General features: G+C 56.5%; 8 protein-coding genes and 2 long non-coding RNA genes across 28 annotated transcripts; 6 read left to right on the top strand and 4 right to left on the bottom strand.

The window, feature by feature from the left end:
- Positions 1–16,459: 16,459 nt before the first annotated feature.
- NARF (nuclear prelamin A recognition factor) lies at positions 16,460–36,220 on the bottom strand. Its single transcript, XM_019735608.2, has 11 exons — positions 35,763–36,220; positions 34,512–34,592; positions 31,520–31,663; positions 28,525–28,657; positions 25,627–25,761; positions 21,999–22,117; positions 20,393–20,522; positions 19,570–19,633; positions 18,516–18,653; positions 18,134–18,291; positions 16,460–17,176 (listed from the first exon to the last, which is right to left on the bottom strand). The coding sequence occupies exons 1-11, from the start codon at positions 35,787–35,789 to the stop codon at positions 16,935–16,937; spliced, it is 1,371 nt and encodes a 456-aa protein (XP_019591167.2). The 5' UTR covers positions 35,790–36,220; the 3' UTR covers positions 16,460–16,934.
- A 1,834-nt stretch (positions 36,221–38,054) lies between these two features.
- On the bottom strand, positions 38,055–39,417 carry LOC141569020 (uncharacterized). The gene is made up of 2 exons (XR_012492419.1): positions 39,129–39,417; positions 38,055–38,978 (listed from the first exon to the last, which is right to left on the bottom strand). It is a non-coding gene; the product is annotated as an uncharacterized LOC141569020 (long non-coding RNA).
- A 106-nt stretch (positions 39,418–39,523) lies between these two features.
- Positions 39,524–44,634, top strand: CYBC1 (cytochrome b-245 chaperone 1). Of its 3 annotated transcripts, none has more exons than XM_019735607.2 (7): positions 39,524–39,673; positions 40,012–40,135; positions 40,929–40,970; positions 41,563–41,636; positions 42,316–42,412; positions 42,998–43,142; positions 43,517–44,634. In XM_019735607.2, exons 2-7 carry the CDS (start codon positions 40,051–40,053, stop codon positions 43,635–43,637), a joined length of 564 nt encoding a protein of 187 aa, XP_019591166.1. In that variant the 5' UTR covers positions 39,524–39,673; positions 40,012–40,050; the 3' UTR covers positions 43,638–44,634. The 3 variants fall into 3 exon arrangements, with proteins under 3 accessions (XP_019591166.1, XP_019591165.2, XP_074177092.1); XM_019735606.2 differs by having other exon boundaries at positions 43,476–44,634; XM_074320991.1 differs by lacking the exon at positions 39,524–39,673 and having other exon boundaries at positions 39,683–40,135; positions 43,476–44,634.
- Positions 44,635–44,824: 190 nt separating this feature from the next.
- On the bottom strand, positions 44,825–58,169 carry HEXD (hexosaminidase D). 10 transcript variants are annotated; one of them, XM_074320977.1, is made up of 13 exons: positions 57,991–58,169; positions 57,700–57,744; positions 56,247–56,356; positions 55,461–55,548; positions 51,015–51,179; positions 49,634–49,817; positions 48,663–48,734; positions 48,071–48,266; positions 47,360–47,442; positions 46,301–46,379; positions 46,130–46,231; positions 45,845–45,934; positions 44,825–45,247 (listed from the first exon to the last, which is right to left on the bottom strand). In XM_074320977.1, exons 3-13 carry the CDS (start codon positions 56,297–56,299, stop codon positions 45,040–45,042), a joined length of 1,320 nt encoding a protein of 439 aa, XP_074177078.1. In that variant the 5' UTR covers positions 56,300–56,356; positions 57,700–57,744; positions 57,991–58,169; the 3' UTR covers positions 44,825–45,039. The 10 variants fall into 10 exon arrangements, with proteins under 10 accessions (XP_074177078.1, XP_074177076.1, XP_074177079.1 ...); XM_074320975.1 differs by having other exon boundaries at positions 57,611–57,744; positions 58,022–58,169; XM_074320978.1 differs by having other exon boundaries at positions 58,022–58,169.
- Positions 58,170–58,217: 48 nt separating this feature from the next.
- OGFOD3 (2-oxoglutarate and iron dependent oxygenase domain containing 3) lies at positions 58,218–73,991 on the top strand. Of its 3 annotated transcripts, none has more exons than XM_074320990.1 (10): positions 58,218–58,350; positions 60,159–60,376; positions 62,742–62,897; positions 63,692–63,767; positions 65,050–65,092; positions 67,300–67,364; positions 67,941–67,997; positions 69,062–69,113; positions 72,442–72,565; positions 73,725–73,991. In XM_074320990.1, the coding sequence occupies exons 1-10, from the start codon at positions 58,277–58,279 to the stop codon at positions 73,859–73,861; spliced, it is 1,002 nt and encodes a 333-aa protein (XP_074177091.1). In that variant the 5' UTR covers positions 58,218–58,276; the 3' UTR covers positions 73,862–73,991. The 3 variants fall into 3 exon arrangements, with proteins under 3 accessions (XP_074177091.1, XP_074177090.1, XP_019591174.2); XM_074320989.1 differs by having other exon boundaries at positions 68,960–69,113; XM_019735615.2 differs by lacking the exon at positions 62,742–62,897 and having other exon boundaries at positions 68,960–69,113.
- A 7,121-nt stretch (positions 73,992–81,112) lies between these two features.
- Positions 81,113–85,762, bottom strand: UTS2R (urotensin 2 receptor). Of its 2 annotated transcripts, XM_074320064.1 has the most exons (3): positions 84,933–85,762; positions 84,211–84,379; positions 81,113–82,766 (listed from the first exon to the last, which is right to left on the bottom strand). In XM_074320064.1, exon 3 carries the CDS (start codon positions 82,681–82,683, stop codon positions 81,547–81,549), a length of 1,137 nt encoding a protein of 378 aa, XP_074176165.1. In that variant the 5' UTR covers positions 82,684–82,766; positions 84,211–84,379; positions 84,933–85,762; the 3' UTR covers positions 81,113–81,546. The 2 variants fall into 2 exon arrangements, with proteins under 2 accessions (XP_074176165.1, XP_019591040.1); XM_019735481.2 differs by lacking the exon at positions 84,211–84,379.
- LOC141568905 (uncharacterized) lies at positions 84,032–86,737 on the top strand. Its single transcript, XR_012492206.1, has 2 exons — positions 84,032–84,171; positions 85,759–86,737. It is a non-coding gene; the product is annotated as an uncharacterized LOC141568905 (long non-coding RNA).
- Positions 86,738–89,209: 2,472 nt separating this feature from the next.
- Positions 89,210–91,273, top strand: TEX19 (testis expressed 19). Its single transcript, XM_019735480.2, is given in 3 exon segments — positions 89,210–89,568; positions 89,571–89,603; positions 89,636–91,273. Coding segments are annotated over 3 exon segments (996 nt in total). The 5' UTR covers positions 89,210–89,400; the 3' UTR covers positions 90,431–91,273.
- An 11,683-nt stretch (positions 91,274–102,956) lies between these two features.
- On the top strand, positions 102,957–114,171 carry SECTM1 (secreted and transmembrane 1). Of its 5 annotated transcripts, XM_074319672.1 has the most exons (7): positions 107,908–110,023; positions 110,316–110,504; positions 110,974–111,107; positions 111,258–111,569; positions 112,256–112,300; positions 112,491–112,654; positions 113,031–114,171. In XM_074319672.1, the coding sequence occupies exons 3-7, from the start codon at positions 111,020–111,022 to the stop codon at positions 113,046–113,048; spliced, it is 627 nt and encodes a 208-aa protein (XP_074175773.1). In that variant the 5' UTR covers positions 107,908–110,023; positions 110,316–110,504; positions 110,974–111,019; the 3' UTR covers positions 113,049–114,171. The 5 variants fall into 5 exon arrangements, with proteins under 5 accessions (XP_074175776.1, XP_074175772.1, XP_074175775.1 ...); XM_074319671.1 differs by lacking the exons at positions 107,908–110,023; positions 110,316–110,504 and adding an exon at positions 102,958–103,110; XM_074319674.1 differs by lacking the exons at positions 107,908–110,023; positions 110,316–110,504 and adding an exon at positions 103,070–103,178.
- A 1,054-nt stretch (positions 114,172–115,225) lies between these two features.
- CD7 (CD7 molecule) lies at positions 115,226–118,430 on the top strand. The gene is made up of 4 exons (XM_074319670.1): positions 115,226–115,360; positions 116,284–116,598; positions 116,819–116,952; positions 118,036–118,430. The coding sequence occupies exons 1-4, from the start codon at positions 115,285–115,287 to the stop codon at positions 118,141–118,143; spliced, it is 633 nt and encodes a 210-aa protein (XP_074175771.1). The 5' UTR covers positions 115,226–115,284; the 3' UTR covers positions 118,144–118,430.
- Positions 118,431–119,526: the final 1,096 nt, after the last annotated feature.

Below are 119,526 nucleotides of genomic sequence, written 5' to 3'. Positions count from 1 at the left end.
CGTCGCCCGACGCAGGCGCGGCTTCGAGCGGCCTGGAAAACCCGGGGCGGAGCGGAGCGGGGCTGGCCGCGGAGCCGCCGAGCGGAGAGCGGGCCGGCGGGGGCGGGGGCCGGGTCAAGGTCGGCGCGGGCGAAGGGGCGCGGTGGCTCCTGTCCTGCGGGGCAGCGGCTCGGCCGTCGGCTCAGACGAGCCCGCAGACGCCCGCAGACTGCCCGCGCTCGGCCTCTGCTGTCACCCTCCCCGCTGGGAACTGCCTCTTGTTAACCGTAGTGACTGTCTAAGCCCATCCAACGCCCAGTTTCAACGTCGTCAGTTTCCACCTCGGTTAAAATCACTGTGAGGCGACCCCAACAGCTAGGATGGCACGGCCTAGACGGTCCGTGATCAGTGACCACCCTGGACACGCTCCGGACCGGGGCGCAGCGCCCCCACGCCACGGAGGGCTACTCGGTCAGGACCAGGGACCAGGCGCTTGGCGGCGGCGCGACGGGGGCGACGGAGCGCGGCCCGGCGACCACAGCGCCCGCCCGGCCTGTCTTCGCCAAGTCGAAACCGCAGCAAACTGCACCTTTCAGTCTCTGCCACAGGCGGCACCGTGGGCCACGCGGCCCGCACGAGGGACCGTCCTGAGAACCAGGAAGGACTGTCACACTCTGCCAACAGTGGCCCCTACCGACAGGGCTAGCGATAAGCCCAGTGCCCCATTATTTGCGGATCGTTAATAGTGAAGAGTAATTACTACAACAAAAAGACGTAATTTTAAGTACAAAGGGAGATCAGTGTGAGTGGCAAGACGTGAGAGGAAGCTGGGCTTAAACGGAGCAGGAGAAAGTCAACATTCTGGGCAAGACCTGCTGAAGAGAGGCAGGCTGCAAGTGGGGCGGCCCTCTATTCAGTGTGTGTGTGTGTAAAAACGCATTCTAAAAAATGGAAATCAATGTGGCCCTCTCAGTGTGATATTTACATACATTATTTGCCATAAATGTGTTTGCAATTATAGCAGAAATTCGTAAGGGTTCAAACTGCTTGGAACCATAAGTATAGGACAATGTCCCAGACAGAAAAAAAAATACAGCAGTTCCATTAAACACTCCTCATTGTATTGGAGAGGTTTCCGATGGTGTTGAGACACGTATGGAAATCATAGGTGGGGACAGCACTCATCCAAAAACAAAGCACATACGATCAAGCAGAGTAAATGTGTCCACCCTGGAGCGTGCGGTCCCAGGCTCCTGCGGCCAGCTGCTCTGTGCGCTGGCTCTGTGCTCAGTGCACACGGCACACGCCCCACTCTGCCTGGCTTTCAGAAGCTTCACTGCGATCAAGTTACTGACGGTGTTCGGAGCACGTGTTGTCTGCTGTCAACCTTGACGAGGCTATTGGAAATGGTCACCTACCTTTCACGTGTTTCCATCAGCACAGTGTCCGCCACATGCAGGACACCCAGGCCTGTGGACACAAGGGACGAGCTGGCAGCACTGCGCCCATGAATCTCAGTGACACCCTTACTGTCAGACACGAGGCACCTGGGAAGAAAGATGGGCAATGCCAGGCCCTACGCAAGGTGAGATGGTAAGGACCACGCAGCTCTGAGAAGGAAGGGATCGCTGCTGAGGGCTGGGACACTCAGAAGGGCTCCAGAGCAGAGGCGGGGCTCATGCTGGCTTCCCACCCTGTCTGAGGACTCAGTAAGCACTCGCTGTATACCAGGAACAGGCCGGGGTGGACATGCGGTGGGCACCCAGTCATGCCCCGTCAGTGTGGGGTCACCATGTGTGAAAGACGACCAAGGGAAGTCAGCACGGGAGCCTGGACATGACTGAGGGGGAAGCAGAAGCAGAGGATGCTGACGAGGTACCATGTTTCCCCGAAAATCAGACCTAGCCGGACCATCGGCTGTAATGCATCTTTTGGAGCAAAAATTAATATAAGACCCAGTATTATATTATATTATTTATAAAGACCCAGTATTATATTATATTATGTTATATAGACCTGGTCTTATATTAAAATAAGACTAGGTCTTATATTAATTTTTGCTCCAAAAGGCTCACTAGAGCTGACGGTCTGGCTAGGTCTTATTTTTGGGGAAATACAGAGCATCCTGGCTCTTCATGTCACGGAGCTGAGAGCAGAGATGTGGATGAGACACCCCAGACCCAAGTTTTACACAGGTTTGCTGTTTCATCCAGGGGATGTGTACTGGGCATCTAGCCAGGCCCATGCAGGTGCGGAAGGAGGGCAGAGAGCCTGGCCAAGGGGCACCTGCCTCAGGGTGCTGGTCTGATGCAGGACCCACAGCACACCTGGAAAGAAAGACACAGCGTGTGCTCTACGGCGCGGTAAGGGATGCGAGATGGGCAGGAAGGCCCGGGGAGGAGGCGATGGGTGACCTGAGGCCTGAAGGACGTGAGCCAGGGGCCACAGTGGCATTTGGGCAAAGAGCAAGGACAAGGGCCCTGAGGCGGGCTTGTGCCCATCACATGCTCGGCCTGAGCAGGCCGTGAGGGAGGGAGCAGAAACAGCCGGGGAGCAGAGGGCCCGCTGCATCCTGGCTCCGCAGTAAGTGAAGGGGAAACCACTGGGCAGTTCACGCGAGGAGTAACAGGATCTGATTTAACTTTTTAGAAGTTGAATCTGTTTGCTGTGTGGGACAAAACAGAAAGCAGGGAGGCTGTGTCTCCTGTAATGACTCAGGCTACAGAAAAGGGTAGCTGGACCCACAGTCCTCCAAGACTTGAATAAGTACCCGGAAAACTAATTTTGTGAACACCTCTAAGCCCCCCCCCACATTTAAGATAATAGCAAAATTTTCTATCATGTTTAAATAGTTGTAATGGATGTAATTTCCCAAATGTTATACATATTGACTTCTAAAATTAAACCGTGACATCATTCCATAAATGCATCAAATGGAGTTTGAATGCCATTATGATTTGAAACCAACCCACTATCATATGTTTTATAAACACAATCTCTTGATTAACAGTCAGGAGTTCTATTAAATCCTTTTCTCCTAAACTCATTTCCATTCAAATTCCCCCACGAATTTTCTTCTAAATACAATAAGTGTTTATACTTGAACATAATTTACTAATGACTCTATTATTAATCCCTGGAGAGAGACAGACAGACAGAAGGGTGGCAGGGGAGAGAGAGAGATTGATTTGCAATTTCTTATGAACATAAGTCTCACATTAAAAACATTTTCCCTCAGTTGAATTAGTATTACAACTATTATTAACTCATAATTGATCAAAGCAATATAAATACATGCAAGCTTTAATTAAGACTAAAAAAATTGAATTTTATTGGAGATTTATCTCTTAATAATATGTCTGGGCCTTTTTTTCCCGACAGTTACAGTTAGTTCATATATCCAGTGACGAGAATTACTAGAGTGAAGAAGGGTACAGGATCAATATTATCCCTACCTTTTTCATAAATGTATAGCATAAATAAGTAGAACTAGAGGAAGTTTGTTATAGGAACCTAACTCTGTTCTTTTAGCCTCTTTGGTTGCAGGTACCAGATGAGAGCTGAACAGAGACTGCAGGGGTCTCTCAGCACCGGGAGATGTTGGAGCAAAGGGAAGAGCTCTTGGTGCAACCCAGGCAAACGGTTGAGACCCCAGAAAGGCCACACCCTTGGGGAAAGGGCTACACACCAGGAGCAGAGAAAAAAGTAAAATATCTGCAATGCAGAATGCACTGAATTTGCCGAACACCAGACTGGATGAAACTGAAGAGGGGATTTTTCAACTCAAAGTCACATCGATAGAAACCATCTAAATCAAAACGCAAAGAAAAATGACAATGAGAAAAAAAGATAACAGAAAGGAATATTAGAGACCTGTGGGGAAAGATCAAATGGTCTAATGTACGTAAAATTGGGCTCCGAAAAGAAAAGGAAAAGAAAATGGAGCACAAGAAATATTTAAAGAGAGAATAGATGAGAATTTTACAAATGGATGAGAATGCACCAACCCACAGATCCGAAAAGTTTAGCAAACCCCAAGGAGGACACATTGAAAGTAAAACCCATGGCGGCATATTGTAGTCCAACGGCTGAAAACCAAAGGTAAAGATAAAAGTCCTTAAAAGAGACAAAAAAAAGAAGAAAAAAAAAGACACACCACACTCAGGACAACTCTAGTGAGAAGGACAGCTGACTTCTTATTAAAAGTAATGGAAGCCAGAAGACAAATCACACAGCAAAATGCTTAAAGTAAACAAACGAAATCAGAGACGACAAGTCAACACCTAATGAAAATGCCCTTCAAAAAGTAAGGTGATGAAGGACATGTTCAGGTAAACAGAAGCCGGAAAATGTTGTCACCAGGAGACGTGGCCTTTAAAACGTACTAAAGGAGGCTCTTCAGGCCAGAGGAAAATGACCCAAAACGGAATCCCAGGTGGCCTATGTGGGTAACTGTCCAAGACATTTAAAATCATTTCTTGAAGAGGTTATTGAATGAAGGCTTGAAGCAAATTTTAAAGCAATGTTGTGAGTTTCAGAGCAAGGCTGTCTGACACACTTTCCTGCGCTAACAGGAATGTTTTCTTACAGCCCCTGCCCGGCACGGAAGCCACCGCCTTGTGGGGCTCTGGGCCCCTCAGTGTGGCTAGTGTGACTGAGGAGCTGAATGTTAAAATTGTATTTAAATATAATCAATTTAACTTTATACTTAAAGAGCCACATTTAACTAATGGCTACCAAATTGGACAGTAGAACCTGTAGAAAAAAATGACAATGAAAGAACACAGAGTAGGAGGGGAGTTGATGTTATTTCACTGTTTTATGGTTCTTACATGGTTGATGAAGTGGCATAATATGATTTCAAAGTGGAGTGATAAGTGAAGGGTGCATACTACCATGTTTCCCCGGAAAAAGGACCTAACTGGACCATCAGCTCTAATGCGTCTTTTGGAGCAAAAATTAATATGACCTGGTATTATATTATATTATACCCGGTCTTATATTAGTTTTTGCTGCAAAAGACGCATTAGAGCTAATGGTCCAGCTAAGTCTTCTTTTCGGGGAAACACAGTATAATTTCTAGGTCAACCACTACAAAATTCAGTATAAATATATAGAATATGTTACATATACTATCTATCAGAAAATACTATAGAGAAGATAAAATGGGATTTGAAAAATACGTGAATAATCCAGGAGAGCAAGAAGGAATGCAGAGCAGATGAAACAAACACAGAACAGCAAGGTGACGACTCTAAACCACGTTGGTGGCTGCTCAGTCATTTACATTAAACGTAAACTATAGAGAACGATGATCACAGGCCAGAGACTTTAGACTGAGAAGAAAACAGTGTAACTCATGAGTTTACCGGACACATACTTGAAATCATAAGATCAAGACAAGCTGAAAGCACGAGGACTAAAAAGCGATACTGTGCAGACCCGAGTGGTGAGAAAGCGGCTGCAGCCATGTCAGCCAAGGAGACCCAGTGAAGGACAGTCACCAGAGGAGGAGTCCATAATGACAAAGGGTTCCAATCCTCAGAGAAATGCAGCAATCCGAAGTGTATGCACCAACACGACTTCCAAATGTTCACCGCAAAAACGGACAGAACTAAAAGGAGAAAGAAAAGAAGCCACAAGTTCAGTGTGAGATGTTAACACTTCGCTATGGAATTAGCAGAACAGGCAAAGACATCTGGAAGGACAGACAGGGAGTGTCATGAACCAGCTCAGCCAGTTACACTGCACACAAGGACCCCTGCTCTGTACCTCTGCAGTTGTCCAGCCACGTGCGGCTCTGGCAGAGTGGGAAGGAAGGGACTGCGGAGAAGTCGCACACGTCCACCTTGGTCTTTCCACCAGTGAGTGGTGTGGCCGAGGTCCCACCGCCCCGTCCACGTCTGTTTCCTCACCAGCAAGGTGGGCCACAGCACTGGCTGCTCTCTGAGGGCCCTTCCAGCTCTAACCCTCCATTCTGAGGAGGCTCTGGGGCTGCCCTACGATGCCGCCCCATTTGAAAACACGGTTTCTAGAAGAAAACAAGATCCAAACGAGGCCCACACCTCCAGCGTTTATGTCGGGGCTGTCCTGTGGGGAAAGTGCTGTCAGAGTCGCTTGTTATGCAGTTAGCAAACTCTGATGCAGTGTTCTCTGCATGCCAGGTACTGCTTTAGGGACTGTCTGGATATTGAGTCAGGCCGTCCCCGTGATACTCCTGCCGTTGACAGACACTCTGACTGCTCGCATGACACCTGGGCAGTGGGAGGCACACAGAGCTTGACTGACGTGCCACATCAGTAGTGGGACTGCTCGTCACCTCTTCCTGAGAGACACAGAGATAAGGCTCCCTCTGAGTGCCTCTCACAATAAAGAGGGGTGCCTACCATTGCTATAATAATCGTGAATTTTATCCTCTTTAAGAATCAAAAATTCAGAGTAAAATCCGGCCCTTCAACTGGTTTCATTTAACAACGTAATATGAACAGCTTGTCATTAAGTCCTGCGGTTTTAAGGTGATAAAACTATGATTCATAACTTTTCACCACTAAAAAGCCTTCAGAGGCTCACTGTTTCCCACCAGCCGAAAGCCAGACCCAGCCGCCTGTTTCCTGCAAACGGGAGCCGCCCCGTCCAGCTCCTGCCCAGCTTTCCCCAGTTCCTCCCACTTCTCCCAAGTGCTGTGCACTGTTGGCCGCCCCAGCCCCCACCTGCCGGCGCCATGCTCCACCTCGACCACCACCAGCTGCCACCCTTGTTCCAACAGTTCTCCTGTACCCAGGTGCCCTCCTCCGCATCTACCTGCCTGTACCCAGGTGCCCTCCTCCCCATCTACCTGCCTGTACCCAGGTGCCCTCCTCCCCATCTACCTGCCTGTACCCAGGTGCCCTCCTCCCCATCTACCTGCCTGTACCCAGGTGCCCTCCTCCCCATCTACCTGCCTGTACCCAGGTGCCCTCCTCCCCATCTACCTGCCTGTACCCAGGTGCCCTCCTCCCCATCTACCTGCCTGTTCCCAGGTGCCCTCCTCCCCATCTACCTGCCTGTACCCAGGTGCCCTCCTCCCCATCTACCTGCCTGTACCCAGGTGCCCTCCTCCCCATCTACCTGCCTGTACCCAGGTGCCCTCCTCCGCATCTACCTGCCTGTACCCAGGTGCCCTCCTCCGCATCTACCTGCCTGTACCCAGGTGCCCTCCTCCCCATCTACCTGCCTGTACCCAGGTGCCCTCCTCCCCATCTACCTGCCTGTACCCAGGTGCCCTCCTCCCCATCTACCTGCCTGTTCCCAGGTGCCCTCCTCCCCATCTACCTGCCTGTACTCAGGTGCCCTCCTCCCCATCTACCTGCCTGTTCCCAGGTGCCCTCCTCCCCATCTACCTGCCTGTTCCCAGGTGCCCTCCTCCGCATCTACCTGCCTGTACCCAGGTGCCCTCCTCCCCATCTACCTGCCTGTTCCCAGGTGCCCTCCTCCCCATCTACCTGCCTGTTCCCAGGTGCCCTCCTCCCCATCTACCTGCCTGTACCCAGGTGCCCTCCTCCCCATCTACCTGCCTGTACTCAGGTGCCCTCCTCCCCATCTACCTGCCTGTACTCAGGTGCCCTCCTCCCCATCTACCTGCCTGTACTCAGGTGCCCTCCTCCCCATCTACCTGCCTGTACCCAGGTGCCCTCCTCCCCATCTACCTGCCTGTACCCAGGTGCCCTCCTCCCCATCTACCTGCCTGTACCCAGGTGCCCTCCTCCCCATCTACCTGCCTGTACTCAGGTGCCCTCCTCCGTATCTACCTGCCTGTACCCAGGTGCCCTCCTCCCCATCTACCTGCCTGTACTCAGGTGCCCTCCTCCCCATCTACCTGCCTGTACCCAGGTGCCCTCCTCCCCATCTACCTGCCTGTACCCAGGTGCCCTCCTCCCCATCTACCTGCCTGTACCCAGGTGCCCTCCTCCCCATCTACCTGCCTGTACTCAGGTGCCCTCCTCCCCATCTACCTGCCTGTACCCAGGTGCCCTCCTCCCCATCTACCTGCCTGTACTCAGGTGCCCTCCTCCCCATCTACCTGCCTGTACCCAGGTGCCCTCCTCCCCATCTACCTGCCTGTACCCAGGTGCCCTCCTCCCCATCTACCTGCCTGTACTCAGGTGCCCTCCTCCGTATCTACCTGCCTGTACCCAGGTGCCCTCCTCCCCATCTACCTGCCTGTACCCAGGTGCCCTCCTCCCCATCTACCTGCCTGTACTCAGGTGCCCTCCTCCGTATCTACCTGCCTGTACCCAGGTGCCCTCCTCCCCATCTACCTGCCTGTACTCAGGTGCCCTCCTCCGTATCTACCTGCCTGTACCCAGGTGCCCTCCTCCCCATCTACCTGCCTGTACCCAGGTGCCCTCCTCCGTATCTACCTGCCTGTACCCAGGTGCCCTCCTCCCCATCTACCTGCCTGTACTCAGGTGCCCTCCTCCCCATCTACCTGCCTGTACCCAGGTGCCCTCCTCCCCATCTACCTGCCTGTACCCAGGTGCCCTCCTCCCCATCTACCTGCCTGTACTCAGGTGCCCTCCTCCCCATCTACCTGCCTGTACTCAGGTGCCCTCCTCCCCATCTACCTGCCTGTACCCAGGTGCCCTCCTCCCCATCTACCTGCCTGTACTCAGGTGCCCTCCTCCGCATCTACCTGCCTGTACCCAGGTGCCCTCCTCCCCATCTACCTGCCTGTACCCAGGTGCCCTCCTCCCCATCTACCTGCCTGTACCCAGGTGCCCTCCTCCCCATCTACCTGCCTGTACTCAGGTGCCCTCCTCCCCATCTACCTGCCTGTACCCAGGTGCCCTCCTCCGCATCTACCTGCCTGTTCCCAGGTGCCCTCCTCCCCATCTACCTGCCTGTACCCAGGTGCCCTCCTCCCCATCTACCTGCCTGTACTCAGGTGCCCTCCTCCCCATCTACCTGCCTGTACTCAGGTGCCCTCCTCCCCATCTACCTGCCTGTACTCAGGTGCCCTCCTCCCCATCTACCTGCCTGTACCCAGGTGCCCTCCTCCCCATCTACCTGCCTGTACTCAGGTGCCCTCCTCCGTATCTACCTGCCTGTACCCAGGTGCCCTCCTCCCCATCTACCTGCCTGTACTCAGGTGCCCTCCTCCCCATCTACCTGCCTGTACCCAGGTGCCCTCCTCCCCATCTACCTGCCTGTACTCAGGTGCCCTCCTCCCCATCTACCTGCCTGTACCCAGGTGCCCTCCTCCCCATCTACCTGCCTGTACTCAGGTGCCCTCCTCCGTATCTACCTGCCTGTACCCAGGTGCCCTCCTCCCCATCTACCTGCCTGTACTCAGGTGCCCTCCTCCCCATCTACCTGCCTGTACCCAGGTGCCCTCCTCCCCATCTACCTGCCTGTTCCCAGGTGCCCTCCTCCGTATCTACCCAGTCCCCTCTTCTCACACAAAGTATTCATCGCTGGGGCGACTCTGTGCTCTGTCCAGGACCCAGGACTTCTATGGTAGCTCACGTGTGTAAGTTATTTGGCAATCCACAACCTCTTGCATCTTGTGATGCTTCTTGTTGCTTTCCTTGCACTGTTATTTACGTTCCTTACTCTTCAGGTGCGTTGTCTTATGTCTCCCACTCAGAGTAAACGCTCTGACTGCACAGACCGTGACTTCTACCCCTGCATTGCACACGACACCATGCTCAGGACAGCGGCTCAGCACAGACCCAGCTCATGAAACCACAGACCCACACTCCCGGCCCTGCCCCTGACTGTGGGCGCCCAGCCCTTGTGGAAGAGATGGAAGAAGTGCTTGAATTGCATGGAAGAAACACATTCTACAGAGAGGAGATAATGCTCTTATTTTGGCCAGGCTGTCAGACAAAATAGAAGGTATACCCTTCACAGTACGGCCCTGCTGATAGGCAGTACCATAACTTCAAAATGTATTATTATGGAGTAAGCACTATATTAAGTAAATGATGTTTCACATTTCTGGTTTTCGTTACAGAAACACAAAAGCTAAAGTGTAAAAAAATCGTATTACCACACACTTGCTGCTGCCCAGGATTCTGAGAAGGAAATGTTCTGTTTGATCAAACATCTGAGGCTCCGAGGTGGGATTACGGCCGCATTTACTTGTGCTACCCCCGCCACGCCTCCACAGGATCAGACAGAGAGTGGTATTCCATATGCTTGTGAAATCACTCGACTGAACTGAGGTCTACTAGATAACAGAAACATGGTGGAGGGGGAGCGGATGGACGTGGAGTGGGTCGGGGTCCCTGCCTCCCATAGGGAGTGGAGGGTGGAGAGGGGCTGGGACCCTAATTGCAAGACCAAGCCTATGGCTGCTGCTGCTACTAGTAAGCTGGCAGCCCGGCCGTCCTTTTTAACCTCTTCTGGTACCGGATGCTGTATGGGCACGTCACACACGCTAACCTGCACTGTGATGATGGCAGGGGAAGACTAGTGCCCAGCGGCCCTGACTGAGGCTGGGCCCCTGGCTGAAGTGGGTTGGCTGGGAAGGTCTGAGACCCAGCCCCAGGCTCCACCCCCACCCCTCCAAGCAGGGCTACGTTCACCTTCTTTCTGGAGATGGCACTGCAGTGGACTTGGGGATACATGGAGGAGGGTGTGGGGGTGCATGTTGGGGTCTGCAGTCCCTTCGGCCAGCTGTGCTCTGGCTCCCTGCCTGGGCACTTGCCTGATCAGGGGTTGCCCCCAGGGGGTCCTGTCCTCCAGCCACAGCCCCAGGAGCATGTGGGAGGGGGGACACAAGCTTTGAACTACTCTGAGCCGCAGTCTGTGCAACATGCCCCCATCATCAGAGGTCCCCACTGAGCTGTCGGGACTGTCCCCCTGCATGCAGGTCGGATGGCAGTGCTCTCCTGTGGGAAAGTCCACACAAGAGCCCACAGCATTGCAGCAAATGCTTTCCTTTACAGCAGCGCCTCAGCAGGACACACACCTGCTAGAGCCACCATCAGCACAGAACGGAATGCGGGAAGTCGTGTCTTTGCAGCCAGGCACACCAGACCAAGTCTTGGCGTATCTGGAGCACTTTGTCCCAACAAAGTCTGGAAGTTTCAGAGGAAATAACACTCACTTTGGTAATGACACAGCAAAAGGGCCTGAAAAAACTAAGTCAATGTATGTGACACATGGTTATTTTATCACACAACCATGGGGCTCAGTGCCACACAGTGGCAATTTTCAAATGCATTTGAGTTGCACTTGTGTTTACCTTAAGGTCGCATTAACTTTGTATACATTTTCTGGAATTGATCATACCAAAATTCAAACACGACCAGAAGGAAATATCTAACTGGGGGGAAAAAAAAAAGGAAACGGAAAGATAAAGTGTGGTAGACATTTCAAAATGTCAAAAGTATATCACAACGGAACCAAAAACACGAATGAATGCTCAAAATCGTGAAGGAAAAGAACCAGGATAACTAAGACATTATGGATCGTGAAAATGACAACCCAGAGATGAGATATTATGAGAATCAGGACACTCCTAAACAGGAAGCAAAAAAATGCAGAAGGAAAAGCAAAGCAGAAGGATGACGATGGTAACAGAAAGGAAACCCATGGGGCCTCCGGTGGGGAGGGCTCACCAGGGTGGCCTCGCCCCCCCCAGGTTTAAAGCCCGCTGACTTCCGGGAGCACTGAGGCGGCACTGTGCCTGCCGCAGTGAGGCGTAACTCCCCCAACAGGGTTTAGTGAAAACCCATGAGTTCAAACCTGTGATCCCATTTACAGAGAATCAAGTAAAACATACCAGGGACCAAAGAGGTGCTTCTCAGAACATTTAGAAAGAACTATTTTTTAACAGGAGAACGGCCGCATGGTGTGGATGAGCCTGTTCTGAGACCACACATCGCATTGCTGTTTTGCTCGTACGCGTCTTCCACCAGACAGACGTTCCTCAGACCAGACAGACTTTCAGGTCAGTATCTTTAGAAGCCTCCACAGAGCACGTGAACACAGACACTTGGGCGATCACATAAACACAGTGGGCTCCAGCTCAAAGGACGGCGGAAACTGAACGCACTCCGTCCAGTGAAGCATAAATACAGAAAGTTGTTTCCATTTCTTCCCGATTGGACGTGAATCCTGCAGTCAGCAAGGTCAGAAAGCTCCTAATAAGCCACTCTGAGGCCACAGAGGATTTCAGGCCAGACCCTGACCTGCCCAAGCCCTTCAGCGGTTCCAGATGTGGCCAAGTCCCAGAGCCGGTTCCAGATGTGGCCAAGTCCCAGAGCCGGTTCCAGATGTGGCCAAGTCCGAGAGCCGGTTCCAGATGTGGCCAAGTCCGAGAGCCGGTTCCAGATGTGGCCAAGTCCCAGAGCCGGTTCCAGATGTGGCCAAGTCCGAGAGCCGGTTCCAGATGTGGCCAAGTCCCAGAGCCGGTTCCAGATGTGGCCAAGTCCGAGAGCCGGTTCCAGATGTGGCCAAGTCCCAGAGCCGGTTCCAGATGTGGCCAAGTCCGAGAGCCGGTTCCAGATGTGGCCAAGTCCCAGAGCCGGTTCCAGATGTGGCCAAGTCCGAGAGCCGGTTCCAGATGTGGCCAAGTCCGAGAGCCGGCATCACTCCTAACAATGCAGAGCTGATCAGCTCTTCTAAATCGTTAAGGAAAAGCAAAACCTGAACAACCCTGAAAAGACTGATTATCTTTCATTCTATAAAAACAGTGCTACCGACTCATTGCCATCCAAGAGATCATCCAAGTCTGCATCCAAAAACAGGGGAAAATACAGGCGAGGTGAGGTGTGCCAAGCAGTTAGTGGAATGTATGGCGTGTGTAGCATCGGTCAGCGTTGTGTAATTCGCTGCTTGTTGTGGACACTTTTTTAATTTTAATTGTTTTGTTTTTAAGGCGGGCGTAGCTCCCGTGGCCCATGCAGGGACCCCGGGAACCGGCAACCTCGATGTTTCCACACCGCGCTCTCACCCGCTGGCTAACAGGCCACCCCTGTGCTCCTTTCCTCGTTGTCATCAACCTTCACCTTCGGATCTAATTTTGCACCTTTGCTCAGAAAGGATGCTCCAAATTGCACAAGTTGGGGCCTCACCCATCCTGCGCTGGCCGCGGCCTCCTGCCCCGCCCGGAGCCCACAGGGGGCGCGGGGGTGACGCGGGGCGGGGCAGGACGTGGCGGGGACGTCGGTGTCCGGGCTCCTGGGCCCGGGGCCGCGTCAGGGGAAGGTGAGGCACGCGAGGCTGCGGAGTCTACACGGTCCTGGTGGAAAAGTCGGGGTGTAAGTCAGGCGGCCGCCGAGGGTGCACACCCTGCGGTCGCCCTGTCACCCCACCACCCGTCCGCGCGCCCCTGGGTCCCCGACCACGCTCGCCGCCCGGGAACGCGCCCGCACGCTCGCCACGCCCCGCGCGCCGCCAGGTGCGCACGCCGGACGTGCGTGCTTCAGCGAGGGCGGGGCAGCAGCGCGCCGACGCCGCGCACGCCGTACGCACGAGCACGTGACCGCCCCCCCCGGCCCCCCCCCCCGGCCGGCTGGGGCCTGGCGCCCGTCGGCCCTGAAACAGGGAGAGGCGCGTGGGCTGCCTCCCAGCGCCGGTCACGCCGTCGGCTTCCTTCACCGGCAAACGTGACCGGGGCTGCGACCGCAGGCCCGGAGCCGTGCGAGGCAGTGGGGATGCGGGAGGACAAAAGCGCGCCTGCCTGCGAGGCTGACACGGACGGAAGCTGAGGCTGGGGGTCCTCGTGGGGAGCAGGCGGCAGCGTCGCGTCATTGGCTTCGCTCCCGTGATCCCACTTGTGAGCACTAGGCCCGCACACTGCTTTCTGGGGCCCTGCCTCTGCTTGGGAGGCGCTCAAGGCCCCGCGAGGGCCTGTCGCCTGTCGCCCGGCGCCGTCAGGGTACAGCACGTGGCGCGCCCGGAGCCGCCATGCACCGGGCGCAGGGACAGTGGGCATCCGGAGGAGAGCGGGCCGCTCCAGGCCTGCGACTGGGGTCGTTCCAGCGCGGCCTCGCGGTCGCCTGCAGAGACGGGGTCAGGGAGGTCGCCTGCGTCGGGCTGGCTGCCGTCGCTCCCTCGCAGACAGTTTGGGGACCTCCGGTTGGCCAGGAAAACACGGAGGCAGGAAACTCCGCCAGGTCAGGCAGGGTGGGGGAAGGGAGGCCATGTTGTCACAGCCTTGGCCCAGTCGCCTTCCCTGTCCCCTGGGCCATCTTGACCCGAGGCTTCAGCAGGCATCGCGGGTGGCAGGGGAGCCCGGCCGGCCGCCGCGGAAGACCCTGTCCTCCTGGTCGGGCCTTCCCGCCCTGGACACCGGCGGAGGTGCCTCCACGTGGATGCGAGCCTTCGCAAGCTCCGGCCGGCTCCGGACAGCGCGTCCGGTTCTCCAGGCTGCTTCATTGAGTCCCTGCCAGGGCATCGCTGGACGTGCTGCTCGGGTTTCCGCGCGCTTCCCCCATGGCCGCCCCGGGCCTGTAGCTGCACGTGTCGGTTCGTCCGGCTCGGACAACATCCCTTACGCTGGCGCTTCCGGCTGCGACGGCCTGTGGGCGCACTGCAGGCAGCCTCGCCCCCGGCAACTGCTAGTCTACCTTGATGTTCAGCCCGGGGCTGCCACTGTGCCCGGCTGGGTGTCCCTGCCAACCGGCTTCCTCCAGGCCTTCACCTTGGGTCCTCCCTCATCCTCACCCTCCCTTCACCACCGGGGCAGTTGTGGTCACACATCTGGGGTTACAGGGGTTCCCTTTGGTTCCAATGTCCCTTTGCCCTGCAAGTCACCTCTGCCTTTCTCTTGCCTACAACCAATGGGAAGTGGGAGGCAGAAGGGCTGAGTGGCTGTATCCAGTGGGAGGCACTGGCAGGGCGACGAGCGGCAGGGAGGCTCCGCTACTATTTAGTGCCGACACCGTCAGCGCCAGGTCTCACTGGGTCAGGAAGGGCCCCAGGCCTCGGGATGCTGAGCCCTCGCTGCAGGGGCTCGTGTTGGGGTGCTTACCACCCCTTAGCTTCCTTGAACCCTGTTCCTAAAAACAGCTCATTAAACTCTCTGTGGCCATGTCCTTTGACAATCCTGGCTGACAACAGTTTCAGTCTATTTCTCCCAGTGCTTGTTGGTTTGAGAGAGGAGGTACCCTACTACCTGCAACAGCAAGTTCCACGGACGCTTTTTACGTGTAAAGTTTCAAAACAAATTCAAAGATTTTTCTCCCCAAAGAATTTATATCTAGAATGTCCTTGGGGGAACAGTTTTATGTTTTTCAAATTATACAGCTGAACAGCAAGGTTTCTTACCACATTAATTTTAAGCAGTTTTGTATGGACGAAACAGCACATGCTGTGCCCCCATTGTCCCCGGCAGGAACCCACTCCCCCTGTCCCTCCAGTCTGCAGGGAATGTACATCGGGAGAGGGCGCCAGACCTGTCACTGTCAGAGTCAGGCAGCTGAGGCCACGAGGAACAGAGTGGCTCCGCGGGAGTGTGCTGGGCCCGTAACCCAGAGGTCCATAGGTCAGAATCATCTTCTGTTACAAGGGCACCTTTTTGTCCATCATGACCTCTGGCTTTTGGGTCCATGGGCAGCAGAACCCACTCAACCTTTGAACCCTCGCATCCATGTCCATGTCCCATGAAAACACACAGGCCCCTGTCAGCAGATGGTTCATGGTGTAATGGTCAGCGCTCTGGACTCTGAATCATGGATCTGAGTTCAGATCTCAGTAGAACCTGCATGTGTGAGGGTGTTACCTGCTAACGGTGACAGGGAAGGACGCGCTCTGGCTGTGGGCCAGCTGGTGACGTGGGTGTGGTGAGGGAAGGTACAACACGTGACAGGTGACGTGGGCCCATCTGAGCACATGCCGACCCCGGGCTGGGGAGGGTGGCCTCTGGCTGATGCGACTCCACTCAGACACGCTCGGGCTTTGTTCCGTATCCGTCACCAGAGAGTGGAAAAGCGGACTGTAAGCGAATGATGCCGAAACGTGCTCTCGCACAACAAGTCCAGTTACGAAGCCCTATTGTGGGCAGGTGCATGGTAGAGAACCAGGTGAAAACACCTAACATGCCAAGGCTTCCCTGCGTGAGGGTCAGGAGGATGTCGTCACTGTGGAGAAGCACCCAGGGCTGTCACAAGCGTCTCATGTCACGGGACGGGCCCTGATGAGGATGGGGTCCCGGGTCTGGTAGGTGCCTGTTTGCCAGCCCTTTCTGTTGAACTGTTTGTGGGCGAAATGCTATCTCCCCCTCCTCATTTAAGGCAAGCCCCACAAGCGATGGGTGCAGGGTGAGGGGCCCCATGTGAGGGGTCGCGGAGAGGAGCTCCGGCAGGCTGTCAGGCCTCCCCCACCTCAAGGTGAGTGTAGCTTAAAGACTGAACGGAAAAGTGCACATGGGGGGGCCCCTGGCGCCAGTCCCCACAGAGCCCACAGGGAGACGGTCTGGCCCCAGAAGGAATGTGGCCCAGCGCTGCCAGAACTTAAGATTCTTTTTAAGAAAAGCCAGAAATTCAGATTTGTGTAGGAGCCCCCCTATTCCAAAAGGTAGCAGTTTATTCATGTTATGGCAAAAACATTTTCAAGAGTTAACGTATGTGACTAAAACCAGGAGCCAAACTAGGTGACCCAGGACTGCGGCTGCAACCGGCCCGCCCCCACCCGCCATGCTGGTGTTCATCAAGCCGCAGGCACGCGGACGCACTTCTCAGGTCTGTGCGGGCCACATGGGGATCTTTTCAAGCCTAAAAGAATCTGTCTTCATTCCTGTTCTTTGGGATTTTTCGGTTTTAGGATAAAAGGATATGTAAACTGGGGCGATGTTTCTCACACAAAATGCTCCAATCGCACACATTACGAAGACAGCACCACATCAGAGCAAGGGAGCCGTCAACAGGTGGGGGCAGGGAATTCTGGAAACCAAAGTCATGAAAGCAAAGCTGAGCTTTCTTCCGAGTCTCTGCACCCCCCTTGGGCACCATCTGTACCGGCTGTTACCACTTGATGTCTCGGCTGTGGGTGGGGTGCCCCGGGTCCCCATAAGCTGTGTGCAGGGTCTCCTGGGCCCGGGGGGAGTCAGCCCCGCCCAGCCACTCCTGGTACAGCGCCTGCACATGTGCACTGGTCTCGGCGGGCCGCACCGGGATGTGGGCGTAGATGCCTTCCATCTGCCGCAGCAGGGCCTTGTCCGTGCGCCCATCCTCCGCCTGGGCCTGGCCCCTGCCGCTCAAACACCCTGAAACACAGGCAGGGAGAGCGTTCTCCCCCTTCCGTCTCAAAGGGCAGACGGCTCTGGGCAGGAGAGGAATGATAGCCAGAGCCTCGAGCTGGGCCCTGGACACATGTCCCCAACGAGGCCTCGGGAACCCTTCCTGTTTCCTGCTCCAACGCTGCTCATGACACGCGTCTACGCAGAACTGAAATAACTCGCTAACCTTTTTTAACTTTGGGTGGCTGTGTACGCAAATCTGGGTTTCCAGTTTCCCTTGAAACGTATTGAAACCAGGAGGGCACAGAAACTGTTAACAAGCCACCATCTCCCCAGCGTCTGCTTAATGCCTCACTGCACTGGTCCTACCAGGGCTGCATCTGGGAGGGGACAGGGACCCAGGAGCCCACACACCAAATGCTGCGGCCTGAACAGAAACCCCTCCCATGTCCACATATGGGTGCTACGTGCTTTCAAATGTGTGAGATGGTATCAGAATTTACAGGATAAAAATCTACTTAAAAGAATCTGCAGCCAATTTCCCCTTGGCCAAGCCTCTCTCCACTTGTGTGCTCCCCTGACAGCACCCAACAGTTGCCACGTTTGACCTCAAATCTCAAAAAGACACTCGGCCGAGGCAGGGAACTCTGCACACTCCCTGTGAGTGGTCTGCGCCTCTCCTCAGACCCTCAGCCCCCTGCTCCCCCAGCCAAAGCTCTAACTCCAGGGCATAGGTGAGACAAGCCCAGCCCCCACCCCATGGGGCTGCAGGCCTCCTGGGACCCCCTCTGCTATCTCACCAGCCGCCTCCTGTCCTCAACTCCTCCCCCCAGGGGGTTCCCAAGGTGACATCTGAGTACCCGCTCTTTCCTCACTAGGTGGGTGTGCAGGAGGGAGAGGCACCATCATGTCACAGCCACTGGGGCAGCGTCCACACTCCCTCAAAGCCATGGCGCTGAGTGAGCCCCAGGGACTCAGCCTTACCCCCAGCGCAGGCGAGGACCTCCACAAAGTGGTACGGGAACCTGCCCTTCTTCAGCTTCAGGACCATGTTCTGGATGTTCCGAAAGCCGCATGCAGCCGCGAAGCGGAGCAGAACCTCCCCGTCCCTCTCAAGGGTAACTTCCTGGAAGTCTTTGTTCCTGCAAAATGAATACACGGGCTGAGCTGTCGTGTCCTCCTGTGGCTTGAGGAGCATTTCCAATCTAAGTTCAGAAGTCCGTGAACAAACACAAACAAGGCCTTTGGATCTTAAGTGGTGTGAGCCCTGCAAACAGGACAGCCCCCTGGCATGCACACGCTGGCCTTGGGGACTGTCCCAAGGCAGCACTGAGCACATGCGCAGCCTGCAGCCGCCCCTGCGCACCTCAGGGCACGGTAGGTGACCTCGCCCACGTCCTCGTTGAACAGCTCCTTGGCCGCGTGCCGGAAGACGTGTGCCAGGTACCCGTCGGAGCTGGCCCCGTCGTGCCGTCTCAGCTCTCCCTCCTCCAGGTCTCCGAACCTCAGCAGGCAGACAGAGCGACAGCGACAGTTAGATCAGTGCCTGAGTTTTACGATGCAAGGCCGCCACGGCAAGATGAAATCCTCTCCAAGTACCTCAGCTCTGGGCACATCCCACTTTACTGCATTTTGATGAGCAGCATGAAACCTGTTTGCATCCGAGTCTGAAGTGGGGGGTGGGGGATGTTCAGACTCCTCAGGGAGTCACTTCTCAGCTGCACCTGTGCCAGGGTGTGTCCCTCAGGATACGGAAACCGGGACTCTGAGGGTGACTCGAGAACACACTGGCGTGAGCCCCGGTCAAAATGGGCCGTGCGGTCAGTTGGCTCAGCACAGGCTGTGGCCACAGGCCCTCGAGTAGCTAAAATTCTATAAACCTCAGTCCAGCCGTCCACAAAAGGGCCTCAAATAGTCCCCACGCCACCACCAGAGGACCCACTGAGTGGCCCATGCGCGCCCCACACGCAGGGGCACCAGTGTCAGCTAGCATCACCACCGACAGCAGGAGCCCAGACTGCCACTCTCAGTGCCCAGGGACCCACGGAATCTGTCGCCTGGGGGTAGCCACACCTGGAGCAGGTCTAGACGCAAACGTCGGAACAGATGGCGCTTGGCATGGCGGTGCAGGTGATAAATGGACGGCCCCGCACCCAGACCACGGACACCCGACGCCCTGCAGCCTCAGAGAATGGCATCCCACACCAGGGGCCTGCCCACATTCGATTCAAGAGCCAGGATGATGGCCAAGGTTGCAGTGGAGCCGTGCAGTGACATGGGAAGTGGCACCCCAGGTCAGGTGCCACCTGCACCCCCATCTCAGCACAGCACGTAAAGTAGGGAGGCCCTGGGACATGTGACACCAGAGATCATGCAGGAGGCCCATCCCCAAGGTGGTCCTCCCTGCAAAAGCCACTTACAGAGTGTCCACAGCAGCGTCTTTCACTGACAGGTCACTTTGCTCCATTATCTGCACAATTTCACCTACAGATGAAGGAGAGGCAGGAGGCGCTGTGAGAGGACGCAGCCGGCGCAGGCGGAACCTCACACTTGCCCCACACCTGTGTCCATGTTATTTTCTTCCTCACAGCAAATTCTAAGTCAAGGTGACCCTGGATGCTGTCCCTCACACAGCAAGGAGCCATCTCAAGGGCAAAGTAACACTAATAGAATGGAAAATGTGACTAAAACCTCAGAGAAGACTCTTAATTCCTCTGTGCTCTTGAAACGAAGGACTGTGGCAAACAAACTCACAATATTTTGTTTCCTAGAAGACTTTGTGGTGACCTCATGTCACCACAGAATGACCGAAAACACACTGGCAGCATTTACATGACACACTGTCTCTATAATGAGACTGCCGGACACCAGAACACGCCTGGCTCCCCTCACAGGCAGGTCCCCGAGGAACCCGAGAGCAAACGGGAACCTAAACCAGCCACTGTGGCACCAGATGTGTGTCAGGTGACTGAACACACCATCTCTGTTCCCAGGAAGAGAGGCCAGGGCATGGTTCCCCTAAAACCCACTGTCCGCAGCAGGTCGCCTGTGGCCCCTTCCTCCTGCAGGGGACGGGGACAGGTTGCTGCGGGCCCTCTGTCCTACTCGCCCTGCCAGTCTCGACCCCACAGCAGCCCGCACAGCAGAAGCCTGTCCTGGGCGTCCACGGGCTGGAGCTCCGGGTCAGGGCCCCATGGAGGGTCACTGCCCCTGAAGGTCGCCCCGGCCCCACCCACCTCTCACCTGAGGTCAACACGCAGTCAGCTCCCCGGGAACTATGCAAAGTTGTGGGAAAATCTTCTCGAAGGGCCTCCAGCTTCTTGTCATAGCAAGGGGCCACAATGACGTGGAAAATCTTGTCTGGGGACAGGTTCTGTGGAGACGAGCAAGCCCGAGCTCAGGGCCGTGCAGCGTGAGGAGGCCACTCACCACTGCTGCCCAGCGCTCGCCCGCAGGCCACCCGCCCAGCTGCCTGCTGCGAGCCAGGCGGCCCTGGTCTGAGCCCGGTCTTCCACAGGCCAAGTTCCTGCCTCACTCCCATCACCCCCCTCGCCCCACCGAGAGCGGCACCAGGCCCACGTGGGGCTGTCGCACTCTCAGCGGCCTGGGGACTTGCAAGGAGAGCTTGGGAACCTGAGCCCGTTTCCCCTGACCTGTATGCAGTGACCAAACATGGCAGAATAAGCCACTGCTGGGCTGTTACTGGACACCCTGACTTTCCAGACACTTCCTACGGGACACCTGCCGGGGCTGCCCCACCCCGTGCCCATGGCTGGGCCAGAATTTGGTGGCAACGCCACCAGGAGCCAGTATCTGCCGAGTGAATTCTGAGGTGAGGCCTGGGAGGAAAGGCCTACTGAGGCCGGGGCGAAGCCCGGGAAGGACATCCTTCCCGCGTTGCAGGGCTCCAGGAAGCGTGCCCGGCGGCCCCTCAGCAGGGCTGCAGGACTGACGCGCAGCATTTAGGACGAGACACTCCTGAGCGCCTGGGAACAGTGGGGGTGGGGCAAGCCAAGGTATGAATCCTACACCTCATTTTCCTGTCCCCCAAGCTGAACACACACATGGATATCACATTTATAACTGTGGTGATCTTACAAAGAGACCAGGTAGAAAGGAAACACTCCCTATCGCTGAACTAACAAGGCTGCCAGGACTGTGGCTTTAAGCAGGCTTCAGGAGACTGAAACACGCCTGCTGCCCAGTCTCTCCAGTTCCCACAGTGCCCGACAACGTTTGCTCCCCGAGGAAACTGTCATCTGACTGAGGACGACACGTGGGGAGCTCCGAAAGACCCCAGGAGGAGGGCCACATTGTGGGTCGCACTGGGGCATCAGGGAGCTCCGGGAGGACCAGGCCTGGCTACTGCCAGTCCCCGGGGGCAGCCCTGTTTCGCAAGCCAGTGGTCTGAGTTGGGGCTGGGAGAGGGAAGGGGACAATACAGTGACCAGCTGAAGACCGGGTGCCACGCCTAGTGGTGGTAGGGGACCCTGGGAAGCCAAGGGCCCTGGGAAAAACTCGAAGGGCAAGGTAGGGCCTCAGGAGTTTGGTGGGAGTGCCCGTGGTGTCGGGGCGGCCGTGGCCAAGGCCGGCAGAGGCCTGCTCACTGCGCTGCAAACGGCCAGGGCGGCGGCCACACGGGGCTTCCTTGGTGCGTTCCTCTCCGGGCAAGGCCCAGACGCCCTCAGCAGGGTGGGCACTGTTTCCACTTGGCCTGGGGCTGAGAGCGCCCAGCTGTGCCCAATGGGAGCCCGCAGCCCCGCTCGCCCTCAGCTCCCAGCACCAGCCGGCCCCCACGTGGAAGCCAGGACCATGACCCATGCCGCCCTCCGGGAAGAGGTTGGCTCACCTGCCGTCTGGCGAAGTAATCCTTCACCAGAGAACCCATGATCTGCTGGGGAGACTTGGCAGTGCAGAGGTGGGGGGTGATGGGGTGACCCAGCACCCGCTCAGCGTACCGGACCCAGCCTGCGGACAGAACGGGTCCTATGTCAGCTCCTCAGGGCTGCTTCCTCCTGCTTCCCATCACACCCCAGGGATTCAGAGCTCCTGAGACCCCATCCCCCTGGGGGAAGCTGGGACACCTCTTCCTTATCTCGCCACAACGGTCAACAGACCCCTCCCCGAAGCCGTCGCCACCTCAGCAGCTGGGGCCGTGGGAATCCCAGGGACGTCCCCAGCCTGCAGGGTGCTGGGCACAGGCGGCTCTGTCGGCCCTGGACCAAAGGACAGAGTGTGACGGAGAGCCAGGACAGCTGGTCCCCCAAAAGACAGGGGAATGCTCTCAAAGGGTTGGCTCCAAGGCAGTGGCCCAGCCTGCATGGTTCCAGCTCTACCTCACCAGCTGCAAACTTGTTCCCACAGCCATGCCCCCTGGGGGCACTGCTGCTGCTGTGGGTGCCAAGGGTATGCACAGGTCAGAGGTCAGCAGACCCAAAGCCCACTCCCTTCTCCCGTTGGGCCTGGCCTGGCGAGGAGGGCATCTCGTGACACCTGCTGACCCTGCAGATGGGCGTGTACACCAAGGGGTGTGGGCAGACCCCTGGGGCAACCGACTGCCCATGCCCCTGCTGGGGAAGAGCTGCAGGCACCAGACTCGACAATCCCTGAACGAACTCTCACATCACGCTGTGACCTGCATGCAGGCCTAAGCGCACTCAGGAAACAGCCATGGTGACCCACAGAAGCCCCTACGAAGTGCACTGGAGTGGGGCTCTCCTCGTCCCCAACTCTGCACGTGTGTGTGCACCGGCTTACCTTAAAGAACAACTACCACGAACAACAGCGCCATTGGGGGCCCAGGCATTACGACCTCGGGGCTGGCCTTGTAGGGCCCCGCCCACCCTGGTCTCAGCCCAGGTGCCAGCACCCCCAGACGCAGCTCTCAGGCAGATGGCATCTGTGCTGTGGGCATGCTTGCTGTGTGCTGGGAAGGCTTCCAAGGCCTGGGCAACCACACAAGATTAGGCCAAACTCCGGGAGGCACAAGCCGGGGCCCCCAGAGAAGCCCGGCCTGAGGGGAAGAGGCTGAGCAGGGGTGCGGGGGATAAACCAGGACCCATGGCCCACAGCGCCTGGCACCCGAAGCCAGACGGGCTAGCGCCTTCCCAGGGACACCTGTGATCAGCAACTCGTGACTGAGCAGGGCAGGGGGCAGAGACGCCACCTGGAGTCCCCACTGCGAGCTGCATGGCAGCACGGTCATGCTGAGAGCCACCCCCTTCTCAGTGACCATCTCTGAGGGCACGAGAGGGTAATGTGCTCAGAGCAGTGGACCAGCACGCGGCCAGCCACTCTCCAGATACTTTGCTGGGCTCAGAGAGCCAACTTCCTGCAATTCTGCCCATGAGCACTCTCGAACCGCGGGATCTCACAAGGCCCCTCCAGGCTGAGCGGCTCAAACGCCCCCTTCCTCTGCTGGGCCAAGGTGCAGCCGGCAGGGACATCGCATGGGTGTGGCCCAGTCCCAGCCTGGACTCCGCGTGTGGGGAAGCCAACACAGGCTCGCCCGCCTCGGTCCGGTTCTACCCACCAGGTCATGTCACCTGACCTTGGTGCTGCTTTAGGTTCCTTAAGTTGTCAGGGAGGCAAAAATGACAATGCCAAATTATAGAAAAGGTGAGTTTTGAACCAGATCTCACCCCACCTCCCTGAATTTGAGAGGGGTGTACCTGAACGGTTAGTTTTGACACGCTGAGGTAATAGAGCTCTGAGAGGAGAATGTAGGATTTTCTACAGGCCCCAAACCTGTAAGTAAACAGCCCTGCACAGCTCAACGAGACAACCGAATGCAGCAAAGGTCAGGCTGGTGAGGCAGGAGTGGCTGGTGCACAGCAGGCAAAGGGGCTGAAAGAGGCGGGAACTCTGGGACAGACGGGGCTCCCAGCAGCACCGTGCTCACTCGCGCACTCGCTGGGGAGAGGGGGGCGCAGAGGGCTCCCTGGGTCCCGTGGGAATGATGGAATGAACTGGCTGCTTGTGGCCCAAGGTACCTGCCTCGCCAGCAGGGGAGGCGTCCTCCTAGGCTCCGCCCCAGCAGGGCCTCCCCCAAGAGGGTCCACAGACAATCTGCTTTGGTGTCAGAAGGCACGGGCTTTCCCACACATCCTGCTGCCCCAGGGGCACAGGCCCATTTGGGGCAGCTCACACTGCTTCCTCCTTGGCTGGGTGGGACCGAGCCACAGTGTCCAGCTGCGTACGGCACTGAGTGACGGGCCCCACGAGGAGAGCATGAGACCCGGGCTGGGACCCACACAGACACCAGGGACCTTGGAAGGTGCCTGCGAGCCAGATGACCCCTGAGCCCTGCACACCTGCATGGCACCTGCAGTGACGCACTGCCGGGGTGGACACCACAGGCAGCAGTGTCCGTTCTGAGCCATGGGCCACACTGAGGCCTCGCACACAGAAATTGGTCCCCAAGCCCGGGAGACCCGGGAGCATCCCTGAGTCACTTTCCTAGGACAAAGCAGGCACCGGGGACAAGCCCGTGAAGTGGAGCACATCCCATGGTGAGCGACACAGCTCAGCCCGTGCACGAACCATGTGGCCTCTTGCACAGACAGCCCATCTCACCTCAGGGTTTTCTCAGTGGGTGGGAAGTATTTCCAAGTTCTAAGCAACCGTAGTATAAACATTCTACATTAATAGAGCACACACCTCGGGATCGACCAGTGACATGTGAGATGCTAGAGAAATCTAGAACCCTGCTGAGCGGAGGATAAAGTGAGGATAGAAACATGAAGAAAAACCTGAAACTTGTGTAGCCCACAACTAGCTCTGACAGAGCAGCTTTCCTTTGCTCTCACAGAGCTCACGTTTTCAGAAACAAACTGTCACTAAACGTCGCTTACCACTACAGCACTTTCTTCCTTCTTCCCTATGCGTTGTCTTTAAACATCTTCTTGTTCCAAAATTTCTAATTTTCCAGAACTAAAAAGCCTGTGATAAGTCACGTCTGTACCTCAGGAACCAGACTCTACACTAATACTAATTAGACTGGTTTAAAAAGTGCTGCCAGATAGAACCTCAGCTTCAACGTAAAGAAATCTTTTTGTTCCATAATTTTTACTAAAGCTGGCAAAGGACAGATGAGTGTTCGCCACGTCATCTTTGATCATGTGGACGTCTGAAATGTCATACTTTTGAGAGAAAATAGATTTACTTTTCCTAATACATAATATTTGCTCCAGAAACTTTAGAAATACAGATAAATGAAGACAAGACATTAGCACTCAGCTGTTAGGTCTCTCCCCCACCCCATCCGCACACCCCAGTCAAACCACCCAGAACTAATGAGTATGCTGAGTGACATGAAATTGTGCACCAGGCCCAAACCCCTTCCCCTGGTCTATGAGGCCAAGTAGGCTGGGCCTACTGACCTCTGAGCTCACCCACTGCCCAGCGCGCCCCACAGGCAGCCTGTGTGAAGGGTGCTTCAGACAAGTGGAGCCACTGCGGCTGGCCCTGGCACTCACCAGGACAGGCGGACGTCAGCATGGGTAACGTGGGCTGCTCCTCACTGTGCTGGTGGTACCGACGCACGAATTCTCTCTGGCTTTCCAGGATACTGAAGTCCGCAGCTATCGTTGTGTCGAACACATAGTGCACCCCTGCAGGGGAGGGGGGCTCAGCTTCACATCGCCGCCCGGGCCTGTCCTCTGAGAGACCAACTGACAGAACAGGTTCCGCAGGCAGCCTCCTGAGCCAGGGTCACCTCCTGAGCCAGGGTCACCCTCCTGAGCCAGGGTCACCCTCCTGAGCCAGGGTCACCTCCTGAGCCTGTGTCACCCTCCTAGCCAGGGTCACCCTCGTGAGCCAGGGTCACCCTCCTGAGCCAGGGTCACCCTCCTGAACCAGGGTCACCCTCCTGAGCCAGGGTCACCCTCCTGAGCCAGGGTCACCCTCGTGAGCCAGGGTCACCCTCCTGAGCCAGGGTCACCCTCCTGAGCCAGGGTCACCCTCCTGAGCCAGGGTCACCCTCCTGAGCCAGAGGTCACCCTTCTGAGCTAGGGTCACCTCCTGAGCTAGTCAAATAAATGCCCTCCATGGTCTCCCGAGCAGGTGTGGAGTCCCCCACGCGTCCCCGGCCACCCTGTGCAAAGATGGTCACTTGCCGCTCCCGAAGGGGCCATCCCGGCAGTAACACAACACCCATCTGCACGAGTCACCTCCTGAGCTAGCGGTCACCCTCCTGAGTTGTCACCCTCCTGAGCCAGGGTCACCTCCTGAGCTAGCGGTCACCCTCCTGAGCTGTCACCCTCCTGAGCCAGGGTCACCTCCTGAGCCTGTGTCACCTCCTGAGCCAGGGTCACCATCCTGAGCGACGGTCACCTCCTGAACTAGAGGTCACCCTCCTGAGCTAGAGGTCACCCTTCTGAGCTAGGGTCACCTCCTGAGCTAGTCAAATAAATGCCCTCCATGGTCTCCTGAGCAGGCGTGGAGTCCCCCACGCGTCCCCGGCCACCCTGTGCAAAGGTGGTCACTTGCCGCTCCCGAAGGGGCCATCCCGGTAGTAACACAACACCCATCTGCACGAGTCACCTCCTGAGCTAGCGGTCACCCTCCTGAGTTGTCACCCTCCTGAGCCAGGGTCACCTCCTGAGCTAGCGGTCACCCTCCTGAGCTGTCACCCTCCTGAGCCAGGGTCACCTCCTGAGCTAGTGGTCACCCTCGTGAGCCAGCGGTCACCCTCCTGAGCCAGGGTCACCTCCTGAGCTAGTGGTCACCCTCGTGAGCTGTCACCCTCTGCTCTCATTTCTATCACTACTGTGGACGTACCGGACTGTGCATCTTTTTTTTAATCAATAGCACATATTTTCAGCAATCAAATAGGTATGTTCTCTCGTCTGCTTTCTCTTTTTCTCTCCATCTATATTTATGTAAACACTGTACAGTGCTCCCCATATAAATGACAGTGTTACCTCGGTTTTCTAATGTGATCCGTTCCGGGAGACCGTTCGAGTTCTGAAATGTTCGAAAACAGAGGCACGGTTTCCTCATAGAAAGTAACGCAAAATGGATTAATCCGTTCCAGACCTTTAAAATCAACCCCTAAAACTGAAAATTTAGCATGATACCATAGATCCATAAAATTTAAGGCGTACGTAAACCGAAATGTTCATCAACAGAGACGTTTGAAAACCGAGGTACCACTGTAATGGAGTATTATCCGGGACCAGCAGCATTTCCTTTCAATTCACTGGTTAAACTAAATTCCAGTCTGTAATGGTCTCTGACATCTTTAAAATAAATGAGTAAACTGATTAAGCCTATCTTTATGATGGTCTTAATTTTATGTTGATTTTTAACGAGCTATCTTTTTAATAAATGTTCTTAAAGTTGGCAAATAAACCCAAGGAAAAAGAATGTATTTTCAATAATTATAATAAAATACTTTAAACAAATAATTTTCATATTTGCAGCCAGTCTAAATCTTAAAAGCAGCCAGTTATTCTTAAAAAGAAACATAATCAATATTCTAAGTATCATCTTAAAGCATCACCTAGAAATTGGTCTGTGAATATCTTCTCATTATTACCATAAAGTACCCAACTACTTATTTTTCAAAAATGTCAAAATCGGGCCCTTCCCCGAGATGGCACAGCATCTAATAACTTCGATCTTCAGAAAGCTAAGACGGGATCGTAACTGCGCCTCAGTTTTGGCAGTACGCTGCGCCATGGGAAGCTGCTGAGCACCGAGCACGCCAAGGGGCAGTGAGGCCAGCTGGCTGGCCATCTATTTCATCAGTAACCCAATGGGTTTGTCTCTAACAGGCCACTGAGGACTAACAAGAATTCATATTTGGCCAATGGCTCAAGTTGCCCTCTTTGAGCTTGCCTGTTGATGGCCGTGTATGAGGATGCTCTGGGGGCCGGAAAAGTCCGCCGCGGGTGGGGGGCCGTTCTAGGCTAACAGCAGATGATACGTCCCAGTGTTCATTCACCGCCGAGACCTGACCCACTTTCGCTCCTCACACAATGGACACAGCCCATCCCTTTCTGCTCTGCTCTCGAGCTTCCTAGGAAACCAGACGCCAGTCATTGCAGACAGGATTCTGTCAAATAAACGTCCTCCATGGTCCCCCGAGCAGGCGTGGAGTCCCCCACACGTCCCCGGCCACCCTGTGCAAAGATGGTCACTTGCCGCTCCTGAAGGGGCCATCCCGGCAGTAACACAACACCCGTCTGCACGACAGCGGGTAAATGACACGCATCTACCACCGTCACAGGCAGGGTCCTCTTACAGCCCTCGACTCTCATGGAAGTGCTTCCCTGGCCTGTGCCCTTGAAAACTGAACTCGAGAGATAAGAAGGGCATATACAAACTCGAGTTATAGCTTCATAGTTGTAGTTATAGCAAGGGCGCCTCACCAAGACTTTTGAGGAAGCCGCAGAGTCTTCTAGATGCATCAGTCACACTGAGGCTGAATTTAGCAGCAAAATAAGGCAGAGACTGAGGACACACTGACACGGCCAGCACCTTGTGCAGTGAGGAGTCACATTTCTAGGAGAAACAGAGAAGAATGTCATACATGTGGGGTCACACAGGGTATGGAAAAGAGACACTATAATAAACAGTCCAGAACAAACAGAACATAACATGTTCTGTGAAAAGATTAGTAAATAGAGAAACACTGGCAAGTGTAACTAAAGAAAAAAGAGGAAAAAGTTAGGGTTAAAAAGCAGGACATCCCAAGATATTCTGTCAATTTTTATAACAATTTCATATTAAAATGCAAATATCTGGAAGAAAATGATAATTTTAAAGGAAAAACATAAATTACAATATTGGCCCATATATAACTGAAATGACTCATAACAGTGAAAAATATACACACTGAAATGGTGCCCAGAGATCTGTCCCCTAAGAGGCCTCAAGCCCAAGTCGTTTAGTCGCAAATTGTAACAGTTTTAAGGAGCCTGACCCGGTGCCTCCTGTCCCCCTGCCGGACGCCCTGCCAGGGGATTTCCAGGGCGCACTCACTTCATTCTCACTCAAATGTCACTTGCTCTGAGGAGGGAGCCAGTTTATGACCAGGAGGGGATCAGCTGTGCCCAGAGCCAGGCTGAGCAGAGAAAAGGAACTGCTGCTCCTCGACAGCCCTGGGAGGCTGACTCAGCCAAGCCCAGAACCGCCCCTACTTCTAAGCTTTCAGTTTCATGAGATAACCATTTCCTTGTCTCACGCCAGTCTGCGTGGGCACCATTATCTGGAGCTGCAATGCTGACTGATGCAGGTATGTACCAGAAGTCTCTGCAAGCATCTATTTCATCATAAAATTTTACAAGCATTTTCACTGGAGTCTGAAAACAGAGGGTAGTGCTATTTATCACCACTGTTACTTGAGAGTGATTCCAAGGTCCTAAACGACATCATCTGAAGAGGTATATGGGTTGGAAGAGATAAAGTTTATCATTTGTAGTCAACAAACCCACAAACCTAAGATAATCCAGGAAACTATTAGCATATTAAGTTTACAAAACAGCCCTGAAGATCAACAGCTTTCGACACACCAATAATAACTGACAGTGTAGAAGATATCAGAATAAAACGTAATACGTAACAAAACAACAATAAAACTCCAATCACATCAAGAACAAATTACAGATACAGAGAACTGAGGAATAACCTGATACAAACATTTATGGGGAAAATTGTCGCCCTTCACTGACGGTCACACAGAGAGCACGTCCACAGATGAAAAGATGATACACTGAAAAACCATTTCTCCCACACTAACCTATAAATTCAATACAACTCCAGTCAAAGTCCTACAAGTAACGCAGGGTAATGTAAGATTAGCCAAGAAAATCTGACCAACAGAAACATGGGCCCAGGTATCAGGGCATCTTAAAATAAAACACATAAACTATACGTATGTTTCACAGTAAGAAAGGCTTTCTTCTGAAATGCAAATTAAACACCATGGGGAGAAGACTGATGTACATAGTTCCGTGGAATGAAACAACTCAGGTGTGAAGGAGGCATCATACACCAGAAGACGAGGGACAGCGACAGAAAGGACCTGGGCCATGTGTAACAGGGGTCCTGGGCTGCAGGCTGAGGATGCCGAGCAACACAGCAGGTTCCTGGGGCTTGCGGGGCCAGCTCACCTCTGGGTGTCCCCACGGGAGAGCATAACCCTCCAAGTTGTCATGTGCCTAGAGGCAGGATTTTGTTGCTAGCAGCTGAATGTAATTTCGAGCTAACACAGAGTATAAACATGCAGCATAAAATGTAAATGGTCAGTAAATGTGTCCACGACCCTCAGGCTCACTGATCAGTAAGAATGTGCAAGGGAGACCTTTCCTACCGCCAGAGCGGGAAGCACGTGAGCCTGGTATCGGTGTGACCAAGAGAGCTGGGCCCCGGTGTCCTCATCTATCGCTGTGGGAGCATAAGGGACAGCCACTTCTAAAGGTCTCTGGCAGACGCTGCCGACCCCACAGAGTCAGAAGTCTGTGGTGGTCCCACAGAGGGTCCCAGGGCCTCAGCCGTAATAACTGTTTCACCTCATAAAATACTGAAACCACGTGGGTTCCAGAGGACGAGGGTGAGCAGGTGGGACAGGTGTACATGGTGAACATGGCCGACAGGGCGAGGATCTCCTGGTTCAGATTCTGGCCTGCTGCCCACCAGGGAGGTCACACCCAGACCCAATGAATGCTGACAACAGAAACACATGTATTTCTGTGTGAACGTGGGACTTGTCGGGGACATGCCACAGGATGGGTGGCAAACACTGAGAAGCCTGCTTGACTCTGCCGAACGCCGCACACCCAGCACTGCCTGGACAGCAGCAAGGGCTCCACGTGACACCTGCGCAGCCATGTGGGCAGGGGAACTTCCTGTGAGCAGTAGTAGCAGCGGGGCAAACCGAGGGGCGTGCTGCCAGCTCATCTGCCTTCATCTTTCCTTCCTTTTCCTCTCACCTGTCTTCCAGGCAGGAGTGACTCTGGGCTTTCTGGAGGTCTGCAGAGCCTCGCCCCAGCCTGTGGAGCCCATCAGGACAGAACCCCACCTCTGAGAATGCCCCCGAGGCCTATGCACATCAGCTCAGCCACTGTGCCATCCCATGATGCCAGAAACACCACCATTGTGTGACCTCACACGGCCAAAGCCTCCCCCAAGCTGGGGAGCCTAGTCGGTGGTACGACCACAGCCCCTGCCCAAGTCAGTGAGGGAGCGTGACTCTGGGCCATTTGATTTTGTTCTGATGGGGAGGGGCTCTGGAGAGGACTGACTATGGAAGGGGACACGGGGCCAGGGCCAACCTGTGTGCACCATGTCCCAGCAGAGACTTCCGAACCCCGGACCTCCACCCGCCTCCTCCAGGCCATGGCGCCGAGCACCCGGACCCCATACCTTATTAAGGTTCAGAACACGGAAGAAGTCCTTGGCATTCTGCTGGGAAACCTGGACTCCTTCCTCTTCAGTCATGCAGCTGTCACACGCCAGGCAGTCACTCAGAAATATCTTGGCATCAGCCAACTTGTGGAATTCTCCCTTCTGTGAAAGAAAGATGCTGTTTTGGCCTGATTCCTCAACAAGAGCTCTGTATCATGTGCTTCTTCAGGGAAAGTAACAGCGTAAGCACTGACACACCTGGGACAACACCAGGGCCAGGCCCAGCACTCCAGATGATAGAGGGAAACAGGGCACGGATGCAGCCCAGTGATGACAGGGAGTCTCACAGGTGACCATGGGAGCAGGCCAGCACTGTCACTTGCACTCCTCTGTCCTGGGAGCTGGTCCCTCCTCCTCCCCACGCCCCCTACTCTATCCCTCGGGGGCTCCAGCTGTGGTCCAGCCCCCACTGCCTGATGAGCTCACCCAGCCCTACGGTGCCCACGGAAGCTCCCTGCCGGCGCTGGCACTCCACGTGCAACAGAGCCCTTTGCCACCCAGGCCTGAACTGTGGACGCTCAGTAACAGTCAGTCCGCTCAGCTGTTCGCCCAGACTACAAACCTTGGCACCCACCTGTGGCCCCTCATCTCTCCTGACAGGTATTCACTCTGCAGCCTGAGGTCCGCTACAACGCCCAAGGTCTAAGACACAAGCCACCCCCTCTGCTCGGAGGCCTCTCCACACAGCTGGTGGCCCTTGTCCCTGTCGCTCCCTATGGCTTTCACTTCCAGCCATACTGGCCCCAGAGGCTCTGGGTCTCACCATGCGGGAAATGCTTCACGAGCCCAGCCCACCTCTCGGGCACTCAGACACCTGCTGGAACAGCCCTGCTCAGCTGGCATTCACGTATTGTCTCTCGTCCATGAAACGCGAGCTCTGGGAATAGGAACCGGGACTCCTTCCCTTGGGTTCTGCAGCACCTCCAAGAGTCCCCGCATACTGAAGGAGCTCAATAAATGTTTGGTGGATGAACACACAAACATTCTGAAGCCTACTGGAGCCATTTCAACAAGTCACTGAGAGCTCCTGACAGCTGTGCATTTATTTTTCCTTCAAACATGACTTGGTAATAGATGGCTCTGGGTGGGCCCCTCCCGACACCACCCTCCTCCCACGTGCCTGAGTGTCACTGTGTAGCTCACCCTGGGACCTCATTACATTGCGGACGCACGCTCACGAGGGTCTGAATGGGGCCCCCGAATTTGTACTTCTAAGGTGGTAGTGGCACAGGATGGGGCTGGGGGGTCCAGAGCTGCCGCTCCAAGGGTCTGGAGCATGTGGCCTGGCACACAGCTGGTGCCTAATAGGTACTGTGGAGCAGCACTGAGAATCCTGCCTCCACTGCCCTGCAGAGGTGCCCCCCCCCCACCCCGTACTGTCGCACCAGCAGTGCCTCCCCCAGCAGCCTATGCACCGCACAGAGCCTCCTGCGGGAGTTCCCTGGCCAGGCCCAGGCCCTTCCTACGCCTCACGCTGCCTCCTCCGTCCCCTCCTGCGTCCTAAACACATGCGCTCTGCAGAAACCTGTGCATCAACCCTTCCCCCAACCAGCCTCCCTCCCACCTCCACACCAACACCCCACAGAACTCGGCCCACGGAGCTCAGATCACTCGGTTCCGTGTGCTGCGTCCTCTCTTGCTTTTGTCACTCTGACTGGCCCAGCCAGGCCCCACTACCCTCTGCCTTCATGTGGCTTTTTTCGATACTCCCTGTGCTCCACCAGCTGAGGCTGCCCTCCATCACCTGCCCCAAAGCACATCTGATCTGTCCCCTTGTCCAGACAGCCTCAATGGCTCCCACTGGCCTTCTCCCAGACCACTCTGTGCCTGGTGGGCTCATGTCCCACCCCAATCCTCACCATCCTGGCGCCCAGTCCAGTAGCCCCTTCCCTGCCCATCCCGACAGGATGTCCACCCACTGAGCTGGCGGGGCGTCCACTTAGGTTGTGTATACACGTTATCTCGCCGTCACCACAGCCCTGGGGGGTGGGGAGAAGTAACCTAAGTCCCTATGTCCCTGATAAGGAAACTGGGGCTCCCAGGGTAAGCTGTCCATCTAAGGTGATGCAGCCGGAGGGCGGGAGGGGAGGCCCCAGCCCACTGCTCCAGGTCGCAGGCCCAAGCACTCTATGCCCTCTTCTGCCTTAGCGCCTCAGTGCCTGTTTGTTAGCCCCTGCCACTCGCTAAGCCCTCTAGTCGCAGAGCAGTGGGGGACACAGAGGGACCCGGACCAACACCTGTCAGTCAGTCACATCAGGACTGCTAAACTAAAGAGAACACCTGTGCCTGCTTCTCCGTGCTGCCAATTCTCTACTTGTAAGACCGGTACCAGGACTGCCTAGGGGACGACGTGACCTCAACCCCCATCGCATCCTTCTCTCTGTAAATGGGACAACAGTAGGGCTTACTTGAAGTGCTGGTTCTGAGCGTGAAATGAGATCGCACAGAGAAAGCACTTCCTCTGGTGCCCAGCTCAGGGTATGTGCCCCATAAGCCAGCACTACCAGCGAAGGAGGATTTAAGAACTCCAGAAGTGAGAGAAGAAACCGTTAGAAAAATACACTTACAGAATCATAAGATCTGAATCACTGTGTAAACTACCTACCTAAACCCCCATTTTATAGAACGTTTCATTAAAAAACAGAATTGGAGCTTTAAACATTACACCATCACTTTTAATGAACGACCAAGAATGGCATTTTCTTTGTTCCTAACGCAGTTTGTGTTGGTGTACTTTGAGAAGACAGCCCTCTCACCCTGACGGTCAGGTGCCTGCACCTGCCTGAGGAGCCTGCCTGCCTCTAGGCAGGGGCTCGGCTTTAGCCCACTCCTTCCTCACATCTTTCTTTCTTAGAGCAATGATGTGTGCAGCGACGTGAGTTCCCAAAGAGAAGAAAACCAGCAGCTACTGTTTACTCCAGGCTGATACAGAACTGAAGAATCTACTTGCCTCTCCACTCTCCTGGGGCGGACTCGGTACATCGACTGATGCATTCTGTTGGTCATCGGTTTTTGTTTTTTTGCTACATTCCTTGAAAAGGCAAAGGAACAAATGAAAAAACTTTTAATGTGACTCATTTTTTTTTAAATGTGCATGCTCTCTGATCAATTAACCTCACGTCTAGAAATCTTTCCTAAAGAAATAAAAGCACCTGTCCTTGTGAACGCATACGGACACACGGACACGGACACGGACACACACACACACACACACACACCACTATATCTGTATGGTTCACGTTAACTGAAAACTGGCAGCAATGTGCCTTCTGTCAACCGGTAAATTAGTGCCTGACTACCTGGACACCTGTATACTTAGAATACAATGACCTAGAAATATATGAAATGCTCTCAAGAGGCATCTCTTATACAATATTAGGTTAAAAAAGGGCAACTGATAGAATAATAGTTAGGATGTGACCCAATTTTTGGAAAAACAAACAATGCAAAAAATCCCTCAGCTGCACTGTATGGTTTCATGTTATCACAGGATAGGAACACGGTTACATGGTCACCCCGGTGGAGAGGACCAGCCAAGTTTCCTTCCTACACTTCTGTACTGTTTCGTTACTATGAGCACTTAAGTTTTTAGGAAGTATAAAAATCCCTCAAAAACACTACCAATTGTTCACATCAAGAACAGTGCTTGCTATGACTGCCCTGCGGGGTAACAGGTTGGTTTGCTTTTCTGCGGTTCCTGGCTTCAGGGATATTTTGAGCGGATATTTAAGTGCACTGACAACTAAAGAGACAGCAGCACCCAGGGCGCCTGCAAAGGAAACCCGACACGCACGCAGCAGCACCAAACGCCTGGCAAGGCGCAGAGTCAGTGCTCACACCACTGGCTGCTCCGAGTTACGAGCCACCCACCGCCCTCGTCCACCCACCCGCAAGCCGGGCGGACTGTTAAGACAGTGACTGCCCCAGTCTGACCCCGAGGGCGGTCGGGGAAGTGACGCGGAGGCCCAAGCCCTCGCAGCTGCGAGTCCGGGACCGCGGGCGAGCGGCCGCCCGCGCGCCCCCGCCCAAGCTCGCCGAGCCGCCCGCTCTGAGGACAAGGGCTCCAGGGCCGGTCAGCGAGCAGCCCCGACGCCCTGACCCGTCACTCGGCCTCCAGTCCCCCGACCCCGGGGGGCCGACCCCCCGACCCGACCCCTGCCGGACCGACCGTCGGGCCCCAGACGGAGCGCACGGGGCCCACCTTCCGCGTGCAGTGCTCACACTTCATCTGGAGCGGGGTAGGCGAGGGCCAGGGTGCGTGACCTGCGGGAAGCACCGGGAAACTCGGTCACCGCCGCCGGCCGCCCGCCGCCCTTTGTTATCTTCGCCCCCGGCGCGGCCCCACCCAGCGGCTCCGCTCCGCCAATAAGGAAGCCGGAGAGGGGCGGGCCCGGCCCTGGAGCCAATCGCAGCGTGCGGGGGCGGAGTGCGGCCCGCCTCAGTCGGACGCTCCGGAGGTCGGGGCAGCTTTTCGCGCGGCGGCGCCGAGTGAGTTAGTGTCGGAGGCAGTGAGACGTGTTTGTACCGCGGACCTGGGGGACGTCAGCTCCATGCCGGTCACGCACCTCTCTTCTGGTGTTGGCCGGGCGGAGACGGCGCCGCCCCAGCGAGGAGAGGAGAAGGCGCGGCCCCGGCCTGCCGCCATTGCCTCCCCGAGGCGCATCACGTAGGCCGGGGAGGCGGCAGTGCGCACGCGCGGCGGTACTTGGTGAGCACGTGGTCCGCCCGAGCACGAGGACGGTGTGAAGTGTGCGCTGCTGAGCACTGGTGTCTGGTCTGCATCATAGCAGGCACACTGGGGATTCGGCCCTTACACTTTACAAAGAATACTGTTTCTCCACGAAATGATACCACTGTGCAGGGCTAAATGAAAATGGACTCTTAATGATACACATTTTATAAAACCAGGGCATACTCACACAGGATCATCAGAAATGGGAGCATGCTTGGAAGAGTTCAGTCAAGAGTAAGAAAAGCAACTTGTGTGTGTGTCTTTATCAAACTCCAGGCGTCCTCAGGAATCCCAGAACTTTGCAGTCACAGAGATCAACAAAATACGTAAGAGTGTTCCAGGTCCCAGAAACCTAACTAGGATCTTTTAATTTTTTCCCCATTAATTATTTAATTTATTTATTTACAGAATTTTTGGTTAATACAGCTTTTTACAAATTGAATTCAGGTATCAACTGGCCGCCAGATTAACGTTCTGCATTGTTCAAATCCATGTCAGCACTTCTCAGAAAACACCTTCCTTCAATCTTCAGCATAAGAGGATGTTTAGGTTATCATTGCATATATTTTTGTTAATGATTTTGAAACAAACAATACTATTATCATGTGTGAAAAAAGCAAATTACACTTAATTTAATCAAAAATAGTGTCCAGGTTTCCCCAATCATCTAATTCCTTTTTTCAGTTTAAATTGGGATCTAAACAAGGTCCAATGTGTTCTAACTAATAGTCTATATTACAATTTGTTTTTGTATTTTTTAAGTGTCTCTTTAGAAAAAAAAAGTCGTTTTGTTCTGACAGAACTTGAGGATCACTTAGAAGCTGCACAGATAGTACAGAGAAGTCTGTGTCTTAAGTCTGTATCTTTGTTTTGTTTTAAATGTGTAGGTTCCATTCAAGAAATCAGATTGTTCACCTAGGGTTTCTTGCAATTACTGACTGCATCCTTCTGGAGTCCTTTAGTATACCTTTGCCCTCTGAATTTACAGTAAAGGGTAATTGGAACATTCTAGTGGCTTGATCCTAGGTTAAATTTTTTTTTTTTTTGGCAAGACTACTTCATAGATGCTGTTGTGTAATTCCATTAGGAGTTTCTACTTTTTGTGATGTTAATTACCAGCCATTGATGAAATTGCCTAGTTCGATTAATCCACCGACCCATCCATCCATTAGGGTGATAGTTAAATCCTACCATTTGTTCTTCATTTATTAGAGGGAATACTTCTACAATGAGAAATTCTTCTCCACTGTTTGGTTTCTCCGTTGTAAAGTTTATAAAGAAAGGCAGGATAAATCCTTGATTCTTTTCCTTCATTAACTGGTCAACAAGACCAAGTTTGTTTCTCAGCATCTTTCAAAAGTGAACAAAGAAATTACATTATGAAGAATGATGTACTTAAATACATGAGTATTTTCAATTCATTCTAATTATTCTTATTGTTGCTCAAATACTTATCTTTTTTCAGCAATGAGAATCTCTTCAGTTAGGCTCTGAAGTTCTTCTAATAAGACACTAATAGTCTCTCTGTTTTTTGATACACTTCCTTGTTCACTTTTTGCTTCAGATCCGAAATCAGTCTTTTCTCCAAGAACCAAGAAGAAAAGGTCTTCTTCCTGCAGTGTCTATCCATCACCCTCTATTGACAAAGCTTAACATCACACCAGAGAGCACAGAAAAAAAATCAAGGGCTCAGATCTATTTTCACAGAGCAGGCAATGAAGTTTGGAATTTAGACCTGAGATATAATGCATTGATAATTGGCACAGTATACAGATTTTATTCACTCAGTTCCCCCACTTATGGACATTGTATTTACTTCCAGTCTTTTGCTATTACCAATATTCAGCAGGATTTTAACCAAATCAGGTATTATTTGTTCACTCATTTAATATTTGCAGAACACCAGCATAGCCTTCATCTTTAAACAGTTTATAATCTAGTAGGAAACGTGAAATTATACAAATAACTGTAATGCAAAGTAGAATTTTATGGGTATCAACCCAGTTCTACCTAAATTCAGAGAAGTAAGATCACTTCCAGCTGCAGCAAGCAGTAAAGACTTAAAGAGTTACTAACAATTTAAATGGACCTTCAAGATGGTGTAGAATCGTAACAGAGGGAGGGCCGTTTCAACAAAGCAGAATGTGAGCTGAGAGAACCTACCGTGTTCAGTCAGAGCCCAGTATTGCTACACCTTAGAGCAGAGGTTCTCAAGGTGTGTGTGATTCCTGGTCCAGAAGTATCAGCAACATCTAAGTTTACAGGTCCCACCCACTTCTGGGAATAGGGTCCAGCAGTCTGTATTACAACAAGCCCACCAGGCGATCCTGAGGCACGTTTATGGTTGGGAACCACAGGCAGAGAGTATCTAAAGTCGACTGGTAAAGGTGAAAAGTTGTCTCCAAAATTTTTATCATGTGCCTATATTGCTAAAACTGCTAGGATTATACATACTGACGTATGTATGCTTTTTATAAGGCAATATTATGCACTGTTGTATTAAATTATGTAAATTACAAAACACGTAAAAATAGATATTGAAAGAAAAATAAATAGGAATGCAAGTTCTAGTATCTTCTTCCAGTATCTCACAGATCTTGCTCATCCCACTTTGGAGACCACTGAAGTAGGCAATGGCTGTGCCGTGGAGGCTCTCCTCTTCCAGGTAGGGCCCGTTTCCTTCATCTGGTTGGAAATAGAAAGGCAACGTTTAAACAATTTTTACCATAAATTTGCATACATCTGTTGTCAGATTAACTTTAAGTGCATATTTTCCTAGCCATTTTAAACGGCGTTTTTAGGTATAAATGACAGAGCTTCTAAGGGTTCAGTTACCCCAGACGTTCTCAGCACAGGGACGGGGCCTCCACAACCCGTGGCCGTCACTGCACAGACCACTTGCTCTCCGATTGCATTTGCTGGCTCCACTTGCTCTGCAACAAAGCCAGGGCTGTTCCGGGATCATTTCTTACTCTACCACGTCGGGGTGGTTAAATGGGAGGTCCGGAAGTCAGCGTCGCCCCCTACCCCAAAGTCAGCGCTGTCGCACCCTCTTTCCTACATTCACTCCGCCGGAGCCCAACCACTCGGAGGATACGCCGCCCTCACGACCGCTGAATCAGCACCACACCCACCTCCTAATTCCAGGAGCCTGCGGTCCCGCCCCCAAGCCGGAAGTGCGCGTCGCCCCGCCCCACAATTCCGGAAGTCACCGCCGCCCCGCCCCACCCTGCGGGTGCGGAAGTCAGACGCCCCGCCTCCAACCCCGGAAGTCAGCCGTCACGCTGCCCCAAGGGCCCGGAAGTCAGTCGGCCCGCCCCCAACCCTGGAAGTCGGCGGATCCAGGCCTCCCTTGCTGCGTCCGCCGGTCTGCGTTTTCGGTAGGCGACTGGCAGTGGTCGCCATCGGGGTGGGCGTCGGGGGTTGCAGGTCCCGCTCTCGGGAGCGCGGGCTCGGGACGCAGACCCTGGTCCCCTGTGAAGTAGCCCAGCGCTTCTGTAGCTGAGCAGAGAGGGGCCTAACTTCCAGAGGACCAGTCCCTGGGGGATTAAGTGACGTGCTTGGTGGCCACAGAGACTCCGGTCAGCACGGGCTGACTCGTTCCCCGGCCTGTGCCGGCCTCGCTGGGGGGCCAGCCCCGGCCTCCTGCCCTGGTGAGCCAGGCGCTCGTCAGCGGGCAGTGGCTGCAGGGCTGCAGCTGCCTGTGTGCCCTCCGCAGCCCCTGGTCTGTTGAGAGTGGTGCCCACACGGTCCAGGGATGTACATGCAGGTGGAGACGCGTACCAGCTCCTGCCTCCATCTGAAGAGGGCTCCGGGCATCAGATCCTGGTCCCTGCTGGTTGGTGAGGATTTCCGTGTTTTCCCCCAAATGAAAAACCTACCTTTAAAGAAGGATGAAAATTAAACTGAATTTTTTTCCTTGTTTTGATCCCAAAATAGAGTAGCTATTTCACTTCTTTGTATTCTTGCAAATCTTGTCTTACGTGCCTGCTGTTATAGATGGTGTCTGTCTGTCTGTCTTTTTCACCACCTAACGTCCTTTCGGTAACGCGGTGCTCTTCCGAGGTCCCCATACCCATGTTTCCCGTTTCACTTGCTTCCATACACCTGGTCGCAGGTGTCTGTGATTTATGTCACAGGCCCACGTGATGGGCGACAGTGCGTCCGTTTTCCTCTTCCTCAGTGAGGAGTAAGTGGGGGCGGCTGCCTGGCCTCCAGTCACGGTGTTGACTGGATTGGAGGTGTGAGGAGCAGCCGCTGTGCCTTCAGCAGCCTGTCTCTGGTCTTTCTTTCCCATGACCCTGCATGTGGCCTCCTGCCTGTTTCTCATGTGGCTGTTGTGATTCTTTGCGTACCCTCGTCTTCATTCCACACCACGTGGGTAAAACCCCCCTCGGCTCCTGTCTGGTTCCCCAGTCAGCTCCGGAGGCCGCATGGACGGACACGTCCAGTGAATACTATGAACAGCATATGCCATGTTTCTGAATGAACTTCCTGGCTGTTCCCCCACTTCTGAATCTGGTGGTCTTCTCTGCCCCTTCTCCCCGCCCACAGCCATCGTTGACAGTGGGGAGGAGGTGGGCTCTACGCAAGGGGGGGGGGTCCAATAAGAAGGCACCTGCTTTCTCTTCGCAGGAATCTTGTCGATTGGCCTGGCTGCTGCCTACTACAGTGCAGGTGAGATGCACCATCTGCCCCCCAGTAACTTCCTCAGCTCTTCAGAAAATAGAACAGGCAAGCCCATCGCTTGTCACCGCCAGCCCCTGGTGGTCCATGGGCACTGCACCACCTTGATGCACTACCCCCGTGCACGGGTGTTCTTCCTAATGGCCACGTCCCGTGCAGCCTGGGCCTTTCACTTCTTACATCTCGGGCATTTTCTTGTGTCAAAAATTATCCTTCGAAAAGGCACTCTCTTGAATCTGCTTAGGGTTCTATTGCAGGGACGCACCATGCCGTCAGCCACTCCCCATGAGTGTCCCCACTTCTCCATCATCACAAACCATGCCGTGATCGCCAAGATCCGACCACTTGAGTAAACACCCAGATCCAGAAGAGCTGAGGGAAGAGCCGGTGGGATGTGTCCCACATGGTCCTGAGTGACAGGCAGGGCCAGCAAGGCCAGGCAGCTGCCCCGGGTGGGGACCCCCAGATGCCACCCCTGCCCTGTCTGGGAAAGCAGCTGTGCTGGGGGGGGACCCTGTGGGCAGGTTGGCCTCTGCCCCTCTACTGCCATCCTCACTGGCTGTGCCCTGTGATTACCCTCCAGATAGTCTGGGCTGGAAGCTCTTCTATGTCACGGGCTGCCTGTTCGTGGCTGTACAGAACCTGGAGGACTGGGAGGTAAGGCCGGTACGGGTTTCAGCTCGGGTTCGCTGCAGTGAGACTCAGCAGGAAGGCAGGTCCAGGCCTGGTGCCCCATCCTGAGACGTTAGCGCAGGGGTTTCTGGTTAGCTGGGTTCGGCCCCTGGGTGTTGGCTGTCCATGACTGTTCCTGGGCCAAGGAATCGTCTGAAGCTACTTTTCTCCTCGAAGCTACTCATGACTGTTTTACCCACTTTCCTCCTGAGTGTTGTAGCACAGAATGAAACGAGGTGCCAGCCTGCTCCCTTGGAGGCCGGTCCCCTCCCCCTTACTCCCTTCTTGAGTCCTTTGAACTGCCTGGCCTGGTCCTGCTGCCTGACCCCTGGCCCCCATTCCCTTGTTTGATGATCTTGGCCATTCTACTTTTGCTGGCAAAAAGGAGAGAGCCCTGCCTTGGTGTCCCACTCTCTTTACCCCCGGCCCCCTGAACTGTCCCGAGTCCTAGGGTCAGGCTGCAGGTGTTTGGCTTTGGCAGGGCAGCACTTCAGGCATCAGGGTTACTGGGATGGAAAGGAAAAGGGGTGCCCCCTTCTTCAGTGCCTGCTCAGGCAAGGGTGGGACACAGTCGGCGAGCTCGGGCCCCCTCCCTGGAGGTTGGTGTGCAGTTGGCTCATGACAGAGGCCAGCAGCCAGGTGACCCTTCTGGCGGCTTTTCCAGGAAGCTGTCTTCGACAAGAGCACTGGGAAGGTCGTGCTGAAGACGTTTAGCTTGTATAAGAAGCTGCTGACTCTTTCCAGAGTCGGCCATGACCAAGGTTTGTGGGGAGCAAACGGGACACTGGGTACCATGAGCTGGATGGAGGGCAGCGAACATGTGTGATGGCTGGGACCGGGCCTGAGGCCTGGAAACACTCGGTGACTGGGGTTGTGGACCACCTCACAGACACGGGGTGCCCCTAGATGCACCCTGGCCTGAAGGCTATTGCCAGGCAGCCCCCAGCTCGTTGACCAGACACTAGGGTCCAGGAAGACATTTACAGCAGTTGGGGAAAGGAAAAAGACAGGCAGTATCATGCTAAACTGCCCAACGTGTCAGACTGCTCATGACAGGCAGGCTTCTCAAGGCCACGATGGGTCCAGCAAACATTCCTTCTCACCCAGAGGATGTTAACCGGCAGCTGTGTGGCCCTGCACTGGTCACTGACCTGTGACATCCCAGGTCAGCGTCTCGGCTGTGTTCTGAGGCCCAGCCTCAGACAGTGACCAGCGCCTTCTGCAGAGTAGCCAGCATGATGCGGTCCGCTGTAGAGGCCCCTGCAGTGACCGCACTCGGCACACGGGGGGGGGGCAGGGGCCAGGGTTGCTGCTGCTGCCATGCACCTGACCTGTCCCCACCGCAGTGGTGGTCCTGTTGAATGACATCCGGGACGTGAATGTGGAGGAAGAGAAGGTGCGGTACTTTGGGAAAGGCTACGTGGTGATGCTGCGCTTTGCAACGGGCTTCTCCCACCCCCTCACCCAGAGCGCTGTCATGGGCCACCGCAGGTAAGCCAAGGCGGCCAGTGTGATGGGCCAGGGCTGCTCATCTGGCTCACCCGGTTGGGTGGCCCTCACAACAGACCATGCAGTACGTGGGGCACGGGGAGAGGACCCTGGGGAGGCTGGGGACAGGCCTGCCATCACCGCTAGGGGGTGTTGGGGTCACCACAGGGACAGCAGGGGATGGGGATGCCAGGGGTCCCCATGATGATGGGATGGGATGGGGGCCTCAGGGGTCCCTACAGGACAAGGGCTAGGCTGGGGTCGGGTGAGGGTAGGGGCCAGGGCGGAAGGTGCCGGGTCCTGGTGGGGAACGCTGGGGGTGCTGGCACTTCTTAGTGTGGCAACCAGCCCTTCCTCTCGGTGCTGGCCCGGCCCAGTGACGTGGAAGCCATCGCCATGCTCATTGCCACCTTCCTGGAGCTGCACCGCCTTGAGAGTCCCGGGGAGCTGTCTCAGAGCAGCGACAGCGAGGCCGACGGCCCTGAGAGCCAGAGCTGACCCCGCCGGATCCCCTGGCCTTGGTTCTGACAGCACTTCGGCTGGCCTAATGGGCCACCTGCCCGTCTCCCCCCTCACCCGACTGTGTCCCTGGCAGCCCCAGGGAGGCATCCTGCTGCTTGATCTGCCCTCTGAGCAAAACCACAGCTGGACCTTCTCTGCAGCCTCCAACGGGTGCAGGAAGGGCATGGGCCTCCTGGAATCAGACAGTGCCAGCCTGGGCAGTGTGGGGTGTGACAGGGCTGGGCCAGCATTCCTGCCGAGATGGAGCACTGGAGTGGGGAGGTTTGTCAGCCCACGTCCCGCAGGAGCCAACTCGCAGGTTACAGCGGTGCTTCAGCAGGCCAGCGTGGGGCCAGCGGCTGGGTCAGGCTCTGTGGACACGGATCCCAGCGTCTTCTCCGACCGGCTCCCACACAGCATCCTCCTGTCCAGACGTCCCCAGTAGTCACGAGTGCTTGCCTGTGGACGCTGTGGGGCTCCTCTGGGTGCTGCAAACCGTTCTGTACCAAGGTGGCTCACCTCGTACCCAAGCAGGACTACAGCTGGGCTGTCAGGGGAGCAGCCCCTCCCCCCCTCAGCCTAGGCCAAGGCTACTTGGCAAGAAAAGAGGTTGTCTTGTCCAGCCTCGTGCATTCAAACCAGGACCTCGCCCTTAGAAGTCAGAGTCCCAGCTTCTCTCAACCCTGGGAAGACCTGGCAGTTGGGCTTGGTGTGTGGCAGGAAGTGGGCTGTGCCCATGCAAGCTGGACCTGGAGAGCAGAAGCTCTCGAAGCTGCATCTGGGAACGGCCGGGGAGAACCTGGAAAACCGGGGGATTGCCCAAATCAGGGCTGCAACTGCTTGGGGGACAGTAAGGACAGCAGTTGCTGGCATCCTCTCTTCTCAGCAGCCAGCCCTTAGTTTGGGAACAGTCTATTTAAACCTGCCCACTTAGGTTTTTCAATGGCCAAATCCGAAATGCTTTTTCCCTAAAATAAAAGAGTGGAACGCTGTAGTTGGGTTCTGGTATGTTGGTGTAGAGGGCTGAGAGATGCCCTCTGAGGAGGGGTAGGGATCAGCCTGCCAACTCCACGCCCACCTGGGCTAGCTTGTTTTAGACCCTGTGCTGGGGCCACTGCGAAGGCCTGACTGCCACCGGCCTGAGCCAACAGCGTAATGATGTCGGCCAATTCCTTCAGCGTGACTTGGAGCTTCTACTTTCCTTTTTATTTCAAAAGCATTAACGTTCTCTGGCAGACCAGTGAACAGGGCCCCATGTGCATTTCCTTCCGTGTTTTCCACCTTCCTCTCCCCACGATAACTGCATGCACCATGGGCGCCGTCTCTGCACGGCCGGCCATCCAGGACTCAGGACTCAAGCCCGACGTGGCTGGACGAGGGTGTGGCAGGCCCCCTCTGCTCAAGGGTCCTGACCTGTGTCCGGACCCGGGCTGGCCAGGGGGGGCCCGGGGCCGGCCGCCTCGCCGAGGTCCTGCAGCAGCTGCTGCAGCTGCTGCAGACTGGGCTGCACGTTCTCCTCTAGCCACTCCTCCACAGCATCAGGGTAGAAGACGCGACGCAGGGCGGCCTCCAGCTCCCCAGCAAGGGCGCTCCACCTGCCCAGGAGACTGAAGGCCCAGACAGCAGTGAGCCTGCCCGAGGACGACCCTGGGCACAGCTCATGGCCTCACCCCCATGTCGGTCTGGTCCCGTGCCTCAGTTTACCCATCCATAAAATGGGGCAGTCGGCATTGCTGGGAATCAATGAGTGACTGTCACATTTAACATCTGAACCCGAAACGTACTGTACGACTGGCTGGCAGGGCTTTTCTTGGTGCCCACACCTGTCACACACCTGTCAGTGGTGAACAGCTGGGGGGACAGTGTGTTGGCCTCAGCACAGAGCTGTGAGCCAGGAGAGCCCAGGGAGGCTGACTGGCAGGGACCCTGTGTCCGCTGTGCTGGGTAGGGCTCAGCATGTGGCTGGTTGGGCCGGGTGAGCCTGGAGCCAGCCCAGGTCATTCTGGTGCCCCCGTCTCAGGCTAGGAATGGCCTGGCTTCTCTGAGGTTTAAGGGCATGGCCAATTCAGTGAAGTTGAGTCGCCTGGGGGGTCCACGGCTGTGACACCCAGAAAGCTTGTCAGAGCCAGTCACCACAGAAAGCTGCCACCACGCAGCAGAGGATGGCAGCCCTGGGGGTGGGTGCCGTGGGGGCGGAGGGCTACCTGAGGGCCTGGGGCTGGATGTGCTGGATCATGACTGGGTGGACGAGCTTCCGCCTGCGATGGTAGGAGCTGAACCAGCCGGTCACGTACCTGGGGGCAAGTCCACGCACGCAGGTGGGCCCCACGCAGGGGCAGGGGGCAAGGCAGTCTCAGCATGGTACTTCACAGTCTGCTAGAAATTCTAAAAAGCTGTCTCCCCCCTAGGAAGTCTTGGTGCAGGATGGGCCGCCCTCGCCCTGGCCGGTGGGGGGTGTGGGGCGGGGACTCGCTCCCCTGCCCACCCACCTGTCCCTGTGCAGCATCTCGTCCACGGAGCTGCGTAGGTGGAGGCCAACTTGTGTGATGAGGGCCAGGATGTCGCTGCCAGGGAAGGAGGCAGCCGCCTCACTGCACAGAGAACAAAGGTGCTGAGACGAGGTGAGGGGGGTGGGGGTCAGGACAGGGGGTAGGGATTACCTTGTGAAACCGGTGATTTCCAGGCTCGGAATTCCAAGGAGGTTCTCTACTCTTGCTTTAACATCTTCAGCAAAGCCTCCTGAAACCAACCAGATAGAGGCAGTGAAGAGGGAGGGAGCCTGCACGGGCCACGCTGTCCTGACCTCCAGGCTCTCAGGCCTGGGCGGTGAGCCAAGTGGCCCAGGAGGGCCGCTGGCCAGGCCAGCCGGGAATGTGCCATCCCAAGGAAACCCCGCTGCTTCTCATGAAACGTGAAAATGTGTTGTGTTACACTGAAAATTCAAGCAATGAGGGCGCGTCCCAGCAGCAGCCCGCCTCGGCCCTTCTGGCAGCCCCCATGGGCCAGGCTCACGTGGCACCTTGCAGCTGTTGCCCACATGATTGGAGGCTCCAGAGCAGCGAGGCCTATGGTGCCAACGCGCATAGATGCCCGTGAGAGCTGGGCAGGCGGGCGTAGGATGGTGAGGGTGCAGGGCTCCCAGGAGGCATGAGGCAGCCTCCCCGCAGACAGCAGGAACCAGCCAGCCAGTCGCGGGCCTTCGTGTGAGCAGCCCGGCCACGCACTGAACAGCAGGGAGCCAAGGACCGCCCTTTGGCATCGCGGGCACAGCACAGGCCTCTTCAGACGGCGTGTTGGTCAGGCCCGCAGGCCTGTGTCCGGACAGCTCTGCGCCAACGCCATTCCTCAGCGGCATCACAGCCTAAATGCACACGAGTCATTGCTGCCCTGGTGGCCGCTCTGGGACCCTCCCATGGCGCCCGCGGTGAATAGGAAGTGGCAGTGCTGGGCATCCAGGATGTTGACGAGCCAAAGCAGCTCTGTCTGCACCCCATCTGTGATGGATCTTTGGGGGTTCACCGTGTCTGGGGCCACGTCCCCTAACTTCCTGGCCTGTCCTCAGTTTAGGCTTGAAGACCTGAGCCAGCAGCAGCAGATGGGTGTCTGGGCCAGGCTGTGGCCATGTGCTCCCCCTACCGCAAACCACAGTCCAGCCCGAGGACGCCCGGCCTTTGCGCCTCCTGTCCCCCCGTCCTCCTGGGAAGAGCAGGGCACCGTACCCTGTAGGAGCGACTGCAGACAGACGGCCAGGGACGGGATCCCCACGGGCAGCAGCTCGCACAGCACGGAGAAGTGGTCGTACCTGCGTCCACGGGAGAGGGGCACTCAGTTCCCCCGCACAACAGCAAATCTGGTACACTGCTCCCTGTACCACAGGACAGGCACCTAGAAGCTTCTGTAGAGCTGGTTGCTGCCTCTGGAAGGGCCCCTCAGCTTCCATGTCTGCAGACGCCGCCCACAGGGCCCTGCCTGAAATCTTCAATGAGTTCTTCCTTGACTCAGCTTTGTGAGGTCAGAGGGTTGGGGTTTGCCTCACAGGCCCTACCTCCAGCTGCCACCCCCCACCCTCCCCCAGGGCTTGGGCTGCTCCCCTGCCCTTGGTCCTGGGGCCAACTGGCCTCCTCCAGCTTCCCCATCACAGAGGGGGACCTATAGCCAGGACTTGGCCAGGACCAGCTAGACTTTTAAGTTGGTGTGAATTCCTGACGAGCCCACATCTGGCCCTGTCCTCACTCTACGTGAGCCACGTGTGTGTGGCCTCCAGGAGGCAGCGGGCTCTGGACAGGCATGCACAACAGACAAGGCGTGGGGCCAGGAGGGCAGCAGAGGGCACTGACACCCGTGCAGAGCTTGAGGGGCAGCTGCAGGGGTGAGGGGCCCAACTCCGAATGGCTCTTCTGTGCAGTTGCTCTTTGGGACGCAGGCCTCACCTCTGCCAGCCGGTCAGGACAATGCCCTGCAGCGTGTCTGCTGGCCCATGGGCCGCCACCTGCAGCCACTGCATGTGGTTCCTGAGATGGTGCTCGATGGGCGTCAGGGCCTGGCTCACCCCCGTGGCCCCTTTGAAGGCACTTGCAGCCCACAGCTGCCGAAAACCGCACTTCCGATATTTTTCCATGAGGAGGGCTAAGGGACAAAGTGAGAAGTGTGACCAGCCGGGTCCCGAGGAGGCTGTGGCCACCAAGCCCCCCAAAACATCAATGCCCAATGCCAGGAGGTCCTGACAGAAATCAGAGGAGCCACGCCCGCTGGGCTTAGCTCGGGGTGGGCTTAAATCTCAGAGCAGACGCCGCTCATGGGGACCCCAGGCCACCTGTTCACTAGGACAGGCCATCCTCTGAGGACCCGGCCGCAGGACAGGTGCCGAGGGCCGCTTCCCCAGGGCTGGCCGGGGCTCCTTAGGGGAGGGGCCTGTGGAAGCAGAGGCAATTCAGATTCCGATGAGCCAAGCGACCGGGGCCCCCGCCTCCCCCCAGCTGGGCAGTCAGGGCTAGAGGGTCCCCCCAGCATCACGGTACTGACCCTTGCCGTGGACATCCAGGTCGGCCGTGTAGTCCCAGAGCATGGGCTGCACCAGCTGTGGCACCCCTGATGCTGGGGGCAGAGAGGACATGAGTGCTGAGACCATCCACAAACAGCTCTCAGCCCACACTTCTTGCATAAAAATGCAACACAAGCCACCTTTTCCAGGACACGTGATTTTAGGTACAGAGTCAACACTATGCTGTGTTTGGGGGCAACGCCCCAGCCACAAAGACAGCCAGCCATGAAATGACCAGACCCCTGGAGTCCCGCGAAGGACAAGCCCAGAGCTTCCCGTGAGGGCAGAATGCTGTGTGCAGGCGGCCTTGGGTGCTCAGCCCAGGTGCAGCAGGGACACGCTGCTGATTTAATTCTAACTAATCCTAACCAAAACCCAAGTGGTCACATGTGGGTGGTGGCTGCCATGAGGACACCTGAGCCTTGCAGAAGCGTGGGCATGACCGGGCACCGGAGCACCACATGTGGCCCTGGCCAGGGCTGTGAGTGGACAGACCTCCAACCTCCCGACTCATCCCAAAGCCTCAGGCAGGGCGAGCGCGGGGCCGGGGAGGCCACTGCTTTCCTCAGCGAACCTCAGCCACGGCCCCAACAGGTCCAGCCTCCAGCTGAGCGGGGCCGAGGCTGCTGGAAGCACTGGACATGGTCAAGGCCATGTCCATGAGGACCCTTCCCCTGCATGTCACCCTTCCTGATGGCCCAGGCTTGGGCCTCGTGGCTGCTGTCGTTCACTTCAGTACTCGGGCAACACTCAACTGCACCTTTTAGGGCAACGGCGCCTTCACAGAGAAACTTTAAGTGGTTCTCACGGCACTGGACTCAAAGTTTCGGGGTGACTTAACAGCAGACTTACGGCAGCTTGACGACAGTTTCTACTTGGGGGGTGGGGTGTGCTTGGAGGCAGCGCCGCTCCCTTCCCCGCGGCACCCGGAAGCCCTCCCCGTGGGGCTGACCTGAGAGCTGGTCCTCAGGGATGTCCCGCAGCATGTCGTCCCACACCAGGGGCTTCGTGGCAGGGTGCCGGGCCAGCACGTGGCTGGCCACCGCCTTCACGTGGGACAGGCACAGTCTGGCTTTGGTGTTCTGCTCCTGCTGCAGCCACTGCCGCGAGGCCTCGCCCTCTCCAAGGTAATACACCTGGAAGGAAGGACGACTCAGGAGGGCTTTGCCTTCGGATGGCTGGTCCTTAGCCGTGGACACACTCGGGAGTGACCAGGGGTTCATGCCGTGGCCTGAGAGCACCGCAGGGCCGGCTGCATGTGAGGAGGTGGCAGTGGAGGGTGACCCTGCCTTCTTCACTGAGACCTAACCTTCCACTCGAGATTTCCTTTCACAGCATCCAGGGGCAGAAATAGCTCCGATGTCTACCAGCAGGAACACGCGGTCTGTACATGGGCTGGAGTGTTACTCAGCCACAGAAACGCGCGAAGCACATTCTCAGTGAGAGAAGCCAGACACAAAAGGCCACATGCTGTAGAATTCCATTTATGGAACGTGGAGAAGAGGCAAATCCACAAACATGAAGGAAACAAGGGGTTTCCAGGGGCTGGGGGCAGAGACGGCAGTGGCTGCTTGAGGGTTGTGGGGTTTCCTTTTAGGGGATAAAAGGTCCTGAATTAGATGGCGGTGGCTGCAAAACATGCTAAATGTACTTAGAAGTCACCGAATCGTACACTTTAAAATGGTTACAATGGTAAATTTTATGTTATGCGTATTTTACTACCCCCAAAAAGATTTACTTTGAAGAAAAAAATCAGCTCCTGGCGCTAAAACATCTGCAAACCACCATCCTAGCTCAGGTCCAACCACGCTCGGTGGCCAGCTCAGCATCGTCCTGCCCGGGCTCTGTCCATGCTTCTCGAGCAGTAAAGCAGAAGGCGAGGTGTGGGGCACGGCCCCCGGCACCCCAGGGACCACCTTGCACTGCCAGTGCTCCATGGCCCCCGAGGAACACTTCCTTTCTCCCACCACCCAGAACTGTGTCTTTAGGTGGAGAAAGTAACCGGCACAAACTCGCACCGCTGCCAGCCCTGGCAGCATGATCTGGCCCCCTGCTGCCGGGTGTGAGCGGCACAGCCATCTCGGGCCCAGCCACTCCCACTCCTGACCACTGGTGCCTCCTGGCGGCTGTGCCTGCTGCACTTGCAGGTCTGCCTGGCAAGGTCACGGTCAGCAGCACCAGTGCCCTCACTGGGGATCACCTCCTTGGCCAGTCCTCCTTTATCCTTCGGCACGTGGACTATTTTTCTGTTTAAAAGAAGCCGTGAGGTGGGAGATGACGACCCTGAAGTGAAAGCAAGGAGCTGCTGCACAAGAGGCGATAGAGGCACCCACCTCGTCACATCCGACATGGAGCCACCGGGCACCCGGATGCAGCTCCATGACCTGGTCTAGCATGGCTCCGACCAGTGCCAGGGACTCCGCCTCGTGGGGGTTCAGGGTGTTGGGGAAAAATGCCACTTCTCGGAGGTGAGTGAGAGCCTCGTGCTTCAGCACAAACTGCAGAGAGATGACATGAGGGAACTCAGTGACACTGGGGAGAGAAGCTCGTGCCAAGCTCCTTGCAGCAGGGGACGGCTGCGAAGGAAGCCTGCGTTCCTGGCTCCGGCCTTTGAGTCGTGACCGGCCGAGTCTTGGTTTAAACTCCGACACCTGCTCAAAGTCACCACAGAGGGCGTGTGTGGCAGTGTGAGAGGTGGCCCTGGGTGGTGCTGACAAGAAGCAGAGCCCAGGAGGCCCAGCGGCTTCATCACAGCCCTTCTTTGTCCTTCCAATTCTAACTGGGCCTGGTGAGAAAACACATTAGATCAGGTCCATTCACATTCAGATTTGACGGCTGGGCGGGCTGCTTGCCCGCCCATGAAGAGGACGGTAGTGGCATGAAGAGGACGGCAAATCCTCTGAACAAAACAGAACCAGAACCGTTTGTCAAAAACAACCTCTTCGGGGCTCTGGAAGTCGCCCAAAGGTGGACAGCAAATTGGGAAACGTGGGTTCAGGCAAGACTGCTGTACCTGAGTAAGAACAGATTCCGCAGCTCCGTGCCTAGGCTGCTTCCCTCCCCACTCAGGGCTGGCTGTGGTACCCCCTCGGGCACCGTCAGTAAAAGCAGCAAACACACCCAAACTCTGTGGTCCCCATTGGGGGGCACCGCCAGCAGCCAGAGATGTAAGTGACTCTGGAAACGCGGGGTCGCCCACAGGGCAGCTGACTGGGGACTACACACCTAAGAAGGCTGGGTGGGAAGTAGCCTCGGCTGAACTCAGAATGCCCTCCCCTAGCCCCCAAGGCACAGGGTGGAACCTTACAGGCTTAAGTACAACCGCTGCCCAAACGCTGTGAAGTCAGAGGGGTGAGCCCTAGGAAGCCAGGCTAAAAATAAGAATAAAAATCTAGCAGAGGCGGGCCGGCCCGGTGGCTCAGGCGGTTAGAGCTCCATGCTCCTAACTCCGAAAACTGCTGGTTCGATTCCCACATGAGTCTCAAGTGAGCTCTCAACCACAAGATTGCCAGTTCAACTCCTGGAGTCCTGCAAGGGATGGAGGGTTCCGCCCCCTGCAACTAAGATTGAACACGGCACCTTGAGCTGAGCTGCCTCGCCGGATGGCTCAGTTTGTTGGCGCACAGGCTCTCAACCCCAAGGTTGCCAGTTCAATTCCTCGACTCCTGGAGCTGAGCTGCGCCCTCCACAACTAAGATCGAAAGGACAACAACTTGACTTGGAAAAAAGGCCTGGAAGTACACACTGTTCCCCAATAAAGTCCTGTTCCCCTTCCCCAATAAAATCCAAAAAAAAACTAGCAGAGGCATCAGTGGACACACATAGCAGGAAAGAGAGACCCTGCAGATTAAACCCAGGCAATTTACAACCACCTGCAGGGGAAAAAGTCAGATCTGTTATAATCTGAAACATCCAGTTTTCAACCAAAAAAAAATTATGCAACGTGCAAATAAAATGGAACATGAAACCCAGACTCAGGGCAAAAAAAAAAAAAAATTGCTAGAAACTGATGCTAAGTGAGCCCTGATGTTGGATTTATCCGACAGTAATTTCAAATAAACTGTTACGAATGTTCCCAGAGTTAAAAGAAACTATTTACAATAATGGAAATGAGAAATCCATTTAATGGGCTCAGCACCAGATTTGAAATGTCAAAAAAGTCAGTGATTTGGACAACAGATCAACAGAAATTACTCAACTTGAATAACAGAGAGAAAAGGTGAAGTGGACAGAAATCAGGGACCCATAGGACAACATCAAGCATAACAACGTATATGCCAAGGGGGTTCCTGAAGGAGAGGAGAGGGCGGAAAAAACACTTGAAGAAATAGCCCAAAACGTCACAAAAGTGATCAAAAAGACCAGCTCCAAGAAGCTCAACAAACCCACAGCAGGGTAAATGCAAAGAAACTCACCTCTACCATAACACATTGTAACCAAACTGCCAAAAGGCAAACCCAAACAGGAAATCTTGAAAGCATCAGGGAGAAAAAGACAAAACTTAGGGGAATAAAACAATTAATGGCTGACATACCATGTTCATGGACTGGAAATGTCAACATAGTAAAGAGGTAATACCCCCCAAATTGATTTATAATTTTAACAGAATTTCAGTCAAAATCCCAGCAAGGTTTCTTGTAGATATACAGACAAACTGACTCTAAAATAAACATGGAGAGGCAAAGGAACTAAAATAGCCAAAACAATTCTGAAACAAAAGAATAAAGTTGGAGAAATCTCACCACGTGATTTTAAAGCTATAATAATCAAGATAACGTGGTACTGACAAAGGGATAATGCCTCGATCAATGGAACAGAATAGAGTCTAGAAATAGACCCTCACAAATACGGTCAACTGATTTTTGACAAAGATGAAAAGGCAGTTCCAAACTCCAAAATTTCAAACAAAAGATAGTCTTTTCAAAAAACAGTTTAGCAAAGTGGTTATATACTATACGCAAAACACATAAACCTCAACCTAAACCTCACACCTTACACAAAATTGAAATGGTTAAGTCTAAGCGGAAAATGTGCCAGTGTAAAACTTTAGAAGAAAAGAAGAATCTTCAGAACCAGGTGATGGGCAAAGAGTCCTTAGAAATGACACCAAAATCAAAACTATGATTCAATAAAGAAAAACTGATAAACAGAATTCATCAAAATGAAAGACTTTCGCCCTTTGAAATACACTAAGAGAATGAAAAGACAAACTGCAGACTCAGAGAGAATATTTGCAAATCATATCTAACAGAAGACTTGTATCCAGGATATACAAAAAACTTTAAACCTCAACAGTTCAGAAAATAAAATGGGAAAAACACTTGAACAGTTATTTCAGCAAAAGGGTATAGTCGTGACAAATGAACCCACGGAAATGTCTTCCTCCAGAGGCAGCAACTCTGCTGAGACCTGGATTTTGGACTTCTGGCCTCCACAACTGAGAACAAATTTCTACAGTTTGAAGCCACCTGGTTTTGTGGTCCTTTGTTATGTGTGCCCAGGAAGCACTACCACTCTAAGAGCAGAATAAGGCCACGTAAGTGAGGGGGGAGTGTGGGGTGATGGGGCTGTACTTTGAGACAATCAGACCGGCTGCAGTGGAGGAAAGGAGGGGCACAGTGACCCCAGGAGACCCGTTACGATGGTTAACAGTCGGCCAGGTGAGGTGGTGTTCAGACAGGAGGGTGACAGTGGGACGGAGGCAATGCTGAGTCGGGACACGGAGAAGCAAAAGCAGCAGGTCCTGCCAAGGGGCTAAAAATGCAACAGGTGTCGGGGGCTGGTGGGGATGGTCAGCCCCTCCACGTCTGGAAGGGGCCCTTGGAGACGAGCATCTGGGAGTCATGAGGACAGGAAGGGAAAGCAGGAGCAGAAATGGCACTGTCCAGAGAAAGGGCATCAAGTGAAAGAGGGGGCCTCAGGAGGGGCTGTGGGGACCGCCAAGTCAGTGGCAGCTTCAGGACGGTACACAGCTCATGGGTGCCGAGGCACAGACAGAGTAGGGGGACCAGGAAGCGTGGGGTTCCAGAGGAGGGAGTTGTCAGTGATGCCAAAAGCCTCTGAGAGGAAAGTAAGAGATGACAAAACCTGCTGCTGGATTTAGTGACTCAGAGGACACCAGAGGCCTCAGGAGAGATGCTGTGCAGGGGAACGTGGTCCCCTGCGGTGGAAAGTGATGAGAACCCAGAGAGTACCGCAGGGAGAGTCAACCAGGAAAACTGGGGGGCTGGTTATGGGACAGAACCCCAGAAGACACGCTCCAGAACGCGAGCGCGTACCTGAAGTGAAGACAGCTTTGGCACCACACGTGAGTGATGACGTGGGGAAGGGCTGTCAGTAGATCCAACAGGTGACTCATTAGAGGAGAAATGGAACCTGGGAGCTATTCATTCAGTGTTGTGCTTAGTTTGCGTCCCACTGTTTGCTACAGTCGTGAAAAACACTGCTGCAGATCACACAGCAGCGTGGGGAAATGTTTCCGGTATTAAGTGAGGAAAGGACACAGACAACAGAGCATGTTCTCTTTCCTTGACGCTGCACAGTAATACTTTGATGCATACAAGTTAAAAAGCAAATAGCCAGGCCCCCCAGACTCCGGTGGCGTCACACATCCCCCAGGCTCACCCTCCATGCCCGGACAGAGGGGGCTCTGACCACAGCTCTGCACTCCAGCTGTTCGCAGGGCAGGGGCTTTCAGGAGCAAGCTGCTTCCTGCCTGTCGCCCCCCCCCCCCGAACCCCACACCTGGGCACCAGATGACTCCCGTTCCTCCCACTCACCTCCATGTGTCCGAATGTCTGTACCAAGGGAACAACCTCTAGCTCGTTCAATGTGGCCAGATGCAGGATCTCTTTGATTTCAGAGGGGCTGCAGAGACAAAGATCACCCAGAGAGGCTCACACCAGCTCCGTTCACAATAGATCTCACTCATATCAGTTCCTGTTCCTGTTCACACCGCAGCTCCGTTCACACCACCGACCCCGTTCATGCTCCCTAACCCCTTCTTGTCAGGCTCCTGGGAGACTCTCCTGGATAAACACTAACTCGGGAAAACTCAACAGATATTCTAAAGGTTTCAGAGACACTCCGGCTCTACAATTTGGGGAAATAATGCTGTTCTGACCTCAAATAACGGTTTGCTTTTTACCAGCTATTCTTATCCAAACACTACAGCAGGCTGAAGTCATTTTACCAGAAACTGGGCCCACCATCCGACTTCACTGACGCCCAGACTCTCCCTTTAATATTCACTTCCCACAAAGAGCCTGCTGTGACCATGGCTGAGCCGTCCTGCCCCTGCATGGCCCTGGCATGGGGCTCTCTCCACTCTCCACATCTACCCACAACCAGGTCCGCCGCTCCCCTTTGTGGGACCTATAGCCCAAGCTTGTTATCTCTTAAACGTTTCCAAACTCTTCAGTGAACATGTTTTGTTTTTATAATTAAACATGCATTTAAAGACAGAAGAGGATTGTCCCACCCTTGTCCAATCCCCCTGGCCACTGGCACGCCCAGGCCGCCATGGCCCTCACACCCCACCTTCTCTCACAGGGCAGCACAGGTACCTGTATGCGTGCTGGGCCCTCAGCATCCTCAGGTGGCCCTCGTAGGGAAACATGTCTTCATACTCAATGAGGAGGCCGTTTGCGCCCAGGGCATGGAATAGAGGAAAAACCTGGGGGAAAAGAGAGGTGTCAGGAAGAAATGACTACTTGAACGGGAAGTCACACATATGCAGCATGTGGACTCTTTTTAGCTACGGACATGGATTGTAGTTGGTATTCGTATTCTCCCTCTGAACTTTTAACCTGGAATTGTATACTCTGTGTTATACCAAATCAAACTAACGTAGTGACATGTTCATCTGACGGGGTGGGGGAACCACATACTGTGAAGCAGGGCTGCCTCTAAAGTGACTGGTGGCTTAGCTGGGCCAGCGGGGACAGCCCACTCCAGTCACAGAGCAGCCTCTTCCGGCGGAGATGCAGCACACAGGAGCTTTCTAGAACACCAGGAACTGGGAGACCGACAGGGCTCTGGAGGGTTGGCGGGAAGTGCCCAGGATGAGGGTTGGTGGTGAGTGCCCAGAACGAGGCAGATGAAAGGTGATAGAGGCAGGGCAGGTCCCAGCTCCCTCACACGGCTCCTCCCCAGCCCTCCCCCACTGCTCCATCTTTATTTCAAAGGATGTGAATTCTTGTCCTCAAGGATTTTTAGGACCAGGTCATGTCTACTGTACACAAAGCTGAGACTTTCCTCCAGTCTGCCGTCACAGCCAAGGTGACAAAGTGCACACTGTGAGCATTAAAGGAAGGGCTTCCTGCAGATGCTTCAAACAGCAGCCCGTGTCCAGGTGAGGGCCCTCGCAGGTTTCATACGACTTGTGACATTCTTGTTGACATTATTGTCAAAGTTTTCTTTCCCCAAGAAGCTGGGACATTCTGACATGTGCTAGATGGAAGGACACACCAGCTTGGGACTGAAAAATCAACTGTGCCTACTTCATAAAATGAGTAATCAGTAACTGACTGTACATCGATAATAACAATCATTGACTGTATAACACAAGGACACGCATGACCTCATCTCATGCCAATGATGTCTACAAAGATCCTACTTCCAAACGGGTCCCATGCGTGGTAGGAGGGGCCAGGACTTGAACGTAACATTTTGGGGGACACAATTCAGTCCACAATGAAGAGGTTGTGGGTTTCTTTTGTCCTTTCTCATTTTCCTTTCCTATCCTGGTTGCTGTCTGCTCTGTGAGGGGAGTTGGGGGAAATTTCATCTATGCTACTGCCACCATCGTGACCCATCCCAGACCCCGTGCTTGAGTTTTAAGCACACACTTCCACAGAACAGCGTTCACAACGTGAAAGGCCAAACTCAACGCAAAGGTGGTTCCCCGGAGAGAAAAGGCATCTCCCACCTCCGCGAGGTATGAGACCCTTGGCGGGGCTCCTTTAAGGTCCAAATGAACAAGGCGCATCTTAAACGGTGAGGAGCCTGACATCTCACTTTTTTTGTGAAGTCACACGACAAAAACCTCTTCGGCACTTCTTCCTAGTGGAGAAAGGGAGAGTCGTAAGCGGGCAGAGGCTCCTTTCGCCCTCGCGAAACCCCAGGGGAGCGCCAGGACCCCAGTGAAGGGCTCGGAGAACCCGGGAGAGGATGTGGAGACCCCGGGAGGAGGACGCGGAGACCCCAGGAGTGGGGCGCGGAGACCCCAAAGAAGAGCTGGGAGACGCCCCGGCCCCAAGAGAAGGGCTTGGAGACCCGGGGAGGACGCAGGGCGGGGCGAGGGCGCGCCACAGACCGACGCTCCCAGGTCTGCGGGTACCGGGAGAATGGAGGAGGGGAGGGAACTTGGGCCCGGCGAGGCGCGATGCGGCTGTGCGTCCAGGTCCGCGCTCGGGTCCGCCGCGCTCGGCGCTCGGCCAGCGATTGCTCGGGCCTGGCGGTCAGCCCCGCGGTCGACGGCCGAGCGCGTCGCTCCGCGTCCCCGGCCGCGCCAGCCTCGCACCACCTCTCCAGGCGTTCGTCCCGGGCTCGGGGCGGCTCCTGCGTTCCGTCTGGCTCCACGGCGGCTGGCCCGATGGCGCCTCAGCGCAGGGGCGCACCCAAGGCGCACGAGGGCAGCGGGGCGACCGAGCGCCGGCGCCCGAGCAGGTACTGGGCAGTGCGGGAGGGCGGAAGCTCAGAGGCTGCAAGGGCCGAGAGGTGGGAGTGGCCCGAGCTGAGGGGAGGGGCGTCGTGTGGGCGGGGCCGTCGTGTGGGTGTGGCCTGTTGGGCGGGGCCTGAAGAATCCCGCCCCCCGCTGGCGACCACGTAACCAGCAGGGGCTAGAAGCCGGTGGCGGCGTGTCTAGGGGGTCCGGGCTGGAAGGGGGGCTCCCCGCCCGAAACCTTCCTGACTGCCCTACCCCAGTGGTTGTGTGCGGGCCTCCCGGAGTGGCCCCCTCCGAGGCCCCCATCACCCAGTCCCCCGTGTGTCCTCCAACATGAGGGCTCCCAGTTGGATGGCCCGAAGAATGAATAAGAGACCGTCTCATCATGTAGCCTTCCAGGGGATTTTGCTAAAGCTTTGAGAACCAGAGTGTATTTTAATCACTGCAGGACAAATCAGCGTGTTGTGATGCTTGCCCCAGGAGCCATGGACCTTGCTCCAAGACCTGAAGAAGCAGCCTCCTTCTGTTTTGGCAGCTTACCCCAAACAAGGGTGCTTATTTCGAGGAGACTCCAGGGAAGTCCCACCTCTAGATCTGGCCCAAGAGGCTGTTTCTTTCGCCCTTGTCCTCCTCTGCGCCTCCCCCTCCGTGCCGTCCCTCTGTCTTAGCAGTGTCCTTGCCTACAGTTCTGCCGCTGCAGGTCAAGGCTTCAGCCACCTTCTGCTGAGAAGGGCTGGCAGTCTCCCTGCCCGATCCAAATTCTCAGGGGAAAGAAATGATGGGCCTGTTGGGTCAGGTGTCCACTCCAGTCTAATCAGCTAGGCCAGGTGGGCTGGAGGTTGGATAGCAGTTCTAGGGATGGGGGTCTTTGAGGGTGAGCAGACGCCCCAGGCATCTATGATCCCTGTTTAAAATGATCATGTGTCCACCCAACATGGTCTGCCTGCCGTGCCCACCTTAGGACTTATTCAATTGGAATTATTAATATTTATATAGCCGTGCGAGGTGTTGAGAGACATAAAAATAGAAGGCAGCCTCCTGGCTTTTCCAAGATTAATTATGTACTTGAGGGAGCAAGGTTCACCTCCATGAAGGCATGCCCTGATCTCTTTCCTCATTTTCTGCCAGTCCTTCAAGCCCTGCAGCCACCAAATCTCCTAGACAACAGAGCGCACAGCTGCTCGGTTACACACAGGCACAAACATACATAATGTACAGACAGACATGTGCATGGATGGGTACATACTACATTAACACACAGAGAGACACATACATGCACACAGACATGCGTGCAGCTCCAGCACATGCAGTGTGAGCCACACAGTGACCCTGGGTTGTGTAGACAGCATCTTACTTGTGGATCATTTCTGTTGCACTTACATTCTCTCTCTGGCTGGCTTGCAGTTTTAATCAAGTGGGTTTGACTCACACCTAATTTAGTTCATGGTGTGTGTGTGTGTGTGCGCGCATGCATTCCCATGCTGAGGGCACAGGTGTGGGGTTGGAGCAGTCATTTCCAGATGCCGGCAATGTGAATAGTGACAGATTCTGGTAGGACTCCTGAAACAGGTTCTCCATGGGCAGCCCCTATTATTGTCTGCAAGGGGTGCAGTGAGCCCCGCCTGGTCTGATGGGGGGCGTGTCCCCCACCGCATCTTCCCACCTGGCAGGTGCCTCTGGATGGATTGAGAGCTCGGATGACAATTAGTGTACGGATAGCTTAAGGCTGTAAGCAGCAGTGGGCATGGCCTCTGCCTTCTCTACTCACGCAGTGCGTTTGGGTGATGGCAGTTGTGCTTTCTGTTCTCAGCCTGAAGAGTGTCCGGGCATCGCGGGAGCCATGGAGGAAGTGGCCGAGCGCCGCTCTCCTGGGGGCCAGTGCCACACTTGCTGCCCTCCTGCTCTGGGGCAGTCTGGGGGGTGATGACGGCGTCACTGAGGTCCTGGCTCACCGCAGCGAGGTCCTGCCTGGCAGGTTCATCGAGGTGCCCTGCTCTGAAGACTATGACAGCCACCGAAGGTTTGAAGGTACGTGGGCGGGGCGGTGGGGATGCAGGAAAGAGCAGCACGTGTGTCTCCAGTGCAGCGCATTTAACATGCACGTCTGCTGCTGCAGTGAGTTGGTGGGATCAGGTTGGAAGTGGTGGAAGATGTGGCAGGTGACTTTGCCCCTCCCCCAGGTTGGTTAGCCCACACCTGGGTCGGGAAGTGCAGGTGTTCAGGTTCTACACAGGGCAGGCCCTCTGGGCACTGCCACGGCTGTGGCTGGCTTTTCACTGAGGTGCCCCACGCAGCGGGCGCTGTCTGATGGAGGTGACGGTTTGTCTGGAGGATGTAACAGTTGGAAAGGGAGGAATGGGAAAGTTGAAACCAGAAAAGGCATCGGCTGTGGAGTGTCTTAGAGTTTTATCGCTGCAGAAAATGTTGCAACAATGAACGTCACTACGAGGCACGTGGTCGGGTGTGCCGTCCTGGCCCCCACAGGAGGAGGGCGTGGTCAGCAGCCTGGTTAGGGGCTGCCTGGTTTTGCCCAGAGAAGCCCAGAGGCGCAGCGTCTGCAGGCCCAGCGGCGTTCAGCACCCTGGAGAGCGCACACCCCTCTGAAGGGCTGGCGCCGAGGCCACGTGAGACCCCTCGCCCTCAGGCCATCTCTGGCTGCTGCATTTTCTGGCACGTTCCTTACTGCCTGGATGCTTTCTCAATTTGAAAAACCTAGCCTGAGCGACTGAGTTTTACAGGCAGAATTCAGTTTATTTTTTGATTCAGAGCAACGCTTTGAACTTGAACCAAGAAGAGGTTGCCAAGTCCTGCCACCAAGGGGCGCTGTTGTGCTGCTCAGGACTGGGTTTAACGGGAAGAATGCAGTTGGCTTGGCCCGGCCTCTCAGCGGCCAGGACTGGTCTGCGGTTGGATGCTCTGTCGTACGTAGGCAGCTTTTCCCGCTGAAGTCCCAGCGTTCAAGAAAATATTTTTCAGTGGTTAGAGGTGAAGAGAAGTTTCCTTCCTACCCATTTAATAATTTATTAATATTAAAAACAGTTGGAATGGGGGAGTTAGCGTTTAATGCATATGGGGTATCAGTTTGGGAAGATGGAAAACTCTGGAGATGGTGATGGTGATGGCTGCTCAACAGTGAGTGTGCTTAGAGCCACTGAGCTGTGCTCTTAAAAGTGGGTAAAGCGGTAAGTGTCGTGTTATGTGTGTTTTACCACAATAGAAAACGATAGCTGGAGTGTAGTTTGAAGCCTCTGGACTTCCCATCCTCAGCTCTGTCTTGGGGCATAGAAGCAAGAAAGGGCTCTTCTGCTGGAGGGGCTTCCGGTTGGCGCAGGGCTCCTATGAGGCTACTCCCTGCCCACCCAAAGGTGTGTGTCTGCATGTGATGTGTCACTGTGTGTTTGCGGAGTGCACACATGCATGTGCGCTGACACTCAACCGCTCACAGCTCACTTTTTCACCCAGATCATGCTCTTGGCCCTTATCCATGCTGAACACGCTGTGTTGCTGCTGGATTTTAAAATTTCAGAATTCCTGGGGTTCTGGTTCTTTTTTAAAAATTGATTATTTTTTAAAATAATTTTTCCTCATTGAGACTTAATTTTAATATCTATTTCTTTTTTTTTATTTTTAATGAGGAATATTGGGGAACTGTGTTTTTTCCAGGACCCATCAGCTCAATGTCAAGTCATTGCCTTCAACCTAGTTCTGGAGGGCGCAGCTCACTGGCCCATGTAGGAATCGAACCGGCAACCTTGGTGTTATGAGCACTGCACGCTAACCACTGAGCAAACCAGCCACCCACTGCTGGCTCAGCTAAAAATTGATTTCTAACCTAATTACATTGTAGCTAGAGATCCTGTGATATTGGTTCAGACTTTCTTTATGGCCTAATGTGTTTTTGTTAATGTCTCACGTGTACCTGAAAAATGTGTTTTCTAACATTGCATGCAGAGCTCTGTATACTTCTAATCCAAGCTCACGTGTGCAAACCCACTATTCCTTGTGGGTTTCGGTCCTTCCGTCCAGCGGTCACTGACAGACGTGTTAGAACCTGCACATGACCACACCTGCCGCTGCTCCTGGCTGGGCTTCCTGTGTGGGCTGTGTTATGTCCTTGACGTGATGGCATTGGGCACTCTCGGCCGCACCTGTATCTTCCTGGTGGAATTGTTCCTTTTATCATGAGCTTGCCCTCGTTTCCCCCCGACCTTCTTGTCCTATAGCTTGTTGGGGGTAGACGGCACTCTCAGACTTTTGGTTGTCATTGAGTTTGTCTTTACTGTCCACCTTTCTGTGTTGTCATGTTTAAGACATAACCCTTGTAAAAAGCATGTATCTGGCTTTGTGTTTTAACTTAAAAAAGACTCTCAGTAGGATTGTATTTACCCCACAGAAATGAGGCACCCATCGTGCAATGGCCCCCAAGTACCGTTTACTTTCCCACATGACACGGCCCAGAGAAGGCCCCCAAGCCAGTCCAGCACCCTCAGAGCCCATGTGGGACTGCGTCCCTCAGCACACACGCAGTGTGTGGCTCATGTGTTCCCAGGTACTCACTCTATCTCCAAGCACCAGGCTCACATTCCAGGCAGGAAGAGGGGCAGAGGGGTGGAAAGCTAACGGCCAGCCAGCCCCACATGACCCGAGAGTGCCTCAAGGCTCCATCTCACTGGCTAGGACGTGTCCCATGGCCCATCTAATGCAAGGAGCTAACTTGCCCTTCCTGCCAAACACAAGGAGCTTACTGAGCGCCTTGTCTCTGATGCTCTGCCCTGCCTGGCCCCATCCGCCCCACTGGGCTTGTCTGCCGCACCTGGCCCCGTCCACCCCACCTGGCCTACGCCCATCTGAGCCGCTGCAGGCCCCGCGCAGAGCGGCAGAGGGAGCCCAGGGTGGAGAGGTGGTGAGCACTTTGGTGGAAGGAGTCTTGGGACCTTGGGGTAGGACAGTGAGGAGAATTGCAAGCACAACTTTGGTCGTCCAGCAGGGACTTTCTGATGGGGGCTCTCAAGCTGGACCTGCAGTGGGTGGGGTGCCAGGAGCCTCCCAAGTGACGGCCTGGTACAGGCGCCCGCCCAGTGCCATGGTGATGTGTCCTGCGTGGGGCTCACGCGGACTGAAAAGTCAGCCTTGCTTATCTGACATCTGAAACTCAGATCTAGCTGGGGTCCGTATTTTATTTGCCAAATCGGGCGCCCCAAATGCTGTGGAAGGCAAGGCCCCATCCCACAAAACCCCGTTGTCCCTGGGGAGGGCCGCCCACGGATGAGTCTTCAACACACGCGCAGCCTTGTTGGGGTTCAGCCCGGGCTTCGCGTCTCATCCTTGCTCCTCTCTCTCCAGGCTGCTCCCCTACCAAGTGTGGCCGGGGCGTCACCGATGCTGTCATCACCAGGGACGAAGCCCGGCGGATTCGCAGGTGTGAGGCTTCTCTGAGCTTCTGTCCCAAATGAGCAGGAAACATGGGGCTGGGGGGTGGGAGGCAGAGAATTACCACTAAAAAGATGATTTGAAGAATTCATTTAGCACTACATAAGAATTTCCTTGTGTGCTTCCAAGGGCAAGGGTACATTTTTCTAATTTCCAGGAAGAAAGGTCATTGCCTTCCATGATGTGGTTGCTGACAGAATCTTCTAGAGGCCAGGCCTTCTCCAGGGGAAGGGGTTCTGACCATTCAGGAAATCAGCGGTGGGGGTTGCTGCCCCATCAGCTCCTGGGGGAGGCGCACTGGGCACCTATGTAGGCAGCATGGTCGCCCACAGCTGGGGGTCACTAGGTACTGTGTTTCCCCGAAAATAAGGCCTAACTGGAAAATAAGCCCTAGCATGATTTTTTCAGGATGACATCCCCTGAACATAAGCCCTAATGCATGTTTTGGAGCAAAAATTAACATAACCAGTCTTATTTTCGGGGAAACATGGTAATAGTTCCACCTCCAGAACTGGTTCCAGGACCGGTTGGGGATTAGCCTTTTGGCCCACTACCAGTGACTCACCTGGGCAGGAAGTCTTAGTCTTACCCAGACTTCCTTGTTCAGGTGTTAAAAACCAGATCTTAAAGCTTAGATTTTCCAACAAGCTGTTCAGACACAAAGTCTTTGGAGGTGAGCGTCATGAGGGAGGGTTGGCCTCTGGCCCTCAAGTTACCGCAGACACTGCCGACATCTGCCATGTGCCAGGCAGAGTCTCAAGGCAGAGGCTCCCCATTTCCAGACAGCATTGTGGGGCACGTTGAGCAGGCTCGATGGTGTCAGGGATTGACCCCCCCACCCCCTGGGCAGTTGCCAGGCACTGCAAAGCCTCTGTTCAAGACACTGGAAGCGCCTGCGTCTTCAGGATTGGGTGGTCTTGTCAGGTCCAGCTTGGCCTCCTGAGGTAGTGGTTCCAGAGACCGCCCCCAGCCTGTGGCAACCAGGACCCACAGGGAGCAGTTCAGCTATTCAGAGTGGCACTGGGTCTGGATACTAAAGACGGAGGTCTTTAGTTGGTCCTGAACTGTGTCGTGAGTTGTCAGCAAGGTGACAAAATGTTGCTGTTCACTCACTGAGCTTTGGAAGTTGGGTCTTGTGGTGTAGACACGGGCTTATAACACGAATATTAAACAGTCTGTTAACATTGCACCAATCATGTGATTGGTATTTGCCTAGATGTATCGTAGGTAAGACAATCACTAAATCTGACTTAAAATTATCTTCCCCACAGCATAGCGGAGAAGGGGCTCTCCCTGGGCGGATCTGATGGAGGGGTGAGTTGTACATAGTGTCTGCTTTAGTTTTCTTCTTACCCCTTTAACTTTGATATTCAGGCCCTCGGGTGTCCCCACCACAGGCGTGAACGGGCCCTGGGACCCTGCGGCACCAACCACAGCTGCTCCGAGGCTGTGAGAGTTCCCCTCTCCTGCAGGCGCATCACAGCCCCTGCTTCCGATCACATCTGCATTGCAGACCGCAGGGCAAGGGCAGGCTGGGGCAGGGGCGGGGCAGGCAGAGCGAGTGAGGGGGGTGACAGCCTGCAAACGGGAGGGGCTGTGGGAAACAGTGACCAGCATGCGTGGTGGAGCCTCCCCCTCCCCGCCAGAGGCCTCCAGGCCCCATGTGGGCACTGTCATCCACTGTGGGAGACGGCACAGTGTCCACACTGATGCATCCGCCGAGGACCTTTGAATGGTGCCTTATTGAGGAAAAGGGTCTTTGCAGATGTCATTAAGCTAAGGGTCTCGAGATGCGATCACCCTGGATTACCTGGATGGGCCCTGAGTCCAATGACAGGTGTCGTTGTAAGAGGAAGGAGAGGGAGATTTGAGATAGAAGAGGAGAAGACACAGAGAGGAGACAGAAGCCATGTGACGACAGGGGCAGAGATGCAGCCACCAGCCAGGGATGCCTGGGGCCACCAGAAGCCACAAGATCCAATGAAGGACCCTCCCGTGGGGCCTCTGGAGGGAGCGTGGCTCTGCAATGCCCTGATCTCGGACTTCTGGCCTCCAGAGTGTGAGAGGATGAATTCCTGTTGTTGTAAGCCCCTGGTTTGTGGCCGTTTGTTACAGCAGCTGCAGGAAACTGAGGCCCAGGGCAGCTCATCGCTTCCTGGGGGGCCTGTGGGCGTCCTGTCCTGTGAGCGCCTCCTGCTGGTTTGAGTTCCTGTGTGGTTTTCGGAACACGGATCTCCTCCCAGGTGTGGAGCTGTGGGAACATTTCTTCTCTGCGTAGCTTGGCGATCCCTGAATTATAGTCACCAGGTGGCCCTGAACCCGTCTACATGCTGAAGCTCCGAGGAAGATTAATTTACAGACTTTGCTGCAATTTGTAACAATTTCTGTGATTATCGACATCACTTTATTTTATTCTGCAAAGTCTTTTGAGTTCTGAAAATTAAGCTGCTCCTTTTATTTCAGTTTAGTTCAGTTCAGGGGGAAATTTTATTAAACACTATTTGTGTGTGGACTGAAGTTTACTCTTTGCTCAGCATTTACTCGGGAAGTTGTCGTGCAGCAAGCTGACCAGGTTTGATTCCTTTAAGCTCAGTTAATATTTTTAGAGCCCAGATTATGGTCTAATGAACCCCTGGGCTGGTCGCAGCACCGATGAGGAAAGGCACAATCGTTCCCCAGACTGGCTGCCACTTCCCCTCCCGGGCGTGGGGCAGCGTGGGCAGCAGTAAGAAAACACTTTGGTGATTCATTAAGAAGTTGTCACCCAGAAACACCACTCCATGGCGCTTGCCCAAGGGAATGCAAGTGTCTGGACAGACGTGCCCACCAGCTTGATTTCTGAGAGCCCCGGCCAGCTACAGGTGAATGGACGGACAAACAAACTGGGTCACCCAAACTGGGGTGCTCTCAACGACAACTGATAACAGATTATGCTGAGTGAAAAGAGCCAGCTCAAAATGGAGTGCATCCCTCACGATTCTACTTACCTAAAATTCTAGAAAATGTAAATCAGTCTATTATGGCAGAAAGCACATCAGGGCCTGGAGATGGGAGGAGTGGGTGGAGAGAGGCAGGAGGGGTGTCACACAGGGGTGCGAGGTAATTTAGGGGTGATAGATGTGTTTATTTCTTTGATGGTGATGGTGGTTCTTCTGGTGTATTCTGGTGTCAAAACTTACCGAACTGTACATTTCAACACAAGCAGATGGTTGCACATTGGTTTTATATCAACAAAGCTGCAGCGGGGGTGGGGGGAGACTCATGGTTCGCTGATGTATCTGGAGGGACGGTGTCTGGGCTGTTTTAGAATTAGGCAAGAGTTTCCTCTCTAGGCAGCAGAGACCAGGACCCGTCCTGCACAAACCCGGGTCCAACATTCTTAAACCCCAGCGGTGGTGCCGTCTCCCTGACTCAGGGTGTGTGTGGACAGACCTTGGTCTCCTGTGTTTCGCCAGCAGCTGGTAGCGCTCCTGTCACGGCCGTGCAGCCCTCACGCGCTGCTCTGCAAACATCTTTTGCAGGCGTCCATCTTGGACTTGCACTCGGGTGCCCTGTCTGTTGGGAAGCACTTTGTGAACCTGTACAGGTGAGAAGCCCGAAGGGCGGTGACCCCAGTGGTGTGACGTGAGCGTGTGGCTCTGTGTGTTCCCTAGCCGCGACGCCGCAGTGAGGCTCGTGGGTGTTGCATCCAAGAGGCTTCACGTTTTGAGTAAACTGCGACGTTTGCCGCAGGGACGAGGCCCAGCGAGGACCAGAAGGTGTGGCCTTTCTCAGAGGGCAGGATGCTTGTTCACCAAGCTTCAGGGAACAGTCTAGTCCTACATTGGGGCTTCTGGGGAGCTGGGACCTGCCGTAAGCCGAGGGACGGGGCCCAGGGGCAGCAGGGAGAGGTGGGAGGCAGGCGGGCTCCTGTGAGAGGCCAGGAGAAGCTTAAACTCTGCAGCCTTGGTAAACGTCACTGACCCTCATCCTACCAGGCAGTTCTGACCTCCCTCTCCCTCCCTCCCGTTTGTCACATAGTTATCGTTGTAGAAACAGGTCAGCTCCGACATACAGGACCTGCCGATTTTCAAGAACTTGCGGGTCAGCTGGAGGAAAGACTGAATTTGAAGGGAAAATTAATAAAATGTTACACTTGTAAATGCTCCTTACATTTTCACAGATACTTTGGGGATAAAATAGAAAACATTTTTTCAGAAGAGGACTTCCAGTTATACCGGTAAGGAGGAGACGGAGGCCAGCAGTGGAGGGCGGGAGGGACGGGGCTGCGTGCTGCCCTCTCCAGGCAGGGCCGACGTCCAGCCGCAGTGTCCTGCAAGGGCAGCTTGTGAGAGCGAAGCTAACTTAACATTCCATCCGGAAAGTCAGCAAGCTCGGCCCTCCTGGTTGTCGGTTTCCGTTACAATGACCACCCCTGAAGGTCTGGCACCAGGCTGCCCACAAAGGGCAGTTTATACAGACCCGGCTTCTGCTCATCAGACCTCACATTCTCTCTGACATTCAGCTGACAAAGCGCCACTGATTTTAAAAAAAACAAGAAGCAATTTGGTGATTTTGCCTCTGGCACCATCCAGAAAAAGCTGGATTCTGTGCCATAAGAGTCCCACAAAAGGATCCGGACGGAAATGGTCCTGGTGTTGGCGGGACCCTGCTCCTGGACGTACACTGACCAGCTCCCCAGCCTCGGTGGGGGTGCCCTTTGGCTGGTGACATGCACTTCAGAGGGTTAACCAGTGCTTTTTGGATTTCGGCACATGGTTTTAGGGCTTCACCACAGGCAGGCAGGGGCTGTTTCCAGGGGCACCACACTCTGCTGTGTCCCCCACCCCTGATGGTGTACAGTGTCGCCCTCAGTCCAGGGCGGGGTCCTCCAGGCCTCCCTACGCTGCACAGGAACGTGTGGGCCATGTGCAGAGGGCCTCTCCGCGCCCACCACGGCTCCTGTGTGTCCCCACGGACACTGCCCCGCTCCGGGCTTGGTGCTGTGCTCATTCCTACAAGGAACTGGTTCCCGGGTTTCTGGTCGTGTCCATCACATCCTGTCACACGTGTGTGGGTGCTGTGTGTGTGCCCGCCTTTCCACCTTCCTCCAGGCCATGTAGCCCTGTGTGGGCACAGTGCGACCCACGGAGAGTTCTCCTCCGAGGCTGTGCTGCTCCCAGTGACACGTGTCCTCTGCAGGGACGTGCGGCAGAGGGTCCAGCTGGCCATTGCCCAGGCCTTTGGGATCAGCGCGTCCTCGCTGTACCTGACGAAGCCCACGTTTTTCTCCCGCATCAACAGCACGGAAGCCCGGACGGCCCACGACGAGTACTGGCACGCCCACGTGGACAAGGTGAGGCTCTCGGCACGCTGGGCAGGGCCGCGGCACCTGGCACCCGACCGCGGCTGCCCCAGCTCGGCGCTGGCGGGGTTGGCAAGCATCTACGCAGCGTTCACATATTTAGGGCTGTAGGCGTCTTCCTGTCTGGCGTTTCGGGAGTGCCCTACGTCTGGGTCATGCGGGCCGGGAAATAAAACCTGTCTCGTGTGATGGTGGCAAGAAAACACCGGGACAGGCGCGTGAGGACAGGGAGCACCTGGCCAGCCGCCGTCCTTGGCTGCCTGTCCCACCCACAGCAGAGTCCTCTGAGCTGCAAGCTTCGCCACGTGTCCCCACCGCAGTGGCCGTGCTCGCGGCTGCGTCCCCTGGAGGCCCTCCCTCTCCCCACTTGGCACCTTTTCTCGGGCAGACCTCTGGCTGCCATTCTGCGGACCTCGCGGATTTCCCATTGTGCTGACACAGCCACACTGACCGGTGTTCTCCGTCAGTCTCGTTGGAGCCCTGTCAGCACAACCACTGACCGGCGTGGTGCCAGGGGCTTCAGGGAGATGTGCTGCGGGGGTTCTGAGGGCTGTGGGCAGTCACCCCCGCCACTACGGGGCGCTCGTGTGACCCAGGATATACCCATGTCTCTGGGCACAAGAACAACAGGAAGCAAAGTGGAAAAGAGAGAGACGGGAGCAGGTCTGACAGAAGCTGACAGATTGGCCTCACTCGGAAGTCAGCACCCGACCACCTGAGCTGGACAGGGACGGCCACACGTGGCTAGTGGCCGGGTCAGCGGAACTGCAGAACCCAATGTCTAGTAAAGGAAACTGAAGTGGCCACACGTGGCTAGTGGCGTGCCCGGGCCCGCGGGGCTCTGGGGCTGGGTCAGATTCAGGTTGGGAGCGCGGGGATGCCCAGCTCCGTGCCGAGAGGCGTCAGTTTCGTTTGTTGCCCTTCAGTGCGTTCAGGCATGACCCTGGTCCATGTGTGACTGAGTCCCGTCTGCCTCTGCCTCATGGCTCCAGAGGCCACTGCTCTGTTGGTCACCATTGCCCAGACCACAATTTCATTAGGGCACCAGGTGAGACCTTCGGTGAAAGACAGACGTAGACATTGCTGAGGAAGAGTCAAGGTTTTACAGCATTTAGGGGTTAGCGTTTAGCCTGCGCCGCCCCAGATGTGTGGGGACAGACAGGCCTGGCCAGCACAGGTGTGGGATGGAGCCCAAAGGAGTCCTTGTAGGAAGGAGGAGGAGCCGTCCACACTCCAGGCAGAAGCGGGTCAAGAGAGCAGCACTGAGCGTAACCTGGCCAGTTACCGGACCAGAGGTGAGGAAGAAACTGCAGGCAGAAAGAGTGAGTCAGCAGTGACAGGCTGAGCGGCCTCAGATGTCTGAGCCGTGCTGCAACCCAGGAGGCCAGGCAGCAATCCTCAGGACACAGGACAGTGTCCAGCCAAGGAGACGTCTTCAGGCACAAGGGGACTCAGGGAGCAGGCGTCTGTTCCTCGCCCAGGAAGTTATCTTGCCACCACCCACAGTCAGGAACAGATACGACCCCGGCCGAGCCCCACGGCCTTTACCACCCGTCACCCGCGCTGCGAAGACTGGCCTCTGACACCTCCTCCCCAGCTCGGTGGCTTTCATGTGGTTTCGGGGCTCCTTTGCAGTGCGTGGTGTGGGCGGGTAGGAGAGGGTCAGGCTCTGGCCCGCTCTGTAGCACCTGGTCTCACGTCCATGCAACTCACACAGGTGTTGATGGGCAGGCAGCTCACTGCTAGGGCGACTGGAGAAGCGCTGCTGGGCAGTTCGCAGGTCCCTGTCACTTTGGTGTTTATTTGGTGAACTGATGCCGGCAAGGGGCCCCGAGATGGGGGGTTGGTGGGGGTGTGGAGCCGAGCCCAGTATGGAGGCACAGTCCAGCCCCACAGGCGGCACGGCACAGCACAGTACCGAGTTCACGAGAAGATGACGTTGGGTCTCGTCACCGTGGCAGGCGTGCTGCCCCTCCCTGCTGGTCAGCCCATCTCCTGTCAGGAGGGACTGTTGTCATGGTGACAGGGGAGTGATAGCCAGTTAGGGGCAAAGGGGCTTTTGGACCTCTTGAGCCTTGATCAAATGTGTCACATGACAGTCGTCCGGGTCTTCTGTGGCCCACGTCCCTGCTGCCTACCTACAGGTGTCAGTAAAACCATCGAACAGTCTAGATGTCTAACCCAGCAGCTCCGAGGTGGGCGTTTGGGACCGCAATAGGATGGGGATGGGGAACTTCGGACGTTTGGTCCTCGGAACCTCGTGATTCCCCGTCTCGTACCCAGACGTGCTCACTGAGGAGTTCATCAGGCTGGAAAGTGTATGATCAGGACTCCTGGACATCACACTCCACCGTGGTCTCAGTGTGAAAAAGCACGTCACTAACATCTTTTGTTAACCAGACGCTGGCTTGTGCGAGTGCACTCTGTGACCCTGGGGAAGGAAACACCTCTGCCTGTCACTCACCATCGAGTCCTCTTCAGTCTAACGGAGGATTTAAACCAAACATTCCAAGTCTCGTGTTGCAAACCATGTCCCCATGTGGCACCCCGGCCTCCCTGCAGAGCCTGCACAGGCACTGCTGACATTCCAGGAGCGTGTCCTGCGGTTTCTGCCACGGCAAGAGGTTCTCAGGAAACGAGTGACGGCCGTCCCTGTTGACGTTCCTTTGCCCGGGTCCAGGGGTCGAGCGGCAGAGGGTCCACACTCAGACCTCATGCCCGTCCTCTGCTCTGACCGCTCACACTTTCCCAAAAGAACGTCCACGCGAAGAGGGCCTGACACAAAAGCACAGATGCCAGGGATCCACTGATGGGAGGTCCCTGGAGCAATTGGGTCACTGAGACAGACGGTGGGCGCCCAGGGCGGGGGACGGGGATGGGTCAGTGTTCAGTGGGGATGGAGGTCAGTTTGGGAAGGTGAGAGGGTCTGGAGGTGATGGGGTGACGGCCGCACCACCGTGTGAGTGCACTGAATGCCGCTGAGCTGTGCGCTCGAACGGGGTGAAAGTGTAAACTGCACGGATGCGTATTTCCCACAATTGAAACAAAAGCTGGGGTTGCCCTTGTGGGTTAGTGGGCGTGGCACCGTCCAGGAGGCACCACAGCGTGGACTTGTCGCCATGGGTCCCGCCCGTGCTGCCTGGGCCTGGGGCTGCGCCGGAGTCCCCAGCAGCAGGTGACAGTGGGTGCAGGGAGGTCGCCATGAGGCTGGGGAGGCGGAGCGGCAGGGCTCATGGCGCCCACAGTGTAGGGCAGACGCGTGTGTGGGCTCCTGCTGCACAAGCCCCGAGCTCGAGTGCTGACGCCCCTTCGCTCCCAGGTGACCTACGGCTCTTTTGACTACACCTCGCTGCTGTACCTGTCTGACTACCTGGACGACTTCGGCGGCGGGCGCTTCGTGTTCATGGAGGAGGGCGCCAACAAGACGGTGGAGCCCAGAGCCGGTAGGGCGCACCGCAGGTTCCGGGGAGGGGGTTGCATTCATGGAGGCCCCTGTGTGTCAGCCACCCAGCATTCGCTTGGATCCAGACACTGGCCCGAGACACCCAGGGGCCCACTGGTCAGAGGGTGAGGTGGGCATGTCCTCGGTCACTGCTGTCACAGAGCCTGCCCCGCCCCAGGTGTGCGGGTGGCTCCTGCCCAAGGGAACTGGGCAGCTTAAGGTGACTTAATGCCCCTGACCTAACAATACTGGTGATGGCACTGAGCCCTGGGACCAGCTTCCCTGGACCTGGTGGTCCCGGACCCCTGCTGTCCCCAGCACAGCATGGTCATGCTGCCCAGAGCTCTGGAGCCTGTGGGAATGCGAGCCCAAGTGGGGCGGGGACAGCAGGGCCCCAGGGCCTGAGGCGCATTAAGCCCAGGAAACGCTCGAGTAGAAGTTTGTTTCATGGAAGGCCCACCCTAAAGCACAGTTATCGTGTGCTGCCCACTGGGGACCCAGGGCAACAAACACTCCTGTCTCGCAGAGCTGGGCGCTGAGGGCTGGACCTTCCTGTGGACCCTGCAGGGTTCAGACAGCCCAGGCGGTGCCCCCAGGGACATTTGTTTCAAGTTGACGTCTTGTGGGTTCCAACAATTTAATGGACCAGAGAAGCTTCTGGTGCTGAGGCCTGATGTCCTATGTCACATGCTTTCGGGAGGCATCCAGGGACCCTTGTCCAAGAGGAGAAACACACGTAGGGTTCAAAACTGAGATGCTTTCATAGTTTTGGTTACTTAGCTGCCAAGCAAAAACCCGCATTGAGGACGCCCAGTTAGTTGTTACTGAAGAGAATGCAGAGCCAGGAAGCACATTTCTCTGAGACAACGTGGGTGGGGGCAGCTCATTAACTGAGCACAGTTGATGTATGTGTCCTGGGTCTGTGTGCCCTTCACCCTGTCACGTGAGTCACCAGTGCTGGCCGGCTGCTAGGAGGTGGGCTTGGGGTGGGCACGTGGCTTGTGAAGAGGGCACAGGGCTCGCGGGCACCCTCATCCCTGAGTCGCCACCCCCCACAACGAGCTCAGTGCCCCCTGCAACCTCGTGCTGCCTCCTCCATCTCTGTCCGCCTGGTTTGTGGTTTGTCACACACGTGGTTTGTCCCTCTCCTCCTCTCCCAGGCCGGGTGTCCTTCTTCACCTCGGGGTCCGAGAACCTGCACCGCGTGGAGAAGGTCCACTGGGGCACACGCTATGCCGTCACCATCGCCTTCTCCTGCAACCCCGACCACGGCATCGCAGACCCAGCCTTCACGTAGCCTGGCTGCAGGCCCCGCCCTCTGGCCCGCCCCTTTGAACAAGGTGCCTTAGGAATCACCGGGATTTCGATTTGCTAATGTTTTGATCGTTTTTCATCTGTGAGTAAATGAAGGGAACCAGCTTTTCATCTCCCAGGTGCCTGCGTGTTTACTCTGGGGTGCTGGTTACATGGGGCCAGAAGCTGGATACTCAGGAAGCAGAAGCAGCAACCATGACACCTGTGGAGAAGGTGCCCGTGAGCAGGTGGCTCTGGGGACCGACGCCCCACACCCAAGGACCTCAGACACCAGCGATGGGGGTTTCTTCCAGAAACCAAGCCCCACTCACCACCTGGCAGGTGCCCCGGGCAGCCCTCTGTGCTGACAAGTACAGTGGGGGCAGCAAGGTTTATTCCCCAAACTGAGTGTGTAATCAGGAGACAGAGCAGTGACACAGATGAAACAGAAATAGCAGATTGAGGCCAAGAAACTAAACATCAATTAAACTTCAGGCCCAGGCCCCTGGCAGCCAGGGGCAACACAGAACATTGTCACTTGCTCGTCGAATCCCATTTTGGGGTCTTTGGACCAATGCTAGAGTTTCTTACCTTGATTTAGGGCCCATTGCCAGCCCTGAACTCCCTTTGCACCCCAACCACCCCCAGGAAGGGCTCCCGCAGCCTCCCAGAGTCCCTAGGATTGTTCCTAAGCCGGCCTGCCTGTGACCTCCCCCGCCAGCCAGCAGATGTGCCCCCCAGAGTGCAGGGGGTGTCTGTGGCTAGGTGACCCGGTCAGGGGCCTGAGCTCATCCCCAGTAGATCTCAAGGCCCCCCCTTGACCTTCCTTCCATCTCAACACCTTTGATTCCAAGCAGATCCCAATGTGGCTGGGAGTGCAGGGTTCCCCCATTCCTGAGAATGCCGCTGGCTGCACAGGGCACCTCTCCCAGCCTGCAGTGTGGGGGTCATGGCTACCACCCCCCTCCCCATGGACATGCCAGGCGGGGTCTTGGGATCTTGCTGTGGTCACACAGCTGGCCTGGTACCCAGCTCGAGCTCCCTGCCCCCGCTGGCCATCCTGGGTTGTCCAGCCCCTGGATAAAGCACAGAGAGCTGGGGAGGGGGTTCAAGACGGCCCCATTCCTGGAGAACTCCAGTAGGCAGAGAGGAAGAGGAGGGGGGAGAGCGGAGGGGAGGAGGGAGAGGAGAGGAGGGGAGGAAGAGGGGAGGAGGGTGGCCCCCTTCCAGAGTCTCCACACACCTAGGGTGGGTTCCTGGACCCAGACTTCATCCCAAGGAGAAAGTGGCCACATGTTTATATCTCCTGCCCTCCCCACCCACGCCTGCACAGCCAAGACACCCCCCTTACCTGTGAGGGCTGCAGGAATGAGGGGGACAGACATGAGGTGGGGGGACACCGTGGGCCATCCTCTGTGTACCAGTCTCCATGAGGCCACGGCAGGGTGGGGGTGGGGTTGGCTCAGACAAGCCTGTTCGGGGGGGGCTTTGACACGCCCCCCCCCAGATAGGAGCCCAGACCCCTCAGCCCAAGTCAGGACCACCAAGAGACCCCAGCTGGCGCCCCAACACTGCTGTCAGCTCAGCCCTCTTCCCACCCTCATCTCGCTCCTTCAGCACCTCCCTCACCCCTAAAATCACCCACCCCAAGAACCACCTCCCAGCCAGGTCTTGGGACTGGCACTGCAGTGGGGCACATTTTTTCCATCTCAGCTCTGCCTAGCAGCCATGCCCTGGGAGGAGGGGCAGGAGGGGGAGGGAGCAGCATGAAGGAGGGGGAGGGTATGGGGTTTGAGGCGGTCAAGGGCAGAAACAAGTGCCCTTCTTCCCTCCCCAGTCAGGCCCCCACTGGGCCCCAGGGAGGGCTTGGCCCAGGGCAGCGGCCAGCGAGACGGGCAACGCCCTTGTATTTGTCGGCATTTCACACTGACACATAGTTTTGGGGTGAGACACGGGCTCTGGACTTTCAATCATGCTACAGGGGCCTGAACCCACAAAGGGTGAGGGTGGCAGGACCCACTGGGCTGGGGGGCGCTCCCCACCCGACCCCTTCCTGCAGGTGCCCTGTGGCCTGGGTGACCTCTCCAAGCCTCGCCCTCAGCTTTGAAACAGGAATAAGAACATAATGAATGATGACCCAGTGTCGTGCTTGCCTAGGGGCCGCCTTGGGGACGAGGAAATAGAAAATAGGGACATGGAGGGAGGGCAGGGAGGGCCTGAGCTCTAGACCAGACCCCCCAGGCCACCGGCCACCCCTGTCTGAGCCCATTTACCATCCCGCCCACCCAGCCTCACTCCATGCTCCAGGGCTGGGGAAGGTGGCAGGGCAGAGCAGTCCAGCCTACAGGCCTGCCCCGGGCAGCTGTGGGGCTGGCCTGGTCTCAGGAGCACTGGCCACCGTCCCTGGCATGGGGCTGGACACTTGGCTGGTGTGGAAAAGGCTGGAGTCTGGAGCTCCTGGCTGTCGGCCATTGGCAGCCTGGCTTCCTGCTCGGAAGTGTCATCTGTCTGGAATTCCAATGGAAAAACCTGCCTCTGTGCGTGGCGTGGGGCTCCTGGATTCCCAGTTTGGTGGTTTGTAGGTGCACGGGATGGGGGGAGGGGGCCCTGGCTAGACTCTGGCCGCCTGCCTCCCCCTGACACGGGAATGGGGGCTCCCACCTCCTACTGCAGGCTGAGCTCACCTCTTTCTCGCGCCTGGTGGGGGTGTGAGGAAGGTGCCTGACCGCTTGGGGGTAAGCTCCTGCGAGCTTTCTGGGGTGGGGGAGCCCCAGTGTCCTGCCCTCCACAGCGGCCCTCCAGGCGACCTGGGTCAGGACTGCTTGTCCACTGGGCGTGCACAGCTGTGGACTCAGGTAAGAGTTCAGGTCTCTGCACACAGCTCAGGCCACCCTCCGGGCAGAGCCGCATTTCACGGCACAAGGAGTGTCACAGTGGTCACCCACCCCACGGAAGCTCCATGTGGAGTGAGGACAGTCTTAGGCAGAGCCCCAGGGCAAGCAGCAGTGGGAGCAGTTCATTTCCCAAGAATGATTTCCTGAAAATATTCCATGTAAAGGGAACTGGGGGAGGGGTGTGTGTGGGTATTTCTTTGTTGACACAACTGACACAAAGGGCAGCAGCCCTGGGTGCAGCCTGGTGACACATATTCTGGAGTCCTCGGGCAGCAAGCTGGGCTCTGCTGCCCCCCTGCTGGGGACCCACAGACTCACACAGGCTACGCCCGCTCCTGGGTCCTGTGGCCCGGCCTGGAGGGCGTGGTGTCCACCTCCACTGCTCTGCAGTGGTCAGCAGCCAAACCCAGCAAGACTGACCGGCCTGCGGGGCAGGAATGTGCCCTGCGACTGCTAAAATCATCACCGGCCACCAGGCTCTCATCCTGGACGACTCCTGGGACGGAAACTTCAGGTTTAGCTGTGAATTCCTGGCTTCTGGGCTCTTCCCCACCTTCCATTTCTACCACCTCCAGGAAGACAAAATAGGAAAAGGCAGCATGTCCCTAGCCGAGGGGCACAGTCTGTCTGCCCATTCCCTGCTGGTGCCAGCACCCCACTGTCCTGTTCCCAGGGGCCCACAGCCCAACCCAACACCATCCAGCTCCCTGGTTTTGCTCTGGGAGCTGAGCTGGGGAAGGGCTGGAGGGATGGGGCAGGGGGAAGGGCCCAGGCCTGGCACTTGGCCCCTCTCCTGATGCAGCTGGGCACCCAGTCCTGGCCAGTCCCGGTCCTGCTTCTCTGCTGCCCGCGGTCTTCCTGAGGAGCTCCCTGCCCCCACCCAGCAGGGGCCACTGTCACCATTCACCCAGCTACAAGGGAGTCACGGACCAAAGTCCAAATTTATGAAACAATGGAGCAGAGTCAGCCTTTCAGATGTGTGTCCCGCTGCTTACAGCAGCCACGTCTGTGGCCGGGATGCAGGGGGCAGCCCGGCCAGCCATCCTCCTGCCTCTTTGGATCCCTGTCCTTGTGACATGGGACAATGTTGACATTTCCAAGCATCTCTGTGAAGCTTTCATAAACACATGCACACATGCACACACACCAGAGCTATACATGCATTCACACACACACACACACACACGTTTTAAATAACCCTTGGGATAACATTATAGTTTTGCATTGTTTTCCCTCATTTACCAATATCCTCAGATCTATCCCATTAACGGCCTTTCAGCATGCAGCCATTCTTGTTCTCAAACGAAGTCCTGTGTCGCATGACGTTATACTCTATCTGACATTCCGTGGTGTCTCCTACTTTTAAAGTAATGCTGAAGGTAAGTCTGTACATAACTCTATCCACATCGGACTTTTTGATTCAGGACAAAACCCTACAAGTGGGGGTGCTGGCCAAGAGTTGCATGTTTACGTGCCTCTGCATAGGAGATGCCAGCTTTGTGCTTGAGGAGGTTGCTGTTGTCTTCTGCATCGGAATTTTAAATGGCTTATGTCGCCAAATGTTAGCAGTCTCTTCCTTGAGGGATCCGGGCTGTAGGTCATGTTTCAGAGCCTTCTCATGCCTTATGTTAGAAACATATTCACTGTGCTTTCTTTTCACTCTTGTGATTTCATGAGTCACATTTACATATAAAATTCCACCTGGATTTCACTCTGCTTGGAGACTCCCTGGGGCAGTGCCTTTCCATCCAGCCCAGACACCTGGTTCTGTTGCCCAGCAGGCTTGTTTCTGAGCCCAAGCTCAGGGGACGTTTGACCACCTCAGAGAAGCCATGCTGGCGCCTCCATCCTGACTACGGTCATCACTGTTTTTGTAGGTGAACTGCAGGATTTTACCCCTCCTCTCCCCCAACCCTGTGGCCCCAGAGCACAGGCACTTTGAGGGAGGGCTGGACAGAGACCCCCCACCAAGGTGGGAGTGGCAAGTGGAGGGGTCAGTAGAGCCCAAGGAAACCTGTCCTGGAAGCTTCCAGAGACCCAGGAGCCAAAAGCACCCATGATGGATGGCACAGGGTCCCGAGGCCAGGGCCGTGGCGCTTCACGAGCAGGACGCGCGGCCGCCCGTGGGCTCATCCAGGCCTCCGTGTGTTGCTTCTCCATTGGCAGGACCTGGTGTTGGTGAACACTTAAATGCCGAGAAACCTCATCCATCACCCTGGTCTCATTCTGCCTCCATCCATCAGACAGCAGATGGCCCTCCGCTCTCTGCTGCTGACCCCACTGCCCTGGAGGCCGGGGCTGGAGCCAGACAAGGTCCTCTCAGCTCATGGTATCCAGTGCTGTGGCTGCCTCTCCCCTTCCCCCTTCCCTCCCCTCCCCTCTCCTCCCCTGCCTTCTCCCTTTTCACACACCTGCACTAGGCCCCAATGCCCAGGAGGGGGGTCACCCTTAGTGAGGCCTCCAGGCTTGTGAGAAGGGAAGGACCTGGTCAGTGTCGTCCCAGGGACAGGGATGGGGGTGGTCAGTGTCGTCCCAGGGACAGGATGGGGGTGGTCAGTGCCGTCCCAGGGACAGGGATGGGGGTGGTCAGTGCCGTCCCAGGAACAGGGATGGGGGTGGTCAGTGCCTTCTCAGCCTCAGAGGGCTGTGCCGGTCTGGTGAGGGCTCTTCAAGGGCACGCTTCCCGCAGGAAGGCCAGTGGGGCGGGGGGAGGGGACGGGGGGGGGCGCATCACAGGGTGAGGGGCCTAGTGCTTCCCCTCCCTAGCCTGCAGGCAGCTCTGTCCTGGCACCAACCTCAGCCAGCCTGAGGAAGGCCCACAGTCCCCAGACTTGTAGACGTGTGACTGAGACGGTCGCTGTCACAAAGTTTACCCAGAACAGCTGCTCCTTTATTATAAGGGGGAGGAGGTGGACCAGGAACTGCACACACTGCAGGGGGTAGGGGTGCGGGGGGGGGGCAGGCAGCCCCAGGCTGCCCCTGCAGGGCATAGACGCCACCCTCCCACTGAGGGGTCTCCCAGACACGTCCACACGGACACACATGCTCACAGCAGCTCCGTCCGTATCAGGGACGAGGTGGGAGCAGCTCAGATGCCCATAACCCATGTGCTCACAGGACAGTGAGTGTCCAGCTATGGAAAGGAATCATGGGCTGGCCCACGCCACCACGTGGATGGACATCCAGTCAGCTGACTTCAAGCAAAGCAGGCAGTTCCCGTAACGTGGAGAGCGGCCTCATCTGCTCAGCTGAAGGGTTTAAGAGCAAAACCAGGTTTCCCAGATGCCTCAGTAAAGCTGTCACTGTCTGCCGTGCTGAGACGGAGTTCAGTTCGTCCACCTGAGGCCCTCTACCGTCCAGCCCGCCCTGCTCCGGCCCCTTCAGCTCAGCTCCTGCCAGCCCAGACCTCCCTTCCTCCTGTGCCAGCCCCTCAGCAGCCTCAAAGCCCGAGGGACAGAGAGGGGCTCTGCTGGGGGCAGGACCCAGCCTGGCTACTGCGGGGAGGGAGGCTGGTGAGGCCAGAGGGCTGGGCACTGTGCCTGTCGGGCCAAAGACTGAGGGTCTTAAGTGAGACCAGGCCTCCACAGGTGCCTTCCTGGCCTTGACAGAGTGGCTCTGGGTGCAGGGGTGGGGGGAGGGGGCTGTGGGCAGTGGAACCTGCGGGGTGTCCACGTGGCTGAGTGTGAGTGTACACGAGTGTACACTGCCCCTGGGACAGTGCATTGGGGTGGAACCCACCAGGGTTAGGAGGAACCTTGGGAAGATACTGGCACCATCCGGGCTAAGATGGGGGAGGGGAGGTGTGTGAGTGCTGCCCTGCCCCCGCCCATCTCAGACTGGGTGCCCCACCTGCCCCTCCTGCTCCTACACCTCCCCTGCTGTTCCCTCTGCCTGCTGCACGCTTGCTCATTCCCCCAGATGGGCAGGGCCGGCCTGTGTGGGCTCTCTGTGGGCAAAGCCAGTGGCCTCAGCGTCCCCAGGAGGCACCAGATGAACCCACAGGCCTGAGGAGGCAGAAGCAGGTGAGTTGCAAATGGGAGAGTTCCCCCTCCTGGTTTCAGTGTGGGTGCTGTGTCCCTGCCGTGGAGTGACTCCCGGCTGCCCCCTCCTCCCTGAGCAGGTTGGGGTGGCTGTTCCCTGCCTCACTGCCAGGACTCAGGCCGGACCGCACCCCCCACGGTGTCAGGATGGTCAGAGCAGCCACCAGCAAAGGCCTCAAAGGGAGACGTGCACCCTCCCCAGCCAGACCGACAGGCTCCTCTGAGAGCTGTGAAGGGATATCCCAGGAGGTCTTCCTGGACCCCAAAGGATGTGGGCCCCCCCCTTGCAACCCCGTCCCCATGGCTGAGGCAGGACAGGGATCAGAGCTCAGAGTTTATTGGGACAGAGCCGGGAGGAATGGAGTAGGTTCCACAGAGGCCACGCACCAGCCAGGAGAGGGTCCCGTGCAGGAGCTGTGTGTCTGCCACGAAGCAAGCTGGGCGCTGGCCAGATGCTCAAGTCCACTGCTGTGGCTGGTGAAGACGACTCACCGTGGTTTCAGCAGCTGGCTGTGGCCCTGAGCCTCCCGTGGAAGCTCACAGATGGGCTGGGGGCTTCTGGGCATATGAGGAAGCTGCTGGGCTGACTGAGCTGAAATGAGCCACAGGAGAGGGAGAGCTGGAAACTTTCTGGAAGAGGCCTGAGCACAGGGAGCTGAGAGGGGTTCCAGGGAGTGTCCTAGACTTTGGGGCCCCTCCCCGCAGAACTTCAGCCACTCTCAGACCACCCCAGCACCCAACTGGAGGCCGAACGCTCAGACGCAGGCCCCCCCAGGGGCCTCCTGGGGCAGGCTGATGGGCCCTGTGGCCTGCTGGCTGCCGGAGGACAGTGATTGGCCGGAGTGGTGCTGGAAGCGGGCATGGCACCGCGGAAGGGCTGGGACACGTGCGCGCTGGCGCTGGCGCTGGCGGTACTCGCGGAAATTCCTGGTGAGCAGTGTGTAGAGGAAGGGGTTGACGCAGGAGTTGCCATAGGTGAGGCAGGTGGTCAGGTAGTTGACGATGCGAGCAGCACGGGGCGTGAGCGGCTGGGCCCTGTGGTACTGGGCCAGCAGCTGCCACAGCCAGAAGGGCAGGAAGCAGGCCCAGAAGAGCAGCACGATGGTCAGGATGAGGTAGAACACGCGGGGGTTGGGCAGCCGCCGTGTCTGCGGGAAGGAGGTCCTCTGGGCCAGCCAGTAGGCCCGCGCCAGGCGCAGGTACAGCAGCCCGATGACCACGCCGGGCCCGACGATGCTGGTGCCGAACAGCAGCCCCAGGTAGGCGCGGTGGGCGCCCGGGCCCCAGGCCGGCAGGCACAGGCGCTTGGGGCCCCTGTGCACCAGCCGGATGGCCAGCATCATGGGCAACGCCAGCAGCAGCGCCAGCAGCCAGGTGCCCAGCACCAGCAGCTTGCGGTAGCCCTTCGAGCGCTGCGCAGTGTCCAGCGGCCGGAGCACCGCAGCGTAGCGCTCACTGCTCATGATGGTCAGGGTGAAGATGCTGGCGTGCAGCGTCAGGAGGTCCAGGCTGAAGAGGACGCGGCAGCCCACATCGCCGAAGTGCCACTCCCTGGTGACATAGGTGGCCACGATGAAAGGGATGCTGAGCAGGTACAGCAGGTCGGCCAGGGCCAGGCTGACGACGTAGACGTGCATGGAGGCCGAGGCACGCAGGAAGCGGCACACAACCACCAGGGTGTACAGGTTGCCCACCACGCCCACCGCTCCCATGACCAAGAGTACCAGCCCAATGGCCCCCGTGGCTACCAGGTCTTCCAGGGAGCTGGGCTCCATCGGGCTGGCCCACGAGCTGTTGAGGGATGCGTTGGGGCCACCAGGCAGCTCGGGCACAGGGCTGCCCATCGTAGCCAGCACAGGGACACCGGTGGCAGGCTCTGGGCTCAGGGCCATTTCTGCCGCCTCACTCTGGGCTTAGGGCTGGGGCGTGCTGCGTCTGTGGATGGGGCCGGGGCATCTGTGGGCAAAAGCTTGTCCTGCAGGAGAAGATGCCCATTAAAGATACAGACAAGCCCCCTCCCACTCCCTCGAGACCAGGCAAAGGCACAATTCCCACTGGGGGGCGGCAGGGGGATGGCGCTCACCTAGGGCACTCTCCGTTCAGAATTCTAGAACACTGCCTCAATTCCCAGCTCCCCAGGGGGACCAGAGAACCACCTGGGCCAGCTGCCCCCAGTACGTGCCCAGCAGTCCCCACCCTGGGCCTCAGTGCAAGTCCAAAGGCCTCTGGGGTTGACTGGGCTTTTCTGAAAACCAGAGCACAGCAGGCAACCCCCAGGGGTGGGATGGGCAGTGGACTGAGCGGAGTGGAGAGACCGCCCCAGGCCTTCCTTTCTCATCTGTGGACGAGCAGGGTCCTCGCTCACCCAGTCCTTTCTCCCAATTTATGTGTCTCGTACGTTTTAAAAATATGTCCTGCTCATATGGCAAAAGTGGTATCTGCTGACTTTACGGGTTCAAATAGGACAATACGTGTGGGGAAGCCCTCTCCATGTGCCCACACGGGGAAACGAGGCTTCATCCCCACCTCCCTGCATACACAGAAGTGATTCACGATGGACTGTGGGCCTGTGAGGACTGGGCTAAGGAGCCTCCAGCCACGTTCAGGAAGAAACAGGAGCATATCCGCGTGGCCTTGGGTGGGCAGGCTCCTCAAAGAGGAACAGAAAATACTTACAATAGAAGACGGGACCAGTTAAGTGGACTTCACCAAAATGAAGAAGTAAACTGAGGGAGGAAACATGTAAACTGTGGGCTGGGAAAAGAACGACCAAAAGACAGACACCAAAGAACCAGGAACCAAAACATATGAAAAAAGTACAAATCAGTACAGACTAACAACTCGTTTGGGCGGTGGGGAGATGGGATTTGAACAGGACCTTCTCGAAACAGGATACCCAAAGGCCAAAAAGCCCAGGAAAAGACGCTCCCTGTCAAAGGTCATGAGGGAGAGGAAGTGAAAACCACTGACAGGGGGACACCAAGTGTTGGGGGCGGGGAGGACCGGGACTCAATTCCAGCTGCAGGGAACGGGAACTGGCAGCCACTTAGGAGACAATGGGGCCCTTTCCCTAAAGCTGAATGCGCGCTTGTCTCTCTTCCAGAATTCCCCCCTCCATTTGTGCATATGTCCAGAGAGAGAGAGAGAGAGAGAGAGAGAGAGAATGTTCGCAGCAGATTTCTTCCTGGGCGCCAGGAGCTGAAAGTGGCCCAACGCCCATAAATAGGAACGTGGATGACCCAACTGTGACATCTCCATAAAACTGCTCCCCAGCAAAGAAGACGGGATAACAGCTGCAGAGAACAGTGTGGACGAAACTCGCACACGCTGTTCTGAGAAAGAAACCAGATGCAAGAGGACGCACTGCGAGTCCCTTTACAGTAGGTTGGGGGAAGTAAAATCGGCATGATGGTGGCTACCTGCGGGGTGTCAACTGTAAGGGACAGTGGAGAGCCCTCTGGGGGAATGGAGATGCGCTGTGTCCTGACCGGCGGTGGTTACACAGGCGTAGACCCGTGTAAAACCTCGCGGAGCTGCACACCTGGGCTCTGTGCTCAGCGTAGGAAGATTATCCTCATGAGAAAAGACCTAAAATGCGGGAACACTTAAACCAGAAGTCCCTGGACGGCCCCACCTCCCCCACATCCAGGGATAATGGGTTCCAGGCTTTTCCCTTCTGCACGTCCTGTGCTGATATTAAAGATAAACTCGGGGCCGTCCCAGCCTCCGTGCAGAAGAGGACCTGGGTGGCCGGGGGTACAGAGACGCAGCCCCAAGCCCCGGCCCGCAGGATAAGGCGCAGCCTCCGTTGGCGAGCAGACCGGACCCCTCCTACCGGCCGGAGGCCCCACTCCGGCTGCCGCCCGCGGGCCCAGGTTCCAGAGCCCTCCCCCACGGGGCTGCGGGGAAGCTGGGCTGCGCGAGCGCAGGGTCCCCAGCATCCCGGTAGGCGGTCCTGTGTCTTGGGCCGCAGCGGAGCTGCTGCCTGGAACCCCGGAGCGACGGCAGGACCCGCCGAGCCCGCGGCGCGCACCTGCCGCTCCACAGCCGTCCCGCGCCCCTCGCCGCAGCGCCCCGCGGCCCGCCATCCTCCCCGAGCTCCGTCCGGGGCACCCCATACTCCAGCGCCCCGCGCACTCACCTCGGTCACCGGTCAGCAGGTCTGACCGCAGAGCCCTCGTTCCCACACGTCTCCAAACGCTCGGTGAGGGAGCGCGGGGCCCTTCCCTGAGCGCTGCTCCCCGGCCAGGCGCGCAGAGGTCGTGGGGGTCCCAGGGTCCGACAAGCGAGGGGAGCCCGCCCGCCAGTCTCGCCTGGTCCGCGCCGGGTCACGATCGCCGTGGCCACCTGCCTGGCCGCCAGCTGGGAATGCCATGCAACCGGGCGGTCGCGCCTGGATATTAATAACACCGGGCGGGGCGCCGGGGGGTGGAAGGGCGCCGGATCTTGGGGGCCGACGACGCAGGCTGTGCTGGAGGGGCGGGAAGATTCGCCGACAACTGGGCGCCGGGTCAGCGCCAGGACCTGGGCGAGGAGAAGTTGCTCAAGGGCGGTGGGTGGCGGGCCCCAGCGGGGCTCTGAGCGGCGCTCATCCTCAGTGGGACCCGAGGGCGGCGGAGTGCGGTGTAGCCACCTCCAGCCTACCTGCCCCAGGCCGCTCCTCTCCCGGTGTCTCTACTTCCCGCCTTCACCCCTCTGCACCCCCATCCCTCAATCCTGCCCTGGACTCCCTGGCGCTTGGCGGGCGATGTGGGGGAAGCAGGTCCTGGAGGAGTGAGGCCTGAGGGAGGGGTGAGAGACCCGCGGGCCTGCGCCCAAGGGCATGAATAGCATTCGTAGTGTTGTGCAACCATCAATTGGACTGGAAGTTGCTTTTATTAATAATACAAGAATGTAGATAGAGGGCTTTTGCAGGGACTTGCCAAATCAATCAGGCAATTCAATCCTTCTTTCCAAACTTCCGACAGACATCTCTCTCTGTACCAGCGATGTCTCCCCCTAGATGTTTAAGAGCATCCAGAATGAATGAGTCTCCATCCGGGCTCCCGTCAGCAGCTGCGCCTGGACTGGCAGTGCCAGCGTGAAGGAGGCACAAACCTGCCTCTAGAACTGCATGACAGCAGAGGGCCTCAGAGAAGTGGTTCCTGAACTGCATGACAGCAGAGGGCCTCAGAGAAGTGGCTCCCGAACTGCATGACAGCAGAGGGCCTCAGAGAAGTGGTTCCCGAATTTTGCTGCACATTACAACTTTCTGGGGAGCTTTGAAGAGTCCCAATGCCCACATCGCAGCATGTGGCAGGTACCCCTAAGGTGACCCCCCAGTTTTCCATGCTCTCCTCATGACTGGGGCTGAAGCCTGTGACTTGCTTCCAACCAACAGAAGCGGTCACGGTGGTAGATGTCACTACCTTGAAGAGGTACACTATGTGCCAAAGGGGTCTCCCTCCTGCAATGAATGACATTACCCTAATTTTTTTTAAACTTTAAAATTTATTTTAACTGTTTTTTTTTCCAAGACCCATCAGCTCCAAGTCAAGCAGTTGTCTCAATCTAGTTGTGGAGGGCGCAGCTCACAGTGGCCCATGTGGCGATTGAACCAGCAACCTTGTTAAGAGCACCGCACTCTAACCAACTGAGCTAACGGCCGCCCGCCATTACCCTCAATTTACACAAGACTCCTAGCTAGCTCTGCCCTTGAAGAGGGAAACAGCTGTGCTATGAACTGTGGCAGGGAACCGTGGGTGGCCTCTGGGACCTCACCGTGCACCCAGCTGGTGGCCAAAAGCCGAGGCCATCAGTCCTACACCCACAAGGAAATGGATTCTGCAGCCGAGAGCACAGCCAACACTGACTGCAGCTGCGTGTGATGGAATAACGGGCCCAGCCAGGTGTGTCCCAACTCCTAACCCATGAGAGCTACAAAAAAATAAATGTGTGTTGTTTTAAGCCACTAAGTTCGGTATTTTGTTACACAGCAACCGAAAACTAACATTCGTCCCATGGCAGTTGTATCAGAATTGTCACATGGGATCCAGGCATGGGAACGCTCCAGTTTGAAACACTCCAGAGCTTCCAGTATGCTACACAATTCAAGAACCAGTGCCGTGACCACTGGTGAGGTTGGAAGTTTTCACAGATACTGGGCCCCTTGATCCCTCCTGCCTCCTCCGATGAACCTGGTCTGAGTCTAATCGATACCCAGGAGCTGTGGTGCACCTGCTGCATGACCCAGACACCTCAGCGTGACCTGCCACAGACTGGGATGTGTGTAACTGGTCCTGCCTCATGTTCCTAACCCATTTGGCCCTCAGGGCCCAAAGTCATGACCTGGAGGCCCTGGGGCCCAGACCTGCCCTGTTCCAAAGCCCTATCCCCACCAGCTTTGGACACACAAGCTCTCCCAATGGAGAAGGTAAAGGGTGAGAAGCCGAAAAGAGGAGACGAGTGTGGACAAGGCTGAGAGATGGAAAAGGACCAGGATGAGTGCCCTGGTCAACCTTAAGGGCCCTCACTGTCCCAAGGGCTGGGCACAAACGCTGCCCACAGCCCAAGAGAGGAAACAGGCCGAACCCCATCCCTGTGCCCTTGTGCTTGCAACAGTGGTTATCTCGATCTCACACATGGGGCCCCGCACAGCTCCTGCGGCCTAGAGAACATTCCGGACATGTTTGTGGGATGGACACAGTCCAGTCTCTTCGCTGGCTTGGTGACCTCGTCCTCAGGATAGCCGTCAGGCGTTCCTGACCCGCTGCGTTCCCGGGCAGTCTCTTCATCCCCCAGATGGTTCAGAGCCAACCTGGGCCGCTGCCGCTCCCTGGCACAGGCTTCACCAGCATGTCCGATGTCTGATCTAAGCACGGCCAGTGGTGCCCAGAGAACCACCGAACCCTAGAAGCCTCAGGCACTCGCAGGGTGATGCTGAGGACAGGTGACACAGTTGGAATCAAGCCCTAAAAGAAAGTGTGTTTAGATAGTCAAGTGACTCACCAGATAGAACCTTCCTGAAAATCGCTGTAATAATCAAGGAAAGGATCTGTGTGTGTTCTAATGAAGTCAGTACTTGGAGGCTCACACAGAATGGACATGATGGTCCTGGGGGTTCTGGAGTAGGGAACATTGGACACTCCATTTCCAACGTGCTCCCAGGTGGAGGCAGCCATGTCTGAGGGCTGCGTCCAGGAGGGCGGGGCCTCCCAGCAGAGGGTGCACAGGGCAGGGCTGGCGTGTGCAGGAGGAGGTGGTCGCGTGGGGACACGGGAAGACACGCTGCTCCCCTGGAGGCTGAAGTTCACCCTGAGTCTGGCTCCTCTCTTGGAGGCCGAAGCTGAGCACAGGACCCTGGCTGCCTGGAAATAAGGGTGACAGCTGCGTGGCTGATGGACACGCACAGCCATGTAAGGCCAGAGTGGACACGTGAAAGCTTCAGACACACAAGGTTTGACATAGAAGGACCTGAGGGTTCTCGAGTCCCCAAAGGGCTTCACATTGGGGAAGACCCTGGAAGGTAGTGCCCAGCCCTGCTTGGCCCTGTGGGGACAGATCTCACTCACCTGCTCTGTCCATTCACTGAGCAGCAGCCCCTGGCTGGTCTGGAAGAGTGGAGGGCGGGCAGGCCTACCCCAAGGGTCCACTGTTTGGGCCTGGACTGGGCAGTGCCCACCAACAGGAGCTGGACAGCCTCTTTCTTTGGTCCCTCCCCCCACTCCTGTAGAGGGGCCATTTCAAGTTACATCTGGGAAGGTCCCACGTTCTCAACCCAACATGTCCAACAGCAAGAGTGAGCCCTGTGTGAACTGAGAACTTTGAGTGCCAAGTGTCGGTCAGGTTCATCAGTTGTTACAAATGTATCATTCCAGTGCTGCGGGTGGCTCTTCTGGGAGGGAAGGGGATGACTCAGCAATTTCATTCCCGGTGAGCTGAGGCTCATGGGAGATAGGCAGGTGAACCCAGAGCACCACAGGAACTGGACCTTTATATTCCCAGGTGGGCTCTGCGCCCTCCTTTCCCTGGGACGCCCACAGTCGGGAAGCATACGGCCAAGTGAGAACTCCTGGGCCTGAGCAGAGGGTTTGGGGGGCACAGGCCCACATAGTGCGGGGTTAAAACACCCGCCCAGGTGGTCAGTGTGGCCTGGGGCCAGGGTGTCAGCTCAAGGGGTTCTGTGAGGCTCCCTCAGGTTCTGTCCCACGAAGCTGACCGGGTGTTGGGGTCCCTTAGGGGGTTTGGGGTCGGGGGGTGAGGGCCCTGGAGCAGCTACACTGAGCAGGGGACCGTCTTAAAGGGCGGGGTCTGAAGCCAGCGCCCCCTGTGCACCGCCCCCCCCCCAGGTCCGTGTGCGGCCACGCCCACCCCACCTGCTAGGGGGCGTCTGACCTCAAGCGCTTCCCTTGCAGCTCCCGGGAGAGCAGAGCCATCGTAGCAGCTGGAGAAATTTCCAGAAGCTCACCCTTCCCAGCCTGCAGATCCCTGTTGCCTTGAGCCCGGTTCATCCCTGCCCTGACGCAGGAACTTTCCTGCCGGCTCCCTGCCCTCCAGCTCCCCTCCACCTGTGGGCCAGGCCTGCTGCAGTGCCCTTGCTGTCCACCGGACCGTAGGCAGGCCGCGTGGCCATGTGCCCCCCGGCCAGCGTGTGGCATGGCAGGGAGGGCATGTCCTATCTGCATGCGTCCTGGATGTATCAGCTGCAACATGGGGACCAGCTGAGCCTCTGCTTCACGTGCTTCAAGGTTCCCTTTCTGAGCTTCAAGGCCTTGCTGGTGTCGGAGGACTGAGAGGACAGGACGAAGACTGGGACCCTGAGCTAATGGACCCCGCGGGGGGGCGGGGGCGGGGCCTCAGCAGGAGGCGGGGTCTGAGCAGGGGGTGTCCCCCAGCCTGGGACCCGGCTGGGGTCAGGGCCTAGGTCAGCCTGCCCTGTGGGGACCTGCGGACTGGGGCTGGGGCACCCTGGCGTCTCTTCCCGGGGAGTCAGAAGAGGTGGGCCTCGACCTACCGCCCACCGAGCTGGGCCCTCAGGACGCAGCTCTGCTAGGCCTGGGTCCTGAGGATACTGACTGGACCCAGGGCCTGCCCTGGAAATTTGGGGGGCTTCCTGCCTGCTCACACTGGCCGGGCGCCGCTCTTTGGTGGCAGGGGTTGCCCAAAGTGGACCTGCCCCCGGGGGAGCCCATGGTGCTGGAGCTGGGCACCACCCAGGCAGGGGACCCCGCAGAGACCGAGGCCTGCTTACTGGGCCTGCAGTTCATCTCCTTGGTGGACGGTGCTGATGCTGTCTACTTTTGGAGGATAACGTCACAATGGGCCCGGAGGACCCCAGACCAGGGCTGGACGCTGCTGCTGGAGCCTGATGAGGTGTGGGCCATGGGACCCCCAAATGCAGCCCAGGGCCAGGACCTGCAGCGCTGGAGGCTCAGCGTCCCGGAGACCTCGCCCACAGGGCACAGTGCAGAGCTGGTTCCTGCAGACACTGCCCTGCTGAAGGGGGGCTTCACCATCCTGTCCTGCTCGCCCTGGGTTGAAAGGGATGCAGGGGAGGGGGACTCGGCATCCAGGCCACAGTCCTCCACCCAAGGACTGGGTCCCGACATCCCTGAGACCTGGAACGGGGGGCCTGGGGAGAACCCAAGGCCCCAGAAATGAGGGACCATGGCCTTGGTGGCCACCATTGTCTTGGTTGCCCCAGAAACCCAGACACTGGCAGGTACTGGCAGCTGCGCTCCATGGCAGCCATGGGGTCTCTTGGCAAAGGACAGGAACTTGGTACCTGGTGGGAGAACGGGGAGTGGCCTGGGGACTGAAACATGGGACCCGCCATGGCCTCGGGTGGAAGGGAGCCAAATGCCTGTAGCTGGCCTTTGGGAGTACTTCTGTGTCAGATGTCATACAGTTCGGAACAGGACTGCTGTGTGAACATTTGCTCTGCAGCCTGCGAAGTGGGCAGCAGGACAGAAACCTGCCCCAAGCCTGCCGGGCCATGCCAAGGGCTGGCACAGGTGTGACAGTCCCAGGGACACGTGTTCGCCTTTGTCTTGATGGTCTCTGGGCTTCATAGGACCCGTTATCGGCACTGGTGACTTTGGTCTGCAGTGGGACACACTGGGGACAGAGTCCCAGAGAGCAGTTTCCAGGCTCTCAGCTTCACGTGGAAAGGTGCTGGCTCGGGTAGTAAATGGTCATCAGTTGTGACTAATTGGCCGTCAGCTATTACCAGTTTGCCATTGGCCACTGATATAACTGCCATCGCTTAGCTAGCAAGCACGGATTGTGGATTGCAGAGAGGCGGATTGCAGCTAGCAAGTGGGGTTGGTTGGCAGAGAAGAGGACGGCGGGTTGCAGATTGTGTGGCTCCTGCTTCCTATGTCTCAACCAGCCACCAGCGAGACTATAGTGGTCTGACTCTCCTATCTGTGGCTCTATGGGTGTTCCTTTTTGGCCTCACCGTGTCCTGTGTTCTTATGTGGGGAGTGGGACCAGAGACCCTGCATGACACACACCTTGTTTGATGTTGGCTGTTTCATGCAGTTCGGCCATTTAGTTTGTTCCTATGTCGTTTTTAAGTAAAGTCAGAGAGTCTTGCATCAGTTCGGGTACAGAACTCTTCTTTAGCAATTCCTGTCAGTTTGCTTTGTCGTCTGCCTTCTGGCAATCCCAGCTTCACCAGTCATAGGTCACCAGGTGGCTGGAACCCACAGCTTCTAGATCAGTGACAGCAGGAAGCCTGAGGGTGACCCAGTCTAGGTTCCCTGTTAATTCCTGGGAAGGACAGGATTGGGCCCCAGAAGCTGTTCCCTTGGCATTGGAAACAATGCCAAGCTGAGTGCCTATCCCCTCCCACTCCAAGTGCTTCCATAACAGAATCAACATCCGGAGAGTGCCATCTGTATTTGGGGCATATTCTTCTCTCTTTTTTTCTGTGTCTATTTAGAATTTTTTGTTTTAAAAAAAAGGTTTTTAAAAGTGTGGTCTCTGCATGGTACCCACAAGAAGAAAGAATGGATGCAGGAGAGACAGGAGGGGAGGGCTGGGCGCCGACACCCAGTGTGGCCAGCACTGCCCTGGGTCCCTCTGGGGTGGGGTCTAGGTGACGTGGGTATTATTATCCCCCCTGGGCAGATCCAGAGCCTGGTTAAGGCCCAGCGTTCCCTCTCCCTTCATGGCCAGGTGTCCCCTCCTGAATCCAGATGCCCCAGAGTTGTGCAGACAACAGTGCCTGATCAGGAAAGGGGCCATCGGCGCTGGGAACCACAGAGCACTTCCCTGAAAGGACATGTGGCCTTGACACCATGGCACATCCTTACCGTGCTGGCTCAACATGCCTGCAGGGGACCTGTGCCATCTGGGTTTCCAGGCAGCTGGGGACAGAGTTAGGGGGTGAGGAGGTGGAGTGAGACCCCCCAGAATTGGGCCCCCACCACCCAGGGGGATTTCTTCACCAACGGCCAGGGCGGAGGCTGTCCCGTGGAGTCAGCAGAGATCCCTCTTGGGGAAGGGTCTTTGCACTTGGGGGTAAAGCCTGAGAAGAAGGCTGGTCAGGAGACGCTGCCCCCTAGATGGACTGTGTCCCCACTCCAATGACCAGGCACCAAGGGTCCCTCACACACCTTTCCATGGGACCATGTGCCAACCTTGACAACCTGCATCCAGCCTGTGGAGTTCTCAGCACCAGGTCCCACAGCCGTGAGACCCCCTGGGTTTACCCAGCGTCCTTTGTCTTGGGACACGGACTGGGTTTGTGTCCCTGGAATGTAGCAATATTGGTTCTCTGAGAAAGCATGTGTGGGAGGTGAACAACTAAGATCTGTGTGTCTGACGATGTCCCTTCTCACCTCAGCTGACAGCCGCCGCTTCTCTGTGGAAGATTCTGGTTTCAGCACCGCCCTCCCCGCCCCCCATCTCTGATGAGAATATTCAATGCCGCTGAAGTGGGCAGGGTCACTCACTGCAGGCCGAGTGGGTTTCTTGGAGATGGGAGAGATGACAGAAGTGGCGTCTCCTTAGAAACACACGTTAAATGACGCTAAGGGGGAAAGGCCTTGGATCAGACATTTGGGTGAATCAGGAAGGTCACACCGGCCCTTGCTGCTGTCTCTGAGGCTGCTCAATGAAAAACACATTTTTTAAATCAAAAGCTGCTTTAAATATTTCAGTTTAACCTGTTCATGTTGAAGTGAGAGCAAAACCACACTTGCGCAGACAGTGTGAGCTGGGAGGGGCAGACGCTTGACACGGGTCAAGGCCGGAGTCACCCAGCGGCTACTGTGAGCCGATCCCATCCGCACCCCGGGGGCCACCCTGCCACTGCCGGTGGCCGCCAAACCCCTGCACGGCTCACAAGTCAATCCCACCGTGCTCGTCACCACCATGGCCCCCACTGCTGGACATGCCAGGGACACTATCAGGGGACACCCCAGGCGGACAAATGGCCCCACAAAGACTCATGGCCTCCCCTCCTTGTTCGCCCAGCTCCCAGCTCCCAGCTCCCAGCTCCCAGTGGGCGGGCTCTGGGGTCCTGTCCAAGGAGTGGGCTGCCAGAGGGGGGAGGCAGGCAGGGACGTGCTGACCCTGGCCGCCAGGAGAACCCCCCACGGAGGAAGGGGTGTGGGTGTGACAGCCCTCAGGCGCCCATCCTGCCAAGGGCACACAGTTTTCTTTCAAGACCCACAACTGGAGAAAGCCAGGCACAGAAACACAGAACTGAAACAAGCCCAAAAATCTTTGGTGATGAAAAGGTTATGGAAGCGGGGCTTCCACGTGCACCTGGCCCACCCCCAGGTGGCCTGCGGAGACCTGTGGCGACCCACCCGGCTCCCAGGGGCGCGGGAGCGGCCAGGGGCCAGCAGCATCCTTTCCCAGGCGCGGACTTACTGTTTGCCAACGGCGCCCCCTGGTGGCCATTTCAGGCGGTGGGCCTCGGGTGCTATGCGGCCCCAGACAACGGCCCTCTGCAAAGCAGGCCCTGCCCAAACCCAGTGCCCACCCAGCTCTGGAAACCAGGACCCAAGAACTCCCAGCTCTGCCACCTGCTCTGTGCAGTCAGGACATTGGACGTAGGCTGTCGGGCTCCAGAGTCCTCTCCTGACAGAAAGCCTGGCTGGTGGCCCCGTCCCAGCCACCCCAAGCTAGGTCCCTCTCTCCCCCAAACCAGCTCTACTGCAGGCCAGGCCCTAGAGGTGCGCTGAGTGTGCAAGTGTGAGTGTGTGCAAGGGTGTGTGGTGTGGGTGTGAGTGTGCACTTTCTGTTGGGCACGTCCTCCAGGGCCCCTCAGAGCAGGTGCCTTGTTTTTTGGGTCCCATCCCCGCCCGCCCAGTCTGGTGAATTGAAGTAAACGGGAAAAGCTGAATAACAGTCATGGGACCTGATGCAAAGGCAGGGACCACAAAGTCAGAGGACTGAGAGCCAGATGTTGGCAGAGGTCACCTTTGGGGATGGATGACACTAGACAATCACGTTTTCTGCTTGTCATTGTTTTCCATGGCTTCTAAAATGTACGCGAGCCATGGTGGAAATAGGAAACCAAACGACTGTAACGTTCTCATGTTGTCTGCAGCTCCGTGTCCACAGTGCAGGCTGTGCTGGGCCATGAAGAAGCATGGAAAAAGCCCAAGGAGGTGACATGTCCAACCATCCCTTGCAGACAGGAAAGCTGAGGCCCCGCGAGTGGGGTCCGGGTGTACTGGACGCCGTTGCTGGGGGTGGAGGCGGGGGGAAGGGTCCGCCTAGCCAGGACTGACATGAGGACTGACCTCTGTGCTGTCATTATGGCCGTGGACCTGCCTTGGTTTGACCTCTTTCTGTGACAGCTGAGATTCTCCCTATAAACAGCCCGTGGTTGGAAGCACTGAGCCCCACAACACTCCCTGTGGTGCTGTGAGCAGGCAACCCTGCCCCAGGAGCTCTGAGCCTCATCTTTGTAAACAAAGCTCCAGTGACAGCCATGCTTGTCTGGGACTCACTGTGTGCCAAGCCCTGGGTGACAGGCCTGCACACACACAGGGGTCTGCGCCCCCAGGGTCTCAGGCCTCCAAAGGCCCAGGTCTCCTTGGGCAGTCTGGGTCCAGAGCCCCCAGCTCCCTCTGCAGGTCAGGCTGAGGTCACAGCCGTGTGCACATCCAGTGTCCAGAGATCCTGTGGAAAACAGGGCTGGGTGCAGCCACCCTAGAACCAGAGCCACAAGGTGTCCTGCCCACGTCCAGTGCCCTGCTGCCCAGGCCAAAGGTCGCCCTTGGCTGCAGAAACTTCCAGACAGCCTGCTGAGGCCTGATAAGGACTGGCTCGCACCCTGGGTATCTGTTCTAGGGGAAGTGGAGAGAGGCCCCGAGGAGTGGGCAGTGCTGGGGCAGCCTGCGAACGCCACACAATGCTCGTGTCACCCTGAAATGGTTTCACCCCAAGGTCACCCTGGCACCGCTTAAAACGCCAGCTCCTTAACATCCAAGCTTTTGAAAACATGCAGTAACGTGGGAAAGTGACATGCTGTCCCTGTGTTGGGTTGGCTGCCAACATGCCATGTAGCAGACATCCGCTGCACGGCCCTCAGCAAAGCCCAAAACTCTGCTCCACGTGGGAGGTCGCGACTCGCCGCTCCTGTCCTTAGCCCCAGACGACACGACACGGGATACCCATGTGGCTCAACACCGAGCTCTCAGTGCCAGACTTAATTATAGCGACAAAAAGCCACGCTTACATCCATGGCTTAGGGGACAGGACTGATGGGTTTAGAGGATGTTGGCCTGATTCGAACAGTTCTCCAATTAGAAAACCTCTAAGAAAGATGCTGCTGCACGCAAGCCCATCAAGCAGGCCTGAATTTCACACACATCAGGGAGTGCCCTGGGGAGGAGGTGGCGAAACCAGGAGCTGATTACAACCAGCCATTTCCCTGACATGCGGAGCCGGGCCCAGACTTGCTTCCAAGTTGCTGGGGGGCGGGGGAAACGGAAGAGGCCAGGAATGGAAAGCAGGCTGGAGTGCATCCGGATTCGTTCACTCTCTTCATTTGTGTGGAACTCTGAGCTTTTACATAGTAAAAAGCTCCCAGGCCTCTGCCTTGCTCCTGCTGCCCCACCGTGAGGACAGAAAGCGGGTCGTCTCTGTCCCACTGTTACAGGGGACCCTCCTGTGTCCGTGTCACCTGGCATTCCCCTGGTGGGCTTGGAGGACCTGGGCCAGGTCATGGACACTGGACCGGCCCATGGCTGTGACCCCAGCCAGACCTGGTCGTGTTGTGGAGGGTTGTGCCAGCAGAGGTTGGTGGTGCCAGCGTCCTTGGCTCCACTTGGAGCCGGGCCCATGGGCCCCGCTCAAGGTCCAGGCACCTGGACACCCAGCCCGACAGGCTTTTTCCCGTGTACAGGTCTGTACACTCACAGTGCTGTACATCCATCACCCCCATCTAATTCAGGACCTTTCGTGACACCAAAGGAAACCTTGTACCCCTTAAGCAGCCCCTCCCACCCCCACCCCAGCCCCTGGCAAGCAGCAGTGTGCTTTCCATCTCCAGACGTGCCTGTTCTGGGCATTTCATGCACGTGGAGCCACATGCTGTGTGGCCTTTGTGTCAGCTTCTCTCACTGAGGGCCGTGTGTTCAAGGTTTCTGTGTAGTAGCATGTCTGTACCTCGTCCCTGTTTAAGGCTGAATACAAGTCCATGTGGATTTGCTGGGTCATAAACACAGTGACTCTATGTTCAAGCTTTTGAGGAACCAACGCACTGTGTCCCCTGCTGGCTGCACCTGTCATGTTCCCACCAGCGGCGCCCTAGGGTTATGCCTCCGGGCCTCTGCTGAGACAGGCCAAGGCTTCTTTGGAGGCTGGAGAGGACCAGGCAGGGAGGGAAGGAGGGAGGCCCTCGGAGGAGCCCATCTATTCACAGGGGTGGCAGGGAGTCAGGGAGGCCACGCACAAGCCAAGGCCCAGATGCGGTCTGTGCTTTAGAGAAATGGGAGCAGGACGGCGGGGCACACGGCAGGTGTGGCCACGTCACAGTCTGGGCGCAGGCGACAGAAGTCTCCACTCACGCTGGCTTAAACATCCGAATATTTACAAATGGTAGGCGCTGGTTCATACTTGCTTTGCTTCAATGAGCTGTAACCTGACAAGTGCCACCCGCTGCATTATTTCCAGTGACACATTAGGTAGCTATTTGGCTGGATTCTGGGCCGGGGGCGTGGAGGATGGCTCATCACTGCGGGCTTTTTGGCCCACTGATTCTGGATGCTTGGGCTTCAGGTAGGGGGAGAAATCTGATGCTTCTGGAGCAGTCTGCACGATTCCACCACCTGCTCTGCGACCTTGGAGTTTTCACTGTAATCCCAAGGAAGCATCTCACCCTGTGCTGCCTTCCTCCTGAAACCCTCCCTGCCTGTGTCATCAGATATCTCAGCCAGCTGCAGGCAGGCCCCTCACCCACAGTTCGCCCTCCCGGGGTGTGCAGCACAGCCCACTTGGGGGCCACTTCTAGGCACCACTAAGGAACCTGTAACAAAGGATGTCACAAAACAGTGATCTGGCAGGAAAAGTCCAGAAAGAAAATGGTCAAATCATTGCTGGAGCTCAGCGCATGGCGTGTGCTCAAAAACTGCGTGGGGTACGTGAAGGGCCTCATGCTCTCCAGAGCCTGGGGTTCTCGGTGGTTTGTCTCTGCACACAAAGCTTTGATTTTGCCAAGTTTGCTACAATGAAATGGACTTGTACTCTGTAATTTTAAAAACTGGACTTTTCTGTTTGCGCAGTGTCTTGGGCCGTTTGGGCTGCTGTAACGGAACAGAACAGATGGAGCACAGCAGGACGCAGATGCCTGGCCTGACTCAGCCCTTCCGGGCAGACACCACCGAGACTCCCTCTGAACCTACGAACCTACCGGGGAGAGCCGGACCACTACTGGTTCCTGAAAAAAGGGGAGCAGGAGCTCACCCACCACTCCAGGAACCCCATGGATCTCTGGGCCCAGATGTCTTGCTCTCCAGGACAGCCATCTTGGGGTCACTCTCCCGTGGGACACAGAGAGGTGGACAGTTGGGCTCCTCTGTGGGCCGGCCGTCTGTCTGTCCAAGGCCCTCTACCCAGCCACCAGCTTGGCTCCCAAGGGTCTCTGGGGAAGCTCCTCCCAGCCCCTCTTCCACACGGATACCCAGAACCCTCTCCCTTAACTGACATTTTCTAGCAGCCGTGCAGAAGGTCTTTCTGGGTCCTGTCCCCCAGGCCCAGCTGAGGAGTCCCCTGGGTCAGGACCCTGGTGTTGAGACACCTCTTGAGCTCCTCCCTCGTCCCAGGCCTCGGATCAAAGGGCTCACATCCCGCAGGGCCAGCCCTGGCCCACGCTGCACTAAGGTCGCCCTTAGTCTTCCCCGGGAAGTGTCCTGGTTCCCTGGCAATTCTGGGAGGCGGAGGCTGGCAGCCAAAGTGAGAGGGTGGTGGGGGGGGTGACGGCACTGGCACCATCTCGGGGCACGTGGGGGACGGGTGAGCAGGGTGAGCTGTGCTTTCAAAGGCTCGGACCCTTAAAGCAGCGTGACCCCTTCCCACCGCTGGTCCCTGGAATTCCTGGGAGGAGGGCACAGTCTCCTGGGCGCTGGCCCCCACTCAGCCCCATGTCTGCTGCGTAAACAACAACTGGGCTGGGAGAGAATCCACATCATCAGAACAGAGTCCAGCAAATATTAAGGACATAAAAGAGAATGTTATGTTGTGAAGAAAAACCCGTGGGGGTGCCCGGCCCCCATAGAAGAGGACTGCATGGCACTAGGTCTGAACCCCACACTCTGCTCCACGGGGACCCCACGCCTGGCAGGGCCCCAAGTGCTCCCTGGGTGTCAGGGTCTGGAGCAGCTGGCCAGAGGCCAGGCCGCCTGGGAGGGCAGCACTGCAGGCCCCACCCAGGCCTTGGGAGAGGCCGGTTGACTCAGAGACCAGCCAGACTCACATGCCCACCGGCCCTAGGCGCCCGCTTCCCACCAGCTGGGCCCTCGTGCACTGAGCTCTGAGGCACCAGACAGGGTCTTGCTGCTTAGGGACCAGAAGGAGCAGACCCAGCGAGCCAGCGGGGATGCAGGCACATAGCAGCACGGGGAGGGGCCTCGGCCCTGTGTGCCCCAGAACAGGAAGGGTTGGAGGGGAGGGCACCTCTCAGCCTCAAGGATACAATGCCCTTCTCACCCCTGCCGACCCTGAGGGCAGAAGGGGGTGGAGACCACAGCCCAGAATGTCAGGGGCTCCTCCCTTTACTGAGGCCAGGTGGCTGGGAGATGCCTCCTGGGCTTTCAGACAGCACATCTCACAAAAGGGCCTGTCACTTGCTCCTGGCACATGGAGGGGCAGGGCCACCAACTTGGCACTGTGTATGTCCTCTGTCCTGTCAATTGAAACCTCTGCATGTGAGCAGAGGGGCCATCCCCAGAAGGCCATCACAGGCGGGTTTCAGCTTTCTGTTTGCATCTACTTTGTAAATGTTGTACCATGAAGACTGAGTCATAACAAGGGGAAAGAGTGTTTTAATGTATAAACTCAGCTAACAGAGGCAGGTGCCCACTGGAGAGCCTGCCCTGCTGGCCCTCCCCCTCCTCCCAGACCTCGCTCCCCCTTCCAGGAAGAGCTGCCACCGCAGGAACGCTACATCAGGATGTGTTGGCCAGGCACTTCCCCAAAAGGAAAGGATGTGGACAAGTGAAGTTCTTGTTCCTGGTCCAATCAGCTGTGGCCCAGCTGTGACTGGGTCTGTGCCCACCCTGGTCCAGCTGTGGAAAGACTGGAGTGCTTAGTGCCAGCTGGGCACTGGGGGCCCAGGAAGGAGCTGAGGGCCAGCCCTTTGGGGTTGCCCATCCAGGACTCATCCACCGTTGGGGCCCCCAAATACCCCCTTGTTATCATTTCCTCACATGCTGCTCCTGTACATGTGTTGGGAAGACCAGTGGGGGACAGAGACTTGGGAAAGTGTCACCAAGCTAACATGCAAAGGCAGGGCCCCAAGGGCACGCACACCTACAGCAGCAAGGAAAGCACCCCAGAATTTAGTGAGAAATGTGGCACACTGATACAGACAGCAGTTTACAATGTTTTGAAGAGAGTAAAGGAGCGTGCAGACATGAGAGAAGAGTGGGCCTCAGCAAGGAAGTGTTAATGCTGAGACTGATTCTAGAGAAAGCTACGAAGACAGTGAACTCCCAGGGCTGCTCAGGCACCAACCAGCCAGATGTGTGGGGAAAACAACAGCCAGTTCCTCATTCCATCAGGAGCAGAAATATTGGATGGGTCAAGAATTTAAATAAGTCTGAAATTTTAAAACTTAAAAAGTTTCCAAAAACAGATAAAGTAGAATTACATTACGTTGGAGGAACAAGAACAGGAAAGCAGCAACCAAGAAACAAGCAAAAATTTTAGATTAAAAAAAAAGAACAGCTGCTATATTGACATTGAAATATCTATACTTTTATTAAAAAGAGAAAAAGAACAGTGGGGACGCAGTGAAGGGGACAGGTGAAGTTACTCGCTGGTGACAGGGAACATCACTGCACGGCTGGGATATAAGAACATGCTGCTGGATGATTTTTTTCAGTTAAAGAGGAAATCATAACTGAAATCTAGAACTTCCCAGAACCAGAGGAAAGTGAAATTTCACGGGTCACGTGATGAAGCAGAAACTGTGATTCAAGACAAACCACGGATGAAACATCAGGGGGAGGAGGAGCTGGAAGGAGGAGCCACGTACCTGTCACCTGTCTGGAGAAGCAGGTTTGCATATACGCAGAAAATTGCTACAAAGCTCTACAAAGAAATGTTCGCTAGGGACAGTCATAAGACACCACAGCTCGCTTCATTGTATGGTCTTAATGACATTCAAGTCCTTTGTAAGGCTACTGCCTTACTTTAAAAACAAAAACAAAAAAACAAGCTAGTAAACAAAAAAAAAACAGCAACAAGACATGTAAAAGCTTTATAAGGGTATGCGTGTTCATCAAACTCCCAGTAGCACCTCACTGCATAGGGAGGAAAGACTCAGACCCACCTGCCTGAGCAGCCCCAGGGACTTGGGGGACCCCTGTGGAGCTGGATGCAAGGAGAAGGGTGGGCTGACTTGGGAAGTGGCCTCAGACACAAGCCCATCCCTTGGGCACAGAGGTGGGGCATGGGAGTAGGGCAACTGGTGGAGGGTACACAGAGGGCTGGCATTTTGGTTCCCGGGCTGGGCTGTCATTTGGTTCCCAGGCTGGGCTCTCTAGTGCCCCATTGGCCCTGTGTGTGTGTGTGTGGGAGGGGCATTATGGGGGGGGGAGGTGTCACCCTGTCCATGTCTCCTATGAGGTCATCCTGTGAGAACCGTCGCTTTGAGTTTCACCTGTCCAAAGGCTAACCCCTTGGAATATTCTGGAGGACTTTGTCCTTTTCTGCCCAGCTCCAGAGAACAGGCTGCTGGCTGACCTTCAGACCTCATGTCCAGCGGGAGCACTGGCCCTTCTTGCCCTCTGAAGTACCTTGGACATTCTAGACCTCACCTATGAGGCAGCTGGGACATTCTGCTGTGTCCAGTCTGGGCCCTTCCTCGGCCACCCCTGAAATTCGAGGGATTCCCAGAATTCCGTTCTGCATCATCCTCCCTTCTCAAGAAAGTGGGGCATCGCTGCGTGTCAAGTGAGGACTTGCCCACTCATGGGTCCACAGCCTGCGGGGACAGCTCCCCTGGGGCCCCAGACACACCTTTTTGTCCCTTACCCTGCTCCCTGCCTGCCAGGGAGGATGTCAGCTTGGGTTCCCGTGGAAGGGGAGGCTCTGGGAACCTCCAGGCCACCTCGTGCCACAACTAAACCAGCAATACATGTGGGCTGTGCCTCCTCCGTACACCCCAGCCTTCCCCATGCGGCCACTGCAGGACCCCATGCTCGCTCCCCTCACCACCTCTGCCTTCCTGTGGGCTTTTGGGAGTGTCGGGCTGACAACAGGCATCCCTGCCCTAGGTGTCCCTGGTCACTCTGGATGGGGACAAACCCTTCTCCTGCACCCCCCTGCTGGGACTGTCTCCCCAAGCCTCTCCCCTCTCCCAGGCGCCAGGCCAGGGTCTCCTTGTTTCTCGTGGCTGTTGGACTCCTGGCTCCAGTGGCCCAGGTGAAGCTGAGCAACAAGGCACTGTGGGCTGGATCCACACACAGGCCACTCTGTGATGAGGAAGGTGAAGCTTGGAGGGTTTAAGCAGCTTGGTCAGTGGGGAGTGGCAACAAGCGGACGAAGGTGCTTCTGAAAGCTGGTGAGGCTGAACACGCTGGTCCACACACTGGTTCCCTCCAGCAGCCCGAGAACAGCCAGCCGGAGCCGGACAGAGAACGGATCAGACACCTCTGCCCTCTGCTTTCACTGCCATTAACTCCCGCAGGCCTCCTTATTCCCACTTTCGGAGACTCGGGGAAAGCTTTATCATAGTGACCTTATAATAAGCACCAAAACCACTATGTACGGAGAAATGCACAACCCCCCTGAACAAACCCCACGCTTCCAATGCTTCTCCCAGGCAGGTCCGTGTGTACCCATGCCCACTGGGAATGACCTCACACAGGTGTGACTCCCGGATTCCTGAGCTTGTGCACAGTGTGTCTCCGGGGGCCCCCCTGCCCCCCTTCCCCCTCGCAGGATCCTGGGTGGAGAGGGAGGGAGCTGGCAGGAGGGCTCCCTCTGCTCAGGGCTAATTGTGGGCAATTCAACCTTCCCCTCCTCACAGGCTCCCTCATTACTTCTCATTTCCCCCTGCGCACGCCCCTCCTCCAGGTGGACCCAATCGCAGCCCCTCTTCTCTTCCCGACCTCTTTGTGGGTTCTGGGCGCACAGCTTGCCCAGTGTGGGCCACGCACACAGGCGAGGACTGGGGGTCCCCTGATCCCGGCAGGGAGGTGAACCCACCCAGCTCCCCAAAGAAGCATCTGTCCAGCTCGGCGGGAAGACCTCCAGGCATGGCTCTCCTGGGAAACAGCCGCTGTTGTTTCCCTGTTCTCTTTAGAATGACCATCTAATGACGTGCGTCTCCTAAAAGTTTCGTGAGGAATTCACTACCAAGAAAGTCATAAACACTTTCTGTGAACTCGGACAGTTCCTGAGACGGGTGACTTCCCAGAACCCGGGCTTGTTTCCTGAATCTAGGACTTGGGTGCGGCGCCTCGCGCGGATCCTGGAGCCTCATTCCCGCCGCCTCCTCCCCTGGCTCCGCCCTCAAATCGCTCACTTTTCCTCCCGCTTGCAGCGCGCAGACCCGCCGCGGAGCCAAACGTCCAGGAGCGCAGCCGGCGGGGAGCCGGGAGCCGGGACGCAGGAGGGAGGCGCGCGGGCGGGGAGCAAGGGCGCAGGTAAGAGGCGCGCGTGCGGAGGACCCGCGCGTGGGTCAGGGACTCTTGGTCCACAAGCCGGGGCACAGGTGAGAGTCGCGCCAGCCGGGAGGGCCGGAGATGTGGTGAGGGGTTTCGAGGACGGGGACGAGGCTCCGGGTATTGGGGTTCCGTGTACTCGGGGTCGCCGGGTACACGCGGGGATAGAGCCTGCGGAGCGCGGGACCCCAAGCTCCTCACCCGCGCTGTCCGCCTCTTGCAGAGACGCGGCGCTCAGTGCCGGTCCCGGGTCCGTGTGCTACAGGACCAGGGACGCAGAGTGCACGCCAGGGGAGGGGAGAGGACAGCGGCTTCGGGTCCCCGTGGGGACCTGCGTCTCTGCAGGGCATCCCCAGGCTCGTTCCTGGAGGGGCAGGCCGGCGGCATCTCAGGCCACCGGTCCCCTAAGTCGGAACATTTCCCCTTGACCATGCGTGGGGCGAAGGCATTCCCACCCAGGCCCAGATGGCGGCACTCACACTCAGTGTGCACTCTCGTGGAGGCACACAGATGCCGTGGACTCACGTCGGCAAAACAGAAAGAAACGCCTGGAGTTCCCCTGACTCGGGGGGCGGGGCACTCCCCCGGCCCTTTCATTTTTAGTTTGACTGCGGAGCAGCCGTAATCTGTAATCCGCCGCTGGTTAACGACTTGCAGTGTGAAAGCCTTTTCCGCGCCAGCGTCAGTGCCAGTGTGTAGTTGAGCCAGAGCCCCGGGAGGCCCTCCTGTCCCGGGACTGCGACAGTGAGGTGGGGGGAGATGTACTTCCAGCCCCAGGGCCCAGCGGGAGGGGCGTTCTCAGAGGAGGTGCTTTCGAGCCTGGGGGAGTGGGGGAGACAGCCGGGCAGAGCTGTGAGAGATGGGGAGGCTTGCCTCGCCTGGCCCTACCTGGGGACTGTCCTGCTTAGCTGGGACACAGGGACAGGACATGGGCAACGGAGCCCTGGGGCTCCACGGCCTTTGCAGGAGGCAGCTGTCTTCTGGAGGTGGTTGGTCACCTCTCCGCGGAGGGTGAAAGGCCGGCCTGCCGGTCAGTGTTGCATGCAGCCTCCCTGGGTGAACACCAGTGCGCATGCCTGGCTGTTGCCTGAGTGCCAGTAGCCGCCTAAAGCAGCACCAGGTGCTGTCGGGTGCTGTGGAGATGGAGGCCCCCATTACCTGGCCCCGCCACACGCAGGTGCCAATTGGTGGGTGGATGGTTTGAGAGAAATCTGAATTGTTGCTTGTTTTCCCCAAGTCCAAAGTCTGGAGGCCCAACACACACACACACACACACACACACACACACACACACACACCCTGCGGCACCATGGGGGGCCTCTGCCTTCTGCAGGCCCTTTCCCTGTTGCTCTGGCCTCCCTCTTTCTGTTTTTTTTTTTGTCTTTTGGAGCATCGGCTACAACTGTGAGGCCTCAGGCAGAGGGAGGGGAGCTGCCAGATGTACAAACACATTTGTATCAGATAATGAATCACTTTTTTTTTTTAAACATGATGTGGTTTTGCGTTTTTGTTGTTGTTGTTATTTTTTTTAAGGAGGGCACAACTCACAGTGGCCCATGCGAGGATCGAACTGGCAACCTTGGTGTTATTAGCACCACGCTCTAACCAGCTGAGCTAACCAGCCACCCCAATAAATCACTTTTTAAATATAGGTGTGTCCCAAATATCACACGGGACGTACTCCTCCTGCAGCGTGACTGCTCACGTACCTGACGATCGTCACGTATCTGACGATCAGACATGAGTGAGAGTCTATACTGCGCCAGGAGAGCTGAGAATGGCCTGTTTCTGCAGAGTGCCTTTTCTCCTGATAAATTACACAAAGCAGCCAAAAGTCGCTGGTCATAGGGTGGCACCCCGAATGCCATGAAACCTGGTCAGCTGTCCAGACAGAGCCAGGGCCCTCTGCTGAGGACTGGGCGGCCTCCTGAGGACCCAGGACAGGTCAGAACCAGACCTGCCACTCCCCCACCCCACCCCGCTGCCCTCCTCATGTCTCCTCAGCCCTTCAGTCCTTCTCAAACCAAGGATGACAGTTTTTGGGGCCCATTCTTGCAGCCTATGCAGCCTGACCCTGCTGTAGTTGGAGCCACACCTTTCCTGTACCTGCCACACACAGGTCTGCAGGGCTGGCCCGGAGGGGGGCTGCTCCTGACACCTGATCCCTGCTGGGAGGTGCTGCTGCCCCTTGCACCCAGCCCCTTCTCCCTGCCTACGCTGCCTGCATGCCAAACAGCCATCTCGGCCTGGAGCATGTGACTCCCTGGAATGCCCGACGGGGACTCCCCCAGCCCGTCGACTCTATTCTGAGGCCCAGGACCCTCAGACCAATAAGTGAGGATCCTCAGGGTAGGTCCAGGCAGCAATTATTACGTCTGACCCTCCCAGGGACCCTAGCGTGCTTCCAGGTGGAGACCTGTCTCTGTGAGGGCCGCTGGCATGGGAGGTCACTGAGAAGGACTGCTTAGGACAGTCGCAGGCCAGTGTCCCTTGCTCCAGCTTCAGATGAGCTCACCCTACCTGAAGGCTGGGCTGCCTGCCAGCAAACAGGCCCTGGTTCGCAGCCAGACGCTGCTGCCGCCTTCACCAGAGCTCTGCAGACACCTGGGCTGCACTGTGACTTGGCCGAACATATTACCCATCCAGGCTCTGGCAAAGACACAGAGCTGGCCCTCCATGCCACCCAGTGTCACAGATGGTGATGGGGACTGTGACGGGGGCTGTGGCACCAGGCCAAGGGGCGCTCAGTTTGGGGGCAGAGGAGTCCGAGCAGGCTGTCCCTTTATCCAGATTCTGGAGCCATCAATGGGCTTTCGCAGAGAGGCAGGACCATAGGAAGAACATGAAGAGTGACCAGGGGGTGTCTGGGCCGAGGGCAGGGCCGTCCAGGGCCTGGGAAAAATTCAGAGAAGGCCACAGGCTTTGGGGGATGGGAGGAGAAGCCTGAGCCCGGCCAGTGCCTGTCTGGGAGCCCACGCCCTCCGCGGGCACAGGCTCCAGCCTCCCTTGGCGGTCACAGCAGAGGATGGCCAAGGGCCATCTTTCCAGGGTCACACCCCCGCGGGAGGACACCAGCTGGGGGTGGAGGGCCCATGGCACTTCCTGGTTTGTCCCATGGCCACTGCATCATGTGTATGTAGCACACGATGACGACAGCTGTGTATTTGTTAAGGAGAGGCTAAAACTGATGTTGGGGTTTGAAAAATGAGTCAGTGTAAAGTAATTGTTAGGATTTCGGGGTACGTGGTGTCATGAAAACACACAGGCTGGCGGGGCCGGGGAGGCTGGCAGGCAGACAGAATACCTGAGAGCAAAGGGCGCCCAGGCTGGGACTTACCCAGGCTCGGGACTTACCCAGGCTCGGGGCTCTGCATGCTGACCGCCTCAGAGGGCCACGGCCCTGCAGGCAAAGGTCGCCGTCCTCACCCTGCCTGCCTCATGTGACAGGCCAGGCTGCCTTCCTTTTGCTTTCGCTTTGCTTGTCAACACACACTCCCTCCCAAGTCCAACTCTGCAGGTCAGCATGTGTTACATAAACACACCTCTTCACATCACCTGGTGCAGGTGAGGACCAGAGCTGAGATTTGATCTGCCCAGCTCCGCTGGGGGGCAAAGAAGGCCTACCCAGTACCTACTGTGGGCACTGATGGAGCCCTTGATGGGAGCCGCCCTGATGGAGGCTGGACAGGTCCCCAGGGATTGACCACCTACTGGGTGTAGAGCCTGGGAAGGCCCTGAGGGAAACACCAGGGATGACTCCAGGGCCCGCCCATCCCCAGTGCCCTGTGCCTGAGTGGGCGTGGGTGGGGCAGGCATGCAGGGGGTCAAGAGCAGGGATAGGATCATAGGAGGGTCCCCAGAGGAGGTGGCCCTGCCACACTGGGTGGCCCTGCCCCAGCAGGGAGTGAGGCCCTGAAGCCACAGTGGTTCTCAGGGTTTGCAACGACCCATCTGTTTTCATTTATTCTCAGTCAGCGTTTCAGAAAGTTCACATGGAACTTAAAACGTGATTTCCAATTTATCAGAAAGGACAAACGACCGGGAAGATGTGCCCAGAAGGTTCCCAGGGGAGGGTTTCCTTCCGGACCATGTGGAGCTCTGGGATCACACCTGCCCTTCCCGCTATGTCCCGAGGCCACACGTGGGGAGCACAGGTATGGACAGAGGACTCAGGGTGCCATCAGTGCCGCTGGGCATTCAGTGGGTGCACGGGCTTCCGACAGGATGCTCTGCCCTTCACATAGTGCCCAGGACCCGGGGCGGGTCGCCCAGGACACATTCTTGTTTGGGTTCCCTGGGGTGAATTCTCCACACGGCCCTGAGGACACCTGCCCACCTGTTCAGGTGTGCCTTCACCTATCTCTGCAGGGCTGGATTGAGCTGGCCTCTTGGGGAGTGTGTCCCCATGTCCGGCCAGGGGACAGCTTGGCCTGCTTCCTCCTGCCCCTGGGACTGGGGTCCCGGGACCCGCATCCATCTGCCGGGAAGTGTGGGGGCCAAAGGTTTCACCAAGGTCGAGGTTGGCTGGAGGTAGTAGAGTAGAGACAGCTGAGTCTTCTGATGGCTGAGGCCGCCAGGGGAGGGAGGTGTAACCTGCAGAAGCCCTGCCCCTATGCAGAAGGAAGCAGGCCAAGCTGTCCCCTGGCCGGACATGGGGACACGCTCCCCAAGAGGCCAGCTCAATCCAGCCCTGCAGAGATAGGTGAAGGCACACCTGAGCAGGTGGGCAGGTGTCCTCAGGGCCGTGTAGAGAATTCACCCCAGAGAAGTCCTAGAGGGACATCAGGGGACCTGTAAAGGCCCCACAGATTGTTCTTGAGGCAGAAGGAGACGGGCAATGCTGAGGGCCTACCCCAGGCTTCCTCCAGGGCCTGGCCAGTGCCCAGAGCTGAGACCACACAGGTGAATTCCCTGCTCTCCCCTGCGATGTGTAGCTCAGGGCACAGCCCAGTCTTGGGCAGGGCAGGGCAGGGCCTGGGTAGAGGGCACAGCAGGCTCTTGTCCGGGGACCAGGGGTGACGGCCGCCAATCAGCCAGGAAGCCTTTAGACCCCGTGAGCCTCGTGGGAGTATTTTGTGTCAGATCTTTCCAACTTAAGAAAAGTTGTTTTGTAAAAGTATTGAGGAAAAAGATTGAGCCGATCTTAGCTAAGGGGCCAGGAAAAGCCCCAGCACAGGAAGTTGTGACACTTCTTTCTAGAACCTTCCATCCACGTGAGGTTTCCAGCAACATTTAATGATTTTGAGCTGTTTATGCTGATCCTGGTGATTGCTGACAGGCAACGAAACCGAAAAGGCTGCCAGTGGATGGCGTCCAACTGTGAAATCTCAGCCTGTCTCATGCTTTTCTGAGCAGGTTCAGGCAGGATCGGGTAGCCACCCGTCCACTCACCAAACTCCTGGTTCTTAGAGAAAAATTGATTAAAGTGCCACGGATGTCCTTGTCGGGAAACAAACATCTAAAAAAGACAAAGAGAGCGATGAGAGAGGCCCTGCCTTCCTGGGGTGGGAACAGACAGCAAAATGGCTGGAAATTTGGGGCAAAACCACGAGTCCCTGTGCCAGGGGCACATCAGCGAGGGCATGTGGTGCCTCACCCTTTAAATGCCTTGGGCACACACCGCCTGCCATCCTACTGGAAGAAAGTAAAGTTGGACCCTGTCACATGTCACTTGCAAAATGACTTAGAGGTGGATTCAAGATTTGAACGTAAAAGTAGATAAAGTTTGGCCACCCATGGCTGCTTCACAGTCTAGGAGGCCTTTTTAAAAGGTCACTTAAAGAAACAAACAAAAACAGTTTTAAAACGAAACCTGAAGCTTTAAGGAAAAGACGTGCAGGACGGCGGATTCGTGTGGAGTACTTTTATTCCAGAAACAATCTAGGGAGAAGTGACAGCCAGGGGACATTTCTGCCTCTGGTTGACGGTTCAGTTCTTTAAAACAAGGGAATCTCACAAACCCGCAAGGAGAAGACAGACAATCCCAGAAAAATGGACAAAGGGCTCGCAAAGGCCTGGCAAGATGGCAAAAGGAGGCCCACCCACCAGGCACAGCCCAGAGCGTTAGAAACAAGGAAAGGAAAGTTCTCTGTGTTTTAGGAATGCAGGGGGGGGCACCAAACAATGCCTAACACAGCAAGGGTGTGATGGGGGGAGCGGGCGGCTGGAGAGGCCTGTGGTGGGCGCAGGTTAGGTGCTGGGGGCCCATGGCACTGATGACCATGAGCAGATGACGGAGGGGTGGTGGTGAGAATGACACCCACACACATGGTGGTGGCACAGCCCTCGGCCTTGCTGCTGAGTCCACAGATGCCGGGCGTAGTTGAGGTAGTTGGGTCATGGCGGTTGCCTCTGATTTATGAAACGTCAGAACTCGGCTACTCATATAGTCTGGCGATGCCTGGGTGTGCACAGCACGGGCCATTCGACAGTGGCCTCCCTGTCGAGGAGACTCGAGGTCTCTTTGTAGGAGGATAGGCTCCTACCACGTGCAGGCCACTCTGGCTGTGGCATGGCTTCCTGTCCAGGATGCCCAGGGTCAGCACCGTCCACTGCAGACCAGAGCACAAGCACCCCAGAATTCCCTGTGGATCGAGGGAGGAAGAACCCATCATCCCTCCATCGGCCTGGCCGTCTGACCCTCTGCTCTGCCTGGTCCGTCCTGGGGGTGGCATCCTGACGGGCCAGCCCTGGCCATGAACACACCTTGTGTTGGGTCCCCGCTTGTCCTCCCCAGCAGTGTGGCCGCCGACCCACAGCCCCTGCAGGCCTGGCGTTCAGGAGGATGGCAGAGCGTGGGGTTTGTATTTTACATTCTTGAAACCTCAACTTGGATGTTTCTCTCAAGAGCTGGACATAGTCGTTTTCTTTCCGTCATGAGGCCGTGCAGGGCAAGGTGGGTTCCCTGGCCCCAGGTCAGCGGGTTTGTGTTCCCTGCCCCACTCCCACAGGGCCCCTGGGGCTGGCTGGTGGGGTCATGAAGTCGGGCTGACGTGGGAGGGAAGGGCCTCCCGGTACCCTGGCGGGGACGTGCAGGCCCAAGGGCCACCAGCCCTGCCGTGAGGCCAGGAGTGAGTGAGACCACGGGCGGTCAGCAGTCGGGATTCTCTGCACTTCCTGTCCAACTTTCCTGCAAACGTAAAACTACGGAAAAACAAAACAGAAAGTCCTTTATTTTTACCTCCAAGGGTTAACAAATGGAGTGGCAAGCAATTGCAAAGCACTTTTAAATAGTTTGAAGTAATGAGGATGAATGTCACACTTGAGGGCGGCCGGTTGGAGGTGGCGTTTGCTTCAGGAAAAGTGGAGTCATGGCGTTCAGATCACAACTCATGAGTTCCTCATGAAGACGCGTCTTGTTGATGAGAGCAAATCAGGCAAGGGGGCAAAGTGTCCCCTAACGGGGTCCAAAATAAAGCTGGAGCACCCGGCTGTGGGATCCACAAGTGGGGACAGGGGCTGGGTGTCCACGTGGTCTTAGCATCGTGTGAGGTCCAAGGACCCTGCATGGCCTGAGTCGCCTCTCTTGCTCGCACTGTCCAGCAGTTCTGCATGTTTAATCACCAGCTGAAAGGGTACACCCCACGGGGTAAACGGGTTCTCCCAGGGACTTGCTCCCCGGCCAGTCTTTGTCCCTTTTGTCTCACAGTGGCCAGCACTGCGCACATTGGAAAGGAACAGAGAGAAGGAGTGGCTCGGCGGCATGGCGCCGGGTCTGGCAGGGGTGCGGGCATCTCAGCATCAACAATCAGGGATGAGCCTGGGGACCCTGCCCGCCCAGGCCCTGCTGCCGCCTCTTGTACAGCAGCCAGAGGGGCCTCTGACCCATCAGCTTCTCTTCTACAGGGAGCGTCCCTAGAACCAGTGAGGAGGACTCGGGACCCTGCTGGTCATGCTGACCTCTGCACCCTCCCTGCTTATTCCCATGATGCTCTGGGCCCTCCTGCTCCTGCCCTCCTCCCTGAGTGTTCATAAAGGTGGTAAGTCTTGAGGTCCCACTCTCTCTGCAGGACAGGGGCAGAGGGGGTGAGGCACAGGCCCTTGTCACAACCATGACCCCAGGGAGGTCTGTTGGTGAATGTCCTGAGGCCCAGTCATGACCCACATGTGTGACTGTCCCCTCCACACAGGATGGGACAACCCCACCTGCACCAGTGGCGTGGTCTCTGTGTCCAGGGGTGAGCGTGCTGAGATGGCCTGCAACATGTCCAACCCCTTCAAACTCATCAGCATCTGCCTGGTTGTCCCCGGGAAGGAGTGTCGGCTCATCTTCAAAGACATGGCCCAGGGACACTTCTCCCAGGATGGGTGGAGGCTCTGGGTTCAAGGACGCACGGCGCAGCTGGTGATGGAGGAAGCCCAGGACACCCAGGCAGGGAAGTACAAGTGGGAGATGGTTGGACGCCAAAGAAGTATTAAATGTACCACCCTGAACATTTCAGGTGAGTGGGGAAGAGGACAGCGGGCGGGGCGAGTGGGGCATCCGGCTTGATTCTCGCAAAGGAAACCAGACAAGACTCAGCCCCTTCCCCTCCCTGCAGTCGCCCTCGGTCCACTCACCCTCCCCTGCAGCCTGCCCTGGACACTGTCCACCTCAAGAGCCGGTTGTGCTGCCCCAGACCCAGACCGCCTCTCTGACCACCCTCCTACCTTCACTGCCGGCTCCCTCCCTCCCTCACTTCTTAGGACCCGGCCACTTCTTTGATTCACTGAGAAAATGGAAACACTCAGCAGAGAACACCTTCCCCTCTTCTGTGTCCCCTGCATGTCCTCCCCAGAGCGGCCCCTGCACCATGGACGCCCTCCCCAAGGGCACTGATCCCTTCCCTCCCTTAGAGCCCCCTCACCCACTGCCCCCTCCTCTGTTGCTGCAAAACTCCTCACGTCTGCCCCACCCCCTCCAAGGCCTGTGGTCCCCGCATCTGGTTCTAATGCCATCGTGGTCACTGAGCTCTGGCGACAGGGAGCTGCTGGTTGGGTCCCCCTCACCCCCAGGGGCAGTGGGAGTGGCTGAGAACGGCCTCCAGCCTGGCCGGACCCTGGGAAGGGGCCAGTGAGACCTCCTGGACTCCTGTACCCAGGTCTCATCTGACACCTGGGGGGCTGCCTCCCCCTTTCTCCCTGGCAGAGCCACCGGACCTACCTTTCACGCCGTTCTTCTCCAGAGCTACAAGTGAGGAGCCCCCTGGCGTCCCCCCTTGAGCTTTCCCACCCTCAGGGGTGCCTGTGTACCCCATTTTCCAGCCCATTCTCCCTCCCTGGGCTTCCTGGCCATGGTGGTGATGACCCCCCAGGGAGGGCTCAAGGTGGGCAACGGCTCCTGCCTGTGGATGAATGATGGAGTCCCCGCCTGCTTCCTGCAGGCCCAGAGATGACAGTCCCCCAGCCCGAAGCCATCTCCCAGCACCAGAGGCGGACTCCCCTGGGCCCCGTCCTCCTCCTCGTCATCCTCTCCATCCTGGGGCTCGGCCTTGTGTTGTGCTGGTTCAGAAGGCGCCGTTCCGCCAGGACCCAGCAGCTCCTGCAGGTACACGGCTCTCGGCCTGGGCTGTGGGCTGTGGGCTGTGGGCTGCGTGGGGAGGGTTAGGAAGGACCCCGTGTGGACACTGGGCCCCATGGCCTTGCACCCACCAGGGCACAAGGGAAGGTGGAAGGAGTGCAGGGTCCCAGAGAACTGGTGGCCCTCCCCCAGAGGACCCCAGCCAGGTGCACCAGGTCCCCACTGTCCCCAAGCTGTCACTGTGTCCCCACACATCCTGGAGGGCAGCATGGTGCGGGGGTCTGGACTTCCACGAGACCTAGGATGGGTGGCACAAGGTGTGTCTGCGACGTTTCTGCGCGTGCACACACGTCTCCTTGCCAGCTCTCATCCCTCCCTCTTCACACCCCCCCCCCCCACAAAGGAGCCAGTTCTGAGCTGAGGATGGGCACCCATAAGGAGGGTGATGAAGCCCATCTGGCATCCGGAATCCAGCCCCAGGATCCCCACCCCGACCAGCGCTGGCCCGGGAGCTGAGCTGCGCCCTCCACAACTAAGACTGAAAGGGCAACAACTTGACTTGGAAAAAAGGCCTGGAACTACACACTGCTCCCCAATAAAGTCCTGTTCCCCTTCCCCATTAAAAAAAAATCCTCAGTTGTTAAAAAAACAAAAAACACTTGACCTGACAGGACCCTCCCTCCCCCCTCCATCCAGGGTGTGGGCTCCCCCCCTTCCCGTGAGGGGCGCTGCTGTAACCTCCCAGATGCCCCAGTTTTTTGGTATGAAGTTGATCTTGGGCATTTTCCTATCTTTTGACTGTGAGCAAGAACAAGTTTTGGGGACCCTCCTGCCAGCGGTCATGGGGCCAAGATGGGGGCTTACAGGCCTGAGGTGCATCAGCCCATCACCACCACTAAGGGGCGCAGCCGCGGGGGATGGGGGTGGTGGGGGGAGGCCTGGAAAAGGGAGGTGGGACAGGTGGATGCCGGCAGGACCGACACGCCACACGTGTGTCTGTCCCAGGCTGGGCCCCCTGCCCCATCTGCACTGCCTGCTGGCCCTCCCCCACCCCAAACCCATTTATGCCAGATGTCTTCATAATCGCCCCTGCATATACCTATATATGCATTTTTGTTTTACCCGCCCACCTCCTTCCGGCTGAGGAAGTCAGTTGCCAGTGGTCGGTTGGCCACTCATAGCAGCTCAGGGGCAGCCCAGCTCCTGGGAGAGCCATTGTTCACAGTCTTAGCTGTAGAGGGCGCAGCTCATGGGCTGGCCCATGTGGGAATCGAACCGGCGACCTCTGCTTTAGAAGCACGGCGCTCCAAACACCTGAGCCACCAGGCCAGCCAGCCCTATAGATGCATTTTTAATGGCAACAGATCCTTGAGATTTTTTTTTAAATAAATTTTTTAAAGCCTCCACATGTAAACACGAAAGTAGGTAAATTAGCTGGCATTTTTAATGAGCACTCGGAGGGCTTTTTCTACAAGTTGCACATTCAATTCTTTGAAAAGCATCCATAACGCTAATGCTTAAGATGAATAAAATAAATAACACAATCAAGAAACCATCAAATGAGCTGGGAAATAAAACTTTTGTATTAATAAATGGAAAAATACCTAAAGCTCTAAAAGAAGCTGCTTTGTGTCAAAGTGGCACAACGTCCCAAGGCATCGGAGAAACGCAGACCTGTGGAAGTTCCCACTCACTACAAGGACCCCACGTGGGGTCCCTGGTGGTGCTGCCACCTGTGGCCCCGCGGGAACTGGCTGCTTTTGAATCTCGCGTGTTAAAATAAGGCTCAGCTACTGCAATGCTGGGATTGTGCCACCACAGGGCAGGCCAGTCAGACACAGTGGGCAAGGCACCCGGGGCCTTTCTGCTTGGGGGAGCGACAGAAATCTATTCCATCTCGCCTAAAACAGAACAAAAATGTTTCTGCGTTCAAAATTAAATCAAAGGTCATTTTAATACTGAGATTATGGGGGGGCAGAGAGTCCTTGTGACCCCAGCACACCCCCTACAGGAAAGCTGGAAGGTAACAGCAGGTCTGGGTCCGTGAGTGTGATTTCTTCTTGTTGCTTATCTGTATTTTCAAGCATGTCTCTAAAGGAGATTTAGTTCTGGGCCCTTACAGTGCAGAGCCTGTCCCCCTCCTCTCTCTCTCCCCCCGTCCAGCCCCCACATTGCGGGGAGTGACTGACATGAGAGGCCAGATTCCTGGCCACAAATCAGGTTCTGGTAGGAAGTGACCCAGAGGACTAGGGCAGCTGGAGCCTGACCCCCACCCAGGCCCCCTTTCTCCTGCTCATGTGCCTCCCACCATCCTGTCTCCATCCCCTGATGTGCACTGTGGAGATGCAGGAGGGGTGGGGGCCGGGACAGTCAGTCACCTGTGGGCACTCAGTGGGACTGTGGGAGAGCACGAGGGCCTCTACTCGCCATGCCACCGCCTCCAGGAAGCCCTACCAGAGGGGCCCCCACCAGCCACCCTCCCTGCCTGCCTTCTGTTCCACCCCCACCCTGAGCGCACCAGGAACTGACCTTTCACTGGGGCTTTGGTGCAGCACTTTCTGGGTAGTGGCGCACAGTTGGCTGCTGCAGACAGGAAGTCTGCTGACCCGAGACAGGGACTTTGCCTTTCCCCAGCACTGGGCGAGGTCGCTGTGAGCATGGCTCCAGGGCTCTGTCTGCTCCCCTTGCTCCTGGGACTTGCAGGGGCCCTGCCTGGGGCCCTGGCCACCCAAGGTAAGTGCTCCCAACTGTCCCTCGTCGCCTCCCCCACTGCAGCCTCCCTCAGTGGGCTCAGTGCCCCCACCTGCCTGGGTGCGCTCCTTCCCGGGAAGGGGGTGGTCGGGGATGCTGAAACTGACCTTCCCACAGAGCCTGACACAAAACAGTCAGTGCCTAGACGCTGGTGGTGTCTGGTACAGCACCCCGTGGCTTTCATTTCTGTTCTCTGCCTGTCTGGGGCTTTCCACAATTCAGTTTGCTTTTTTCAACAGTTGTGTGTGAAATTGTGCAATAAAGACAGGAAGATCAGTTACATGGGTGGGGGCTGCAGGGGGACTCGCTGGCACAATTCTTGTGCCAAAAAAACCCAAAACAAAACTGCAGAATTTAGTTTGCAGAGAAGTTGAGGTTTGAATCATGTTGAAGGTTTGTGTTTGCACCAGGAAGGTGGTTTTGCTGAGCCCAACTGGGCAGACAAGGGGTGTTTCTGGGTGTCCCACAGACAAGCAAAGATGTGCCCACCCAACAGAGCCACTGGAAATGCTGGGGGAACTGAGGCAGCCAGCATTGGAGAAAGGGAGATGGGACAGTGCCTGCGGCTACCTTGGGGACTGTCATTTAAAAGAGACAGGCTTAGAGGCAGGGAGAGTGGTCAGAGCCACTCAGCGAAGGGCTGGCTGCTTTGGAAGGAAGAAGCCCTGCTCCAGCTCCCCCGACCCTGGGGGCGAGAGGTTGCAGGCAGGCTGGCAGGACCCTTCAGAACTGAGTACAGCTACTGGGGTGATGGCACCCTGAATTGCTCCAAGGCTCCCATAAGGTGCCTAGTCTGTGGTGACCCGTCAGTGAGGCCTCTCCTTCCTGCCACGGTCCCCTGCAGGGAGGATGGTCATGCCCCCTCTGGCCAGGCCAGTGGTGACAGTGGTGGGTCCTTCCTGCAGACGTGTGTCAGTTCCCCTATGTGATCAGCCCAAAGGGGGGCTCCATCAATATCACCTGCTCCTTCGACCCGTCCCACGGCGGGGTCTACCTGAAGCAAAATTGGGGGTCAAACCAGGCCAACGTGATTTACTATGAGGATGAGATGGAACCCACCGTGGACAACCGGTTCTGGGGCCGCATCACCTTCTTGGAGTCGCCGCAGAACCTGACCATCACCATACAACACCTGCAGCTGGCAGATACTGGCATCTATGTATGCCAGGGCATCAAGCACATGAATGTCTGTGACTCCAGCATGTTGGTCGTGGTGACAGGTAGGGAGCGAACCCACCCCTGGGGGCCTGGCTGGCCAGGCCGGCTCTACCTGCTCTTGTCTGGGCACCTTCCTTCTACGCTTGCTGTAGTTGTTCCTTCCAGCTCCAGCCTGCCTCCTCCAGGAAGCTTCCTGGATTGCTCCACTTCAGAGCCCCTCCATGCCCTGAACCCCAAAGGCTCTCATGGACTCCCCTACCTCTCTCCATTCCTTCTTCCCAGACACACTGTCCCAAGCAGTGAACACATGCCAGGAGGCTCAGCTGATACACGTCGCCTTCCCCGTGGCCCTGGCTGTAGGTTTCCTCCTCATCGGGCTGGGGCTGGGGGCCGTGTGTGTCCTGAGGAGGACGCAGGTCAGTGTGAGCCCTGGTTGTTACCTGTGTCCCTGTAAGCCAGCTGCTCTCAGAGAGCGAGGAGGGAAGGAGAACGGTTAAGCCCCAGGGAGCTGGACACATGGGAAACCCCAGCACCCATGCATCCCCTCCATCAGAGTCCCTGGGAGATCTGAGGGTCCAAGGTGGGAGGAAAACCCCAGAACTGGAGCCTCAAGGAGTCCTAGGGACTTGCAGGTGGGCAGGGATGGGCGTGGGGCCCATAGATGCGTCCTGGTCAAACGTTTAAAGGAGGGGGTGAGAGGACGTCCAGAGAGACCAGTTCAGAGATCGCAATGCCTACATGTGACTGAGAGTGTGCACGTGTGAACATGTGTGTGAGAGTGTGAGTATGAGGTCTATAGGAGTGAAATCATGTGTGAGTGTGTGTGAGGTGGGAGGGAAAGTTGTGAGACAGGGGCCAGGAGAGGGTCAGCTGGGCCCCTGGTCACTCAGTTGTTTGTGCAGCTCCACCAGCTCCACATTCCCTGGCAGCAGCCCAAGCCTGTATCTGTTCAGATCCTAGGGGCAAGGTCACGCCATCCTCTACCTCCCTACTGCTGCCCTCTGTGCCAGCCCCTTCCACCTCGCCTTCCGTGTTTCCCTGAAAATAAGACCTGGCCGGGCCATCTGCGCTAATGCATCTTTTGGAGCAAAAATTAATATAAGACCAGATATTATGTTATACCCGGTCTTATATCGTATTATATTATATTACATTATATAAGACCTGGTATTCTATTCTATTCTATTCTATTCTATTCTATTCTATTCTATTCTATTCTATTCTACTATATTATATTAGCCCCGGTCTTATGTTAAAATAACACTGGGTCTTATATTAATTTTTGCTCCAAAAGACACATTAGAGCTGTTGGTCTGGCTAGGTCTTATTTTCAGGGAAACACAGTAGGCCTAGGGCAACTCAGGAGACCTGGGGGGCTGGGAGGCCCTTCGTGAATTGGCTTCATGCAGGCCCAGCTTGCTGAGAGGGTGTACCTTGAAAAACGAGGGGGCCCTGAGCCAGCTGGCCCCCCGTTGAGAAAGACAGGCTTTATGTTTCAGATCAAGAAACTCTGCTGTGTGAAGGATAAGAGCTCGGTGAGTGTGGTGTACGAGGATATGTCCTGTAGCCGTCACAACACCATGTCCACGCCCAACCACTATCAGTGAGGCCCCAGGCCTCCCTCTGACCAGGAGTGGGCCTGGCGTGGCTCCTGGCACCTCCTACAGGAAGCCTTCCGTGCCTGCCTCCCACCTTCAAGGCTGCCCTGCTCACCCTGCTCAGCTGCCCTGGCACCTTGGAGTCACCAGGGAAAATGCCTCCGTATCTTGCACATGGTGGGAGGGGCTTCTCTGCTGGACAGACTTGGGTCCAGGACAGCGGGGAGCCTGGCAGAGGGCGGGGAGAGGCCCCCAACCCAGGCTTGCCGAGAATAAATTGCCTCTCTTCTGCCCTTTCCGAGTCTGGTGTTCTCTTCTCAGCCAGACCTGGGCCCCTCCAGGTTTGTGGTGTGACACCTACAGTCCTGGGCAGGGCGGCCCCAGCAGGAGGCGATGGCCACCTGGACCAGAGTAACCAACATCCTCAGAGACAGGCAGCAGGAAAAAGGAGTCAGCAAAACATCCACGTGCGCAGGTTAGGGATGAAACTATCGCCGCTCACCCAAGACTTAGTAGGCGGAGTGAGCAGGAAGAGAGGAATTCCTCCAGAAGGAGGAGGCAGAAGGGACCCTGAGAGGCACAGGGAACAGAAGGAACTGGCAGCCGCCAGAGGCCTGAGACAGAGGGTAAGGATGGCGTTCCCGGGGTGGTGCTGGGAGGGCACTGTCATTAAAGGAATTGTGGAGGACAGCCAGGAGAGGGACAGAGCCCCATGTCTAGACATCCCAGGGACACGTGCCTCAAAAGCAGAGGAAACCCTAAAACTCAGGTGACATCAGACTTCTCAGATATAGCCGTGAATTCAAGAAGACATGGAATAATACCCTTAAGTATTGGGAGAAAAGAAGGGAGAGCAGGAAGGGGATGGGGAGCAGGAGTAACAAGTAACAGGCAGAACTGAAGAGAGTGCCAGGGTGTCTGAGGAGGGCAGGGAGGGACTCAGTTATCCTGGAACATCTGGAGGGGCTCTGTCACCCCCTGCACCACCTGGGGGCCGTGTGCTCACCCCTGCACCATCTGGGAGCTGTGTGCTCACCCCTGCACCGCCTGCGGCTCATCCTGCCCTCTCACCCCAGAGGAGGAAGCATAGAGTAGCACAGGCAGCTCTGAGAATCAGGTCTAGCCCCAGGGCTGGAGCTCATGGAGACAGAGGCGCTGGCGAGAGAAACAAACATGAAATCACAGGCGCAAGATCAGGGACAAAAGCGAATACTTAGTACAAGAAAAGAAATCACAGATTTTAGAAATCATCCAAAATACTCTGGAAGTAAAAATATTTTTAAGTTAACGGACACCACCAATCATTCTACTTTTTGCTGCATAAGTTCACTGCCCCCTCTTTGGTTGCCCCTTCAGATGACCATGATTTTGGGAGGTGGTTTTCTAGAGAGA

This window comes from Rhinolophus sinicus, linkage group LG15 (assembly GCF_036562045.2).
Source record: "Rhinolophus sinicus isolate RSC01 linkage group LG15, ASM3656204v1, whole genome shotgun sequence".
NCBI lineage: Eukaryota > Metazoa > Chordata > Mammalia > Chiroptera > Rhinolophidae > Rhinolophus > Rhinolophus sinicus.
This window is presented reverse-complemented; position numbering and strand designations above follow the sequence as displayed.

Coding starts and splice junctions, on each gene's coding strand:
- NARF (XM_019735608.2), bottom strand. CDS start 35,789: ATGAAGTGTGAGCACTGCACGCGGAAG. Junction 34,593..35,762: donor GTGAGCACTGCACGCGGAAG/GTGGGCCCCGTG, acceptor TGCCTTTTCAAG/GAATGTAGCAAAAAAACAAA. Junction 25,762..28,524: donor CGGCTTCCTCAAAAGTCTTG/GTGAGGCGCCCT, acceptor CCTCCCCTGCAG/GGGTGCACTATGTGTTCGAC.
- CYBC1 (XM_019735606.2), top strand. CDS start 40,051: ATGTACATGCAGGTGGAGACGCGTACCAGCTCCTGCCTCCATCTGAAG. Junction 40,971..41,562: donor TGCTGCCTACTACAGTGCAG/GTGAGATGCACC, acceptor ATTACCCTCCAG/ATAGTCTGGGCTGGAAGCTC. Junction 43,143..43,475: donor GCTGTCATGGGCCACCGCAG/GTAAGCCAAGGC, acceptor GGCACTTCTTAG/TGTGGCAACCAGCCCTTCCT.
- HEXD (XM_074320975.1), bottom strand. CDS start 57,694: ATGTCAGGCTCCTCACCGTTTAAGATGCGCCTTGTTCATTTGGACCTT. Junction 56,357..57,610: donor GGGTCTCATACCTCGCGGAG/GTGGGAGATGCC, acceptor CTTTTCCCCCAG/GTTTTTCCTCTATTCCATGC. Junction 45,248..45,844: donor ATCCAGCCCCAGGCCCTCAG/GTAGCCCTCCGC, acceptor CTGGGCCTTCAG/TCTCCTGGGCAGGTGGAGCG.
- OGFOD3 (XM_074320989.1), top strand. CDS start 58,277: ATGGCGCCTCAGCGCAGGGGCGCACCCAAGGCGCACGAGGGCAGCGGG. Junction 60,377..62,741: donor CAGCCACCGAAGGTTTGAAG/GTACGTGGGCGG, acceptor TTTACCCCACAG/AAATGAGGCACCCATCGTGC. Junction 69,114..72,441: donor GGCACGCCCACGTGGACAAG/GTGAGGCTCTCG, acceptor CTTCGCTCCCAG/GTGACCTACGGCTCTTTTGA.
- UTS2R (XM_074320064.1), bottom strand. CDS start 82,683: ATGGCCCTGAGCCCAGAGCCTGCCACCGGTGTCCCTGTGCTGGCTACG.
- SECTM1 (XM_074319671.1), top strand. CDS start 111,020: ATGCTGACCTCTGCACCCTCCCTGCTTATTCCCATGATGCTCTGGGCC. Junction 111,108..111,257: donor CCTGAGTGTTCATAAAGGTG/GTAAGTCTTGAG, acceptor CCCTCCACACAG/GATGGGACAACCCCACCTGC. Junction 111,570..112,255: donor TACCACCCTGAACATTTCAG/GTGAGTGGGGAA, acceptor TCTCCCTGGCAG/AGCCACCGGACCTACCTTTC.
- CD7 (XM_074319670.1), top strand. CDS start 115,285: ATGGCTCCAGGGCTCTGTCTGCTCCCCTTGCTCCTGGGACTTGCAGGG. Junction 116,599..116,818: donor CATGTTGGTCGTGGTGACAG/GTAGGGAGCGAA, acceptor CCTTCTTCCCAG/ACACACTGTCCCAAGCAGTG. Junction 116,953..118,035: donor GTGTCCTGAGGAGGACGCAG/GTCAGTGTGAGC, acceptor TTTATGTTTCAG/ATCAAGAAACTCTGCTGTGT.